The sequence below is a fragment of the Oncorhynchus kisutch genome, linkage group LG14 (assembly GCF_002021735.2).
Source record: "Oncorhynchus kisutch isolate 150728-3 linkage group LG14, Okis_V2, whole genome shotgun sequence".
Classification (NCBI taxonomy): domain Eukaryota; kingdom Metazoa; phylum Chordata; class Actinopteri; order Salmoniformes; family Salmonidae; genus Oncorhynchus; species Oncorhynchus kisutch.
The window spans coordinates 48,034,596-48,178,774 of NC_034187.2; the positions used below are offsets into that span (position 1 = coordinate 48,034,596).

Below are 144,179 nucleotides of genomic sequence, written 5' to 3' on the forward strand. Positions count from 1 at the left end.
TAGGATTGAGGTCAGGGCTTTGTGATGGCCACTCCAATACCTTGACTTTGTTGTCCTTAAGCCATTTTGCCACAACTTTGGAAGTATGCTTGGTGTCATTGTCCATTTGGAAGACCCATTTGTGACCAAGCATTAACTTCCTGACTGATGTCTTGAGATGTTGCTTCAATATATCCACATAATTTTCCTTCCTCATGACACCATCTATTTTGTGAAGTGCACCAGTCCCTCCTGCAGCAAAGCACCCCCACAACATGATGCTGCCACCCCCGTGCTTCATGGTTGGGATGGTGTTCTTCGGCATGCAAGCCTCCCCTTCTTCCTCCAAACATAACGATGGTCATTATGGCCAAACAGTTCTATTTTTGTTTCATCAGACCAGAGGACATTTCTCCAAAAAGTACGATATTTGTCCCCCATGTGCAGTTGTAAAATGTAGTCTGGCTTTTTTATGGCGGTTTTGGAGCAGTGGATTCTTCCTTGTTGAGCGGCCTTTCAGGTTATGTCAATATAGGACTCGTTTTACTGTGGATATAGATACTTGTGTACCTGTTTCCTCCAGCACCTTCACAAGGTCCTTTGCTGTTGTTCTGGGATTGATTTGCACTTTTCGCACCAAAGTACATTCATCTCTAGGAGACAGAATGCGTCTCCTTCCTGAGCGGTATGACGGCTGCTTGGTCCCATGGTGTTTATACTTGTGTACTATTGTTTGTACAGATGAACGTGGTACCTTCAGGCATTTGGAAATTGCTCCCACGGATGAACGAGACTTGTGGAGGTCTACATATTTTTTCTGAGTTCTTGGCTGATTTCTTTTGATTTTCCCATGATGTCAAGGAAAGAGGCACTGGGATTGAAGGTAGGCCTTGAAATACATCCATAGGTACACCTCCTATTGACTCAAATGATGTCAATTAGCCTATCAGAATCTGTAATTTTCCAAGCTGGTAACGAGTGGAGGACAGAGGAGCCTCTTAAAGAAGAAGTTACAGGTCTGTGAAAGCCAGAAATCTTGCTCGTTTGTAGGTGACCAAATACTTATTTTCCACCATAATTTGCTAATAAATTCATAAAAAATCCTACAATGTGATTTTCTGGATTTTTTTTCTCATTTTGTCTGTCATAGTTGAAGTGTACCTATGATGAAAATGACAGGCCTCTCTCATCTTTTTAAGTGGGAGAACTTGCACAATTGGTGGCTGACTAAATACTTTTTTGCTGCACTGTAGGTGTATGTAAACTTCCGACTTCAACTGTATGTGTCAGTCCCTTTTGTAGACTTCTCCGGTTAGCGTACCAAGATTAGAGAGAAACTGACAGGGGCACAGGGAGCGAGGGGTAGAGGGACGGGGAGAAAAACTGAGGGAGATGGAGATGTGTGGAGACATGAATGGCTTGCAGGTGTTTTGTGGGGAGCAGAGCGAGAGAATGGGGGATGGAGAGAGAGACAGAGAGATGGAGCAGTAGGTTGGTTTTCCCCACGTTGTCATTATGTTTTATGGGTGCTGCGCTTGTGCTCTCAAGTGGAGATATATTACTGTAAGCACAGGCCATGTGATGAAGGTGTTAGTGTGGATGAGTGGGTTGTGCGTGTCAGTATGTAGGATGGAAATAGTTCAAATGAGTATACGAGAGAGGGAATGGATCTTAACAGGAAAAGACAAGGACCAAACAGAAAGGGAAGATAAACATACAAACTGTAAGAGAAAGAGAAAGTTTAGGGCAAGGTAAGTTGGAGGTGAGATAGAAGATCAAAGACGAAAAATAAACATAAATGGAGACTGAAAGGTCGTGCTAAATCCAACAAGCTCTCAGTCTGTCAGAATTAGACATTCATCCATGTTTCTCAAACGTCAAGTGTTTAGTGACTTCTCCGTATCATTCCAAGGTTAAGTTTAGGCATTAACTCATCATTCTTAAGGTTAGGAATGAACTACAAATGGTTACGGTAAGGGTTAAGGTTAGGGATAGGCTTAACATTATTTTTTTTAAACCAACTTTCTATCGCTGGATTCGAACATGCAACCTTTGGAACCGCCCTAGCAAAACCAAAGCCTCCTTGAAGGTAACGACGCTCACTGCTGCTCCTAGTGGCTGGTTTCCATGTCATCTCCCAACGTCCTTAGACATGGATGGACATCAAATACTGACTTGTATCACGGGTGACGTGCCTGGCTAAATCATTCTTATAAGGAACGTTCCTGACAAAACAACTTAGCAACTGAATCATTTAACTTAGGATATAGATGTATAAAGACTTTTGCTAAAAGTATGATTTTTATTGTCATCATTTTAATCATTGTCATTCTTAGTTGAATTTACATGTTTTTAAATTGATTCTTGTCAAAGGTAAACACAATTCTTGTTGTTGTCTCCAACATTAGTAAATGCTTTTTTAAAAACATAAAACCTAACATAAGCTAACATTACTGAAGCAAATACTCTCTATCTCTCATACACTCCTGCATATTCAGATCCTACAAACAAGTCCCTCAACGAATACGAAATGTCTAAAATGCACACATACTCGAAAGCACGGACAATTACACTCCTTATACCTCCATATGCACAACAATGTGTTTTTCTCTCTCAATAATGCCTTTTCTCTCTCACTCTCTCTGACACACCCACACACACACAAATTCAGCCCCTACCAGCATGTTTATAAAGTTATATTACAATGCACTATCGTCATTTCTCGTGTCAAGAATTTTAAGTGCAGCACTGGAGGAGTGATGTTTTTTTATCCAGTATCACCTCTCCTCTTATTTCCCCCGTGCTGCAGGCATAAATGCTATGGTTAAATGTAATGCTTTATAACATGTGAGAAGAATAGTTACACCTCTCCTCAAAAGTCTTAACTGGCATACATCCATGTACTGTACTTAACAGAAGCAAATGCTTTAGCAAAAATAAAAAAGTAAAAAAAATTTGGTACAATAGCTTAATGAAAAAATACTTGGAAATGTACACGGATAAACAAGCAAATCAATAAATAATGTAAACAAATGTGTAAATAAATGTTAATAAACCATACAGCATTGTCATCAAAAATGCAATCCGAATATTGTCAGACTTTATAGTATAAAACAGTAAATCTGTGGACTGCTGTCTGTCTGCAAATTCACGCATGTTTACAAAATGGAGACTAAAGTAATCTGTGACACAAATCACAGTTTCCTCAGGCACCTGCCGCACTGTGACTACTATATTTGGTAGTTACCACAGTGACTGAGATTGTAATAATGAACAGCCTTGATTCGGTAACCTTTGAAAGTGATGGAGGAAAAAATAATAATAATCAGGTCTGGATTTGTAGGGTATTTGTTGTTATGAAATGTTTAATATTGTAATTTGTGGCAATAGAAACCATTCTGTTGACTATTGATACAAGATTGTTACCTGTAACCCAGACAAAGTGTTATGGGTAGATGCATCAGGTAAAAACACAGATCTGTGCTTCTGGAAATGCCCTCAAAGCACAGGTGCAGAGTCTCTTTAATTCCAGTTAATAAGGTTTGAAGGCAGATATGAAAACAGATCTAGGACCAGTTCTTGAAGGGCACCGTCTATTTTGTCTTTGACATGTGGGCTTTAGACCTTTCTATGCACCACAAAGCCACAGTTAGAGCCCATCTAGAGGAGATGGATAAGGGCCTTACAGAGATTCTCTTAAAATATTTCTGTCTTCCGGTCAACACCATCAACACCTGGGCCTCGGTGTGACCAACTCGTATCTATGACAGTAAAAGATGGGTTAACATCCGGTAGAATGGCAGCAGTGTAGAGAAATGGCTGCAAGTATATGGCACAGCACAGTACAGTGAATCTTGGCAGAGTCCAGCATGGTCCACAGTACTGCAGCAACGCCAAGTCCAGTTGAGTTCCGTCCATCAAAGCCTATTGGACAGTCCATTGGTCAGGCTCAGTGGAGCCCAGTCCAGTTATGGCCATCCCAGTCCACAGAGCTCAAAGGTCCTTCATATTGGGACAAGCTGAAGACAATGTCATGCGAGTTCCTTCGCAGATAGACAGGCAGCCATACTCCCATTACAAATCCCACTGCACATGCCCTACTTTAACTGTGTGTGTGTAGCCAGAGGCAGCCTAGGCATGATGGCTGTATCATGTCTAAGTCTGAATGCCATTTTCTGCTTTGGTCCGTGTGGTGGCACACCAAATGCATGAAATGCAGTGGCACATATGCACGTAGTGTATGTCCGACAATGCATGAACCAAAGACGTCGCACAAACTGTGTATCAACAGTGACTACAGGTGAGTTAAGATAGAATTGAGTGATTACGATTTGAGAGTAAGTCCTGTTTTTTATGGTTGTGTCAAATTGATTGTAATTCTGGCTTTTGATTGGTTGAATTGTGTGACATTTACTTGGTTCCCTCTCACTTTCTAATTGAACCCGGGGTCAATGGATACAGAGCCCTTCAGTCTAAGCATTTCAGATATCCATGTGATGTCACTCAGGGGGACAGTCGCTAGGAAACCAGGAGGGCGGAGATGAGCAGTGTTGCCACGGTGAGCAGAAGGCGATCGCGTGATCGGCTGCTGCCACTGACGCTCTTCTCCAGTTTGGGAATTTCAGGGTTAAATTCATCTGTGGAGAGAGAGACAGACAGAGACAGACCGAGAGAGTGAGAGAGAGAGAGGGTGAGAGAAACCATCAAATGACACATTAACTCAATCAATCTACAGCCGATGTTTGCAATGCATACAAATAATGCACATCCACATGTAGAGAACAAACAGAGAAATGTAACAAAAATCGGCAATTATCACCTGTGCTGCTACATATGATGCCATATTCCCTATTGGGAAGAGGAATAACCACACTTCGTTGTTCATCTTTTAAAATGTATGTATATTTTTATTCTAATGATTCGGCTTCATCTAGCAGGATTTGCAATTAAATGAAATTAACATAGAACAAACCCATTGATTAGGCACAATCCTGCATTAGCTGGAGAGCAAGAGAAAGAGAGAACAGGGAAAAAATACATCTCATTCTCAAAGTAAGCTTGGGATGTGTGACCAGAATCCTGAGCCTCCCTATAGGCAGGTAGCCTAGTGGTTAGAGCATTGGGCCAGTAACCGAAAGGTAAAAGTCGCCGACAAGGTAAAAGTCGTTCTGCCCCCGAACAAGGCAGTTAACCCACTGTTCCCTGGTAGGCTGTCATTATAAATAAGTATTTGTTCTTAATTGACTTGACTAGTTAAATAAAAGGTGAAAAAAATGTAAAAAATAGGCCACTATGGGGACAGACAGTGAAGAGTTAACGAACTAAGAGAGACACACACACAAGATGTGACACTGATACGACGAATGACACGTGGCAGCAGACTTTTCCCCCCTGTTGACTCAAGAGAAAGAACAACATCCAACTCGACCGGTTTGTCTGTGCGCGTCTGCCACGTCAAAACCATTCTTAGAAATATTAGGAAACATGTCTGTCGGCTACGACGATGACACAACCCTGACATCTACACCAGTGACATGGTCAAATAAAGTAATATGGTAAAGTGATAGAGCCGAGTCCAGTTGAGTACATGTGGTAAACTGAGACTGTTCCAGCTGACAGCCCATAAAGTTAGATAGAGGACTCTAGATGGATATAACCCATTTTAGCATGCCATTGAGGGCCTCTACCCTTTTAAAGCAGTCAACTGGGTGGGGATTCCTATGGGTTTTGAGCAATCAGCCAAGGATCAGAGCATGGTCTTCTTCAAATTGATTGGCCTATGGTCAGTTAATGGCTTTAAGCTAAATCACCACCATCTATTCTCAACAATAAACACACAAGATTTGATTCAGGACTCCAGCACTGCAGGTGGCGGTAAACCACCAATATTAGCTTTACACTTCTTTCAAACACAAAAGAAAAAGAACATTGACTACTTGGAGCCTCAATAGCAATGTCCATGCTGTCACAGATGCCACAATTGCACAAATAAAAAGATGAGTTCTTTATTTAACTCTATGAGATTAGCTGACAAGGTATTCATCAATATGTTATCTCAGACAGGGAGGGGCGTTGAGTGAGTTTGTTCCATAGAAACTGAGTGTGACTTCTATCAATGTAATTCTCTGCATCACTTCCAATACACCACACATATCTTTGTTGTAAATATATACTGAATAAAAAAATGTACGTAACACGCAGCAATTTCAAAGATTTTAATGAGTTCATATAAGGAAGTCAGTCAAATGAAATAAATTCATTAGGCCCTAATCTATGGATTTCACATGCCTGGGAATACAGATATATCTGTTCGTCACAGATAACTTTAAAAAAAGGTTGTGGCTGTCATGCCTTGGTCATAGTATTTTGTGTTTTCGTTATATATTTGGTCAGGCCAGGGTGTGACATGGGTTTATTTTGTTGTGTTTCGTATTGGGGTTTTGTAGGCATTGGGATTGCGGCTGAGTAGGGGTGTAGCATAGGTTTGGCTGCCTGAGGCGGTTCTCAACTCAATCAGAGTCAGGTGATTCTCGTTGTCTCTGATTGGGAACCATATTTAGGCAGCCATATTCTGTGAGTGTTTTCGTGGGTGATTGTTCCTGTCTTTGTGTTTGCACCAGATAGGGCTGTTTCGGTTTTTGTAAAGTTTGTGTTTCTTTATTTATTTAATAAACATGGATTGCAATAGCCACGCTGCATTTTGGTCCGATCCTTGCTACACCTCCTCGTCCGAGGAGGAGATAGAAGAAAGCCGTTACAGAATCACCCACCACACCCGGACCAAGTGGCGTGGTAACAGGCAACAGCGACAGCAGGAGCAGCGAAAGGAGGAATGGACATGGGAGGACGTTATGGACAGCAGGAGTATGGAGTATACGACGTGGGAGGAAATAGACAGGTGGGCGGTCGACCCAGAGAGAGTGCCGGAGCCCGCCTGGGATTCGCTGGAGCAGTGCGAAGAGGGCTATAGGAGAATGGAGTCGAAGAGAAAGACACGGCGGTGCAGAAAGAAGCCTGAGAGTCGGCCCCAAAAATGTATTGGGGGGGGGGGGGCTTACAGGGAGTATGGCTATGCCAGGTAGGAGACCTGCGCAAACTCCCTGTGCTTACCGGGGGGCTAGAGAGACCGGGCAGGCACCGTGTTATGCTATGGAGCTCACGGTGTTTCCAGTGCGGGTGCATAGCCCGGTGCGGTTCATACCAGCTCTTCGTATTGGCCGGGCTAGAGTGGGCATCGAGCCAGGTAAGGTTGGGAAGGCTCGGTGCTCAAGAGCTCCAGTGCGCCTGAATGGTCCGGTCTATCCAGAGCCACCTCCAAACACCAGTCCGCCGGTTTCCTGGGCGTGTCCTCGATCCAGTACCACCAGTTCCAGCACCACGCACCAGGCCTTCAGTGCGCCTCACCTGTTCAGCACAGCCAGAGCCTTCCTTCCCTCTAGCGCTGTCGGAGCCTCCCGCCTGTTCAGCGCAGCCAGCGTTTTCCTCCTCTCCTGCGCTGTCGGAGTCTCCCGCCTGTTCAGCGCTTCCAGAGCCTTCCTCCTCTACAGCGCTGCCGGAGCCTCCTGCCTGTTCGGAGCAGCCTGAGCTGCCAGACTGCATGGAGCAGCCTAAGCTGCCAGTCTGCATGGAGCAGCCAGAGCTGTCAGTCTGCATAGAGCTGCCAGTCTGCATGGAGCAGCCAAAGCTGCCAGTCTGCATGGAGCAGCCAGAGCTGCCAGTTTGCATGGAGCAGCCAGAGCTGTCAGTCTGCATAGAGCTGCCAGTCTGCATGGAGCAGCCAAAGCAGCCAGTCTGCATGGAGCAGCCAGAGCTGCCAGTCTGCATGGAGCAGCCAGAGCAGCTAGATCCGCCAGTCAGCCATGATCTTCCAGATCTGCCAGTCAACCAGATTCTTCCAGATCTGCCAGTCAACCAGATTCTTCCAGATCTGCCAGTCAGCCATGATCTTCCAGATCTGCCAGTCAACCAGACTCTTCCAGATCCGCCAGCCAGCCAGGATCTGCCGGAGCCAACTACCTGCCTGAGCTTCATCTCAGTACTGGGCTTCATCTCAGTACTGGGCTTCCTCTCAGTACTGGGCTTCGTCTCAGTACTGGGCTTCCCCTCAGTACTGGGCTTCCCCTCAGTCCCGGGCTTCCCCTCAGTCCCGAGCTGCTCCTCAGTCCCGAGCTGCTCCTCAGTCCCGAGCTGCCCCTCAGTCCCGAGCTTCCTCAGTCCCGAGCTGCCCCTCAGTCCCGAGCTGACCCTCAGTTACGAGCTGCCCCTCAGTCACGAGCTGCCCCTCAGTCCAGTGGGGTTCTGGGTGAGGACTATTAGGCCATGGTCGGCGGCGAGGGTGGATTATCCCAGGACGCGAAGGGGAGGAACTATGACATTAATGGAGTGGGGTCCACGTCCCGAGCCGGAGCCACCACCATGGACAGACGCCCACCCGGACCCTCCCTATGGTTTTGAGGTGTGTCCGGGAGTCCGCACCTTAGGGGGGGGGTTCTGTCACGCCTTGGTCATAGTATTTTGTGTTTTCGTTATATATTTGGTCAGGCCAGGGTGTGACATGGGTTTATTTTGTTGTGTTTCGTATTGGGGTTTTGTAGGCATTGGGATTGCGGCTGAGTAGGGGTGTAGCATAGGTTTGGCTGCCTGAGGCGGTTCTCAATCAGAGTCAGGTGATTCTCGTTGTCTCTGATTGGGAACCATATTTAGGCAGCCATATTCTGTGAGTGTTTTCGTGGGTGATTGTTCCTGTCTTTGTGTTTGCACCAGATAGGGCTGTTTCGGTTTTCACATTACGTTTATTGTTTTTGTAAAGTTCGTTTCTTTATTTATTTAATAAACATGGATTGCAATAGCCACGCTGCATTTTGGTCCGATCCTTGCTACACCTCCTCATCCGAGGATGAGATATAAGAAAGCCGTTACAGTGGCGTGATCAGAAAACCAGTCAGTATCTGGTGTGACCATCATTTGCCTCATGCAGCGCAGGACATGTCCTTCTCATAGAGTTGATCAGGCTGTTCATTGTGGCCTGTGGAATGTTGTCCCACTCCTCTACAATGGCTGTGCGAAGTTGCTAGATATTGGCGGGAAATGGTACATTGAGTACGCAGGCCATTGGAGAACTGGGACATTTTGAGCTTCCAGGAAATGTGTACAGATCCTTGCGACATGGGGCCGTGCATTATCATGCTGAAACATGAGGTGATGGAGGCAGATGAATGGCAGAACAATGGGCCTCAGGATCTCGTCACGTTATCTCTATTGACATCGATAAAATGCAATTGTGTTGTCCGTAGCTTATGCCTGCCCATACCACAACCCCCACCGCCACCAAGGTGCACTCTGTTCACACATTGACGTCAGCAAACTGCTAGCCCACACAACGCGGTTGTGAGGCCGGTTCTCCAAAACGACGTTGGAGGTGGCTTATGGTAGAGAAATTAACATTCAATTATCTGGCAACAGCTCTGGTGGACATTTCCACGCTCTCTCAAAACTTCTGACATCTGCGGCATTATGTTGTGTGACGAAACTGCACATTTTAGAGTGGCCTTTAATTGTTCTCAGCACATTACCTGTGCAATTATGCTGCTGAATCAGCTTCTTGATTTGCCACACCATTCAGGTGGATGGATTATAGGAGAAATCTTCACTAACACATTTATGCACATTTGAGAGAAATTAGCTTTTTGTGCTAATGGAATTTTCTGGGAACTTTTAACATGGGACCAACACTTTACATGTTGTGTTTATATTTTTGTTCAGTATATATATATATAAAGAATATATTTTAATATATTCCCCTTCTTTATTATTTTTCGCAACTCCTACCACTCCTCCCCTAATTGGAGTAAACGAATACTTAGGCTTCTACATCCAGCTTATACATACCATATACATTTTACGGACACATTATATTTGACATTAGTTATATTTTTTGTTTGTTTTTAGTCCCACCCTCCAGCTACCCTCAACCCCTCCCATATATCGCTGAAGGCCATCCAGTTTTGATTTATAATTGCAATATATTTTCCCACTGTGCTGTGATGTTTCACAACATTTCGGGAACTTTCTATTTTCATAGTTTCTACAGATTGTAAATTAAAGACAAACATTTTTTCTAAGACTTCTTGTGTTATTCATCAATTGACTATGACTTTTCAAATCAAACAGCAGTGCTATATGCAGAGTTAGCTCCAGGTAAATGCTACAATTCTTCAGCCATTGCTGAACCTACGACTAAAAACAAGCTACATATGGGCAGTACCAAAACAAGTGACATAATGATTCCGTCTTGTCGCAGCAAAATCTGCAGAGCTGGGATGATTGTATCCCCCCCATATACATACAGTGCATTCGGATAGTATTCAGATCCCTTCACTTTTTCCACATTTTGTTACACACAATACCCAATAATGTCAAAGCAAAAACAGGTTTTTAGACATTTTAGCAAATATATTAATAATAAAACAGAAATACCTTAAGTATTCAGATGCTTTACTATGACACTAGAAATTGGGGTGTACTCACTTTTGTTGCCAGCGGTTTATACAGTAATGGCTGTGTGTTGTTATTTTGAGGGGACAGCAAATTTACAGTTATACAAGCTGTACACTCACTACTTTACATTGTAGCAAAGTGTCATTTCTTCAGTGTTGTCACATGAAAAGATATACTCCAATATTTACAAAAATGTGAGGGGTGTACTCACTTTTGTGATATACTGTATATACACTTTTGTGATATACTGATCTTTGTGGGCTATACTCAGCCTTGTCTCAGGATGGTAAGTTGGTGGTTGAAGATATCCCTCTAGTGGTGTGGGGGCTGTGCTTTGGCAAAGTGGGTGGGGTTATATCCTTCCTGTTTGGCCCTGTCCGGGGGTGTCCTCGGATGGGGCCACAGTGTCTCCTGACCCCTCCTGTCTCAGCCTACAGTATTTATGCTGCAGTAGTTTATGTGTCGGGGGGCTGGGGTCAGTTTGTTATATCTGGAGTACTTCTCCTGTCCTATTCGGTGTCCTGTGTGAATCTAAGTGTGCGTTCTCTAATTCTCTCCTTCTCTCTTTCTTTCTCTCTCTCGGAGGACCTGAGCCCTAGGACCATGCCCCAGGACTACCTGACATGATGACTCCTTGCTGTCCCCAGTCCACCTGGCCATGCTGCTGCTCCGGTTTCAACTTCCACCTGACTGTGCTGCTGCTCCAGTTTCAACTGTTCTGCCTTATTATTATTCGACCATGCTGGTCATTTATGAACATTTGAACATCTTGGCCATGTTCTGTTATAATCTCTACCCGGCACAGCCAGAAGAGGACTGGCCACCCCACATAGCCTGGTTCCTCTCTAGGTTTCTTCCTAGGTATTGGCCTTTCTAGGGAGTTTTTCCTAGCCACCGTGCTTCTACACCTGCATTGCTTGCTGTTTGGGGTTTTAGGCTGGGTTTCTGTACAGCACTTTGAGATATCAGCTGATGTACGAAGGGCTATATAAATACATTTGATTTGATTTGATTTGATTTGACTGTATATAACATTCTATTGGTTGCAAGTTTTGAATCAGGCGTCGTCTTGTGTATCAGCAATGTGCCACGGAATCGGTCAATCGAAAATCTCTTCACAACTATTTTCAACCTGTTTGGCGCAGCTGTTGTTGTTTGGCGCAGCTGTTGTTTGGCGCAGCTGTTGTCCTTAAATACTATACTTTTTTATTTATCACAATTTTCTTTAACCAATTTTGGTCTTTAATGCAGGGCCAACAGACAAGTTCATTACTGCCTCCCCCTTCCATTGCAGTAATGCTGCAATCAGTTGGTTGTAATTTTGGATAGAGCAGACATTTCCATATATTTTTGTTAACTGCATGTGCGACATACACTACTGTTCAAAAGTTTGGGGTACCTTAGAAATGTCCTTGTTTAATTTATTTTTATTTTTTAAAGTCCATTAAAATAACATCAAATTGATCAGAAAAACAGTGTAGACATTGTTAATGTTGTAAATGACTATTGTAGCTTGAAACAGCTCATATTTAATGGAATATCTACATAGGCATACAGAGGCGTATTATCAGCAACCATCACTCCCGTGTTCCAATGCAACGTTGTGTTAACTATTCCAAGATTATAATTTTAAACAGCTAATTGATCTTTAGAAAACCCATTTGCAATTGTTAGTTCAGCTGAAACTGTTGTCCTGATTAAAGAAGCAATAAAACTGCCATCCTTTAGATTGGTTGGGTATCTGGAGCGTCAGCATTTGTGGGTTCGATTACAGGCTTAAATTGGCCAAAAACAAGGTACTTTCTTCTGAAACTCATCAGTCTAATCTTGTTCTGAATGAGGAGTGATGGGGAGTGAGGAGTGATGGTTGCTGATAATGGGCTTCTGTACGCCTATGTAGATATCCCATAAAAAATCTGCCGTTTCCCACTACAATAGTCATTTACAACATTAACAATGGCTACACTGTTATTTTAAATGGACAAAAAAAATAGCTTTTCTTTCAAAAACAAGGACATTTCTAAGTGACCCCAAACTTTTGAACGGTAGTGTAACTCCACCAGTCCTATTTTCTTTTTAAATGTAAAAAAATAAAATTCTATCCATTTGTTAATTCTGGTGCTTAAACTGAAATTGCAACCAGATTTCTATAGCTTCAACATGGTCAGCGAGGCCATCAGGGTTGTGTTTATGGGTTATGACTTCAATTGTGTCCTCTTTCTGTTGATGCCACTAATCCATAAAGTACAGAAAGATGCATCAGGAGGCCCCAAGGCATTTGGGTTGTTTGGACTATGTGTGTTTACTGTATTTATTTATTTTCCTCCATAAACTCGGTCATGATCCATCCGGCCACCATTGAACAACTGTGTGTGTGTGTGTGTGGTTGTATGTGTTTGTGACAGACAGAGAGAAAGAAAGAAAGAGGAATATAATGATGTGTGTGAGTGTGTTCCTAGCAAGGTGGTATTCAGAACTAGAGGTCGACCGATTAATCGGAATGGCCGATTAATTGGGGCCGAATTCAAGTTTTCATAACAATCGGAAATCGCTATTTTTGGACACCGATTTGGCCGATAAAAAAAATAATATTTTACACCTTTATTTAACTAGGCAAGTCAGTTAAGAACACATTCTTATTTTCAATGACGGCCTAGGAACGGTGGGTTAACTGCCTCGTTCAGGGGCAGAACGACAGATTTTTACCTTGTCAGCTCGGGGATTCAATCTTGCAACCTTACAGTTAACTAGTCCAACGCTCTAACCACCTGACTACATTGCACTCCACGAGGAGCCTGCCTGTTACACGAATGCAGTAAGCCAAGGTAAGTTGCTAGCTAGCATTAAACTTATCTTATAAAAAACAATCAATCAATCATAATCACTAGTTAACTACACATGGTTGATGATTTTACTAGTTTATCTAGCATGTCCTGCATTGCATATAATCGATGCGGTGCGTATTCGCGAATAAGGACTGTCGTTGCTCCAATGTGTACCTAACCATAAACATCAATGCCTTTCTTAAAATCAATATACAGAAGTATATATTTTTAAACCTGCATAATTAGCTAAAAGAAATCCAGGTTAGCAGGCAATATTAACCAGGTGAAATTGTGTCACGTCTCTTGCGTTCACTGCACGCAGAGTCAGTGTATATGCAACAGTTTGGGCTGCCTAATTTGCCCAAATTTTACGTAATTATGACATTACATTGAAGGTTGTGCAATGTAACAGGAATATTTAGACTTATGGATGCCACCCGTTAGATAAAATACGGAACGGTTCCGTATTTCACTGAAAGAATAAACGTCTTGTTTTCAAGATGATAGTTTCCGTATTCGACCATATTAATGACCTAAAGTTCGTATTTCTGTGTGTTATTATGTTATAACTAAGTCTATGATTTGATAGAGCAGTCTGACTGAGCGGTGGTAGGCACCAGCATGCTCGTAAGCATTCATTCAAACAGCACTTTAGTGCGTTTGCCAGCAGCTGTTTATGACTTCAATCCTATCAACTTCCAAGATTAGGCTCGTGTAAACGATGTGAAATGGCTAGCTAGTTAGTGTGGTGCGCGCTAAAAGCGTTTTAAACGTCACTCGCTCTGAGACTTGGAGTAGTTATTCCCCTTGCTCTGCATGGGTAACGCTGCTTCGAGGGTGGCTGTTGTCGATGTGTTCCTGGTTCGAGCCCAGGTAGGAGCGAGGAGAGGGACAGAAGCTATACTGTTACACTGGCAATACTAAAGTGACTATAAGAACATCCAATAGTCAAAGGTTAATGAAATACAAATGGTATAGAGAGAAATAGTCCTATAATTCCTATAATAACTACAACCTAAAACTTATTTCCTGGGAATATTGAAGCTTTCATATGTAACCACCAGCTTTCATATGTTCTCATGTTCTGAGCAAGGAACTTAAACGTTAGCTTTTTTACATGGCACATATTGCACTTTTACTTTCTTCTCCAACACTTTGTTTTTGCATTATTTAAACCAAATTGAACATGTTTCATTATTTATTTGAGGCTAAATTGATTTTATTGATGTATTATATTAAGTTCAAATAAGCGTTCATTCAGTAGTGTGGTAATTGTCATTATTACAAATAAATAAATAAAAATTGTCCGTTTAATCGGTATCGGCTTTTTTTGGTCCTCCAGTAATCGGTATCGGTATTGGCGTTGAAAAATCTCAATCGGTCGACCTCTATTCAGAACCCATATAAATAATATTATGCCATTACTGAGAGAGAAAAAGAAAGGGGGGGCAGGAAGAGCGGGGGAAAGCGTCAGAGAGAGCACATCAGGATAGAATTGAGAGCACTCACCAATGTTGTGTATTTTGATATTGGGCCTGACTGTGTAGTCAGGTGGAGTCTGACTGGAATCATCACCATGGGAGACTTAGAGAGAGAGAGGAACACAAATATGCAAAGTCATTAAATTGCCCACACTACTTATTTTACACAGAAACTTCCCTATAAAGTACACTACCTTTGACCAGAGAGCGGGTTCCGTCTCAAACGGCATCCTATTCCCTATATAGTGCACTACTTACTGTGCCTTCAGAAATTATTCACACCACTTTACTTTTTCCCAACATTATTGTGTTACAAAGCGGGATTAAAATTGATTTAATTGTCATTTTTTTGTAAACAACTTACACAAAACGCTGTAATGTCAAAGTGGAAGAAAAACTCATACATGTTTGTTTTTTTACAAATGTATGAAAAATAAAATGCTAATTTATCTTGATTAGATAACTATTCAAGTCAATACATGTTAGATTCACCTTTGGCAGCGATTAGTGAGTCTTTCTGGGTAAGTCTCTAAGAGCTTTCCACACATGGATTGTGCAACATTTTCCCATTATTCTTTTCAAAATTCTTTAGCTCTATCAGATTAGATGTTGATCATTGATAAACAACTATTTTGAGGTATTGCCAACTCCAACGAAGATTTGGCCTTGTGTTTTGGGTTATTGTCCTGCTGAAAGGTGAATTCATCTCCCAGTGTCTGGTGAAAAGCAGACTAAACCAGATTTTGCCTGTGCTTAGCTCCATTTAATTAATGTTTTATCCTGAAAAACTCCCCAGTCCTTAAGGATTATAAGCATACCCATAATATGATGCAGCCACCACTATGATTGAAAATATGGAGGAGTAATGTTTTATATTGGATTTGCCCCAAACACAATACTTTGCATTCAGGACAAAAAGTTAATTGCTTTGCCAAATGTTTTGCAGTATTACTTTAGTACCTTGTTGCAACATTTTTATTCTGTACATGCTTCCTCCTATTTATTCTGTCAATTAAGTTAGTATAGTGGAGTGACAACAATATTGCTGATCCATTCTCAGTTTTCTCCTATCACAGCCATTAAACTTCGTCCCCATGGTCCTCATGGTGAAATCCCTGAAAGTTTTTTATTTCATTTTTTATTTGACTGGGGTCAACAAAAAACTAATTCTTATTTACAATGACGGCCTACCCCGGCCAATCCCGGATGACGCTGGGCCAATTGTGCGCCACCCTATGGGACTCCCAATCACTGCCAGATGTGATATGGCCTGGATTTGAACCAGGTACTGCAGTGACACCTCTTGCACTGAGATGAAGTGTATTAGACCACTGCGCCACTCGGGAGCCCCCTTCATTATTTATTTACTTATTTAGACTTGCCATAACAAAGGGTTTGAATACTTATCAACATTTTACATACACAATTCCACTTTGACATTATGGGTTATTGTGTGTAGGCCAGGGACATTTTAAATTCAGGTTGTTACACAACAAGTGTGGAAATAGTCTAGGGGTCTGAACACTTTCTGAAGGCAGTGTTGAAGCCCCTTTGGCAGGCAGTGCCTTCAGGTCTCTCCAGAGCTGTTTGATCGAGTTCAAGTCCGGGCTCTGGCAGGGCCACTCAACACCATTTAGAGACTTGTTCCGAAGCCACTCCTCCGTTGTCCTGGCTGTGTGCTTAGGGTGGATGTCCTGTTGGAAGGTGAACCTTCACCCCAGTCAAGGTCCTGAGCGCTCTGGAGCAAGTTTTCATCAAGGATTTCTCTGTACTTTGCTCCATTCATCATTCCGTCTATCCTGACAAGTCTCCCAGTCCCTGCCACTGAAAACATCCTCACAGCATGATGCCACCACCACCATGCTTCACAGTAGGGATGGTGCCAGGTTTCCTCCAGACGTGACACTTGGCATTCAGGCCAAATAGCAAAATCTTGGTTTCATCAGACGAGAATGTAATTAGCCTTTTATTGAGGAGTGGCTTCTGTCTGCCCACTCTACCACAAAGGCCTGATTAGTGGAGTGCTGCAGATCTGGTTGTCCTTCTGGAAAGTACTCCCATCTCCACAGAGGAACTCTGGAGCTCTGTCAGAGTGACCATCGGGTTCTTGGTCACCTCCCTGACCAAGGACCTTCTCCCCCGATTGCTCAGTTTGACTGGGAAGCCAGCTCTAGGAGGAGTCTTGGTGGTTCCAAACTTCTTCCATTGATGGAGGCCACTGTGTTCTTGGGAACCTTCAATGCGGCAAACATTTTTGGTACCCTTCCCCAGATCTGTTCTTCAACACAATCCTGTCTCGGAACTCTATAGACAATTCCTTCGACCTCATGGCTTGGTTTTTGCTCTGACATACACTGTCAACTGTGGGACCTTACATAGACAGGTGTGTGCCTTTCCAAGTCCATTGTATTGAATTTACCACATGGATTCCAATCAAGTTGAAGAAACATCTTATATAAATAAGATATGTTTTTATTTTGATAAAATTTGCAAAAAAATCTAAAAAGCTGTTTTCGCTTTGTCATTATGGGGTATGGTGTGTAGATTGATGAGGAAAATGTTTTATTTAAACCATTTTACAATAAGGCTGTAACACAAGAAAATGTGGAAAAAGGGAAGGGGTTGAATTCTCTCTGAATGCACTTTATATAGTGCTACAGTTTATAGTACACCGTATTTGCCTAGGTCAGAATTAATGCACTATAAAGGGAATGCGTGCCATTTGGGACACATATTGTGTGAATGCCAGGATACTCCAGTCCAGTACATAAAGATATACTATGAGGTGAAGCTATCGAGCAGAAGATGAAGGCATATTCACTGAGAGGGAAAGTATTACACACACTGATAGTCTAGACTTGGCATTACATTAACATCAGCTCAGTGAGATTTTAAATGAGAATGCACATTGCTTATCCATATTCTATTGCACTGCAAAGAGGGATGTAGCATATGGCACAAGAAACGAGGCATATGGTAAGTATGTGTATTTGTAGAGAAAAATGGTCTCAAAACAAAAGGGATATGGCAGAGATAAAGTGGAATGAGAATAGCAATTGAGTTCAGATGATAGCTAGGCTACTAAGCAGACCTTGCAGAGTAACGGTTGTCGTTTGTAAAGTAAACACTATCACACACATTGGAAAACACACGGACACACACACACACACTTTATATCCACTTTATACCCCCCCCCCCCCCCCCCCCCCCCCCCCCCCAAAGTGGACACTTCAATAGATTAGCCCTGACACTCAGAGAGGAGGTTAAGGTGATGTGTACACAGAAGCTGACACTGGCCTGGGTGTGGGATGTATTAATGCTGACAAGGTTAGAGAAGTAGGGAGAGCTTTCAGCACAGGGCTTTGATCAAAGGCCTGCAGGGGAGAGAGGCTACTGGAGTAAAAATAACACAGAATGTCACTATCAGAGAGAGAATCAACTATCAGAGCGATGGGGATAGGAGAGAGGGGGGCAGGAGAGGAGTTAGTGAGAAAATGAGAGAGAGAGAAATAAAGAGAGAGAGAAATAAAGAGAGAGAGATAGAGAGGGAAGTTGAAGAGAGGCAGATAGAGAGAGGGAGAGAACGAGAGAGAGGAGAGCGGCTGAGAAAGGGGGAAAGCATCAGAGGGAGAGAGCACATCAGGATAGAAGAGAGATTTACCTATCAAAAGCTATTAGAGCACTGAGACCCAGAATAACACTGTACATTACTACCAATGCCCTGGAACACAGAATAACATAGATCATCATACAACCCTGGAACACAGTGAGATATAAATAACCTCACTATAAGAACACTAGGAAATCACTGTCAAAACATGTAGTCTCAGGTCTCCAGTGTCAACTGTGTGTGTGCGTGTGTGCATGTGACTGAGTGTGTGTATACGAGAGAGAGAGAGAGAGAGAGAGAGAAAGAGAGAGAGAGAGAGAGAGAGAGAGAGAGAGACCCACCCGTGGAGCAGCAGACGTAGACTCTCAGTCTCAGGCAGCTGTGGCCGTGGTGATGGGTGGGCGTGGCTTCAACAGAACACAGATACAGGTCAGCCATGAGCCATCTAGAGGCCAGTCTATGAACTAACATGGCTTTGGCTTTCTTGGCACAATATGGTTTTGTCCCATATGGCACAATATTCACTACATACTGCACTACTTTGACATGTATGCCTTTGACAAAAAAAAAGTGTAGTAATTAGGGAATAGGGTGCCAAATGGGATGGAACCAAAGTGAAATGTTCATTATAGTTTATTACAGCAGTTTAACAGTTACTGTATAGTGGTACGTTTATTCACAAAGAACAAAGTATATTTAGGAATGGGGTGTAAGAGTTAACTGACCTAAAGTAGTTTAATGACTCACAAATTGAATGCTGTAATAGTCCAACTCTAACTTACTAAGGTATGTGGGTGAGTGCTACACATTGCTAATGGCTGAAGCGAATTTCCACTTACGACATAAAGTACCTGCACTTGGGAAAGCGCTATATAGATAGCCCATGCAACCTATTGTCATTACTCGACTATAATACTATGTAGAGAACGAGTATCTCAGCTCCTTACTCATCATTACATCATTATTATACACTACCAAACTTTTAGAACACCTACTAAATCAAGGGTTTTCCTTTCTTTTTACTATTTTCTACAAGACATCGAAATTATGAAATAACACATATGGAATCATGTAGTAACCAAAAAAGTGTTAAAAATTTAAATACATTTTAGATTAATCAAAGTAGCCACTATTTGCCTTGATGACAGCTTTGCACAATCTTGGCATTCCCTCAACCAGCTTCACCTGGAATGCTTTTCAAACAGTCTTGAAGGAGTTTCCACATATGCTGAGCACTTGTTGGCTGCTTTTCCTTCACTCTGAGTTTGAGTTTGAGTTTATTTATTTTTTTACAGGGACAGTGCACATTAATCAACATTTCAGTAAAAGTGCCGGTTTTAGCCAACCGGCTAATTTTCAACCGCAGTCCCTGGGCAGGTTATTAAAAACAATTACAATATAGACAATAGCAACATAGAACAAGCAAGACATAGCATACAGACAGAGCAACATAGGACATGCAAGACGTAGCTTACAGACAGAGCAGCATAAAACAAAAAGCAGCAAGACAAAATTCATAAAAGCAACAAAGTGTTTCCACACCTCACAAGCTACAGACAACAGACAACATGGAGTGGCAACACACAGCTAGGGACCATGTTCACAAATCTGATTGACCTTTAGCCATGTCTTCAAGCATTTTGTGAAATTGTGATATGTGGTGCAGTTATGTGTGTCTGATGGCAGTGTATTCCAGACATGGGAAGCTCTCACAGAGAATGCAGATTTACTAAAGGTGCTTTTCCTTAGGGGAACTATACAGTCACCTCTCATGGCAGACCTTGTGGATCTGCTGCCATATGTCTGGGTTTTCTGTTTAACAAAAATATTGAGTGGAGGGGGAGCCAGGCCATTGAGGATCTTGAATACAAGACATGCGTCGGTGTATTGCACAAGATTTTCCCAACTCAAGAGCTCATGCTTTCTAAGGATGTGACAATGATGATGGCTATTGGGCTTCCTATCAAGCACTTTGAGAGCCTGTTTGTAGACAGACTGAATAGGTTTTAATGTTGTACAGCAAGCTTGGGCCCAACTAGTCAAGCAGTATGTTAAGTGGGGGAGTATCATAGATTTGAAGTACAGTTTTGCTACCTCTGTAGTCAAACAATTTCGTATAAATCGGAAATTAGCTAGGTTGAATTTGGTTATTTGAATTACCTTTTTCACATGCTTTTTAAAAGAGAGGTTGGAATCAAGTATGATGCCAAGGTACTTAAAATCGGATACCACCTGGAGCTTCTCCCCTGACACATAGACATCTGGCTCAGTAGCATCTGTTGCCCTCTTTGTGAAGAACATGCAAACAGTTTTTTTCACATTGAGATGCAAACACGAGTCACTGAGCCACTTTGTAACCTGGACCATTACAGTAGTGAGTTCTTGTGCAGCTTGTTGTTTGCTCTTTGCATGCACATATATCACTGTATCATCTGCATACATTTGAACTTCAGACCCAGTACAGACAGAAGGCAGATCATTAATGTACAGGCTGAACAGGAGGGGCCCCAGTATTCACCCTTGGGGCACGCCCACATCATAGCTACGAGTGGGCGACAGCTTATTGCTCACTCTGACACACTGAGTTCTGCCTTCAAGGTATGATTTCATCCATCTCAAGGCATCAGGGGAAAAGTTGAACTTGGACAATTTTGTGATGAGAATCTCATGGTTAACAGTATCAAAAACTCTGCGGCCCGACTCATCCCAAACCATCTCATTTTGGTTGAGGTCGGGGGATTGTGGAGGCCAGGTCATCTGATGCGGTCTAGGATACTGCATCTCAGTGCAAGAGGTGTCAATACAGTCCCTGATTCGTATCCAGGCTGTATCACATGATACAGTGATTGGGAGTTCCATAGGGCGGCGCATAATTGGCCCAGCGTCGTCTGGGTTTGGCCAGGGTAGGTCATCATTATAAATAATAATTTGTTCTTAACTGACTTGCCTAGTAAAACAAAGGTAAAAAGAATAATGCAGCACTCCATCACTCGCCTTGATAAATAGCCCTTCCACAGCCTGGAGGTGTGCTGGGTCATTGTCCTGTTGAAAAACAAATGATTGTCCCACTAAGCCCACACAAGATGGGATGGCGTATCGCTGCAGAATGCTGTGGTAGCCATGCTGGTTAAGTTTGCCATGAATTCTAAATAAATAACAGACAGTGTCACCAGCAAAGCACCCCCACCCCATAACATCTCCTGCTCCATGCTTTACGGTGGGAAATACACATGCAGAGATCATTCGTTCACCCACACCGCATCTCACAAAGACACGGCGGTTGGGACCAAAAATCTCAAATTTGGACTCCAGACCAAAGGACACATTTCCACTGGTCTAATGTGCATTGTTCATGGTTCTTGGCCCAAGAAAGTCTCTTATTATTATTGGTGTCATTTAGTAGTGGTTTCTTTGCAGCAATTTGACCGTGAATGCCTGATTCACACAGTCTCCTCTGAACAGTTGATGTTGAGATGTGTCTGATACTTGAAGTCCGTGAAGCATTTATTTGGGCTGCAATTTTTGAGGTTGATAACTCTGCAGCAGAGGTAACTCTGGGTCTTCCATTCCTGTGGGAGTCCTCATGAGAGCCAGTTTCATCAAAGCACTTGATGGTTTTTGCGACTGCACTTGAAGAAACTTTCAAAGTTCTTGACATTTTCCGTATTGACTGACCTTCATGTCTTAAAGTAATGATGGACTGTTGTTTCTCTTTGCTTATTTGAGCTGTTCTTGCCATAATATGGACTTGGTCTTTTACCAAATAGGGCTATATTCTGCTATAACACAACTGATTAGCTCAAATGCTTTAACTTCTTGGATATAGGGGGCGCTCTTTTAAGGAAAGAAATTCCACAAATTAACTTTTAACCTCTCTAGGCTAGGGGGCGGGATTTTCACATCCGGATGAAAAGTGTGCACAAAGTAAACTGCCTGCTACTCAGGCCCATAAGCCAGGATATGCATATCATTAGTAGATTTGGATAGAAAACACTTTGAAGTTTCTAAAACTGTTTGAATGATGTCTGTGAGTATAACAACTTATTTGGCAGGCGAGACCCCGAGGACAAACCACCCAGGAATAATTTTTTTGAGGTCACTCTCTTTTCTATGTGGATCTTGATTTCTAAGGTACTTGCTTGCAGTTCCTATCGCTTCCACTGGATGTCAACAGTCTTTAGAAATTGGTTGATGTTTTTCCTTTGAGAAATGAAGAAGTAGGGCTGTTCAGAACGAGGGTCGAGTCGACCTGAAAGCTCGCTCCACTTTGTTTTTATCTGCTATTGAACGCAGTTTATCCCGTCTTAAATTGTATTGATTATTAACGTTAAAAAATACCTAAAGTTGGATTAGGAAAGTTGTTTGAAATGTTTGGACAAAGATTACAGGTAACTTATTACATATTTTGTAGTCATGTTGCGCGAGTTGGAACCGGTGTTTTTCTGGATCAAACTCGCCAAATAAATAGACATAATCGCATAATTTGCTTTCGCCGTAAAGCCTTTTTGAAATCTGACACCATGGCTGGATTAACAAGAAGTTAAGCCTTATTTTGACATATTGCATGTGTATTTTCAAGAATGTTAAATATTTACAATTCTGTAGTTTGAATTTGGCACCCTGCACTTTCACTGGATGTTGGTCAGGTGGGACGGTAAGCGTCATATCTAGCCTAGAGAGGTTAAGAAGGCACACCTGTTAATTGAAATGCATTCCAGGTGACCACCTCATGATGCAGGTTGAGAGAATTCCAAGAGTGTACAAAGCTGTCATCAAGGCAAAGGGTGGCTATTTGATTAACACTTTTTTGGTTACTACATGATTCCATATATGTTATTTCATAGTTTGTCTTCACTAATATTCTGCAATGTAAAAATAAAGAATGAATGAGTAGGTGTTCTAAATCTTTTGACTGGTAGTGGACTTCTATATACACTTAAAATAGAAATATTCCACTCACATATGTAGTAGTACTCATGACCCACGTTGAACTCGTAGCCCAGGGAGAAGGCACTGTAGCGCTGGAACTTCTCAGAGAACTTGATGGGTGCGTGGGGCGCATGCGGCCGGTTGCACTCCCAGCGCTTGAAGCCCATCTGGGGGTCGCAGGTGCGGTAGCCGCGGTAGCTGACCATGTAGAGGACGTACTGCTCGGCCACAGTGCGCTCCAGTGTCCCCCGCTGGCTGGCGGCGGTAGTGTTGTAGTGTGGGCAGTAGATGTCCAGGTAGTCGTTCACCGCCACCTGCACCGTGTAGCCCTCCGTCCGTAGACTGGCGAGAGAGGTTGGAGAGGAAGAAGAGAAAGGTGGAGGGAGATGAAGGAAGAAGACAAAAAGAAAAGAAAAAAAAGAGAAGAAAAATAATACCCAATCCTTCAAGCCTACTGTTATTCCCATGAGCATGACATAGTCTAGGTCAGTGAGGTGGAAGGAGATCATGCCATTGTAGACATGTAGCTCTTCTACCACAGGGAGGAGGGATACCCTGACATGTGAAGGGTCCCATGCACCCACGGCGACCACAGTGTACCAGTGTGTTAGAAGGTACCGAAGGTCAGTCTAGGGTTGGGACATGTGAAGTATGTGTGCGTGCGTGTGTATTAAGTCAACGCTTTAGCCTTAGGTGAGGAAATGAGGTGACATGATTTAACATCCTACCCAATAGCATGTCAGTTAACAATACTATGTACAGTTGAAGGCAGTTAACCCACTGTTCCTAGGCCGTCATTGAAAATAAGAAATTGTTCTTAACTGACTTGCCTAGTTAAATAAAGGTAAAATAAAATAAAATAATAAAACTCGTATTTTCAACCACTCCACAAATGTTCTGTTAATTAACAAACTATAGTTTTGGCAAGTCGGTTAGGACATCTACTTTGTGCATGACACAAGAAATGTTTCCAACAATTGTTTACAGACAGATTATTTCACTTATAATTCACTGTATCACAATTCCAGTGGGTCAGAAGTTTACATACACTAAGTTGACTGTGTCTTTAAACACCTTGGAAAATTTCAGAAAATGATGTCATAAGGGTACCATGTTCATCTGTAAAAACAATAGTACGCAAGTATAAACACCATGGGACCAAGCAGCTGTCATTACCGCTCAGGAAGGAGACGCGTTCTGTCTCCTAGAGATGAACGTACTTTGGTGCGATAAGTGCAAATCAATCCCAGAACAACAGCAAAGGACCTTGTGAAGATGCTGGAGGAAACAGGTACAAAAGTATCTATATCCACAGTAAAACGAGTCCTAAATCGACATAACCTGAAAGGCCGCTCAGCAAGGAAGAAGCCACTGCTCCAAAACCGCCATAAAAAAGCCAGACTATGGTTTGCAACTGCACATGGGGACAAAGATCGTACTTTTTGGAGAAATGTCCTCTGGTCTGATGAAACAAAAATAGAACTGTTTGGCCATAATGACCAATGTTATGTTTGGAGGAAATAGGGGGAGGCTTGCAAGCCGAAGAACACCCATCCCAACTGTGAAGCACGGGGGTGGGAGCACAATGTTGTGTGTGTGCGTGTGGGGGGGGGGGGGGGGGGGGGGGGGGTGCTTTGCTGCAGGAGGGACTGGTGCACTTCACAAAGTAGATGGCATGATGAGGAAGGGAAATGATGTGGACATATTGAAACAACTTCTCAAGATAAGGTATTGGAGTGGCCGTCACAAAGCCCTGACCTCAATCCTATAGACAATTTGTTGGCAGAACTGAAAAAGCGTGTGCAGGCCTATAAACCTGACTCAGTTACACCAGCTCTGTCAGGAGCTCACCCAGAAACGTTTGACCCAAGTTAAACAATTTAAAGGTAATGCTACCAAATACTAACTTCTGACCCACTAGGAATGTGATGAAATAAATAAAAGCTGAAAGAAATCATTCTCTCTGCTATTATTCTGGTATTTCACATTCTTAAAATAAAGTTGTGATCCTAACTGACCAAAGACAGGGAATTGTTACTAGGATTAAATGTCAGGAATTGTGAAAAACTGAGTTTAAATGTATTTGGCTAAGGTGTATGTAAACTTCCGACTTCAACTGTACACTCATTATCATAATTGTACAAAGTATTATTATACAAACTTATTATGCTTATCTTGAAGGGATGGAAAGGACAATTGATTAGATGTGAGATATCCTTAGCTGTGTCAGGATAAATGGCAGGGGAAATCTGCAACAACTAGAGCGGTATTTACTACTATGTAACATTAGGCGGCAGTATTGCGTTGCATTCAGCCCTAGGGTTTCCTCTCTCACCCTCTTCTTTCTCGCACTCTTTCTCTCAATTACAATCTCTCTCTCTCTCACACACACATACACACATACACACACACACACAGAAAATGAGCAAACGCACACATGAATGAACAAGCACACACATGCACATTCGCACAGACACGATACTAGGTCAGGTCTCAAGGGAGATTATTATTCAATTACAAAATGAGGATCACCTCGCTCTCTCTCTCCCTCCCTCTCATTATAGTGTAGTAACATTTCTCCTTTTCTGGGTATTTTTCTCTATCACAATCGATACCTCTGTCTTTTCCCTTCTCTTTGTTTGCATTACACATATGCAGAGAGAGAAGAATATCATATCCCTTAACCACTGTTCTTTCCCTGGCATCAATCTTATCTCATCGCTCGTACCCCACTCCTCTCTCAGATGTTGGATGACAGATTTTTGTCTCGCAGTGTTGTAAAAAGAAACACAGCCATGCTTCAAAGGGACTATATTTAGAGAGAGTGGGAGAGACGGGAGGGAAGAAAATGAGAGAGGGGAAAGAGAGAGAAAGAGGGAATGAGATGGAGAGAGGGGGGGAGGAGAGAGAGGAGACTAGAGTAAGAGATAGTAAAAGAGGGAAAGGAAGAGGAATGATGGAGAATGTGATGACGGGGAAGCTTGGATGCAAATGTGGTATAAATACATAGGGAAAGGAGCTTCTGTCATTGAGAGAATAGGCAGAAAGGAATGAGTGAGGGTGTGCATTTACAAGTGGGTGTGTATATCATGTGTGCATGTGGGTGTGTGTGAGTGAGTGTTGAACACCGAAGCTTTAGTAGCACACTACGCATAACACATAACACAAGGACAGAATGTTAGATCACAGTTCTGTCATAAAGGCACAGAAAGAGTCAGAGGAGGGAAGAGGATGCTTTGTAGGTGTGTTGAATCACAGGCTTATATACAAAACAAAAATATGAACGCAACAATTGTATTGATTTTACTGAGTAACAGTTCATGAGGATATCAGTCAATTGAAGCAAATTCATTAGGCCCTGATTTCACATGACTGGGAATACAGATATGCATCTGTTGGTCACAGATACATAAAAAAAAATGGGCCTCTATTTTTATTCATTCAAATTTCAATCGATAAAATGCAATTGTGGTTGTTTTCCGTAGTGTATGCCTGCCCATACCATAACCCCACCGCTCACCCACACAACGCCATGGATTATCTTGCCAATGCTCACTAACAGGGATATAAACAAATTTGTGCACAACATTTGAGAAATAATCTTTATGTGCATATGGAACATTTATGGGGATCTTTTATTTCAGCTCATGAAACATGGGACCTACATATTTTATATTTTTGTTCAGTGTATAAGCAGTCCACTTAGTGACCCATGACACTTTAGGTGGTGGGGCAAGGACGGGTGGGGAGAAGGGAGGAAGATTTAACAACAGAGAAAGTGAGAAAAGGAGGAAGCGGAGGAGGGTTAGTGGGGGAATCTAAGCAGGACAAAGAGAGGAAAACACAGTGAATGATGACAAACAAGTGAATAAAATGGAGAGTAAGTGAGGCAGAGGGAGAGACAGAGATGTAGTGCACCCCAGGGATACACGTAGATGTAGTAGTGCAGGGGGAAAAAAGAGTGATGGTGCCTTTCTTTCTCATCCTGTCTCACTCTCTCTCTCTCCCCGCTGTGCATTGTCTCTGTGTCGTTTCTGCTGTATCATCATCATTTTCCTATGAGTGTGAAAGCACTGCTCGTTAGTACAGCCGGCAGAAGCTGGTGAAGACAGCCTAGCAAGGGGGGAGCAAGGGAGAGAGGGGAGTGACAAAGACAAAGATAGCACCACTGTACCTTGCACCACTAAAACAAGTATTTTGCGAATACATCCACTATCAATAAATAACAAAGATACTGTAAAAGAAAGAGACCACAGTGGACAGAAACTAGCGGCCTGTTCTGCAGTGGAAGATCTAAACAAAATCCAACCAAACCAACCTCTATTGTGAATGAGCATAAACAAAATGTCCATTACCGTTACATCACAGACAATAATACTGTTAAGAGTAACAGCATTGACTGTTAGTAATAGTAGATCTACATGCTGTTTACATGCAGGCTGCTGTCTGACCATCATATCCAACCAAACCTCTCCATTGTGGATGAGTAGAAACAATATGGTCATTACCTTTACATCACTGTCAATACTATCACAGTTAAAGCATTGACTGTTAGTAATAGTAGATCACTAGACCTACACGCTGTTCACATGCACGCTGCTGAATGACCTAGCCTGACGACTCACACTAAATTATTCCGCTGCTCTAATATTCACTTCATACTTTAGTCTGAGATTGCCATCGCACACATAAAATGGTCAATACCGTTACATGATTCATTATGTTACATAGTTCATTATAGTTACATTCATGTCCCTGCTGTTACAGTAACAGCATTGACTGTTAGTATTAGTAGTGTTAGTGTAGCTACACTGAACAAAATTTAAAGGCAACAAGTGTTGATCCCATGTTTCATGAGCTGAAATAAAAGATCCAAGAAATGAAAGAAATGTCCCACAAAAAGCTTATTTCTCTTAAATGTTGTGCACAAATTTGTTTACATCCCTGTTAGTGAGCTTTTCTCCTTTGCCAAGATAATCAATCCACCTGACAGGTGTGGCATATAAGGAAGCTGATTCAACAGCATGACCATTACACAGGTGCACCTTGTGTTGGGGACAATAAAAGGCCACTTTAAAATGTTCAGTTTTGTCACACAACACAATGCCATACATGTCTCAAGTTGAGGGAGTGTGCAGTTGACATGCTGCCTGCAGGAATGTCCACCAGAGCTGTTGCCAGAGAATTTAATGTTAATTTCTCTACCATAAGCCACAGCCAATATCATTTTAGAGAATTTGGCAGTACGTCCATACCATTCCTGCCAAACTATAATCAAAGAACAGAACATGACCATGATTTGGTGTGGTTTGCATTCATCAGTGAGCAAATGTTGCAAGATATTGAAGAAAATGAAGATAATATTACAAGTCCAAGCGGCCTCACAACCGCTGTCCATGTCTAACCGTGCAAGTGCAGGACCTCCACATCCGGCTTCTTCACCTGCGGGATCGTCTGAGACCAGCCACCAGGACAGCTGATGAAGCTCAGTAGTATTTCTGTCTGTAAAAATGCCTTTTGTGGGGAAAAACTCATTCTGATTGGCTGGGCTTATGCCCTCCCAGGCCCACCCATGGCTGCGCCCCTTCCCAGTCTTGTGAGATCCATAGATTAGGGCCTAATGAATTTATTTCAATTGACTGATTTTATTATATGAACTGTAACTCAGTAAAATCGTTAAAATTGGTGCATGTTGCATTTCTATTTTTGTTCTGTATACATGCCACTCACATTCAGGTTGGTTTCTTAGTCTGACCATCAAACAACCTTCATTCAATCCCAATACAAACATCATGACATCTTCAATCATCTCCCTCAAGGTCACCATTAAGGATTTACAGTTGAAACACAGGTGCAATCATGGAATAAATGTACCAGTAACATAGTGATGCACAATCAGTTTCTTCCTCTGATTTCTCCAATCATCTAACTAATAAAAGACCGACAGGCTCCTCTAGCTGCGGGACGAGACAGGGACAGGCTCTGCTGCTTTTCCCCGTACCTTAGCACCAAAAGTCATTACATCGTCTCCAAGTAAAAGTACACACAGTCTCCAGCAAATCCTCCCTCCGCTGATTGGGTTAGCCTAGTAATTAGCGCACGGTTTACTGTGTTCCGATCCAAAATGGAGGCTGAAAATAAATGCTGACGCGTGGGGGAAAAAAAGAGCTAGATGCTACAGCCTTTCAGGTCTGGGATTGGCCCTGGATCTGACTGGAGTATACTTTAGTGATGATTCAGAGATGACTCAGAATAGTGGTGGGTGCTGCTCTACACATTACACACACTACACACCACCAGTCTCTGTAATTCAGTCTGACTGCACACATTAGGGAAACAGGTCCCCATAATGGAGCCAGGTCTGGCTGCAGATTGGAGCTACTAAATGAATACCGTCCGATGACTGTAGTGATTCCAGCATGTGACAGTCACTATCTCAGGCAAAACAGCCAATAGAGGGAGTAGGTGGAAACTGTCCGCTCTCTGATTGGTGGAGAGCTGATAGTGAAAGACCACCAAGTGATGTCACACAACAACAAATAAATACCAGACTTTGAAGTACATTCTTTACAGTGTACTTTAGAAGTACAGAACTACTAGCCTATAATAACTTATGTTCTATCAACAGAGGTATGAAAGGAAAGTGTGCCTGCATCCCAAATGGCACCCTATTCACTATTTTGTGTACTACTTTTGACCAGGGTCCGGTTTCCCAAAAGCATCTTAAGGCTAAGTTCATCACTATTGGATCCTATGTTCTAACAATGAACTTAGCCTTAAGATGCCTTTGGGAAACCGGTCTCTGGTCAAAAGTAGTGCACTGTAAGGAATGGGGAGCCATTTGGGACACAGCCCCATCTCTGAAGGTGAGTCTCTAATTGTGAGTGGATATTAAAAGGCCTCGGTCTCACCTTTACTCATTCTCAAAGTGCCTCCTGATGAAAAGCAGATCTCATTCTCCCTCTCTCTTTCTTCATCTAATACCTCATTCTCTCAGAAGAGCTGTATTGATACCAATACAAAAAGCTGTGGTGTGGACGAGCCTAACTCTGCTCGCTCTCTGAGAGCGCACAGTAAATGGGTTCTGTCAGAGAATGGAGACTCTCATCACAGTGCATTCTCCACAGTGCCCAACTCAGTGGGAATGTCAGGCACATGTGTAGCGGCAAAGGCATACGAGAACACAGTGCTTATCTTGTAGACATGCCTCCTCTCAGGCTACAGGCCACATTGATGAGACAACGGTGTAGAAGATCCAAGGGGTAAGAGGACTCTTGGAGGAGGCATGTGGACACGCATGCACACAGACACGTGCGCACAATAGGACACACAGACGCACTCTAGCAGCACTAACGCATGCAAACACACACACAAATATGAAATACTTTTTTTGAATCCACAAATCACATTACACTCGAGAAGGATTCCAACATTTCTAAGGACACGGATATTTAGACACTTATGGATATAGATAGCACCTCCTTCTCCACAGAGCTAGGCTGCCCATTACTGCTGACACGGAGCAGTACCTCGTTAGCTGCTTTGCCTCGGTCTTATGCAGGACTGAAATCTGAAGACCATGTACTCTCAGCCTATGTAGATGGCCAAGACTCCCGAATATCTGCACCACAAACTTGCACTTTTTAACCGAGGCTGTTCAGGCGTGACACTGAGGGGCTGGTATTTCAGTAACTTGTCAGCAAAGGCCTGCTCCATGTAAGAGTGAAAAGAGCAACTCACTTCCAAAATGAGCACCTCCCTCTGGCGTCCCCCCTCAACAATAATATCTGCCATAGTTGGTATACAAGAAAACACATCATCGTCAACATCGAACCAGCCTCCAATGACAAGAGAATGTTTGTGAATGTGTGCTGTCGGTGAGGCTACCGGTCTCACCTCAGTACCTATCAAGTCGACAAGGCAGGTCTTGTACGAACGGCAACCATTAACAACATGTGCAACAGACTCCATTACATTTGACTTGTGTAAGACACACACACACACGCACGCACGCACGCACGCACACACACACACACACACACACACACACACACACACACACACACACACACACACACACACACACACACACACACACACACACACACACACACACACACACAGTCAACAGACAAACACATAAATAGAAGAACAAAGATTGCCAGCGAACAGCCCGAGGAATAAAAAAGTAAACCCAGGAAGAAATACACTGAAGCCATAAGACAACAGAACCATACCTACTTCTAAGGTTTCAAAGAGCAGTGTCTGAGCTTTGAAGTGTGGGGTGTGAGAGCCTCAGCAGCTCTCATAGGAAGTCTGCTACAGTGGGGTGTTAGCTTTCACAAACCTAACTCTTTAAGCCTCTCCTTTGGGTTCGCACAGAGAGCGAGACAGAGGATGGAGAGGGAGAATGATGAGAGAGAGTATGAGAGAGCAAGAGAAAGGGAGAGAGGAAGAGAGAGTGAGAGAGAGGGATAGAATGGAAGAGAGAAAATTGGAGAGAAGTAGAAAGGGAGAGAGAGAGAGAGAGCGAGAGAAAGGAGAAAAGAATGCTACTCATATTGTCTGGGCCTTCAACAGTGCCAACCTCAGCAAGCCCAATAGAGTACGGTGAACTTTATGTCTGAGCCAGAGTAACTGCAGCGATTTATGCAAACGTACACACACACACACACACAAATCTACGGTATGCAAATTTAGCTCCATTTTGTTTATTATTTGTCCTGAAACTCCCCAGTCCTTAATTTACAAGCATACCCATAACATGAGGCAGCCACCACGATGCTCCAGAATATGCAGATTGGTACTCAGTAATGTGTTGTATTGGATTTGACCCAAACATAACATTTTGTATTCAGGAAATAAAGTTAATTTCTTTGCAATATTACTTTAGTGCCTTGTCACAAACAGGATGAATGTTTTGGAATATTTGTATTCTGTACAGGCTTCCTTCTTTTCACTCTGTCAATTGTTGTGGAGTAACTACAATGTTTTTGATCCATCCTCGGAGTTAAACTCTGGAACTGTTTTAATGGTGAAATCCTGAGAGCGGTTTCCTTTCTATCTGGCAACTGAGATGGACGGACGTCTGGAAGGACGTCTGTATCTTTGTAGTGACTGGGTGTATTGATACACCAATGTAATTAATAACTTATAACACCATGTACTTATAACACTAATAACACCATGCTCAAAGGGATTTTCAATGTCTTATTTTGACCCATCTACCAATAGGTGCCCTTCTTTGCGAGGCATTGGAAAAACTCCTTGGTCTTTGTGGTTGAATCTGTGTTTGAAATTGACTGCTGGACTGAGGGCCCTTACAGATAATTGTACATGTGGGGTATAAAGATGAGGTAGTCATTCAAAAATCATGTTAAACACTATCACACCCTTTGCCATAACAAAGGGGTTGAATACTTATTGAATGAACACATTTCAGCTTTTCATTTTCTATTAACTTGCAGAATAAAAAAAACATACTTCCACTTTAACATTATGGGGTATTGTGTGTATGCCAGGGGTGTGAATATTTTCTGAAGGCACTGTATATCACTGTATATATAAAATAATTACAACATACACATACAGAAACAGCAGAAAAGAAAAACACTATGTATGCTCCAGAGAAGGCCTCTTTCTGCCTGGAGCAGTACTGAGGACACTGGGGCAGTGCTGAGGAAAATTCAAGTATCGGCTAAATCTATATCCTGATATGAGTCGGTGCCATACAGGTTTAGAGTAGCAAAAGCAGAGCGGCGAATGATGGACCATGTTTTACTTCCTAAATAATTGACTGGCACAAGAACATTTGGTATCTCTCTTTATTTATTCCATCTCTCGCTCTCTCAGGGCCATGACTTGGGTGGCAGGTACATAAAGACCTTAACTTAACTTAGAGAATACATACATTCAAGGTATTCTCTGTGATAAATCATTGAAGTGAGTGAACCTATGTCAAGGTCTTCTCCAAAGTAAGTTCCTTATTCTGACTGTCTATGTAATACCCAGACAAAGATAGTCTGCAAGTTTACTTAAGCTGCAGGATGACTATTTTTCTTCTAATATGGATTCAAGGTTCTTATGAATGGAAATAAGGGACCACAATGTAAATAAGTAATTGACTGTCATCCCTGACAAGTGTTAAAATGTGCGTGTTTTGACAAGACAATAAACAAAAATGTTAAATTGTCAAATAAAATCAATGAACAGTTCATTGGCTGGCTCGCCAAGGACCGCCAACTATATTAAGAAGACAAAGATGGGCATTAGCTGGAATTACATGGCAGTGGAAGTAAACTCAACAAAAAAAGAAAAGGCCCATTTTCAGGACCCTGTCTTTCAAAGAAATGTGTAAAAATCTAGATACCTTCACAGACCTTCATTGTAAACTCTGTTTCCCATGCTTGTTCAATGAACCATAAACAATTAATGAACATGCACCTGTGGAACGGTCGTTAAGACACTAACAGCTTACAGACTGTGGGCAATTAAGGTCACAGTTATGAAAACGTAGGACACGAAAGAGGCCTTTCTACTGACTCTGAAAAACACCAAAAGAAAGATGCCCAGGGTCCCTGCTCATCTGTGTGAAAGTGCCTTAGGCATGCTGCAAGGAGGCATGAGGACTGCAGATGTGGCCAGCACAATAAATAGCAATGTCCGTACTGTGAGACGCCTAAGACAGCGCTACTGGGATACAGGACGGACAACTGATCGTCCTCGCAGTGGCAGACCACATGTAACAACACCTGCACAGGATCAGTACATCCGAACATCACACCTGCGGGACAGGTACAGGATGGCAACAACAACTGCCCGAGTTACACCAGGTACGTGCAATTCCTCCATCAGACTGACCGCAATAGGCTGAGAGAGGCTGGACTGAGGGCTTGTAAGCTTGTTGTAAGGCAGGTCCTCACCAGACATCACCGGCAACAACGTCGCGTATGGGCACAAACCCATCGTCGCTGGACCAGACAGGACTGGCAAAAGTGCTCTTCACTGAAAAGTCACGGTTTTGTCTCACCAGGGGTGATGGTTGGATTTGCGTTTATCGCTTATGGAATGAGCCTGAGGCCTGTACTCTGGAGCAGAATCAATTTGGAGGTGGAGGGTCCATCATGGTCTGGGGCGGTGTGTCACAGCATCATTGAAATTGAACTGAGCTTGTTGTCATTGCAGGCAATCTCAATGCTGTGCGTTACAGGGAAGACATCCTCCTCCCTCATGTGGTACCCTTCCTGCAGGCTCATTCTGACATGACCCTCCAGCATGACAATGCCACCAGCCATACTGCTCATTCGGTGTGTGGTTTCCTGCAAGACAGGAATGTCAGTGTTCTGCCAGTGAAGAGTCCGGATTTCAATCCCATTGAGCACATCTGGGACTTGTTGCATCGGAGGGTTAGGGCTAGGGCTAGGGCCATTCCCCCCAGAAATGTCCGGGAACTTGCAGGTGCCTTGGTGAAAGAGTAGGGTAACATCTCACAGCAAGAACTGGCAAATCTGGCGCAGTCCATGAGGAGGAGATGCACTGCGGTACTTAATGCAGCTGGTGGCCACACCAGATACTGACATTTACTTTTGATTTTAAACCCCCCTTTGTTCAGGGACACATTATTCCATTTATGTCTGTGGAACTTGTTCAGTTCACGTCTCAGTTGTTGAATCTTGTTATGTTCATACAAATATTTACACATTAAGTTTGCTGAAAATAAACGCAGTTGACGTTTCTTTTTTTGCTGAGTTTGTGTGCTCAACCAAGTGCAGCATAATAATAAACAATCTCATACTTTCCAAATTCACAGAACCCCACCATCATTGAAATTCCACTCCAGAACTGGTTGTCACGTTCCCCACCTAGAAAACCAAAAAATTCACTCAAACAGAAGGGGGAACTAACAAAGAGTCACTGACAACAACCAAAACAGGTGGGGTTATAGGAGGGGTTCCGAAATTAATGACCGGAAGCAAACCAAAAAGTCTAGCAAAACTAAAACAGGGAAAATCAGACAAATGGATGTTTTTCTACAAATCAAATAGTGAGAGCCAACTAAAGGTGTGGACCATCCACATCTCTCAAGACAACAGGAGCAGGACCTGTATGCTCTCGTTGGCTGCCCCTCGCTTCATACTCATCGCCAAACCCACTGGCTCCAGGTCATCTACAAGTCTCTGCTAGGTAAAACCCTGCCTTATCTCAGCTCACTGGTGACCATAGCAGGACCCACCCGCCCACGCGCTCCAGCTGGTATATCTCACTGGTCACCCCCAAAGCCAATTCTTCCTTTGGCCACCTTTCCATCCAGTTCTCTGCTGCCAATGACTGGAACGAACTGCAAAAATCACTGAAGCTGGAGACTCATATCTCCCTCACTAGCGTTAAGCACCAGCTGTCAGAGCAGCTCACAGATCACTGCACCTGTACATAGCCCATCTGTAAATAGCCCATCCAACTACCTCATCCCCATACAGTATTTATTTATTTATCTTGCTCCTTTGCACCCCAGTATCTCTACTTGCACATTCATCTTCTGCACATCTACCATTCCAGTGTTTAATTGCTATATTGTAATTACTTCGCCAGCATGGCCTATTTATTGCATTACCGCCCTTATCCTACCTCATTTGGACATGCTGAATATAGCTTTTTTCTACTGTTTTATTGACTGTATGCTTGTTAATTCCATGTGTAACTCTGTGTTGTTGTATGTGTCGAATTGCTTTGCTGTATCTTGGCCAGGTCGCAGTTGCAAATGAGAACTTGTTCTCAACTAGCCTACCTGGTTAAATAAAGGTTCAATTAAAAAATGGGCCAGACACTCTTAAATATCACCTGGGCCAGCACAGGTGAAACACCTTCCCACTAATGAGATGGAAACCAACACAGGTGGAGCAAATACTGACTAACAAGGTGCGTCCTACGTGCTAATGAGAAATACGTGCTAAAGTCCAACCTCAAAACATACATGGAAAAACCAAAGCCTGTAACACTGGTCATAGAGCACAATGTATAATCTTGTACTATCCTAAAATCGAATGTATTAATTCCATGTTGTAGTGTGTAGCCTGTACCTATGGTGATCATATTAATGAATGTGTATGCTTTGCCATCTCATCATGGAAAAGCCCAGCCCCCAAACTACAGCTCAGTGGCTGTGTCTGAAATGGTACACTATCCCCTTTTTAGTGCATCACTTTTGACCAGAGCCCTATGGACCATTATTCACTATAAAGGGAACAGGGTGCCATTTCAGACATACCTAGTGACATCAGCTGAGAAGCAGCAGATTACAGAGAAGATAAAAATGATAAACCACGCCAAGTGCCCAGCAGAGATAGAGGCGAGAGAGAGGTATCCTCCCATCTCTCCTCTCTAGTTGTTGGAAAGTGGCTGGAATGGTCGTGGGCAGCAGATTCCTGCCTGGCGCGTTGTCACACCTCGGTATCGAGGAGTGTTTGAAGACGATTGCAACAAAGCCTTGGCTGTGTCGTCTGCCTTTGCTCTAGGGCCCAACCTGTGCTGGCCTGGCCCGGGCTGTAGTACCGTGGCCCAGACAACACAAACACTTTAGATAGGATAGCCATATCTGTCTGGCTATATTTGGGATGATACAGCTCTGAGCTCTCTCTCTCTCTCTCTCTCTCTCTCTCTTCCTCCTACCCCCACCTTCTGTGTCTCCAGCTCTGTCTCTCTTCCACTCCCTCACTCTCTCTCCTCCGCTCTTTCTCCCCCCCCCAGCAATGTGCTGGTGCCTTTTCATAATTAATATAGTTTTTCTTAGATTTGGGTCTGAATCTGTGCAGCTGAAAGAGTCACTTAACCAAAAACACCCCATGCAGTCAGGGGCTTGGTGTGGCTGAGGGCATCATGCTCGATCCATCATACAGTGGATGCGTCCCAATTGACACCCTATTCCCTATATAGTGCAATAATTTTGACTACAGCCCATAGGGTGCACTATGCAAGACTACATGGGCAACACTTTCAATGGGCAGAATAAACACTTTAACGTAGCCTAATATGGGACCATATCTATTTTGAAGGACAAAATAGCATAGTAGAAAAATATGGAGGAGGTATACATACTGCATTGATATTGCACTTCTGGGTTAAAAACTGGGGTTGTGTTCATCTGTGAAGGTGGTGTTTATGGAAACAAGACAAGGTGAGAATGAGACAAAGGGGAAAACACACATGCACATGGGAGTGAGCACACACACACAGGCACACACACACACACACACACACACACACACATGCGCACACAAGAACAAACACAAACACACAGAACCATCTGAACTGCCAAGATCCCACAGCTGTGCCTCTCCCTACTCTGACACCCTGGCCAGATGATTGACACTTTCACAGTCTAACACACACCCAGTCTCACATGCACACATACCCACCGTGTGTTTCACACACACACACACACACACACACACACACACACACACACACACACACACACACACACACACACACACACACACACACACACACACACACGCACGCACACAGTTGTGTCTTACTACTGTATACTTGTGAGGACTTTTAGGGAACCAACTATTGATTCCCATTCAAAATCCTATTTTCCCTAACCCCTAACCCTAACCTTAGCCCCTAACTCCCAACTCTTAACCCTAATTCTAACGCACGCACACACACACACGCACGCACGCACGCACACACACACACACACACACACACACACACACACACACACACACACACACACACACACACACACACACACACACACACACACACACACACACACACACACACACACACACACACACACACACACACACACACACACACACACACACACACACACACACACACACACACACACACACACACACACACACCCTAACCTTAGCCCCTAACTCCCAACTCCTAACTACTAACCCTAATTCTAACCCTAATTTTGGGGACTGGCAAAATGTTCTAAATTCTCTGAATTTTTGCTGGTTAACTATTCTTGTGAGGACTTTTGGTACTAGTAAAATGTCTACACACCGACACTGAATGAGTGTAACTACTTTAATCAGTGTTAATCACTGCAGACTCTCGTCTCACTCTCAGACAGACCATATAACAAAGAGAGAGAGAGAAGAAGAGAGGGGGGTGAGAGAGAGAGGGTGAGAGGAAGAGAGTGGGGTGGGAGAGGAAGAGAGAGGAAGGTGGAGTAAAAGAGGCACAGAAACAGCTTGTAAAAATGTGGAATGGTGTCTAAAAATATACAGTGCCTACAGAGCCGCGAGTCCGTGGCAGTTTTGATGTACTTTATCGTATACTTCAAGGTTTATTTCTTAGGCCCATATGGCTGGGCCTTGGCGGGAGAGGTGGACAGGCCAAGCCATCATGGTCAGGTTTTAATTTCAGTCAGGGCCAGGGGGACAGCACGGAGGGTGGGGAGCGAGGGACCACAGAATGCAGAGCGAGTCAGGCAGAGAGATAGAGAAGAGGTGAGGTAAAGAAGGAGAGATGAAGGGATATAGGGGGAAGAGATAAGGGGAGAGGGGGAGGCAGTGGTGGGGGGGATGAGAAAGGAACGGCAGCACAGAAATGGAGATAGAGGAAAGGTGATGTGCTTTACACAGAGGAGAAGAAAGAGAGGCCGAGACAGAGGGAGGCAAACGGGGAAAATTGAAAGATAAGAGGGATAGATTATTAAGAAAAGACGGGTAATGTATAAATAAACTTGGAGCGAAACGGGGAAAGGCAGCCAAAGAGAGAGAGGTGGAGGGAGAGAGTTGAGATTTGTATTATTTGTGGATAAACACAATGTGTTTTTTTTATTTTATAAATGGCTTTGGCCTTCACGTTTTAACCTAAACTTTGTAGAAAGCTTAGCTGCCTGCATAGCAGGAATAGTCATCATAATAGTAATGCCTGTGTTTGGTGATTAGAATTTCAGATAGCCTGAGCAGCTGGAATTCAGGGATAGACTATTTTGCGAGGCCCTAATGCAGCCAGTTTGTTCAGTGGAATGCAGGAACTCAATGTGACCTTATGTGCGTAAAGATAGAAACACAGTTGATGTTGTATGCTATTTAAACAAGCATGTGAGCGTACGAAAGGCATGTTTAGGCGTGCATTCAAATGTGCAGTTGGAGCATAATGGAGGAGGGCATCAACGTAATCGTGTGTAACATAGGCTACCCTACAGAACACACTGGAGTGTGTGTGGCTCCAGACTTGCCAAACAGCACTAGTGAGGGTTAAGTGTTTCAGATTTGTGTGATCTGCTAGCCAGCATGCTTTGTGCTCTGGTGGGCTAGTGTTTATACAGTACAGGACACTTATGTGAGGTAGTGCCTCGCGGATACATACAGACACACGGAAAGCCAAACACACACACACGTACACACACAGGTCACAACAACTCCCTGCTGCTGCTACCTTGGCAGTGTGTGTGCACGCGTGTGTGTGATTGACATCTGTCAAACGACAGAGCACCAGGAGGAGGAAAAGAAGAGAGGGAGAGGTGTCAGAGTATATGTGAAAGCCAGATGGAAGGACAAAGATAAGGGAAGAAGAAACACAGAGGGGAAAGATAGGGATGAGGGATGGATAAATGGATAGATGAGGGATAGATGGATAGATGAGGGATGGATGGAGGGAAGAAGGGCATGCCCCCCCTTCCCTCTGTCAGTGTCTGTGATCATCTATTCCTACTGTTCTGTATATCAGTGACTTAGTAACCCTCAGCACAAGACCTAAGTTGAGATGATGAATTGAGACGCATACAGGAGAAAGGACAGAGATTAGGAAACACAGACAGATGATGAAAAATGACAAACAGAGAGAGGAGGCTTGGAGAGGAGGAGAGAGGAAAGTGGAAGAGAAAGGGCAAGGTGACATTGAGAGAAGTATAGAGGTGACTGCTCCTGGCTTTTAGCTGGAGGTCGGACACAGGGTGACATTAGTGTAACACACTTTGGCTACACCTGCTGTGAGAGAGGCCCACACACACATGCACAGACAGAGACACACACACACACAGGTAAAAATAAGCATTTTAGGCAGATTCCATACTTAACCTGTGGGGGATCTTGCCTCCCAATCACCTATATTCTAGTTTAACTTGATTTGATTTGATTTGATTTAACTACCTTAATAAACTTCCCATGTGCAGTACAATATATGGTCCCCAAAAACAGTGATGGTAGTTTCTGAAAAGAGTAACCTGATTAAATAAACTATCATTACTCTTTGGGGAGGTTTTCCATACACAGATTAAGCATACCCCTGGATTTAAAAGGATTTTCAATTGAATTTGCTTTTTAGTCCAGGACTAGGCTTAATCTGAGTCCGGAAAACAGTCTCCGTATGTGGTATCCGTATCGTCCATTTTATCTTCATGTCGGTCACATTTTAGTGGATGTGTTGTTTCAACAGTTTAAAACACAAAAAAACAGCCATCTCAGATAATGTCATCATCTTCTACTGTTTACCTTCACAGGGATTGATAGTAAATGGAAGTGAAGACGCTGGTGGCCATACAAAACACGTGGTCTACCGATGAGGCTGAAATTGGAATTTAGAACGTCCTCTAAAAAACACAACACTACCAAAACAACATTTTCTGAGGGGTAGCCTGTAATGGCGACCATGCTTGGTGGAGTGAAAACCAGAGACCTGCCACAAGTCACACGCCAGAGTGTATATTGAGCAGAAATAGAGGGGGAGTAGAAAGATGGGAGGGAGGTGGAAAAACGAGATGGAGAGGACAAAGGAAAAGGGAAAATGAGGAAGAGGGTGGAAAAAAGATGCATTCAATGATGAAAAGAGCATTATTGCCCCTCCCCCCCACACAAACACAGTGGCCTTTACCTCTCCCTCGGAGCGAGACATAAACGAGTGGAATGACAGACAGAGAGCCAACGGGCCCCCTCCCCAGAGAGTAAACGCACTCATCCATACTGATCTTAAAACAACAGCCTCACCCCCTCTCTCTCCCTCTTCCTCTCTCCCTTGCCCCTCTCTCTCCCCTGACTCACGACCTCCCACCCACTCTCTCTCTCTCTCTCTCTCCTACACCCTTTCATTCATTCTTCCTTCTCTTCTCCCTTTGTCTCTTTTGTTTATCTATTTAACCACTTTTTTGCATTTGCAATGCTTTCTCATCATCCTTCCATGTCTCCCTCTACTGCTGTGCTTTACCGCAAAGTCAGTCCGAATTATAGTCTTCCTCCTTTATATCCTGTCTTTACATATACCCATTCTTCTGAGTCTCTTTCTCCACATTCTCATCGATCGATCTTTCTTGCGATACACTTTTCAGTCTCATAAGAGTTTGACCCTGTGTCATCTGACTCTTTCACCACAAGCTTCTCTGCCTCCTTTAACGTTCTCTTGTGTTTTCCTCTTCCACTTCAGAATCAATTTGTTACATGAGCTCTCCAAATGGTGAACTTATTTTTCATTGTAAAGCCCGCATTTAACATGGAGCACAGTCAATCTCCTCAACCCTGATTCACATCTATACTCAGACTAAATAAGAAATCTTTTCTCGACTCTGACGCCGGTAAAATGCTGCTGATGCATCTCAGCGGTAGACAAATGAGGCAACAAATTGACTTCTCTGAAGCATTCGGAAACAATAAAACACCCAAAGCAAATCTCACTTAACTAAACACTGGAAGAAATCGCACAATAGGACTGGGGGCTTATCACACATTATTTAATTCTCTCCCTTCCTGTCTTTCCTCCTAATCTCCCTATCCCCTCTTTCTCTCTTTCCCCTCTCTCTCTCCCCATCCCTGTTTCCAGTGGTTTGTGCCCAGACGTACATTGACCCTAGCGCTGTGGACCCAGTAGGGGGCCTTGTTCCTCTGCGTCGCTCCACTGCACATGACTGACGTACTTTGTAAGGGAGGGAGAAATGGAGGGAAGGAAGGAGGGTGGGAGGAAGATGGAGGGAGGAAAGCATAGCAGAGTGCTAGCTGCACTGAGGGAGGAGAGGGAGTTGAATGTGATTTATGATCAATGGGGCTTCTCCAATTACATTCCAATTAAAGTAGCGTCTCGAGCATGGATCTAGTACAACGTGTCGACAGAAGGGCTTTTGTATGGGCATGCTACTATGCCCATAATAATGGGCAACTGCACACAGTCATAAATACACACAAATGTACGCACGGACGCACGTATGAATACGCGCAACCCCCCAGAATATGTCTCTCTCCAAGTGTTGGTTTGTGTGCGTGTGCTTGTGTGTGGGTGCCTACGAGAGAATGCAGCCCCCCTTATGAGTTTATTTAAAGTCAGATTAAGGGCAGTTCAAAGTAGAGGTCGACCGATTATGATTTTTCTACGCCGATACCGCTACCGATTATTGGCGGACCAAAAAAGCCGATACCGATTAATCGGACGATTTTTTTAATGTATTTGTAATAATGACAATTACAACAATACTGAATGAACACTTATTTTAACTTAATGTAATACATCAATAAAATCAATTTAGCCTCAAATAAATAATGAAATATGTTCAATTTGGTTTAAATTATGCAAAAACAAAGTGTTGGAGAAGTGCAATATGTGCCATGTTGTCACGTCCTGACCTAAGTTCCTTTTTTATGTCTCTATTTTGTTTGGTCAGGGCGTGAGTTGGGGTGGGCATTCTAGGTTTTGTACTTCTATGTGTTTGGCCTGGTATGGTTCCCAATCAGAGGCAGCTGTCAATCGTCTGAATGAGAACCATACTTAGGTAGCCTGTCCCCACCTGTGTTTGTGGGTAGTTGTTCTATTTTGTGTTGTTTCACCTGACAGGACTGTTTCATTTCTTACATTCTTGTTGTTATTTTTTTCGAGTTCTGTTATATAAAAATATTAACATGGACACTTACCACACTGGGTGTTGGTTCGATCTTGACTACTCTTTCTCAGACGAAGAAGAGAATCGTTACGCATGTAAGAAAGCTAATGTTTAAGTTCCTTGCTCAGAACATGAGAACATATGAAAGCTGGTGGTTCCTTTTAACACGAGTCTTCAATATTCCCATACCCAAATCTAACAGCCTGTAGCTCAGGCACAGAACCAAGGATATGCATATTCTTGGTACCATTTGAAAGAAAACACCCTGAAGTTTGTGTACATGTGGTTTAGATAAAACAATGAAAAAAACATACGTTTTTTTATTTTATATCATTAAAATGAACAAGATAAAAACATACATTCAGATAGGATGACGGGGACAATTTCAGTGAAAAATATAAGAGGGCAACAGTACATGTGCAAAGTTTCAGAATGATAACTTCCAAAATGAGTGTGCTACATGACATTGATCATGAAGTCACCCAGATATCCCACACAAGTAGCCCAAATGTACCCAAGTGGCCAAATTGGTGAAGGTATACATTTCGAAACAAATGACTATATACAAAATACCAGAATGGTATTCTAACACCCCCCCCCCCAAAATGGAAAAATAAATAGAGACATACCCCAAGCGACTTACAGCTGTAATCGCAGCAAAAGGTGGCGCTACAAAGTATTAACTTAAGGGGGCTGAATAATTTTGCACGCCCAATTTTTCCGTTTTTGATTTGTTAAAAAAGTTTGAAATATCCAATAAATGTCGTTCCACTTCATGATTGTGTCCCACTTGTTGTTGATTCTTCACAAAAAAAATAGAGTTTTATATCTTTATGTTTGAAGCCTGAAATGTGGCAAAAGGTTGCAAAGTTCAAGGGGGCCGAATACTTTCGCAAGGCACTGTATAAACAGCTGAATCTGCGCGTTCACCAAACAATGCAGTGCGTAATATGTGCTTCTCTTTCCGGTATGAAACTTCAATAGCGAATGACTCTCGTTCATAAACATGGCGTATTTCCGTTTAGCTCAGCTCATTGGCTATCTACCCAGCTAGATTTCAAGACGATCAGTGGTCATTGGGTTAAAAGACAGTCAATCAACGAAACAGCGGGCAAATCATTGGTGCACAATGATGTCATGACTTGTTGTCTTCAAATCGGTTTATTTCAGTCAATACGTCCCGCGAAATGGCCCATCACGTTTGATTGTGTTACAAACAAACAGGTTGATTGCAGTGAACCCAAACATGACTGGAAAAGTCACGTTCTGTGACTTTCACCTGGAATGTGTCGTCGAAAATGGAATGAGACGGAATTCACGACACAAGCGGTTCACAAAATGTTTCGTGTTAGGCTATAAAAACGGATTTTATCAAACAAAAGATCATTCATTGTGTAACAATGAGCATTGGAATTGCAAACAGACAAAGATCGTCAAAGGTAAACAATTTATTTTAATGCAGTTTGTGATTATGTTACGCCTGTGCTGGTTAAAACATTTTTTTTTATGGGGCTCTATGCTCAGATAATCGCATCGTAATCTTTCGCAGTAAATCCTTTTTTAAATCTGACAACGCAGTTGGATTAGCAAGATTCTAGGCTTTCGATACGTGAGACACTTGTATTTTCATTCATGTTTAATATGACTATTTATGTAGCGATCACCGTATGTTGTGGAATTTCAGCCCGCTAGTGGGTTCTGTGCGCAGAGAGGTTAAAGGGAGTGCTCCTAATCTCAGTTTGTCACCTGTATAAAAGACACCTGTCCAGAGAAGCAATCAATCAATCTGATTCCAAACTCTCCACCATGGCCAAGACCAAAGAGCTCTCCAAGGATGTCATGGACGAGATTGTAGACCTACACAAGCCTGGAATGGGCTACAAGACCATCGCCATCCAGCTTGGTGAGAAGGTAACAACAGTTGGTGCGCTTATTCGCAAATGGAAGAAACACAAAAGAACTGTCAATCTCCCTCAGTCTGGGGCTCCATGCAAGATCTCACCTCGTGGAGTTGCAATGATCATGAGAACGGTGAGGAATCAGCCCAGAACTACACGGGAGGATCTTGTCAATGATCTCAAGGCAGCTGGGACCATAGTCATCAAGAAAACAATTGGTAACAATTGGTCACGTTCTGTGACTTTCACCTGGAATGTGTCGTCGAAAATGGAATCCGTGAAGGACTGAAATCCTGCAGCGCCCGCAAAGTCCCCCTGTTCAAGAAAGCACATATACATGCCCATCTGAAGTTTGCCAATGAGCATCTGAATGATTCAGAGGACAACTGGATGAAAGTGTTGTGGTCAGATGAGACAAAAATGGAACTCTTTGGCATCAACTCAACTCGCAGTGTTTGGAGGAGGAGGAATGCTGCCTATGACCCCAAAAATCCCCACCGTCAAACATGGAGGTGGAGACATTATGCTTTGGGGGTGTTTTTCTGCTAAGGGGACAGGACAACTTCACAGCATCAAAGGGACGATGGACAGGGCCATGTACCGTCAAATCACGGGTGAGAACCTCCTTCCCTCAGCCAGGGCATTGTCATGGATGGGTATTCCAAGATGACAATGACCCAAACCACATGGTCAAGGCAACAAAGGAGTGGCTCAAGAAAAAGCACATTAAGGTCCTGGAGTGGCCTAGCCAGTCTCCAGACCTTAATCCCATAGAAAATCTGTGGAGGGAGCTGAAGGGTCGAGTTGCCAAACGTCAGCCTCGAAACCGTAATGACTTGGAGAAGATCTGCAAAGAGGAGTGGGACAAAATCTCTCCTGAGATGTGTGCAAACCTGGTGGCCAACTACAAGAAACGTCTGACCTCTGTGATTGCCAACAAGTGTTTTGCCACCAAGTACTAAGTCATGTTTTGTAGAGGGGTCAAAAACGTATTTCCCTCATTAAAATGATAATAAATTTATAACATTTTTGACATGCGTTTTTCTGGATTTTTTTGTTGTTATTCTGTCTCTCACTGTTCAAATAAACCTACCATTAAAATTATAGACTGATAATTTCTTTGTCAGTGGGTAAACGTACAAAATCAGCAGGGGATCAAATACTTTTTTCCCTCACTGTAGCTCAGCATTCAACACCATAGTACCCTCGAAAGCTTATCAGGTGGTCCTGGGTCTCAACCTCACCCTGTGCAATTGGGTCCTGGACTTCCTGACGGGCCGCCCCCAGGTGGTGAGGGAAGGAAACAACAACTCCACTTTGCTGATCCTCAACACTGGGGCCCCACAAGGGTGCATGCTCAGCCCCCTCCTGTACTCCCTGATCACTCATGACTGCATGGCCATGCACGCCTCCAACTTAATCATCAAGTTTACAGACAACACAACAGTAGTAGGCTTGATTACCAACAACAACGAGAAGGCTCTCGAAATGTGGTGTCAGGAAAACAACATCTCACTCAATGTCAACAAAACAAAGGAGATTATCATGGACTTCAGGAAACAGCAGAGGGAGAACCCCACTATCCACATCGATGGGACAGCAGTGGAGGAGGTGGAAAGTTAAGTTCCTCTGCTTACACATCACAGACAAACTGAAATGGTCCACCCACACAAACAGTGTGGTGAAGAAGGCACAAGAGTGCCTCTTCAACCTCAGGAGGCTGAAGAAATTTGGCTTGTCACCTAAAACCCTTAAACTTTTACAGATGCACAATTGAGCACATCATGTCGGGCTGTATCACCGCCTGGTACGGCAACCCACAACCGCAGGGCTCTCCAGAGGGTGGGGTGGTCTGCACAACGCATCACTGGGGGCAAACTACCTGCCCTCCAGGATACCTACAGCACCCGATGTCACAGGAAGGCCAAAAAGATCATTAAGGACAACAACCACCCGAGCCACTGCCTGTTCACCTTGCTACCATCCAGAAGGCGAGGTCAGTACATGTGCATCAAATCTGGGACAGAGAGACTGAAAAACAGCTTCTACCTCAAGGCCATCAGCCATCACAGAGGCTGCTGCCTAAATACAGACCTGAAATCATTGGCCACTTTAATGCATCACTAGTCACTTTAGTATTGTTTTTTTATAAATATTTTTTTAGCTTTATGTAACTAGGCAAGTCAGTTAAGAACAAATTCTTATTTTCAATGACAGCCTAGGAACAGTGGGTTAACTGCCTTGTTCAGGGGCAGAATGACAGATTTTGACCTTGTCAGCTCGGGGATTTGATCTTGCAACCTTTCGGTTACTAGTCCAACGCTCTAACCAATAGGCTACCTGCCACCCCCTTTAATAATGTTTACATATCTTGCATTACTCATCTCATATGTATCTACTGTATTTTATACCATATATTGCATGAGTCTTTATTGAAGACTCATCTCTTCAGTAGGTCCCATGATTGGCCCAGGAGTGTGAAGGTGAAATGAAAGGCACCGGAGCAACGAACCGCCCTTGCTGTCTCTGCCTGGCCGGTTCCCCTCTCTCCATTGGGATTCTCTGCCTCTAACTGGCTTACTGGTGCTGCCTCTAACTGGCTTACTGAGTCACTGGCTTACTGGTGCTCTTTCATGCCGTCCCTAGGAGGGGTGCGTCACTTGAGTGTGTTGAGTCACTGACGTGATCTTCCTGTCCGGTCTGGCACCCCCCCCCCCCTCCTTGTTGTTGTGCGTGGCGGAGATCTTTGTGGGCTATACTCGGCCTTGCCTCAGGATGGTAAATTGGTGGTTGAAGATATCCCTCTAGTGGTGTGGGGGCTGTGCTTTGGCAAAGTGGGTGGGGTTATATCCTGCCTGTTTGGCCCTGTCCGGGGGTATCATAGGACGGGGCCACAGTGTCTCCCGATCCTTCCTGTCTCAGCCTCCAGTATTTATGCTGCAGTAGTTTATGTGTCGGGTGGCTAGGGTGAGTCTGTTATATCTGAAGTATTTCTCCTGTCTTATCCGGTGTCCTGTGTGAATTTAAGTATGCTCTCTCTAATTCTCTCGCTCTCTCTCTTTCTCTCAGAGGACCTGAGCCCTAGGACCATGCCTCAGGACTACCTGGCCTGATGACTCCTTGCTGTCCCCAGTCCACCTGGCCGTGCTGCTGCCCCAGTTTCAACTGGTCTGCCTGTGGCTATGGAACCCTGACCTGTTCACCGGACGTGCTACCTGTCCAGGACCTTCTGTTTTCAACTCTCTAAAGACAGCAGGAACGGTAGAGATACTCTGAATGATCGGCTATGAAAAGCCAACTGACATTTACTCCTGAGGTGCTGACCTGTTGCACCCTCGACAACCACTGTGATTGTTTTATTTGACCCTGCTGGTCATCTATGAACATATAACATCTTGGCCATATTCTGTTATAATCTCCACCTGACACATCCAGAAGAGGACTGGCCATAAGTGCACTATGTATGGATCCCTAAATTGTCTGTCATGCAAACAGAAGACAACTGCATTGGTACTAATTTATTTTTAATTGTATCAACTTAAATGTCCCTGTATATACAGTACTAAGGAAGATTTTTCAAATACAAAAGGCCCAAATGACTGGAATCATCTACCTACAAAAATCATGGCATTAAAATCACACAATGAATTCAAGACAGCACTTTTTCAAATGTTAACAAACAAAATATTTGTAGAAACATCACCATGTGAAGACATTTGTCAATATGGATGTGTGTATAGTACCAGTCAAAAGTTTGGACACCTACTCATTCAAGGGTTTTTCTTTATTTAGACTATTTCTTCATTGCAGAACAATAGTGAAGACATCAAAACTCTGAAATAACATATTTGGAATCATGCAGTAACCAAAAAAGTGTTAAACAAATCAAAATATATTTTATATTTGAGATAGTGAAGACATCAAAACTCTGAAATAACATATTTGGAATCATGCAGTAACCAAAAAAGTGTTAAACAAATCAAAATATATTTTATATTTGAGATTGTTCAAAGTAGCCACCCTTTAGCTTAATGACAGCTTTGCACACTCTTGGCATTCGCTCCACCAGCTTCACCTGGGATGCTTTGCCAACAGTCTTGAAGGAGTTTCCACATATACTGAGCACTTGTTGGCTGCTTTTCCTTCACTCTGCAGTCCAACTCATCCCAAACCATCTCAATTGGGGTGATTGTTGAGGCCATCTGATGCAGTAACGCCATCACTCTCATTCTTGGTCAAATAGCCCTTACACAGCCTGGAGGTGGTTTGGGTCATTGTTCTGTTGAAAAACAAATGAAAGTCCCACTAAGCACAAACCAGATGGGATGGTGTATCGCTGCAGAATGCTGTGGAGCCATGCTGGTTAAGTGTGCCTTAAATTCTAAATAAATCACAGACAGTGTCACCAGCAAAGCACCCCCACACCTCCTACTCCATGCTTCATGGTGGGAACCACACATGCAGAGATCATCCGTTCAACTACCCAGCATCTCACAAAGACACGGTGGTTGGAACCAAAAATCTCCAATTTGGACTCATCAGACCAAAGGACCGGTCATCAGACCGGTCTAATGTCCATTGCTTGTGTTTCTTGGCCCAAGCAAGTCTCTTCTTATTATTGGCGTCCTTTAGTAGTGATTTCTTTGCAACAATTCGACCACAAATGTCTGATTCACGCAGTTAACGTATCCTCTGCAGCAGAGGTAACTCTGGGTCTTCCTTTCCTGTGGAGGTCCTCATGAGAGCCAGTTTCATCATAGAGCTTGATGGTGTTTGCGACTGCACTTGAAGAAACTGTCTTAAAGTAATGATGGACTGTCATTTCTGTTTGCTTATTTGAGCTTTTCTTGGCATAATATAGACTTGGTATTTTACCAAATAGGGCTATCTTCTGCATACCACCCATACCATGTCACAACTGACTGGCTCAAACGCATTAACAAATGAACTTTTAAGAAGGCACACCTGTTAATTGAAATGCATTCTAGGTGATTACCTCATGAAGCTGGTTGAGAGAATGTCAAGAGTGTGTTCAAGGCAAAGAAGAGCTGTCATCAAGGCAAAGAATTGCTACTTTGAAGAAGCTAAAATATAAAATAAACTATTTTTTAGTTACTACATGATTCCGTATGTGTTATGTTATAGTTTTGATGTCTTCACTATTATTCTACAATGCAGAAAATAGTCAAAATAAAGAAAAACCCTTGAATGAGTAGGTGTGTCCAAACTTTTGACTGGTACTGTATATTTTATAGATACTTAATCTTATTAATTGTATTAGTAGTTGTAGCAGTAGTTTGTATTATTTGTAGGACTATTAGTAGTTGTACATTAACCTTTTTATGCTGTTAATGTAATAAAAAATTTAAATTGATCATTTTTATTCGACAGTAGTTGAATAAATTCTTGTAATTGTTTGTATTTTTTAAACATTCTTGAAAACAAGATGGTGCATCTTAAGAAAATTCATCTTGCAAAATGTCATGCTTTAAAAAAATATATATAGTGCAATACTTTTGACCAGGTTCTATAGAGCACTGATCAGCAGTACTGCACTATAATAGTAAATATAGTTCTAATAGTTCTCCATGCTCCCATCTGGCAATGCTCAGACCAACATACTCCTAAACAGCTTATATTTAAGCCTGTTAAATGGCTAACAACTACACAGGGTACTAAGTAGAAACATACAGGGTTCTTCGGTTTGGCCCCATAAGGGGAACCATTCTATGGTATATGGTAAATGGTTCTACCTAGAACACTCTATGAAGGGTGTTAGGAATCTCCTGGTTTACAGGCCACATCAGGCCTGCAAGTCACATTATGCTAGCTTGCAAAGTTATGTGTAATTCCTATTGAAATCCAGCCAGAGTTAGGATATCCAACAAGTGGAATTGTTAATCACCCGGATCCTGCATTCAGAATGACTGCCAGGGTAGGGAAGATTGAATACTGAGACAACCTCAACCTCAAGACAACCTATAGGGAGAAGGTCAGAGACCTGGCCGTGTGGTGCCAGCACAACAACCTCTCCCTCAACGTGATCAAGACAAAGGAGATGATTGTGGACTACAGGAAAAGGAGGACCGAGCACGCCCCCATTCTTCTCGACTGGGCTGTAGTGGAGCAGGTTGAGAGCTTCAAATTCCTTGATGTCCACATCACCAACAAACTAACATGGTCCAAGCACTCCAAGATAGTCGTGAAGAGGGCACAACAAAACCTATTCCCCCTCAGAAGAATGAAAAGATTTGGCATGGGTCCTCAGATCCACCATCGAGAGCCTCCTGACTAGTTGCATCACTGCCTGGTATGGCAACTGCTCGGCCTCCGACCACAAGGCACTACAGAGGGTAGTGTGTACGGCCCAGTACATCACTGGGGTCAAGTTTCCTGCCATCCAGGACCTCTATACCAGGCAGTGTCAGAGGAAGGCCCTAAAAATTGTCAAAGACCCCAGCCACACCAGTCATAGACTGTTCCCTCGGATTCTGCATGGCAAGTGGTAAAGGAGCGCCAAGTCTAGGTCCAAGAGGCTTCTAAACAGCTTCTACCCCTCAAGCAATAAGACTCCTGAACATCTAATCAAATGGCTACCCGGACTATTTGCATTGCCCCTCCCCCCTTTTATGCCGCAGCTACTCTTATTATCTATGTATAGTCGCTGTAATATCTCTACCTACATGCACATATTACCTCAATTACCTCGACTAACCAGTGACCCCGCACATTGACTCTGTACCTGTATATAGTCTCGCTATTATTTTACTGCTGCTCTTTAATTATTTGTTTTTTTAAACTGCATTGTTGGTTAGGGGCTTGTAAGTAAGCATTTCACTGTAAGGTCTACTACACCTGTTGTATTCGGCGCATGTGACTAATAAAATTTGATTTGACCTAAACTGGAACAACCATCTCAGTAACTGGTACAATAAATGTAATTACTAACAGATTGGATTAGTTTAGAAAAATGTATGTGTAGCATAACATTTATCAATCAATCAATCAATGTGCAACCAATCATTGTAAAAACACAGATTACATTCAAACAAATAATTTTAGAAAATCTCCCTTCAATAGAGCATGTTGGGAAATATTATATTACATAAAAAGTATTGATATATTCCTGCCACCAATCACTTTTCAGCCGTTTACATGTATTTTGTACTTTTTATGTATAAACCCACATAAACCACTCCAGTGCCCCTGCACATTAAATAAGGTAATGACCTGTATATACTATTCTCATGTTTCTTTAACTCACATTGTAGTTATTGTGTTTTATTTTATTATACTTTCTATTATTATCTATATTATTACCACTGCAATGTTGGGAAAGAACTCTCAAGGTAAGAATTTCACTGTACTGCTTTACACCTGTTGTGCACATGGCGAATAAACTTTGAAACTTGAATAGGGAATAGAGTGTAATTTGGGAAACAGATTAAATCAGGCCTGGCTGGTCCAGAGATGGATTGTGTAGAGGCTGAATTTATTGGTCGCTCAGAGTACTGTTGTGTTTACTGGCCAGTCATTACTGATGACTAAGGTGAACAGGGCTCTGATTCAAGGGGAAATTGCAGCCAGTTCTAGCCGGTTGGTCACAGTAGAGTAACAGTAGGGCAACAGTAGAGTAGCTACTATATAACCTGGAGGCTATAGATGGGGGCTACGAATCTCTGGACCGAATAGGAGTTGGACATGGTCTGTTAGATATATTATGTACGTGATAAATATGTAGCAAATACTGTAGTATTGAAATATAATATTTAATGACTGGTAGCTAGGTCATTTTTTTGACTACTTGGTAAGTGATATCACAATATTGTGTTGACTACTGTTAGGTTCTTATTTTTTAGAGTAAATAACCCACGGACACTAGAGAAGCTTGAACCAAGTTCAATTCTTCCTAAAGGTTCTGTACAGCTGTAATCAGACAGCAAAACATTTCTCACATGACAGTTTATATACATCCTACTTAAGACACTCCCTCTCTCCAATCCTTAGTTTATGCCTAAGATTACTCCCTTAAGGGGAACTGACCTCACCCCTCACCCTTGATCCACAGATATCCATATGTCTTCCCTATATCAACACGGTGCTCTGATCCCGTCCCCCAATACATTCCACAGCTATCTGTCCTTCTACAGAGAACCCTTAACTTTCTCCTTTGATTCTATGCTTCTTTCTCTATCACTTATTTAATATCTCAATGTTCAAAATGTCAAACCCAACACTAGTGATATAGGCCATTGTCATGGGGATTACGGGGACCAATTAATTTCATGCCTGCCGATTAATTCAATCAATCACCGTTGAGTTTACCTCTTTGCATTAGCAAGTGTTTGTGTGGAGACACAGCAATGAAAGTGTTTCCTCAATCTCTGATTATTGAGAGTTGGATAAAACATTTACACATAATCCAAGGTTTAGGCAACTGTAATGAATCTCAGATCCTATCTAGGATTATTGGATCCCAGACCACATTAATCTCTTTATAATGATATGGAGATGACCTAGGGCACTGAAGATAATCTATTTACTCACTGTTGCCCAGGAAAATATTAATACTGTATTCTTACAGACTGTCACCATTCAACACCACCAACAGAGAGTACACATCTCTAGCTTGGACTCCTACAAACAGACTGATACATTATATAATTAAGATTGATATTGTTTAGAGATTATAATATATCTATTATTTTTGGTTAATAATCCAAGACTCTCGTTGCAGGTTTTGTCTGTCAGTTGAAACCAACGGCCCTTTCAAATGGAGAGAGAATGATTAAAACTCCATTTAATTTCAAAACCCTCCCATTTCATTTCCTATGTCCGCAGGTGCCTCTTTCATGCTCGCTGCCTTTTTACCTCTTGCCCTCCTGATTTCTATTCCTCTGCTCTCCTTGAATTAAATTAAATGCAATTGCATTGAACACAAATTGCTTCATTGGCATGACAAAAGAACATTTTGTGTTGCCAAAGCGTGAACAGAAACAAACAAATTGAGCTCAGAAAAAATAAGTGAGAACAATAAGTGGTAATTATGAGGCCCAATTAAAGCTGTAATCCAATGAATGAGGTATATGACAATTACAGTGGAAAAAAGGTCCCGACGGGTCGGCTGTTTTTGCGGTACCTGCTGTTTTTTCAGCTTGTGACAGGTGGCTGCGTGCTATGCTGCCATTCCAGCACACCTCTATACCCCCTCTCCAGAGAGCTTGGGAATTAGTGATAAATTCATATTACAGTTATTTGCAGTTTGAGCACAGCCACTGTTCTCGGCGAGGGGCAAATCATCCTTTTTGTGCGGCTGACAGATAGGGACAAATAAATAACGCCTACACTACAGCTACAATATGTAAACAATGGCACGCCATCCCCACACAACTCATCTAAACACAGGCGCGCATACGCATCCCCCCATGCACGCACGCACACACACACACACACACACGCTGTGGCTATTGTGATTACATGGGAAATAAGGAAACTGGAATTGTCACATGAAGGGAAGATGCTTTAAGCATAATGCTGAAACAAGCAAGAAACACAGACACAAAGAGCACAGCAAATAGGCATTTTGAGGAATATTAAATATTGCAAGCCGTTTCACATTGTTGGCTAGTCACTCGCTGCTAACAAGGCACAGATCTTTCTATAGGCTTAGGAAAGGAAGAAAGCAAACAGGCAAAAAGAGGTACGGCTGTAGCCAATTGCTTTGGCATTTGTCAGGGAGAGTTTGGATGTGGTGTTTCATTAAAGGAATTGCTTTGGTCAATTGATTTTTGTGCACGTGGCGCCGCACACCGTGTCTGCAGTTTAGCCATGTGTGAATTAAGTGAGGCACTCCTTTATGGTAGTACTCCACTGATCCCCTCTTCCCGGCCCGTACTCTTTTTCCCTGAATGAGTGTGCATCTAGATAGTCAGACATTCAGCCCCCCAACGATTTCAATAGCATCCCTTTGACCAGTCGAGTGTAGAGGTCGACCGATTAATCGGAATGGCCGATTAATTAGGGCCGATTTGAAGTTTTCATAACAATCGGAAATCGGTATCTTTGTACACCGATTTTTTGTTGTTGTTTTTTTACACCTTTATTTAATCTTTATTTAACTAGGCAAGTCAGTTAAGAACACATTCTTATTTTCAATTACGGCCTAGGAACGGTGGGTTAACTGCCTCGTTCAGGGGCAGAACGACAGATTTTCACCTTGTCAGCTCGGGGGATCCAATCTTGCAAACTTACAGTTAACTAGTCCAACGCTATAACCACCTGCCTCTCGTTGCACTCCACAAGGAGCCTGCCTGTTACGCGAAATGCAGTAAGCCAAGGTAAGTTGCTAGCTAGCATTAAACTTATCTTATAAAAAACAATCAATCAATCATAATCACTAGTTAACTACACATGGTTGATGATATTACTAGATATTATCTAGCGTGTCCTGCGTTGCATATAATCTGACTGAGCATACAAGCATACAAGTATCTAAGTATCTGACTGAGTGGTGGTAGGCAGAAGCAGGCTCGTAAACATTCATTCAAACAGCACTTTCGTGCGTTTTTCCAGCAGCTCTTCATTGTGCGTCAAGCATTGCACTATTTATGACTTCAAGCATATCAACTCCCTAGATGAGGCTGGTGTAACCAAAGTGAAATGGCTAGCTAGTTAGCGCGTGCTAAAAGCGTTTCAAACGTCACTTTCTCTGAGACTTGGAGTGGTTGTTCCCCTTGCTCTGCATGGGTAACGCTGCTTCGAGGGTGGCTGTTGTCGTTGTGTTCCTGGTTCGAGACCAGGTAGGAGCGAGGAGAGGGGCTGAAGCTATACTGTTACACTGGCAATACTAAAGTGCCTATAAGAACATCCAATAGTCAAAGGTTAATGAAATACAAATGGTATAGAGAGAAATAGTCCTATAATTCCTATAATAATTACAACCTAAAACTTCTTACCTGGGAATATTGAAGACTCATGTTAAAAGGAACCACCAGCTTTCATATGTTCTCATGTTCTGAGCAAGGAACTTAAACGTTAGCTTTCTTACATGGCACATATTGCACTTTTACTCTTTTCTCCAACACTTTGTTTTTGCATTATATAAACCAAATTGAACATGTTTCATTACATATTTGAGGCTAAATAGATTTTATTGATGTATTATATTAAGTTAAAATTAGTGTTCATTCAGTATTGTTGTAATTGTCATTATTACAAATAAATACATATAAATAGGCCGATTAATCGGTATCTGCTTTTTTGGTCCTCCAATAATCGTTTTCAGTGTTGAAAAATCATAATCGGTCGACCTCTAGTCGAGTGGCACTAAAAAGGATATATTTCACAGTTGTCTCTCTCTCTCTCTCTCTCTCTCTCTCTCTCGACTCACTGGGACTAGAAGGCTGAACCAGTTCTGCCTTTTGAAGAAAAAGCTGTGGGAGCTGGATGACTACGTACATTCAAGGACAAGGCAGAGACGGGAATGGGCAGGCACCCCAGGTTTACAGTAATAACCTACCATGTGAATCTGCATTCATATGAAGGTTTTCAGCTAAACTTTTGTTGCGGAAATTCAAGGGACGTCTGGAACAATTGTGTGTTTGTTTTACTTTCTGAGGCACAGAATAGAGACTCGCTGCTAATGCGAATTTGCCTTAGAGGTGTGAATCATTGTGACCAGGGCCATTAAGGCCTTATCAGCCTCCACTGTGCTACTGTGCTGCTGCAGCCCACTCTTCTCTCACCCTCCTGTGTGCTTTTGAACAGTGGCAGAGTGCCCGCCTGCTCTCTCTCTCGCTTTCTCCCGTTTGACCCCCGTCGCGTCACCGGTCACTCCAGCTCGCCTCACAGAATGGGCTTTATTTGAATGGCAGCGGCGTCCTGGGTCCGGGAGCTTTCAAGATACGTCAGAATGGCCTAATTTATTTCTGTACTATTCACTGCTAATACGCAGGGGGCAGTGGGACGGCGGAGCAGAGGGGACTTGGGGTGGGGGGTTAAGGGACGTGATAATGGCCTTGGATCAAACTGTTGCACATTTCTCTTGCCACCTGCTTTAACCTTTAATCCTCTTTCCCTCCTCTCTCCGTCCTCTGGCCACCCACGCACCGCCTGTCCCCACAGACTTCCTTAACAGTCACAATTGGCCCTCGTCACCCAGACGGGGAAAGGAGATTTTAGGAACCTCTGCCAATTCTGCCATGCCAACACATAATTTAAAACACCTGTGCTATCAGACAGTTTTCATTAAGTAATGATGTGGTTATGTAGGGGTCAGTCAACTGAATAAGTGCAACAGCAGTCTAGGGATGGTTCGATACACCGCTTGAGTCCAATTTGGATGTGGAATCTTACAGCACTAGTCTCTCTTAGAACATTTGAAACAAAGTTACCCCTCTCTCTCTCTCTCTCTGCAGATGAAGTCAGCCAATTGTCTTCCATCAGCTCTATTCCTGTGTGTGACCCAATCTAGTCTTTGACTCTGGACCTCAAGATTTTACATGCTGAGTCTCTGATACGCCTAACTCTACAGCAGATGTTTTAAAAGCCGGTAGTTCAAACTAATCTTGTATTTTCTAAAACCATTTTGTCTGGACCACACAATATTCAAACAAGGAATCTCAATCCCTATAATGAAACTATGTATGACAGGGGACTTTAACTAGTATGAACCCAATAATATGTTTCTTCCCTCTGCTCTTTCCAACCTGTTCTTGCCTCTTCCTCCTTTCACCATATTCTTCAAATCAAAGTTTATTTGTCACGTGTCCAGAATAAAACAGGCGTAGACCTTACAGTGAAATGCTTACTTACAGGCTCTAACCAATAGTGCAAAAAAAGGTATTAGGCGAACAATAGGTAACTAAAGAAATAAAACAACAGTAAAAAGACAGTAGCGAGGCTATAAAAGTAGCGAGGCTACATACAGACACCAGTTAGTCAGGCTGATTGAGGTAGTATGTACATGTACAGAGAGTAGCAGTAGCGTAAAAGAGGGGTTGGCGGGTGGTGGGTAGTGGGTAGCGGGACACAATGCAGATAGCCAGGTTAGCCAATGTGCGGGAGCACTGGCAATTATTATTTGACCCTGCTGGTCATCTATGAACATATAACATCTTGGCCATGTTCTGTTATAATCTCCACCCGGCACAGCCAGAAGAGGACTGGCCACCCCTCATAGCCGGCTTCCTCTAGGTTTCTTCCTAGGTTCTGGCTTTTCTAGGCAGTTTTTCCTAGCCACCGTGCTTCTAAACCAGCATTGCTTGCTGTTTGGGGTTTTATGCTGGGTTTCTGAACAGCACTTTGAGATATCAGCTGATGTAAGAAGGGTTTTATAAATACATTTGATTTGAGGTAGTATGTACATGAATGTACAGTTAAAGTGACAATGCATATATGATAAACCGAGAGTAGCAGCAGCGTAAAAAGAGGGGTTGGGGGGGCCACACAATGCAAATAGTCCGGGTAGCCATTTGATTATCTGTTCAGGATTCTTATGGCTTGGGGATAAAAACTGTTGAAAAGCCTTTTTGTCCTAGACTTGGCACTCCGGTACCGCTTGCCGTGCAGTAGTAGAGAGAACAGTCTATGACTGGGGTGGCTGGAGTCTTTGACAATTTTTAGGGCCTTCCTCTGCCACCACCTGGTGTAGAGGTCCTGGATGGCAGGCAACTTAGCTCCCGTGATGTACTGGGCCGTACGCACTACCCTCTGTAGTGCTTTGCGGTCAGAGGGCGAGCAATTGCCATACCGGGCAGTGATGCAACCAGTCAGGATGCTCTCGACGTTGCAGCTGTAGAACCTCAGTTACCTGAGGGGGAATAGGCTTTGTCGTGCCCTCTGCACAACTGTCTTGGTGTGCTTGGACCATGTTAGTTTGTTGGTGATGTGGACACCAAGGAACTTGAAGCTCTCAACCTGCTCCACTACAGCCCCGTTGATGAGAATAGGGGCGTGCTCGGTCCTCCTTTTCCTGTAGTCCACAATCATCTCCTTAGTCTTGGTTACGTTGAGGGATAGGTTGTTATTCTGACACCACCCGGCCAGGTCTCTGACCTCCTCCCTATAGGCTGTCTCGTCATTGTCGGTGATCAAGCCTACCACTCATTTTTGTCAAATGCAAACTTAATGATGATGTTGGAGTCGTGCCTGGCCATGCAGTCGTGGGTGAACTGGGAGTACTGGAGGGGACTGTGCACGCACCCCTGTGGAGCTCCGGTGTTGAGGATCAGCGTGGCAGATGTGTTGCTACCTACCCTCACCACCTGGGGGTGGCCCGTCAGGAAGTCCAGGATCCAGTTGCAGAGGGAGGTGTTTAGTCCCGGGATCCTTAGTTTCGTGATGAGCTTTGAGGGTACTATGGTGTTGAACGCTGAGCTGTAGACAATGAATAGCATTCTCATATAAGTTCCTTTTTTCCAGGTGGGAAAGGGCAGTGTGGAGTGCAATAGAAATGGCATCATCTGTGGATCTGTTCGGGTGGTATGCAAATTAAAGTGGGTCTAGGGTTTCTGGGATGATGGTGTTGATGTGAGCCATTACAAACCTTTCAAAGCACTTCACTGGGGCGGCAGTGTAGCCTAGTGGTTAGAGCATTGGACTAGTAACCGAAAGGTTGCAAGTTCAAATCCCCGAGCTGACAAGGTACAAAATCTGTCGTTCTGCCCCTGAACAGGCAGTTAACCCACTGTTCCTAGGCCGTCATTGAAAATAAGAATTTGTTCTTAACTGACTTGCCTAGTTAAATAAAGGTGTAAAATATTATTTTTTTTAAATTAAAAAAAATGGCTACGGGTGCTACGGGTCTGTCATTTAGGCAGGTTGCCTTTGTGTTCTTGGGCACAGGGTGGTCCACTATGGTGGTCTGCTTGAAACATGTTGGTATTACAGACTCAATCAGGGACATGTTGAAAATGTCAGCGAAGACACCTGCCAGTTGGTCAGCACATGCCTGGAGCACACGTCCTGGTAATCCGTCTGGCCCCTCAGCCTTGTGTATGTTGACCTGTTTAAAGGTCTTACTCACGTCGGCTACGGAGAGCATGATCACACAGTCGTCCGGAACAGCTGATGCTCTCATGCATGCCTCAGTGTTGCTTGCCTCGAGTGATTTAGCTCGTCTGGTAGGTTCGTGTCACTGGGCAGCTCACGGCTGTGCTTCCCTTTGTAGTCTGTAATAGTTTGCCAGCCCTGCCACATAAGACGAGCATCGGAGACGGTGTAGTATGGTTCAATCTTAGCCCTGTGTTGACGCTTTGCCTGTTTGATGGTTCGTCGCAGGGCATAGCATCTGACTGAGTGCGGTCAGATGCGGTCCTAGTGCCAGCATCTGTCTGTGGTGGTAAATAAACAGCCACGAAAAGTATAGCTGAAAACTCTCTAGGCAAGTAGTGTGGCCTGCAATTTATCACATTATACTCTAGTTCAGGCGAGAAAAATCTAGAGACTTCCTTAGATTTCGTGCACCAGCTGTTGTTTACAAATATAAACAAACCCCCCACCCCTCGTCTTACCGGAGTGTGCTGTTCTATCTTTCCCGTGCAGCATATATCCCGCTAGCTGAATATCCATGTCGTCATTCAGCCACGATTCCGTGAAACATAGGATATTACAGTTCTTAATGTCCCGTTGGTAGGATATGCGCGATCGTACCTCGTCTAATTTATTGTCCAATTATTGCATGTTGGCGAGTAGTATTGACAGTAACGGCAGCTTTCCCAGTCGCCTTCTCCGGGTCCTGACCAGGCATCCGGCTCTTTGTCCTCTGTACCTGCGTTGCTTCCTCTTGCAAATAACGGGGATGTCGGCCCTGTGGGGTGTTTGGAGAATGTCCTGTGCGTCCTCCTTGTTGTAGAAAAAAATCTTTGTCTAATCCGGGGTGACTGATCGCTGTCCTGATATCCAGAAGCTCTTTTTTGTCATAAGGTACGGTTGCAGAAACATTATGTACAAAATAAGTTACAAATCATGCGAAAAAAAACCACATAATAGCACAATTCGTTGGGCGCCCGTAAAACTGCTGCCATTTCTTCCAGCGCCATTTTAACTCTTTGGATAACATCTTTATGTCTTCCTTCCCTTCACTTTCCTATCCTTCAATATCTCTCCCCATCTCATCTCTCCTCTCTCACTCTCTTTCATCCTCCCTAAGCCTCCCTAAATCCATTACTCATTCACTTCATCCCCTTCCACTCAAACAGTCCTCCTTTCAGATCTCTCTATCCTCCTCGGTTGTGATGGACTACAGCACCGTCACATGTGAGTGATATCAGTGATTACTCTCTTGAAGGCCTGGCTGCAGCCCGGTGCCATGCTTCATATTTCACTGTGATGATCGCCTCCGTTATTAGAGAGAGAGACTGGCCTCGGGGACAGTGAGGTACAGTGACAGCGGCGGTATCAGCCCTCCATATTGGGGCCTGTGTCCCAAATGGCACCCGATTCCCTACGTAGTGCAATACTTTTGACCAGGGCCCTATGGGCTCTGGTCAAAAGTAGTGCACACTGTAGGGAATAGGGTGTCATTTGCGACCCACCCTCTGATAGCAGCTTAATGTGATTTCCAATAGGCATCCATTATGTTGTCCCTGTTTCAGTGCCCCATCACTGGATGCTGTAGGATTTTAGGGGAGATGGTTACAGCCTCGATTCCTCAGACATGAAGTACATTTTCTCCATCTTGACATCTGTGCAGCTTGGAACGATGGCAGGACTGTAATTTAGCTGAAAATATCTATTGATCGGGCCGTTTTCGCTCGTTAATGAATCTTTTCTCTCATTCTTTTGTTTTATGTCTTTCTCCACATGCTGGATTCCTTCCAGGCTGGTAGGTTTGTAGCACAAGCTATTCTTAGGTTAGTATTTGGGCTTATCATTGAGAAATGCACTAGTATGGTTCCACTAAATCTATTATTAATTTCACATTTTCTGTGCATGTGGGTAGTAGACTTTATGCTGACACAATAGAAACGAGCCCAAAACATCCTCTTTCTATCTCTCTATTCACCATAATGGACAACACAAGTCACGTATGCATTTTCTGATTGTCAGTATCAGCATACAGTATACATGCCAGTCATCATAGAGGGGTCATATATTTTTGAGAGAGGCTGATGAGGTGCACAGAGGACAGCCTTCACCACTCCCTCTAATTTACCATTTTCCTCATTACCTGTCAGTCAACAACTCCAAGGCGTTTTCTCGTTTGTCTACCATAGTATACCCACAATATCAGTCAGCCCAAATCTTTGCATATTTTTGCGTGATAATTAAGAGAAGATTGCGACGTGACGCAGACGATCAATCTGCAAATCAACAGACCAGAATTAATCCAAATTCCAACTCTGTTCGCAGATGGCAAACTAAACAGCCTAAACTGACAGGGCTGCATTCGGGTGGCAGGAAGGACCCCCCCTGCCAGGAAGAGAGGCCCATGTCAGTGCCTGTGTGTAATTTGGAATTAATGGGACGGTAAAACTTTTAATTCAAAATCCCAGCCTTGGGGACAAACACATTTGCATACAAATGAACACAATTTCCTGTTTGTTCGGTATGCAAATGCAAAACAGAAGAAACTTACAGGGGGCTGCAAGCCAATGCCGCAGCTCTTGTCGAGTGCAGAATGCAGGCACCCAACCGAGCACTTCAAACACAGCCCTGTTTGAGATATAAGGCTGGGGCAGAGGGTGAGCAGTGCTACTCCTGGAGGACCACAGCAATCTGTGGGGTTCCTCTCTCTCTTCAACTAATTTACACCTGGAAATAACAGGTGAGGTGACTTCCTCTCAACATGGAATCCAATTATATGACTACCAATTAGAGGTGGGAAAAAAACTATTTTAAAGGCGTTACTTTCCCCAGTGTAATTATCAAATTACACTATGTTGCGTTTTTTTGTTTTGATACCCTATATGACGCTCTACTCGAAATACACTGAGCGTACAAAACATTAAGGACACCACTTTCCATGACATAGGGTAACCATTTGAATCCAGGTGAAAGCTATGATCCCTTATTAATGTCACTTGTTAAATCCACTTTAATTAGTGTAGATGAGGGGGAGGAGACAGGTCAATGAAGGACTTTAAAGCATTGAGACAAATGAGACACGGATTGTGTGTGTGTGCCATTCAGTGGGTGAATGGGCAAGATAAAATATTTAAGTGCCTTTGAATGGGGCATGGTAGTACAGTAGGTACCAGGCGCACCGGGTTGTGTCAATAACTGCAACTCTGTTGGATTTTTAAAGCTCAACAGTGTCCCGTGTGTATCAAGAATGGTCCACCACCCAAAAGACATCAAGCCAACTTGACACAACTGTGGGAAGCATTGGAAACAGCATCCCTGTGGAACACTTTCAGCACTTTGTCATCAATGCCCCAACGAATTGAGGCTGTTCTAGGCAGGTGAAGGTGTTCTTAATGTTTTGTACACTTAGTGCATGTCTGTTGCTATTTCTGAGTTTTCACACAAGCCACGCTGAAAAATGATCATACCACATCAAATGCTACTAGTTTCTGAATATTTTATTCAAAGCCTCAGCTATGCCCTGAATCAAAATAGTAAATAGGGAAAAAAGGGCACGATTTGATAGCAAAACAGAATTCATCACAACCAACATGAAAGAGACTGTTGAAGCAAAACATGTTTACATTAAGATGCTGTAAGTGACTGAAGTGTTGAATGGGACACAAACCAACAGCTTATTGAAAAATTACAGGGAGAGGGCTGCCAGCTTGAAATTGATTTAGAGACTAAACTGTGCACTTAATGCTGCCGAGTGTTTACACTGTGTGAGATGTGGGTAATCAAGGTGATATTTACAGTACATGAGAAAGTGCCATAATGTCATTTTCACAGCAATCACACATACACATAAACATAGCCCACCAAGCTATATCAAATTGCAATATTTGTAATCACTGCTTTCCTCGTAATTTAAAACAAGGATAAGGACAAGGATCAGGATAAGTTGAAATACAGCGTCTCCAACAACCACTTATTAATAGGCCTAGCAGCATCTAGCAATTCTCCCCAGAAACTCTGAAGGTGACACAGCACTTTCAGAGGACGTTGATGGACCACTGGGGAGCTGTATTTCAGATCATATAAGTGCTTCTCCACGGTGGAGGATGCTTTTACAATCAGCCACAACCATTACGGACAGGTCTCTCTCTGGCACAGAAAGGGTGTTTTCTGTCTCTTCTATGTCCTAAACCGGAGAGGCTTGTGTTGTCTGCCAGTAAATTAAAGATGAAACTCTTCCAGATCGTGTCAGCCCTGCTGCACATATAATCCAATCACTAAATCATTCATTAATCAAGTGTTTACATCAACGGTAAATCACGCCTCTCTCCCAAAGGAACGTCCTTGTGTCTCAAGCCTCCTCAGCAACTTAGCACACTAAATCAGCAGGTTAGGGGATGTTTGAAGGGGCTTCACCATCTTCACACAGAAAGGGAGAAGAAAATAAGAAATCAGAAAGTGAGTGAGAAGGGTAATTGCTCATTAAAAAGCTAACTGTCCAGGAATATTTGTAAATTGGGCCGGAGTCCATTCAAGTCAGAATCAGGGCCTCCTCCCTCTGTCTCGCCCACAACGCCAATCCTCTGTTACCAGGCTGGAAACCCACGGCAACCCGGCCCACACCGACAAGCCTTCAGTTAACAGACGGATCGCATTCCGTATTCACATCCCGACTGCCGGCCTGATTAAATCTGTATTTAATTGGATAAAATGTAGTCGTGATGGAGCGCTCCCCCCAGTGTTTAACCCACAGTCCTCTGTCAAGCAAAATATATTTTTTTAAATACTATTGGGGAATTAAGAGCGAGAAATGAATACCAATGATAGCAGTTGCTAATAGTAAGCTGCTCTGGAGGTGAGGACCACACCTGCAGGTTGGTGCTGGGAATCAGAGGCACTGGATTCTTGGAATCAGAGGTAACTACATCGAAATGATACCCTTTGAATTTATAGTGCACTACATGGAATCAGATGTAGCTGGCATCTTGGAGTGTGGTCTGGAGTCTTGGGGTAAACAGCTGGATATGTATTGGCACGAGTCCCACTAAATTGCTCCAGTGATTGAGCCTGGATGCTGTGTGGAAAGACAGACAGGACTAAAAAGTGTGAAGGGACTGATGTGGTTACTAAAAAGGTGTTGGGTCTGGATGGAGATCAGGGGTAGTCTAGTTCCTCCCACAATGACTGACAAATCTAATTCAAGATTTCAGCAAAAGGAATCAGAACAGAAGTCAAATTGTGATGTTACATGCTATCTACTTAATGCTTTGTTTTGTGCTTCTACATATAAGCCCAAGTCCATTGTGTTCAGTTTCTCTAAATCCAGTGGTTGACAGAAGTAAACCTAGAGATACTGGGAAAATAATCCAAACAGCAGCATTAGCTACAATACAGCGGCTAGCTAACGTGGGCCTCTGTCACTCCACCTGTGTCCATGCATGAGCCTGGAGTTGAGTGATTAAAGGTGTGATTTCATGAGGTCACCTTGGTGGTCAATGGAACACTGGGCAAGGCTGAGGTATCGAGTGCCTGTGAATGAACACAAGGTTGATTGAAAAATTGACATTTGCATACAAGGCTATTGAGTGGCTGATAGCGAACTAACCGGCTCTGTGCAGTAGTGGGAATAAGTCCTTATTATGAAGTAGAAAAGCATAATTTGCTTAGGCACCGAGCACTTCTACACAATAGCCTGACACTAAGGCTCAAATGTACTGAAAACTAAATAAGGAACCTGCAGTGTGTTTACAATTAATGTAGTTCTGCTAATAAATAATACATGTGCTGATAGATTGCTGATGAGCTGTCTAATGAGGTGGGGGGACTTGTTGCTTAAGAACTGCAATTACATTTTTTGGGGGGTGGGGGATTAAAAACTGGAACCTTGTATGCAAAGCACGAAGCAAAAATACTAATGGTGTTGGCATTTTATAATGAGACTGGTATCTTCCTCGTGTCATATATCAGATATTAAATTTATTCTACTGAGAACTAGCTGCACTACATATACTGTATATGGCATCTAGGATGCACATTTCGGTACATTTTGCTTCTGACTAACCGACCTGCATTAACTGGTCAACAAACTGTAAAAAAAATTACAAACCGTAAAATGATGTGACTAACATAAAACACTTTGCATGCATACAAGGAATGAACCATTTTCATTAAGAGTTTAATGTATGCAACAACAGCAAGCCTATTGTCTTACAGTCAAAAGGCTATAGCCTATTATTAAACATGCAACTGCTTTAATGAAGCAACTAATAATAAAAATAAAAAAACATTACTTTCAAACGGTTGCCAAAATGCAACCGTTCCGTGGGAAAACACCATTCTAAACCTCGCACCTAATGTGACACAGATGAAAATCTGTTAAAAACATAGAAAGAGGGGAAAGATACAACAACTAGGATGGGTTGTTAATATGACTAGAATTGAGACTTTGGCTTCTGGACAACGAAAGAAAGTTGTTTAATGGCATGAGGAAGTCTTTATAAAATAATTGCTTCCATATTTCTATGGTTGGATTTTGGCTACGCTACTTTGAAGCAAGGTAAGACAATCATCATTATTTGCAGTAAAGTAAATCGTTTAGGTTTCAAACAATTATACTGCCTCAAGCTCATATTGTAAAGTGGTGGGTGTCGCGCCCACCAATGTACTTGAATGGTGAATGGGAAGCCCATGTACTTGAATGGTGAATGGGAAGCAGGTTTTAATTAATACGTTAATAAGTTGAGATTGAGAAATAAAAATAGAAGCTCTTTTAATCAAGGCCATCAAAACAGTTTTAACATGTGATTGCATTTAGAATGGTTATTTGTTGCGCAATGACTGGGCTTATAAAAGCATGTTTCATTCCAGTACCAGCTTTTTGAGGAGCTGCTCTCACGCCATCTGACAGGTGATACATCAATCCGCTCCTCAACCAAGCGTTGTATGCTGTGAGCGTGTGATAAATAAGATACATGACGACTAACGGAAATACAAACGCAACCAATTTAATTCCACAAAATTATGCAAATAAACCTTTAGACCGATAAGCATGAATGGTAAAATGTATTTTCAGCAGCTAACTGATTAACCGTTAAGATCCCTAATGGCATCACATGATATATCACGTGCATAGAAACGGCTGCTAGAATTACAGAACAGTTAGAATTATGGAACTAGTACAGACCTAATTAATGTTTACAGTTGTTTAATTAGATAACAACTAAACAAAATACACAACATCAAAAGTAGAGAAAAATAGCAACTGTAAATGGTATTTAAGCATCATATGGCACATCATATGCACAGAAACAACTGTTGGTGTCACGCCCTGGCCATAGAGAGGCTTTTATTCTCTATTTTTGGTAGGCCAGGGTGTGACTAGGGTGGGCATTCTAGTTTCTTTATTTCTATGTTTTCTGTTTCTATGTTTTGACCAGGTATAGTTCTCAATCAGGGACAGCTGTCTATCGTTGTCTCTGATTGGGAATCATACTTAGGCAGCCTTTTTTACTTTGTATTGTGTAGGTAGTTATCTTTGTTAGTGGCACTATTGCCCTAGTAAGCGTCACAGTCGTTCCCTCATTCTTTGTTTTGTTGGCGACATTGACATAAATAAAGGAAAATGTACGCTCACCACACTGCACCTTGGTCCGGTCATTTCCACGATGACGAACGTAACAGTTGGAGTTCAATCGCAATGTAACTATTGATTGTAATTCATGTTGACTGCAAATTAATTCAGTTTTAGTGGGATAAACACCACAAAAAGACACAATATGTGTAAAATAATGAGAAATAGCAACTGTAAACAGTATTTCAGCAGTTTTATGATATCCTGCACCAGGAGTGTCCTATACTGGCATATACAGCTTCAATAGTGATTTATGGATATTGGCAGAAATGTACAATGTTGAGTTTTTACAAATCCAGCTATATTTTGAGAGAGACTTGACTGTGAAGTGGGGCTTGTGTTCCAATCTACTAAACGTAACATCAAACAAAGACAATCTTGTAAACTCAGCAAAAAAAGAAATGTGCCTTTTCAGGACCCTATCATTCAAATAACTGCTCATCTGCGTGAACGTGCCTTAGGCATTCTGCAAGGAGGCATGAGAACTGCAGATGTGGCCAGGGCAATAAATTGCAATGTCCGTACTGTGAGACGCCTAAGACAGCGCTACAGGGAGACACGACGGACAGCTGATCGTCCTCGCAGTGGCAGACCATGTGTAACAACACCTGCACAGGATCGGTACATCCGAACATCACACCTGCAGGACATGTACAGGATGGCAACAACAACAACAACATCTGAGACCTGTTGGATCAGAGGGTGAGGGCTAGGGCCATTCCCCCCAGAAATGTCAGGGAACTTGCAGGTGCCTTGGTGGAAGAGTGGGGTAACATCTTACAGCAAGAACTGGCAAATCTGGTGCAGTCCATGAGGAGGAGATGCACTGCAGTACTTAATGCAGCTGGTGGCCACACCAGATACTGACTTACCTTTTATGTTGACTTTTATGTTGTGTTCAGAGACACATTATTCCATTTCTGTTAGTCACATGTCTGCGGAACTTGTTCAGTTTGTCTCAGTTGTTGAATCTTATGTACATACAAATATTTACACGTTAAGTTTGCTGAAAATAAACGCAGTTGTGACAGTGAGAGGACGTTTATATAGAATTAGTTTGGGGATTTTTCCTCAGCCACAAACCTCTTTGTTGCTAATATTAGCCTACTCTGTGCTTCTGGGTACAAAGGGCTTGGTGGTATATATCAGGCTTGACCAATTTTCACAAGGAAAACCTCATTGCTTTAATATGCTACAGTTGCTTATCCATCATGAACAACCACCCTAACCACCATATGTTATTATTTCCCTGCATCATTTAACAGAATATATTCCACACATCTTCTACCCTTTGACAGTATACAATCTCTCTCCCACCATATTAATTCTGGTTTCACCTTCTCTCTTTCCCATTCCAGACAGCAGTGTGCTTGAGCCTGTCTGTTTGGCTATCACCCTTGAATGCGAGGGTGTCTCTCCCTCACAAACCCCAGACGCTGGCAGGGATTTCCAAGTCCTGATACAGCAGTAACTGGTGTGTGTGGGAGTGAGTCAATGTTTGCGGTCTCTAAGTCGGCCAACTGAGCAGGTGTTCAAGGCCAAAGTTGTAGCACAGGTAGAAGATGGGGAATTAAGGAACGTGTCACCTCTCAATTAGTTAAGAATACATCATGAGTTGAATTATTAGGTGTTTGCATGCTAGTTTTGTCTGGTGTAGTGAGTCATTTTGGAAGGACTACAGTATGTGAACATTTCTCTCCAAGATTTGTGTTTTAACATTTTGCTACCTGTGGACGATTATTGTGTTTCTGGAAGCATTCCCAATGTGAATGGTCAGTGTCTGATTAATTAGTCTGATCCAAGTAACTGAATACCCAAGTATTGTGCTTATGTTGTTTGTGTGTAGAAAGATACCATGAGTGTGTGTGTGCGAGCGAGTGGGGTGCTGGTCTGTGAATAAACTCCACACCCTGACACAGGGACATTAATATTCTATATGCCAACTCTCCCTCCCCCTCCATCTCCTATTTTCTTTTACATCTCTGCCTTGGCTTATAGCTACCTCCTGTACCTCTCTTCTTGCCATTCTTCCAATCTTCCTATCTTTCTTTAGCTGGCTATTTCTGCCTTACCTTGTTCTACCTCTTTCTGTTGCTCTCCCTCTCTAGGGAAATGGCACAGAATCCTTTAACTGCTGTAAAAGCAAATATATTTATCATAACCATGTATCTCTTATATTTCCTAACAGAAATGCACAAAAAACACACACATACACAGCCTGCAGCTAGCACAAATAGATTTTAGCCAACACACGCGCACGCACACACACAATACTGTAGCATGGTAAATGAAAGGGGGTTAATGTGCGGCAGTGTCCGCTCTCCTCCAACGCACGGCAATGCGGTTTAGTGTGGTCTTCTGGGAATTCCCATTGTCTCCACACAAGGTGAGCACAGAACAGAAGGATGGGCAGAACCACTTCAAATACACCACCGAGAGTGAAGACAGAAGAGAAGGGATGTAGGAACATCCCCACATAGCAGCAGCTATGGTCTGCCGTTTACTCAGTCAGAAAGAAAAACACACATCAGGTAGGAGAAAGAGCGAGAGAGAGCAAGACATTGAAAACAGGCTGAATCAGTATTCTGCACTCCCAGACAATCACTCCCAGACAATCACAGATAGGCTAGATATTCACCCACCCACCCACACACACACACACAGCCACCCAATCATAGACATCCCTTCCATTCAAAGTCTTACACACCAAGACTCAAGACACATGCACTCACACACTCATATACACGTTAATACATTGAGAGAGAAAGAGAGAGTGCAGCAGGACATTGATATTCAGCACACCCACACACAACGTGTTGAGGATCTGGAATCTAGGATCTAGGCTCATCTCTCTGTGTGTCTCCCAGTTTACATACTGAACTGTTCTGTTCTGCACAATCACTTGACACACACTAACACACACACACAACACTGCACACTGTAGTCTACACAAACGCACCCAACTATACATTAAGCGCAAAATCTGAAAAAGACACTAAAGTAACAATTACAGTACCCATTACACAGACATAAGAACATAGGGGCACAGGCAAAAATAACATACACATACTGCACTATCCTTGAAATAGAACAGCAAACAAAGCCACCCACACACACCGGACATAACAGATACTTTTACACACATCCTCACTGCATCGCTTGAGACATACCCACACTCGTTTTCGAATTCACAAACAAACACACACACTACTACTACACACTAGTGAACCAGAGAGAACACGTCCAATGATAGAGGACACTATGAGTGAGATTTGAGTCACATATATTCCTGTATACATCAATGACAATAACACAGAGATTACAACATGTGCATGTGTGTGAAGAGAAAGGCATGATTATGCATGTGCCGTAGCTCATGTATTAACCATAACCAAATGTATTTAATTTAAGTTTTTTAATTTAAGTTGTTTAACCTTTTATTTAACTAGGCAAGTCAGTTCAGAACAAATTCTTATTTACAATGACGGCCTACCCCGGCCAAACCCAGACGACGCTGGGCCAATTGTGCGCCGCCCTATGGGACTCCCAGTCAAGGCCAGATGTTTTACAGCCTGGATTCGAACCAGGGACAGTAGGGACGCCTGTTGCAATGAGATGCAGTGCCTCAGTAGTGACGCTGCACCACTCGGGAGCCCAGAGGGGAGGAGAATTAGGTCAGCAGTTTGGGAGTTGCAATCTATGCAAAACACAATGACACAAACTTCTTGTCTTGTATGTCAAATAATACTATTAGCTTTTCTGTAAAATGGGCTGCTTTTAGGTTATTCTTTTGGCTTGGCAAAGGTGGGACTTCTGCCATCAAGGCTCCCCAGCCCTATATGGCTTACTAACAAGAATTCTTCTTCCATCCATGCCTTGAGGTAGTGGCCTCCTGTCCATTCCACTTATTTGACTTTCAAGTTCTAAAGACTTCCCCTATCATATTTGTAATAGAACTGTTTCGCTTGAAGTTGTCCCCCTTCAACATAACCGGACATATTAAACTTCTGGAGGCAGCAGTGGCTGCCTGCTGCCGTTGAAGGAGGTCAAATTACATTTAGTCATTTTGAATGTGCAAAGCACTGGAGAGAGATTTCAATTTCCTTTAGATGTTCTCATTACAGAGACGACAGCTGCCAAAGGGTCTCAGACCTTCCTATAATTACAGCTTCAATAGGCAAATTCTCAATTATAACAGAATACCTAATTATTACATCCATATTCAGAATTGGCCCCCTTGATAGATAGACTAAAAAGCACTCCCATCCAATGAACTCGAGGAGAGCTTCCGTTCCGCTGCCTGTTCATGTGACTGCATTGTTGTAAAATACTCAGCAGTATTACAGCAAAAACATGGCGTAAGGCCTGTAGGGGGATGTTAAGACATGTGACCCGATTCAGGAAACTAGGCGTATGTCGCAACTCACGACTTCACAGGAGAACCATTTGAACGTAAAAAAAAAATGGTGCAGAAATGTCTTCTTGAACATGTGAACTTTCATGTTCCTTAATAACAAACTTGTATGCCATCTGCAAATACGAATAAAAGTGTTAAATTTACGAGCCTTGTTGGTTAAGCCACAGAAAAAGCAACCTTCCCACTAGACATGATTGGCTGAGATAATAATTGGGCTGGACATGCCGAGAGAGGAGTTTGGATTGGTCTGCCATATAGAAAGCTTCTGTCTATTTGAGCTGGTTAGTCTGTGCTGGTAATCCTGTCGAACGCTGCTTTTTTTTTTTAAGTGTATAATGTAGTGGAGCAGCATAGCTCCACTCTCTGGAGGATCAAGTTTTGAAATCGGTGGAATTAGAGTATGAGAGCTAAAGAGATGGCGAAAACACCTGTCTCCGGATTACATCCTCAAACTAAGGGCAACAGTGGCATGGCATCCATGACAGGGAGATGCGTCCATCATGCATGATGAAGTATACAGGTAAAATAGCTAGATACATTTTCAGTTATTAAACTGTTCTAATTTTGACAAAGTGGTTTCACTTCAAGCTAAAGTGTACTGTTAGCTAGCTAGCTAACGTCAGCTGGCTGGCATTAGCTCGTTAGCTAATGTGTGGCTCGTTAGCTAACGTGTGATTTTATACATTGTTTACCTAACTAGGTTCATTGTTTACCTAGCTAGCTACATGTTTTAAGGTAAAGTGTACAGTTAGCTAGCTAGCTAACATTATCTGGCTGGCTCCCTAGCTGACGTTGTTAGTCGTATCCCACAGCTGTTTGCTTCGCTAGTTAGAGCCTAATGTTACCTAGCTAACATTGAACCTGGATGGGTAGCTCCCAGCATATTCATGCATTGTAGTAACAACATGATTTGGCACTATGTTCATTGTTGTTTAACTAGCTAACGTTAGCCTGGTCTAAGGCACTGCATCGCAGTGCTAGCTGTGCCACTAGAGATCCTGGTTCAAGTCCAGGCTCTGTCGCAGCCGGCCGCGACCGGGAGACTCATGGGGCGGCGCACAATTGGCCCAGCGGCATCCGGGTTAGGGGAGGGTTTGGCCAGCAGTGATGTTCTTGTCCCAAAGCGCACTAGCAACTCCTGTGGTGGGTCGGGCGCATGCATGCTGACACAGTTGCCAGGTGTACGATGTTTCCTTCAAAAAAATTGGTGAGGCTGGCTTCCGGATTAAGCGAGCAGTATGTTAAGAAGCAGTGCGGCTTGGCTGGGATATGTTTCGGAGGACGCATGGTACTCGACCTTTGCCTTTCCCGAGTCCGTACGGAAGTTGCAGCGATGGGACAAGACTGTAACTACCAATTGGATACCACGAAATTGGGGAGAAAAAGGGGTAAAAAATTAGCTAATGCTAGCTGGCTGGCTCGTTAGCTGGCTGGCTGGCTCATGTGTGATTTTACATGTTGTTTACCTAGCTAGGTTCATTGTTTACCTAGCTATGTCACGCCCTGACCTTAGTATTCTTTGTTTTCTTTATTATGTTGGTTAGGTCAGGGTGTGACATGGGTGATGTATGTGTTTGGCCCTGTCTAGGGGGTTTGTATGTCTATGGGTGTTTACTAGTCTAGGTGTTATGTATGTCTATGTTTCCACCATAATTTGCAAATACATTTATTAAAAATCCTACAATGTGATTTTCTGGATTTTCTTTTCTCATTTTGTCTGTCATAGTTGAAGTGTACCTATGATGAAAATTACAGGCCTCCCATCTTTTTAAGTGGGAGAACTTGCACAATTGGTGGCTGACTAAATACTTTTTTGCCCCACTGTATTCCTTGGGTATTTAGTGGGTTATTGTCTATGTGTTAGTTAGTTGCCTGTGTCTGCACATTTATACTATAGCTTCACGTTCGTTTTGTTTTGTTGTTTTGTATAGTATGTTTAGTGTCCGTCTTCATTAAAAGTAACATGTATTCACATCACGCTGCGCCTTGGTCTCCTCCATTCAATGAACGTGACAAGCTAGCAACATGTCTTGAGCTAAAAAGTGTACATCACGTGTTGAATATGGTCGGTGTTAGTAAATGTCTGCAAAGAAGCGTAATGAAATTCTTGCCAGCAGAGCTGGTTAGGCTGTTTTCATGTTATCCACAGGTAAACAAATCATCGGCCAGAGCGTCAAGTGTGCGCTCTGAACGCTCCGAGGGCGAAACAAGATGGGTGGGGCTAAAGCTTTCAGAGGGTGTGAACGATGCTGAATGGGTGTAGACATAGAAGAGCTCTTCACTAGATACCAAAACATTCAAAGGTCATTTTCTCAAAAGTTAGCTAACAAGTTTGTCAACTTTCAAAGCAGAATTACTTTCCCATTGTTCCTCAACAATAGAGCTACAAAATGATATATCATAGTGCGAGTCTCTACTTTTATCCAATGTAAAAAAAACACTGAGTCACATATGACAAAGCACAGCCTTGTGAGTAAGTGATTTTTCCCACCAAAAATGTTCAATTACGAATTATAGTTATCTATTAAAGAGGTACTGGCTAACAAAAACTACAGACCCAATCTTCACACCAGAGAGGTTTTCTTATCGACAAACGATAACATATTTTCCAGGCCCTGTAGCAAATCCATGACAAGATACTATGGCCAGTGACCATCCATTTATCAATGGCGTTGATATTTTTCTACATGAGGAACAATTTGCTTCACAAGAGCAATGCAATTTCCTGGCAGCCAACCTAACAACACTGGTAACATAACACACTCCAGAGACGAACTGGCCATAGAGCAGTACTGGCAAATGCCAGAAGGGCTGGTCCATCTTAAGCTTATTTGGGCCTGTCTAAATTGGGGGTTTTGTGCAGAAGTATCATTATTTGGCTATTAATGGGGGGGCCTTGGAAAATAAAATAATGGGGGGGCCTTGGAAAATAATGGGCTGGTGTGTGTCATAGCAGAATCAGAATTCTTTAGGTAACATTTATAAATCAAATGTTTTATTCATTTTATTGCATGCTTATGTGAGATATTTGTCATTAGAATGTCTTCTTTTGGATAATACTGTTGGCCGTTTGCAGTTATCTGTTCTCTGTCAGGGTTCAGTTACTTGGGCCACAGAAAGGGGAGAGGTCAAGCTTGTCTTAATATGTAAACATATCTTTTAAACCATGTGAAGGGATGATTGAGGGGGAACCAATTATCTCTTGGCTCCACAATGTCTGTGTGCCAGTCACTGTCTCTCTGTGATCTTGTCCAGGAGGGGGTGTATTTGATATATGCTATTGGGTGAGGTAATGGTGCTGGTCCTGAGTGGTACCAAGAGCGAGATAAGAACATAGTTTAGGAGACAAAGCTGAACGATAATTTATAGCCAATGCTGTCTGGCTATGTGTGTCTTTGCTATAAAGAATCTCAGTTGCAATGTAAGCACTCTCAGAGAATTCATTTATAGACACTGAATTGATCTGAGAGTCACAGGGTTGTGATGGAGCTCATAATAATTAAAGATGGACTTAATGATAACTCTGACTTGTGTGGTGGTTTGCTCTCATGATTTGGTAAATACAGGAAATTTCCACTAAATGTGTTAGAAATGCCCGTGCCAATTTCCAGTATGTCCTTGCTCATACCACTACTAGCTTAATATACCATACACTGTAGTAGAACTTAGAGGAGGCGGCTTAGGCTGAGAGTTGGAAGGCCTCCTCTGTAGGACTATTTGCATTCAAATCATTGAGTCTGAAATTGGTTCTACCTGTCTGGATCAGGGCTATCTCCTGTGGGTTTACAGAGCCAGCTAAGTGCAGCCTCTATAACCTTGGAGCGCCTGGAATACTAATGACTTTTGATGGCACGTGAAGGGGCCTTGTGTGTTCTCTCTGTGTTAATCTGAAGAATGCATGCCCTAACTTTCAGATTAGTCCCATGACACTTCCCCAGTAGGGCTCTTGATATGAACAGAGAGAAAATACACAGTGGTTTTGTCCCAAATGGCAGCATGTTGCTCAAGAGCTCTCTCCCTCATTATTGAGTGGAATTTTCATGGTGGGAATTCGGTGTGTTTCAAATGGCACCCTATTCCCTATATAGTGCACTACAATATATAGGGAATAGGGTGCCATTTGAAAAACACCAATCTTATGAACCTCTTAGAAAGAGCTTTCCATACAAGAGATACGCCTCTTCTCTATATCTTTATATTCTACGACGTGACCAGTCTTCTCATCAATCTATAGCTGGATCATGTCTCAAGAAGTCCCTTTATTGTATAATACAGTAACTGGAAAAACACGACATGATCAGAAGTATGTGGACATGCTTGTCGAACATCTCATTCCAAAATCATGGGCATTAATATGGAGTTGGTCCCCCCTTTGCTGCTATAACAGCTACCACTCTTTTGAGAAGGCTTTCCACTCGATGTTGGAACATTGCTGCGGGGACTTTCTTCCATTCGGCCACAAGAGCATTAGTGAAGTCAGGCACTAATGTTGGGCGATTAGGCCTGGCTCGCAGTCGATGTTCCAAATCATCCCAAAGGTGTTTGATGGGGTTGAAGTCAGGTATCTGTGCAGGCCAGTCACGTTCTTCCACACTGATCTCACAAACAATTTCTCTATGGACCTTGCATTGTGCGCGGGGGCATTGTCATGCTGAAACAGGAAAGGGCCTTCACCAAACTGTTGTCACAAAGTTGAAAGCACAGAATCGTCTAGAATGTCATTGTATGCTGTATCGTTAACATTTCCCTTCACTGGAACTAAGGGGCCTAGTCCGAACTAGAGGTCGACCGATTAATCGGAATGGCCGATTAATTAGGGCCGATTTCAAGTTTTCATAACAATCAGTAATCTGCATTTTTGGGTGAATACATTGCACTCCACGAGGAGACTGCGTGGCAGGCTGACTACCTGTTATGCGAGTGCAGCAAGGAGCCATGGTGCTAGCTAGCTTTAACCGTATCTTATAAAAAACAATCAATCTTAACATAATCACTAGTTAACTACACATGGTTGATGATTATTACTAGTTTATCTAGCTTGTCCTGCGTTGCATATAATCGATGTGGTGCCTGTTAATTTATCATTGAATCATAGCCTACTTCGCCAAACGGGTGACTTAACAATACACAAGTATATACACTGCTCAAAAAAATAAAGGGAACACTAAAATAACACATCCTAGATCTGAATGAATGAAATATTCTTATTAAATACTTTTTTTTTACATAGTTGAATGTGCGGACAACAAAATCACACAAAAATGATCAATGGAAATCAAATTTATCAACCCTCCCAGACCTGGACTAAAGCATCCGCCAACTCCTGGACAGTCTGTGGTGCAACGTGGCGTTGGTGGATGGAGCGAGACATGATGTCCCAGATGTGCTCAATTGGATTCAGGTCTGGGGAACGGGCTGGCCAGTCCATAGCATCAATGCCTTCCTCTTGCAGGAACTGCTGACACACTCCAGCCACATGAGGTCTAGCATTGTCTTGCATTAGGAGGAACCCAGGGCCAACCGCACCGGCATATGGTCTCACAAGGGGTCTGAGGATCTCATCTCGGGAACCTAATGGCAGTTAGGCTACCTCTGGCGAGCACATGGAGGGCTGTGCGGCCCCCCAAAGAAATGCCACCCCACACCATGACTGACCCTCAGCCAAACCGGTCATGCTGGAGGATGTTGCAGGCAGCAGAACGTTCTCCACGGCGTCTCCAGACTCTGTCATATCTGTCACATGCTCAGTTTGAACCTGCTTTCATCTGTGAAGAGCACAGGGCGCCAGTGGCGAATTTGCCAATCTTGGTGTTCTCTGGCAAATGCCAAACATCCTGCATGGTGTTGGGCTGTAAGCACAACCCCCCACCTGTGGACGTCGGGCCCTCATACCACCCTCATGGAGTCTGTTTCTGACCGTTTGAGCAGACACATGCACATTTGTGGCCTGCTGGAGGTCATTTTGCAAGGCTCTGGCAGTGCTCCTCCTGCTCCTCCTTGCACAAAGGCGGAGGTAGCGGTCCTGCTGCTGGGTTGTTGCCCTCCTGTGGCATCCTCCACGTCTCCTGATGTACTGGCCTGTCTCCTGGTAGCGCCTCCATGCTCTGGACACTACGCTGACAGACACAGCAAACCTTCTTGCCACAGCTCGCATTGATGTGCCATCCTGGATGAGCTGCACCACCTGAGCCACTTGTGTGGGTTGTAGACTCCGTCTCATGCTACCACTAGAGTGAAAGCACTGCCAGCATTCAAAAGTGACCAAAACATCAGCCAGGAAGCATAGGAACTGAGAAGTGGTCTGTGGTCACCACCTGCAGAACCACTCCTTTATTGGGGGTGTCTTGCTAATTGCCTATAATCCCCTTTCCGATTGTTTGGGGCATCCGGAAAATAGCTTGTCTAAGAACACAGCCATGAATAAAGAATGGTACCAACACATCCCCCGAGAGCAACTTCTCCCCCGAGAGCAACTTCTCCCAACCATCCAGGAACAGGTGACAAACAATGCCTTTTCCAGCATGATTGGAGCACCTTGCCATAAGGCAAAAGTGATAACTAAGTTGCTCGGGGAACAAAACATCGATATTGTGGGTCCATGGCCAGGAAACTCCCCAGACCTTATTCCCATTGAGAACTTGTGGTCAATCCTCAAGAGGCAGGTGGACAAACAAAAACCCACAAATTCTGACAAACTCCAAGCATTATTATGCAAGAATGGGCTGCCATCAGTCAGGATGTGGCCCAGAAGTTAATTGACAGCATGCCAGTGCGGATTGCAGAGGTCTTGAAAAAGAAGGGTCAACACCGCAAATATTAACTCTTTGAATCAACTTCATGTAATTGTCAATAAAAGCCTTTGACACTTATGAAATGCTTGTAATTATACTTCAGTATTCCATAGTAACATCTGACAAAAATATCTAAAGACACTGAAGCAGCAAACTTTGTGGAAATTAATATTTGTGTCATTCTCAAAACTTTTGGCCCCGACTGTATATATACTAAAGACACCAAGAGACAACAAAAATACTATTTACAAACTATTCATATATACATTCGTATTCAGTTCTTTAGAAAGATGAGAGTTGCAGCGATACAAGATGTTTTTTAAAGCTAAACTTGTTTTTTGCCTGAGTAACCTCTGGTGGTAGAGCATTCCACGATGACATGGCTCTATACATAACTGAGCGCCGCATTAAATATGTTTTTGGTTTGGGTACTGTGAAGAAACCCATAGTGGCGTGTCTGGTGGGTTATGCATTTCTGTTTGAAGTGTATGCAAATATACAAGTGGTTAGGCATTTTCAACACACAAATGTTTCTTGAAAAGACTAGAAGAAAAGTAGAACATTTCTCCTAAACCCTCAACCATGAAAGATTATCATGCATGTAGTTGATGTTAGTTCTGTGTGTGCAGTTAAGGGCAAGGCATTCTGCTTTGTGCGATGTGCAGGGGTACGAGGTGATTAGGCAACAGGATATACAACAGTAACAGCAGCGCATGTGATGTCTTTCATCTCTGACTCATTGAAGTAGAAGTCCTCATCCAAATTAAGGTTAGTTATAGCTGTTCTGATGTCCAGAAGCTCTTTTTGGTCATAGGAAACAATGGCGGAAACATTATGTTAAAAAAAAGTTATGATCAACGCAAAAAATACACAAAATAGCACAATTGATCAAGAGCCCGTAAAACAGCTGCTATTCTCTCCAGCACCATTCTCTTTTTCATTCTCTTTGGAATCAGTGTTGCTCACAGATTCCCATTCAGCGCTATAGCCATCAACTACAAGGCAGGAAATAAATAAATATATAATGCAGTTTGAGACGGTTGCGTGTCACGGTGGTATGACGAATGTTGAAAAGAACAAATTGAATGTCACTGAGTAAGATACATTTGTATGCAAAATTGGCGAGACTGTTCAGTGAGCAAGCCAGACAGACAGCCTTGCATGTAATCAGCTAGAAAATCCACTTGTGTCTCACGCGGTGCGCTGCACAGTATGCATAGGGCCAGACCTCTGCTATTGTCTCCGAGCACTGGTCCACATGAATAACCCTGCGTGTCCACATTAGCACGGGTCACCTCCCATAAGTATGATCTCTCCAGAAACAGCAGCCGCAGCACATTCGCCAAATAACTTTAATTTCCACAAAAGCTCACTGCCTCACTCTCCCTCCCTGTCTTTGGGCTCTCTTAATCATTCTCAAAATATCCTCTGCCTCACTCTACCTTCTTGGCACACTTTCCATTACTCTACCAGCTCTCCATATTCTCCATCACTACTCCCGATCCCTTTCTTTCAATACCGTTCTCCACATTTTTCCCCTTCTCCATCTCTATTTGTCTCCCTCTGTGTGTTTATCTATCATTCATCTTCCCTATAAATAATCTCACTGAGAAGATCAGAAACCTCTCTACCCAAAGTGTGTTGGGGCTCCCCTCTCCTCCGCCACCACACAGTGCCACCACCTCTGAGTTGCTGGTCCTCCACCCACACATCTTCAGTGGGGCGGTTGAGTAAGACAGCAGCTCCGCTCCACATTGATCATGAGGAGCCCCCACGCCTCTTACTCTAAGGGAAGCTATTTGTCAAGGTGATAATTTATTTTGTAACACCGGATATGGTGAGCCAACCAGGCAGGCAGGGAGGGATGCATGCAGGCAGAGTTTTCTTTCTTTCTTTGGTTTGGAGGCCTGACAGACTCAATTTCAGGTCTCAAATCGGGTTCACAATATGTCGAACAATGAACGCACATAGCGCAATAACACACTGAGGTTCCACATTTCATCTTGTCTAGGAGACAATGGTAGGCCAATTTTACACCATGGGTTCCTTGCTATTCCCTCCCACACCTGTGCAAAGGACCTGTATGCCCTGATCTCCTGCTAAGTTATGATCCTTAGGAGCGACATTGAGAATGATTGAAAGCCACATTATTGTTTTGATCATGTTGAACATCCAATTAAGACGCTACAGTTTGTGGATGTGTCCCAAATGGCACCCTCTTCCCTACACAGTGCACTACTTTTGTGTACTATATAGGGAATGGGATGCCATTTGGGACTCAAACTGTGTCACTGGCAAGGCCAACACCACTCACATGTGCTCCTCAAGATGTTCCACATCTCCCCTCTCTAATTGGCAGATGGCCTCAGATGCGAGATGATTTAATGGCCTGCGTGTGTGTTTTTTCCTGCTTCAGTCAGCCATTAGCAGGGACATTTTTAACGAGTTGGCTTAGGCATGCCGCTGTGAGCGGAAGCTGGGAGCAACTCTTTCTAAAGGAGATGGAGGTAGATAACTGTGCTGCAACTCTGACTGCTGCAATCAGGGCACTTCTTGTATCTCCAACTTTTGTTACGGTATCCCAGTCTTTTCTTTTCAAACTAGTCGTCTGTTTTAAAGCGGTGCTAGAGTGGCCTAAAGCCTACGGCCTATGAGACTTGATGGCCTATCAGTATTCCTGCCATAGCCTCTGTGGATTTGTCTGCTACCTGCAAACTGGGTCAATTTTTGCATTATTCTACAGATCCTTATCTCAGTGTAGAGGGGAAGATATTACAAACAAACACACACATGCATACATACACACACACACACACACATCCCACACTGAAACCCTCATTGGAGTATATTAAAATAAAAATATATTCATATAAATGTTATATTAAAGTGCTGATGTGCCAACACTTGATGAATGATTACACCATACAATGCGTGGGTGTACTCCTCACGCTGTGCACGTCATTCTGGATAGAACACACGCCAAATTAATAATGAACAATGATAGATAATACTAATACAGAATGTGACGCTCACAAACCTGCAAAATCCTCACAGCACTTTGAACATGCACTAGCAATGCTAATGAGTCTCATCTAATATACCTCTCCTCTATTCAGATTCTCACTGACATAGTTAATTGCTATCGCAACCAGAGCTGGTTGGAATTTTTATGAGGCGTTCATTTGCACTGTTTGTTGTGTGATTGAGATACCTTGATTATAAAAAACTGTCTGTAAGCCTCACATGCCCAGAATCCTTAATTAATTATCTTTCAGATGCATTCAAAACAACTTTATCCTATGTAATTATCTTTGTGTACCTTTCATTCTGGGCATCTGTCCCAAATGAGACCCTATTTCCTATATATAGTGTACTACTTTTTATCAGAGCCCTATGGGCCCTGGTCAAAAGTAGTGCACTATAAAGGGAATAGGGTGCCATTTGGGGTACAACCTGGGTTTTGGAGGTGAATGATGAAACAGGAGCAGATGGGGGGTGGTAATGAGATGCGCACAAAAAAAGGAATTGATGGGGACAGGCTGGCCATCAGAGACAGTAGAAAAATAAGAGAGAGGGAGGAAAATAACCAAGTATGAGATCAAGAGAGGCCATACAGGGGGAGAGGCCAGTGTCTGAGGTGAATATAAATGGGCGAAAGGAGGAGGAAAACAAATAGAGAAAAAGATAGAGAGAGAGAGCAAAAGAGAGAGAGAGAGAGAGAGAGAGAGAGAGAGAGAGAGAGAGAGAGAGAGAGAGAGAGAGAGAGAGAGAGAGAGAGAGAGAGAGAGAGCAAGTGGTGGGGTAAGGGGAGAAGATAAAACAATGTGAGAATGATGGATTCGATGTAAAATAATGAGAGGACAAAGGCACCAGATACCCAATCGATCTCTGCTGCAGAGGTATTGAGTTAGAGGTATGGAGACGGTAACTACAGTATTGTAACCTACTGTAGTAGGATGGAAGAGGGACAAAGATGGCAGACAATATCAGAATGGATTGCACTCAAATGCGTAGGATTGTGTGTAAAATGGAGAGAGAGAGAGAGTGAGAGAGAGAGAGAGAGAGAGAGAGAGAGAGAGAGAGAGAGAGAGAGAGAGATACGAGTCATGGTGGAGGAAGAGATGGACAGCGAGAACTGAGTTGGCCATATTAAATATGCATATAGAACACCAGGGTACCCGCTAACATGGTGGAAAGGAACATTACAATAACACAGCTGCCTGTTATTGGCTATTATACTGTGTGTGTGTGTGTGTGTGTGTGTGTGTGTGTGTGTGTGTGTGTGTGTGTGTGTGTGTGTGTGTGTGTGTGTGTGTGTGTGTGTGTGTGTGTGTGTGTGTGTGTGTGTGTGTGTGTGTGTGTGTTATTGGCAATAGGCAAAATCCGTCATTCACTGTAGAAATAGCCTACAATTTGTGGAAGGGGAAAATAAAGTTATGGCATAAACATAAAGGCTACTTTTCATGCTTATTTTAAAAAGGCACAGTGGGCATTTATCACACAATTGACCAAATGATTTATACATTTATACATATACATCCATCAGTTCACATATGAATCCTGTAAAATAGTCACACTTCATGATTTAAACTTGGATTATTTTTGTTTCACGTTTTTAGAAATTAGGGATGATCAATTCCTAATACTGACATCTGTCGTCAAAGTAGGTCCACAGCAACAAATAAAACCAAGATGATAGTCTGTCCTACTGTATTACGCCCATATCTGTAGGCTAGTTTACTTACTGTAAATTTGAGCTGTTCCAATAGACGGCATGTCGGTCGTTGGCACGCGTCAGGTGCAAATGTGTAAAGGCGAGCGCTATTAGACAGAGAGAAACGGTTGCGAGAGCCATAATCCCACTGTTCCTCGTTCTCTCTAGCCTACCTTCTTCGCTCTCAGTCCCTCCGTCCCAAACAGCAGGTCGCTGTCAACATCCCAGCGGTAACACAACCTAGTTGAAGTTTCCAGCGACGTTTGGAACGGACGAATACTTCTTCAGCACTAATTCCATTGCGACTGCGAACCCGGTTTCCTCCCCAACCCTACGTTTACTTACTTTGACTGCTGCGCACTTTGAAGTAACTGTGCTTTGAGTATTCCTTTTATGTTCCCTAATCCTCTCCACAGACTGAAAACAATAGTGTTCAGAAGGAGACGTGATAAGGCAAAGTAGACTGCAATATTTGACATTTGCAACTGAAGTCCCGTGTTGATGAAACGTTGCAAATCACCTCAATGTAGCCTCACATCAAGACAACCTTTCGTCTTGGACAAGCACAGCTGGCGTTGAAATGGTATCATCAAAGTTCGTCAAAATGTCTTTACATTATCCTCCTGTTGGTAGGTTTCCTTTTTCTTTTCGACTGTAAATGTAATTGTCTACATTGTCATTTGAAATTAGTCTCAACTCAGTCTGTGTCCGTTGAGACTTTCAGGTGTCTACCTGCCGCCGCTTCCAGACTAGCCACACGCTGCGCACCCGTTGACTCTACATTCCCGCCCTCTGATAGACACGATGCGCTCGCTCTGTCCATTCAGCAGCCCCGCCCCACCACCACTGTGTGTGCGCGTGTGTTTGATCCGCGTGCGCATGTTTAATATCCCAAAGAGATATTAATTAACCTGTTCAGTTTCATCAATGGTGGATTGTAAAACCATGCTTTTGGCCAGTGAAGTAATTACTATTAATTTAACTATTTTGTCATTACTGTGTTTGATTAAATATGCACATTCTGTAGGCCTATTAAAACAGATTTTATCATATCTTTGGTGAAACTTTCATAAAAGTGGTTTTGGTGATGTGAGGCTTGATTTAGTCCCCTTAATGTGGGTGTCTGTAAACTGTCCTTGAGTATAGCCTACTAAATAATTTGTATCTTGTGATTAGTTCTCACTGAAGTTCAAGTTTAAAATACTTAATGCCAAAAGCACAGTAGGTCAGCCCTACTCTCTCCTACTCACACCCCTTCTCTCATGCCCAGACACACAAACACACACGCGCACGCACACACACACGGTCTATTTTGCTCTCGTTTCCCTTCACTCACTCTTCCCCTCTGTTGTTTTTGTCAGTGATGACGCCTCTCTTGAGTGCCCTCCAGGCATGTTGCCGTGGTGACTGGGAAAGGGGGATGAAAGAGAAAGAGAGAGTAGGCTACTAACACTTTTCCCTAACTCTCCCTCTTCTCTGTTGTTGCCTCTGTCTGTTCTTACTATGCCAGATCACTTGCTACTACCATTTGTCATCCCTTCATCCCTCACTGCATCTCCTTGGCAAATCCCTCCATCTCTTCACCAACATTCTCTTTTGTATATTCTACACCTCATATTGTATATACTGTCAATGACGATCCGAAAATATTGAAATGGATATATTTAATATTCACCTATTCCTATTTGAGAAACATGAACCCTACAGTAGCCCCTATACATGGAAGGGTAGGCCTATGTATGCGTGTGAGACTGTGAGCTTCTCAATGTAGGCTTTGTACATGCATAGTATGGGAGAGGGATGCATGGTCTCTGGTGGATTTCTTCATGTCACCAATAATCAAATGTGTTTAAATTTGATGTGTTGCGGATGTGCACGAGCATGTTGTTCTTTCAACGATGCTAGGCACTGTAAGGCAGACATTTGTAGCCTTACACTAGAGTAAGTTGTTACCTTGTTTACTCTATATGCATAATGATTAATTCATGAATGGTATCGGTATGGACACATTGATTATTTAGATAATATGTTATCATCAATCTATCTCTTCGTATTCTTATATCCTCATTGGCTTATGATTCATTTACTAACATAATTAATATACAAATATTTAAATATATGTTTTAAATGTTGCGCTTTGTTTCTCATCCATTTTGTCCTTTCTCTCTTTGTTTCTTTCATTTCTTATCTCACTAAATAATATTCATATTTTAAATTCAAACACCAAAAACCCACTTTGAATGAAGTGTTCACAGAATTCTGTGTATGAGGGGGATCCAAAATAAACACATTTAATGAGTGCAACCAACCATTATTCATAAGACAAAAACAATATTTGGTCAAAGAAAGTTTAGGGAGGAGGAGAAAGAAAGACAAAGAACACCATAGCGTGGCTGTTATGATTATTGGCAATTAGGAGGATGGCATGTCTGAACTCCAGGTGGACCTTACTGCTCAAATCAAATCAAATGTATCACATGCGCCAAATACAACAGGTGTAGACCTTACTGTGAAATTCTTACTTACAAACCGTTAAGCAATAATGCAGTTTTAAGAAAATAAGAGTTAAGAAAATATTTACTAAATAAACTAAAGTTTAAAAAAGTAACACAATAAAATAACAATAACGAGGCTATATACAGGGTGTACCGGTGCTGAGTCAAATGTGCGGGGGTACAGGTTAGTCGAGGTAATATGTAGGTGGGTAGGTGAGCGTGGTGCTTAACCTGATTTGCTCCAGCAAGTACCCAGCTGTACAAATGGCTAATGTGATTGTGAAGATATCGGCCAGGGATAATGGCATCTGCCAAGCCATCAAGAACAATGTTCTGTATTGTCAGGACATGGTGAAAAGAGAGAGAGAGAAAGAAAGTGAATGAGTGGATGAAGGGTGAACCTTCAGGGAATGAGCTGGGGATTGGTAAAGGATCGTGGTGAATGAAAAAGAAGGGAGAAGGGGAATGGGGGCATGCTGTATGTCCTAGCAATATTGATGAGAGATATCATAACAGAGGCATGAGACACATGAACAATAAGTGATTGACTTTTGTGTGTGTGTGCATGCGTGTGTGTGCGTGCAAAATGGTGGTAGCGTGTTTGCAAAATTGAGGTAGTGACAATAATGGAACAGTGGCATACAAACATGGGGGATAAATGAAATAAATGAGGGCAATCATTGCAGCGAGGGTCATCATCAAGAAACATGATGGTCCCAATGGAGATGATTGAGAAGCAAGGGGGGTGAAAGAGTCAAGGAGTGGGATGTCTAATGATAGCAAATCATGTTTTAACAGTCAGGAGGTGGTAGGGCATGGGAAAACGCCAGAACAGATGCACTTTCAATGGCATGAAATATTGAAGAGAGGAGAGGAACAAACAAGAGATGGGAGAGCAGCATGGGTCTGATGAAAAGACAAAAAGTATAGTGTGTTTATTAGCATTAGTGACGCATGGAGTATTACAGTAGAAAGAAGGGGGGAAGATAAGATGGGGGATGTTCAAAGGTATTGGGGAAAGTCTTAGTGCTCTCTTACCATTGACTAAAAATCAATAGAAATAATACCACATCTCATTGCTAGCTGGATGTATAACGGGGCGGCAGGTAGCCTAGTGGTTAGGCCAGTAACCGAAAGGTTGCTCGATCGAATCCCCGTGCTGACAAGGTAAAAATCTGTCATTCTTCTCCTGAACAGTGGCAGTTACCCACTGTTTCTAGGCCGTCATTGTAAATAAGAATTTGTTCTTAACCGACTTGCCTAGTTAAATAAAGGTTAAAAAAATTATAATAATATGGAGCAGTACCTTGAAAATGTGATGACGCTTACATAAGCTATATACAACAACACTTTATTTATTTATTTATTTTACCTTTATTTAACCAGGTAGGCAAGTTGAGAACAAGTTCTCATTTGACAGGTACAGGAACAAATATTGACAAGCATGATGGCAGGCTGTAGCCTGGAAGCCATAACTTCTACTTGAGAAAACTGTAGGGTAAGCAAAACAACTTAAGAGATGATAGTTGACTGTACCGTACCTCAAGTATTTGGTAGAGCCAAGTGTGCGTTTCTTTTTATAGTGCTTCTCTCTTATTAAGCCTCTGAGAATTGGTTATGTATAAAGGAAATGCACAATCAACAACAGGGTCAATATCCAGCTCCTCCCAAATCAGCAGTCTCAACTAACCAAGGCTACGTACCAAATGGCACCCTATTCCCTTTATAGTGCACTACTGAGCCCTATGGGTCCTGGTCAAAAGTAGTGCACTATAAAGCATAAGGTTGCCATTTGGGACGTCGCCCAAGCCACAGGACGACAATCGATTACGGAAGCAATTAAGTAAGGTGCTCAATGAATCCATAGATGTTTCTCTTTCCTTTTCACCTCTTTCCATCGCTCTCTTTATTTTTCTCTCACTCTTTCAAATTCTCTGTTTACATCAATCGATAACTGTGGTGTGTAAATGTACTGTAATAGTTTGATAGTGAGCATCATCATTTAATTTAATGTGCTTCTCGTTGTCTTGAGGTGTTGATGGTACAGTAGAGTACATTTTGGATTGGCTGAGTTGCACTCTACATCCTCTCTTGTTTCACCACCCAACACTAATGAGAATCTATGAGAAGAAAACTACGCTGGCAGAGTGAACTCACTGGCAGAGTGAATCAGAGTCAAAGGCAATATTAGTCGAAGTCTTCAGGATCAAAGCCTTAGGGCCTGACTGGAACCTGGTTTACTCCCTTGGACACTGAGTTGTAGTGACATCAGCACCAAACAAGAATAGAGACCGAATAGAAATATAGTCACCTAAATGTAGATTGTCTCTTAATAATTGGAGATATTTTTGTTATCCATTCACAACCTGTTAACATCCTATGTCTAAAATAAAATAAGGATATTCCTGTAGCATCCATTCAAACAACAACATGCCGACTGAACTCCAAAGTGTCACGTCAAGGGTTATTTTTCGCCTCCTCTCTCTGTAAATGTTAGGTCAAAAGTTCCGTTTGAAATAATGGAGCATGTGACCGTTTTCTCTGTGAGGAGGAGATATTGCTCCTTAGGAATTGGAGCATTTTGGACGTCGACGGGGGTGAGGTGCATTGAGGCCCTCCGGTAGGAGAGGAAATGTCGCAATCCCGATCAGACTGGGGGGCTTGGCATGGACATAAACCTTTCCCCGTGTGCTTTCGGAAGGAGGACACTGACAGAATTATGGCCTTACATTTGGAAAATAAACAGCGTATTGGGCTTTAGTAAGAGAAATTATATAAGAATATGACACAGCAGGTTTTTGGATCCAACCACTAAATCACGATTTGTGAAGACATGCCTTGAAGGGCAGCAGTTCACTGTCACCTCTATCAAGGCTTAGTCCCATTAACCTTGTCAGAGCTTATAATCAGGTTTGATATGCAAGGTATAATAAAGTTATAGTCAGTATGTAAGATGTGCAACTTCCAGTAAGTTATTATCTATATGTTGGTGGTTAGGTAAGGTTGCCATGAATATCTAGCACAAAAGCCTGTGGAATCTATGGCCTTTAAAACCCTGCTCTAGATCAATCCATTCCCCTCAATCTGATGTCTGCATGCTATCAGAGAAACATTAAGCACAGTCCAATCCTTCACGTGGCCCATGGTCGTACCACGTCATATGCCTGGGAACATCGCAGGGTGGGCTGGCAGGTCTACAGTACAGTGGAGGGTCACAAGTTTAATCATGAATTTGGTTAGGTCAACCGTCCCTAGGTGTTGGACCGATTACAGCCAGCGATGTTCAGACACTCCACTGAAGGAGAGTCAGTAGGTCAGCCTCGGCCGTCTTGCACATTGTTCCTCCTGCGGGGCTGGAGGAGCTGACTGACCTAATTAACTGTCTGAATAATTGCCGATGGGCTGGCTTGGGGGCAGGGTGCGGGGGCACAGCAGCCAAGGACGGGTGGTCAATGGCCTGACCGATATGAGGAGTTTGCAGCCCTGCCCTCTCAGTCTCGCTCATTGCTCAGCCGACTGGTCAATGAGCGGCCCAGGCAGACGGCCGTGCGGACACTGGTCCGTTGTAATGAGGTCTCGTGCTTTTTGTGCTGCCTGGTCTGCATGGTCCCTGTCTGATGGATAGACGGCTCACCCAGCCTCTCCTCTCCGACAGGGATATTGACCCTATTGGCTGTCTGTGGGCCAGCCGGCTGAAAGCCACAGTGCAATATCTGCCTCTATTTAAACCCCTTTCATCTACCATCTATTGTGCTGCTCAGGGTGAACGACAGGGGGGATAGCCGAGCCGATGCCCGGAGAGCTATTTTAGACAGGGGACCAGGATATCTCAATTGTAAGCACTTGTAAAGGAGGAAGTGCAATGCCTTGGAGGAGCATTATTAGGCAGTAGTCTAGTGGTATATAGCAATGAGGCTATCAGAGGGGTCAAGTGTTCACTAGTGACACAGCTTGTATGCCCTATCTGTAACGGCGTTCTTCGTTTGTTGAAAGAGAGTCGGACCGAAATGCAGCGTGGTGGTTACTCATGTCTTTAATGAAAATAAGTGCGATACATGAAATAACTAATAAATACAAAAAAACAACAAACGGAACGTGAAACCTAATACAGCCTATCTGGTGAACACTACACGGAGACAGGAACAATCACCCACGAAAGACAAAGTGAACTCAGGCTACCTAAATACGGTTCCCAATCAGACGCAACGAGAAGCACCTGACTCAGATCAAGAACCGCCTCAGGCAGCCAAGCCTAACTAGACACACCCCTAAACCTAGCAATCCCAAATCCTATAAAACCCCAATACGAAACACAACACGTAAACCCATGTCACACCCTGGCCTGACCAAAATATATAATGATAACACAAAACACTAAGACCAAGGCGTGACAGAACCCCCCCCCCCCCCCCCCCCCCCCCCAAGGTGCGGACTCCCGGACGCACCTCAAAACCATAGGGAGGGTCCGGGTGGGCGTCTGTCATTGGTGGCGGCTCCGGCTCGGGACGTGGACCCCACTTCATTAATGTCCTAGTTCCTCCCCTTCGCGTCCTGGGATAATCCACCCTCGCCGCCGACCATGGCCTAATAGTCCTCACCCAGAACCCCACAGAACTAAAGAGCAGCTCGTGACTGAGGGGCATCTCGGGACTGAGGGACAGCTCGGGACTGAGGGGCAGCTCGGGACTGAGGGGCAGCTCGGGACTGAGGGGCAGCTCGGGACTGAGGCAGCTCGGGACTGAGGGGCAGCTCGGGACTGAGGGGCAGCCCGGAACTGAGGGGCAGCCCGGAACTGAGGGGAAGCCCAGTACTGAGAGGAAGCCCAGTACTGAGAGGAAGCCCAGTACTGAGAGGAAGCTCAGGTAGGTAGTAGGCTCCGGTAGATCCTGGCTGGCTGGCGGATCTGGAAGATTCAGGTTGACTAGCAGATCTGGAAGATTCTGGTTGACTAGCAGATCTGGAAGATTCTGGTTGACTTGCGGATCTAGCTGCTCTATGCAGACTGACAGCTCTGACTGCTCCATGCAGGCTGACAGCTCCTTGCAGACTGGCAGCTCTTTGCAGACTGACAGCTCTGACAGCTCCTTGCAGACTGACAGCTCCTTGCAGACTGACAGCTCCTTGCAGACTGACAGCTCCCTGCAGACTGACAGCTCCCTGCAGACTGGCATCTCTGACTGCTCCATGCAGGCTGACAGCTCCTTGCAGACTGACAGCCCCTTGCAGACTGGCAGCTCCTTGCAGACTGGCAGCTCCTTGCAGACTGGCAGCTCTGGCTGCTTCATGCAGACTGACTGCTCTGACTGCTCCATGCAGGCTGACAGCACCCTGCAGACTGGCAGCTCCTTGCAGACTGGCAGCTCCCTGCAGACTGGCAGCTCCTTGCAGACTGACAGCACCCTGCAGACTGGCAGCTTCAAACAGGCAGGAGGCTCGGGCAGCGCTGTAGAGACAGAAGGCTCTGATAGCGCTGAACAGGCGGGAGACTCCGACAGCGCAGGAGAGGAGGAAAACGCTGGCTGCGCTGAACAGGCGGGAGACTCCGACAGCGCAGGAGGGAAGGAAGGCTCTGGCTGTGCTGAACAGGCGGGAGACTCCGACAGAGCAGGAGAGGCGAGACGCACTGTAGGCCTGATGCGTGGTGCGGGCACTGGTGATACTGGAGCGAGGACACGCACAGGAAGCCTGGTGCGGGGAGCTGCTACCGGAGGACTGGTGTGTGGAGGTGGCTCTGGATAGACCGGACCGTGCAGGCGCACTGGAGCTCTTGAGCACCGAGCCTGCCCAAGCTTACCTGGCTCGATGCCCGCTCTAGCACGGCCAATACGAAGGGCTGGTATGAACCATACCGGGCTATGCACCCGCACTGGAGACACCGTGCACTCACTAGAATAACACGGTGCCTGCCCGGTCTCTTTAGCCCACCGGAAAGCACAGGGAGTTTGCGCAGGTCTCCTACCTGGCATAGCCATACTCCCTGTAAGCCCCCCCCCCAATAATTTTTTGGGGTTGCTTCTCGGGCTTCCTTGCCAACCGTGTTCCCTCGTATCGTCGGCTTTTATCTACGGCTGCCTCTGCTCTCCTCAGTGCCTCCACCTGTTCCCATGGGAGGCGAACTCTTCCAGCCAGTATCTCCTCCCAAGTGTAACAACCCTTGCCATCCAATACGTCTTCCCATGTCCATTCCTCCTTTCGCTTTTCCTGCGGTCGATGCCTGTAACCACGCCGCTCGGTCCGTGTGTGGTGGGTGATTCTGTAACGGCGTTCTTCATTTGTTGAAAGAGAGTCGGACCGAAATGCAGCGTGGTGGTTACTCATGTCTTTAATGAAAATAAGTGCGATACATGAAATAACTAATAAATACAAAAAAACAACAAACGGAACGTGAAACCTAATACAGCCTATCTGGTGAACACTACACGGAGACAGGAACAATCACCCACGAAAGACAAAGTGAACTCAGGCTACCTAAATACGGTTCCCAATCAGAGGCAACGAGAAGCACCTGACTCAGATCAAGAACCGCCTCAGGCAGCCAAGCCTAACTAGACACACCCCTAAACCTAGCAATCCCAAATCCTATAAAACCCCAAATATATAATGAAAACACAAAACACTAAGACCAAGGCGTGACACTATCAGGCACCGCATTGCCAATGACTTCAGTAGTATATAAACATCTGCAGAGATTCAGTACATAGAAAAATAGGCTGTCCCAAATGGCAAAAAGGTCCAAAGTAGTCCGTTATAAAGGAAATAGATGCCATTTGGGATGCAGCCATGGACTTAAAACTATGACAGCCATCTTGGTTGAGCATGTTCTCTCCTCTAATGAACTAATATCTGCAAGAGCAGCACTTAATACAGTAAAGCCCTTCACACTTCATTGTTCTTTTTCGCTTTATCTTTGTACCAAATTGAGTCGCTAATAATGTGATGAGTTTGCTAATGCTAATTAAGGTTTTGAAAGAGAGCATGGTAAAAGAGTGAGAGAGGATGAAAAAGTGTATGAATAAAGAGGATAAGATGTAGGATGAAAAGAGATACTTGAGGAAATATTTGAGGAGATACACTTACTTTGCAACTCTCCTGTCAAACTTTTCTGAAAGATAAAGGTTGTCAGGTTTTTGTCTCTCTGATTGAGGATGTCTCATTATTAGAGGTGTTGTGAATCGCACCGAAGCAGCTTATTACCATCATCAGCCCTCGATAATTGAGATGGAGGTGATCCACTTCTGAGCCCTGGGCAGAGCAGTTGTGTGCTTTTGATTTGGCTGTGAAGAGGTGCTTGTGTTAAAGGCCACATTGCAGTCTTTCGTTAAGACAATTGCACTCAATCACATTTTGCACACCAATGAATACATTTTCTGATAATGAAGTTGCTTTTATGTTGTTGTTGTTTCTGAGACAGCTCCAGAAGTTAAGTAGCTATGTGCCTTGCTCAGGGCTTACTAGATGGTTAACGAGAAATACATAATTTCTCAGCCTGAAGAAGAAAAAAAACAGTATTAATCATAAAGTCTTGGCAAGAGACTTGATTGATTTTGTAATTTTCCCCGACAAATTGCAAAAGTTATATTTTAAACTTAGAAACTACTCTGAGTTTCACATGTTGTTTGAATCTATAATGCTTGGAGGCTTTTGAATAATGGCTCAAAAACATTGTGGCTGCCCTATCGGCCCTCGTCAAAAGTAGTACACTATATCGGGAATGGTGTACCATTTGGGACACACTTTAGGACAATGAATACACTTGGTTCTGGATCAGTTAGAGCCATGACCCCAAACTTCTCTCACTGCTTCCTGGAAAGTGGTACTCTAGAACCCTTTTTTTTGTTGTTGCCGAGGGCCCGTTTTATGGCAAACCATTCAGTATTAGCATTTTCAAAAGGGCAATCAAGTCAGAGCGTCAAAAACAGTGAAAGGTCACCAGGTTTCCTGCCTGTTAGAACCTCCACACTCTATCAAACTCTGCTTGGCTGCCACTGAAGGGCTCCCGCCAAATCGAGAGATGGCTCTGTGTTCTTGCCGGTGACATTAAAAGGGTCATTTAGCACTTCAACTGGAAAATCCTGATCAAATCCTCACGGACTCACACACAGTCTACAGTGGAAACGAGTTGGAGAGGCTGAGTTCCAAATGGCCCCCTATTCGCTATATAGTCCACTACTTTTGACTAGGGCTAATAGGGCTCACCAGGGCCCATAGGCGAACTATGTAGGGAATAGGGTGCCATTTGGCATGCAACCATATGTTGCCATTTGGAACGCAACCATCATACGTCTCCAGACAGCAGCAGGACTTGGCTGTGACCTGGCTGACTGGCACCGAACCTCGAGGGTAGAGAGATGGGTGGAGGGTGGTAGTGGTGGTGGTGCTGGGGGGATTTCTCTCTAAGCGCCTGTCTCCCTTCCAGTGAAATCGGCGGTGCATGCCTCTTCGCTCGTCGTGTGCAGTGTGGCAAAGCCAGCTCGGAGCCCCCACGGAGGCTAGTTCCAACAGTCGGGAGAGATGTACTTACACGGCTGAGTTAGCAAAGCCTGGAGATCCAGAGGGGACCCAGGTGTTGGTTGGGAGAAAGAGGGAGCGCTCCTGCGACTCGCATGGCACTGGCTGAGGATAAAAGTGATGGCTCAGAGGCCCTGGGTTGACCTTGGCAAGCTCCTGCTGGCTGTCACCCCCGTCAACTTGTTATAATGATGTTATAGATATGGAACAGCCACATTCTCTCTTATCTGGTTGCTAGGAAGTGTTCACTGAGCTTTGTAGTGTATGAATGGAAAGAGTCAGAGTAATGTGGTTTGTCATCTTTTTGACTCGAGTGATTTTCCCAACTTTGTATGATTAAATAATGTCTCGATTCTAACTTAGCTCAATACACAAATGTGAATGAGCACATTGAATCTCGTTCGACAATCATTTCCCCTAACTCTTTGCCTCTATTTCAATCTGTAAATCTGAACATAATGTTTCCATCTGTTACACTCATTGTCAGCACATTATCATCGCTTTAACACCTCTCTTTCATCGCCCTCTTCTCACCTCACACTCCCAATCACTCTTTCTCTCCACCCCCTCTCCTCACCTTGCTTGCCCAGTCTCTCTCTCCGTTCATCACCCTCCCCCCACCTCTCTCGCCCCCTCTATCGCTATCTCCTCTCTCTCTCTCTCTCTCTCTCTCTCTCTCTCTCTCTCTCTCTCTCTCTCTCTCTCTCTCTCTCTCTCTCTCTCTCTCTCTCTCTCTCTCTCTCTCTCTCTCTCTCTCTCTCTCTCTCTCTCTCTCTCTCTCTCTCTCTCTCTCTCTCTCTCTCTCTCTCTCTCTCTCTCTCTCTCTCTCTCTCTCTCTCTCCTCTCTCTCTCTCTCTCTCTCTCTCTCTCTCTCTCTCTCTCTCTCTCTCACTCTCACTCTCACTCTCTCTCACTCTCACTCTCACTCTCACTCTCACTCTTTGACTTTTGCCTGGGCATCATACGGTGAGCAGGTAAATAAATCACTAAGCAGCTCCAGCTCAGATAATGAGGCGATGGGGGATACTCCATCGCTGCAGATGTGTACAGATGCTTCGCCTCAGGCCAAATGGAGAAGGACCATGACGCCAGAGACATTATACAACACTATACTGTATGTTGACTGACTACACCACCAGAAAAACACATGGTATTTTTTATTTCACCTTTATTTAACCAGGTAGGCTAGTTGAGAACAAGTTCTCATTGTTAACTGTGACCTGGCCAAGAAAAAGCACAGCAGTGCGACGAAAACAACAACACAGAGTTACACATGGGATAAAGAAACGTACAGTCAATAACACAATAGAAAAATCTGTATACAGTGTGTGCAAATGAAGTAAGGAGGTAATGCAATAAATAGGCCATAGTGGTGAAGTTATTACAACTTAGCAATTAACACTGGAGTGATAGATGTGCAGATGAAGATGTGCAAGTAGAAATACTGGTGTGCAAAACAGCAGAAAAACAAAAACAAATATAGGGATGAGGTAGGTAGTTGGATGGGCTATTTACAGATGGGCTGTGTACAGCTGCAGCGATCGATATGCCTCTCTGACAGCTGATGCTTAAAGTTGGTGAGGGAGATATAACTCTCCAACTTCAGGGATTTTTGCAATTCGTTCCAGTCATTGGCAGCAGAGAACTGGAACAAAAGACGGCTAAAGAGGTGTTGGCTTTGGGGATGACCAGTGAAATATACCTGCTGGACCACGTTCTACGCGTGGGTGTTGCTATGGTGACCAGTGAGCTGAGATAAGGCAGAGCTTTACCTAGCAAAGCCTTATAGAAGACCTGGAGCCAGTGGGTTTGGCAACAAATTTGTAGCGAGGACTAGCCAACGAGAGCATACAGGTTGCAGTGGTGGGTAGTATATGGGGCTTTGGTGACAAAACAGATGGCACTGTGATAGACTGCTTCCAATTTGCTGAGTAGAGTGTTGGGTGCTATTTTGTAAATGACATCACCGAAGTCAAGGATGGGTAGGATAGTCAGTTTTACAAGCTCGTATGTTTGGCAGCATGAGTGAAGGATGCTTTGTTGCGATATAGGAAGCCGATTCTATATTTAATTTAGGATTGGAGATGCTTACTATGAGTCTGGAAGGAGAGTTTACAGTCTAGCCAGACTCCTAGGTTTTTATAGTTGTCCACATATTCTAAGTCAGAACCGTCCAGAGTAGTGATGCTAGTCGGGCGGGCGGGTGCGGGCAGTGATCGTTTGAAGAGCGTGCATTTAGTTTTACTAGCATTTAAGAGCAGTTGGAGGCCAAGGAAGGAGTGTTATATGGCATTGAAGCTCGTCTGGAGGTTTGTTAACACAATGTCCAAAGAAGGGCCAGATGTATACAGAATGGTGTCGTCTGCGTAGAGGTGGATCAAAGAATCACCCGCAGCAAGAGCGACATCATTGATATATACCAAGAAAAGAGTCGGCCCGAGAATTGAACCCTGTGGCACCCCCATAGAGACTGCCAGAGGTCCGGACAACAGGCCCTCCAGCAGGTACTTCAGCAGGTACTTGCATGAAATATGAAAAAGACGGCCAGCAGTTCACTCACTGCTTAGCTGTATCATCAGCAGTCACAGTGGACGCATTTTGGCCATCAAGCCTTAGATAACAACCAGATACAGCAACCAGAGAAATAAAAGGAGAATGGAAGAGAGTGTTGCCATTGTTCCATCTCTCTTTCACACTCTCTAAATCCCCCACTCTTCCAAACGGATTCCTCATTTCCCAACAGGGAGAGAGAGGGCGAGAGAAAAAGAGTGAAAAAAAATCACAATATGTATGCAGAGCAATATCTGCAGCACTTTATACATAAAGAAAATATAAAAGGTATCATTGCAGGAGAGAGGGGAAAACCAACACTGACAGTAGAGAAAGGGGGAGGTAAAAAAAAAAATTAAGGAATAAAAAAATAACAAATAGAGTGAACATAAGATCTCAGGTCTGGATGGATCCACAGTCATTTGTAGACAATTGAGTGAGGCAGGAGAACAGCAGAAAAAGGGATAAAAAAAATTGAACGTACAATTAAATCCCCTAACATACAGCCCGATTATTCAGAGCGCCCATTAGCGAAAGATATCTTTTCCTCATTTGCTATGAGAAGGAGGGGGAGGTAGATGGGGATAAAGAAAACCATCAGAGAGATATCCATTTACCAAATGACACTAATGAGCAATGAAGAGAACAGAGGAACACCGAGACAAATAGATCGACCAACAGCCAGTTTGGTGGGTAAAAAAGATAAACGAGCGAGGAAATAGTATCTGAGCACATTATACACCAGCACGTTTTCACATGATTACATTATACTGTTATAATTAATGTCATAGTGAATGCTTTGATATATAAAGGACCTAATTATGAAGTGATACAGTGTGTCTGTCTGTGTGGATGTGTGTGAAGAGCAGGCAGAAGTTGTGTGTGAAGAGCAGCCATTTGGAGACCAAAAGGAGGCTCAATTAAGGCAAATAGATTAGGATTAAATGCGTTTATTATTCCTTTTTTTTGTACGTAAAAATTATAGCAAGGGGAACTAGGGGGGATGAAATGCCCGGCTCGTCTCTAATGCCACGGCACGCAGACTCTGACTGGAGAAGTTAACCAGATAAGAGGTTTGTTTGGCAAAAAAACGAAATGGCTACACTGCACCATTAATGATAAATAGGACATTATACATGGTATGATTGTTTTAAAGCATTGCCACATATCCTTCCATATCAAAACATTAGTCCCTGTGATCATAACCATGCTGAGTACATTAACCAAGCCCTGCAATGCGATAAGGGTATCAACACCATATCTTTACACAAATCATATTAGAGTTGCCACCGAGTCAATTCTTAATATTATTTCTGAGTCTCTGTGATATTTGTCCCAGGAAGGAACGGAGCAAGGCCTCACGCTGCGATTGAGAGACATGCCGCTAAATGCCAGTAATACAGAGGAGGGGTGACACACATTGTGTCATCGATGTCACGGCAACCCATCCCTGCTGTCTTGCTCTGTATCATAGCCAGTTTTGGCATCAGCCGAGCCTTTTCTGTCATGCCAATATGGCTGCTTGGTGTATGGTGCCCAAAATCTGTCTCGCTGTACTATTTTGCTAAAGAAGTTAGAAAAGAGGCAATCTCTATTGCAAAACCAAATGTGTCAAATGTAGAATGAGCTTCAGTCATGAAGCTGAAAGCTCACAGTACTTTCTGATTATGATCTGACTCACAACATGTGGCAATATCACAACACAAAGACCCATATACATATTTTGTGAAGCAGGGGATTAAATCATTACCTCTTTAAGTGTAGCTTTGGAGTTGGTGGCAGGTCTAATACATTGCGTAATTATTCCCATAACCATTTGTCCTGCATTAGCGCCCTCTCTGAATGCAGTAGGAGTAACATGGTAGGTTTTTTGCAAATGTATATTAAAAAAAACAGCAATACCTTATTTACATAAGTATTCAGACCCTTTGATATGAGTCTCGAAATTGACCTCAGGTGCGTCCTGTTTCCCTTGATCAGCCTTGAGATGTGTCTACTACTTGATTGGAGTCCACCTGTGGTAAATTTAAAAAAAACTGGTTTTGCTTTGTTATTACAGGGTATTGTGTGTAGATTGATCAGGGGGAAAGAATAAGGCTGTAACGTAACAAAATGTGGAAAAAGTCAAGGGGTCTGATTACTTGCCGAATGCATTGTATGCCTCATATTCTCATTTTGAATCAGACCTTCATTAGACTTTCATGAGGGTGCAGAAAGACAACCCACTGCTTTTACTGTATCTACTTTACATTAGATCCCCAGTCACAAAGGTATCGGGAAGTGTTTGGCAAACAATGATGTATGGCACATACCCACAACCATGCATTATCATAAAGAGTAGCACAGTTGTTAGATAATAGGAGAGAAAATCATTTTTCAGCCCCTGAGCCAGACAAAGCACCTAGATTGGGAGGGCAGCTTTTAGAATGTAACTACTAAGTATTGGGTGTAAATTAGGCATTCATTCTCTGGAATGAGACCCTCCATAGCAATTCACTGAGTTGATGGAGGCAAAGAAATTAGAGGGATGATGAGAGATTGAAAAGATATGAGGGAAAGAGAATGAACAACAGACAGGGATCATAGCCTCGGAAAATGAAGTCAGGTAAGAGGAAAGAAAGAAAGAGACGAAACAAGTCCATTAGGAAGCTAGGCAGAGAAAATCGAGGGAGGAGAGGCAGTGAGAGAAAGGGCAGATTGGGAATAATAACAACAGGAAAGGGCATTTATAAACATGTCTCTATAGTAACCAGCTGGTAATTTGGCTGGTGGGAGAGAAAGAGGGGGAGATAGCGGGATTTATCACCGCCACCAGAATCAGACTGGTTATTATAGTGAGAGAGGGAGAAAAAAGAGAGATCTAGAGAGAAAATGAGAGTGAGAGGAGAAGGAGGAGTTAGAGGGTGAAAGAAAATAAAGAATAGATCAAAAGTGAGAGACAGCAAGATACAGACAAAGAAGTAGAAGCAGAGGTGAACGAAAAAGAGATAGCGGGGATAAAACATGCAGATTTGCAGAAAAACAAGAGATGATTGTCTTCCTTCCCCGGAACAAAATAAAAAAGGAGGTAATCTTCCCTTGGGTTCCATAATTCTGGTGATAGTGCTGTAGTTTGGCCCTGCTGTGGGAGTGGTTACATCTCACTGTCTGCGTCCGAAGGGGGACCCTATTCCCTCTATAGTGCACTACTTTGACCATGCGGGCCCTGGTCAAAAGTAGTGCACTATATAGGGAAAAGGGTGCCATTTCGGACACACCCTCTTTTTATTACACCGTTCTCAGGGTGCTTTACCCTGGCTGTGTAAAATCACAAGCATTTACAGCCAACCTATACTAGGAGGCAATAATGTTGTTAGGAAGAGACAAAAAGGGGTGAGATTGGGCATTTAAGATAGAGGTCATTTATACTGTATCGCTACGTGCTCAACATACTTCACCATTTCCCTTGTGAGGACATTTCCCAGGTCCCCACGAGGACAAAGGCTATTTTAAGCTTAGGGGTTAGATTTAGAGTCAGAATTAGGGTTAGGCAGTGGTCACCAACCTTTGCTGAGTCTAGATCACTTTCTGGATCAAAATGCAAGCGGAGATCTACCACTCAGAGGTTTTTTTAAGCATGACTTAACAAAATAAGCCTATGCAACATTTACCAATTAAAAACAGTTCTGTAGCAATGAGGTTTGTGCATTAGACTATAGGCCCAATACATTATCACTTCATATTGGCTATGCTTCAATTACCCTGCCAATGTTGTTCTTCTCAGATCGTTCCTTTGACCAGAGAAAGTGAAATATTCCTTGATATTAAAAGACGCAAACTGCTAATAATAACAATGCAAGCTTATCGAAACACTATACCCATTCATTGCAGCTGCAGTGCTGGATACACTTATAAAGCTTATATGGCTTATAAAAGGTGTTGAACAAAAGGAAAGGGGGATACCTAGTCAGTGGTACAACTGAATGCATTCAACTGAAATGTGTCTTCCGTATTCAACCCAACCCGTCTGAATCAGAGAAGTGGGGGGGGGGGGGGGGACTGCCTTAATCGACATCCACCTCATCGGCACCCGGGGAACAGTGGGTTAACTGCCTTGCTCAGGGATAGAATGACAGATTTTTACCTTGTCAGCTCGGGGATTTGATCCAGAAACCTTTTGGTTACTGGCCTAATGCTTCTACCCGCCAGGCTACCTGCACTGTCACCAAAGTGTTGACAGTGCTGAATAACAACTCAAACACAAACTTACACATACAAACAGCAGCTTTTAGCTATATTTGTTGAGTGTCTTGTCATGGTTTTAAAAGTTCTGAAATTTCACAGTATCAACTCTATGGCTCGAGGAAACTGTGCAGACATGGTGAGCTACACTACATGAGTATGTGGACACCTACTAATCGAACATCTCATTCCAAAATCATGGGCATTAATATGGAGTTGGTCCCCCCTTGGCTGTAATAACAGCCTCCACTCTTCTGGGAAGGCTTTCCACTCAATGTTGGAACATTGCTGCTATAACAGCCTCCACTCTTCTGGGAAGGTTTTCCACTCAATGTTGGAACATTGCTATAACAGCCTCCACTCTTCTGGGAAGGCTTTCCACTCGATGTTGGAACATTGCTGCAGCGACTTGATTCCATTCAGCCACAAGAGCATTAGTGAGGTCAGGCACTGATGTTGGGCGATTAGGCCTGGCTCGCAGTCGGTGTTCCAATTCATGCCAAAGGTGTTTGATGGGGTTGACGTCCTGGCTCTGTGCAGGCCAATCAAGTTCTTCCACAACGATCTCAAGAAACCATTTCTGTATGGACCCTGCTTTATGTACGCACGGGGGAATTGTCATGCTGAAACAGAAAAGGGGCTTCCCCAAACTGTTGTCACAAAGTTGAAAGCACATAATCATCTAGAATGTCATTGTATGCTGTAGCATTAACTTTACAGTTGGCACTATGCATTGTGGCAGGTAGCGTTCTTCTGGCATTCGCCAAACTAGTCTGTTGGACTGCCAGATGGTGAAGCGTGATTCATCACTCCAGAGAACACGTTTCCACTGCTGAGTCCAATGGTGGAGAGCTTTACAACACTCCAGCTGACGCTTGGCATTGCGCATGGTGATCTTAGGCTTGTGTGCGGCTCCTTGGCCATGGAAACCCATTTCATGAAACTCCCAACGAATAGTTATTGTTGCTTCCAGAGGCGGTTGCAACCGAGGACAGACGATTTTTACACACCTCAGCACTCGGTGGTCCCATTCTGTGAATTTGTGTGGTCTACCACTTCGCAGCTGAGCCGTTGTTGCTCTTAGACATGTCCACTTCACAATAACAGCACTTACAGTTGATCAGCAGGGCAGAAATTTGACGAACTGACTTATTGGAAAGGTGGCATCCTATGATGGTGCCACGTTGAAAGTCATCGAGCTCTTCAGTAAGGTTATTATAGTGCCAATGTTTGTCTATGGAGATTGCATGGCTGTGTGCTCAATTTTATACACCTATCAGAAACAGGTGTGGCTAAAATAGCCAAATCCACTAATTTGAAGGGGTGTCCACATACACTATATATATATACAAAAGTATCTGATTGGCCAGCGGCAGGCTTATAGGTGCACTTGATTTGCTCTCTGGGCCTGACAGGTAGGCGGAGATCGACCATGAGACACCTGAAATGGTTCAAATTGGGAACACTTTGACTTCCCCGGCACTAGGGCTGCTGAATCAAGTGCACCTGCTGCCAACAGCATTGGGTTTTTACAGAAATGTTTGGTGATCAACCACTGGGTGTTACGGTTTTCTAGTGGTGATGAAGGAGAGTCGGACCAAACTGCAGCGTGTCGATTGCGATCCATATTTATTTAAACAAAACGTAAACACGACTAAACACTAAACACTACAAAACAATAAACGTAATGAAAACCGAAAACAGCCTATCTAGTGCAAACTAACAGAGAGTACAAGTAAGACACTAAGGACAATCACCCACGACAAACTCAAAGAATATGGCTGCCTAAATATGGTTCCCAATCAGAGACAACGATAAGCACCTGCCTCTGATTGAGAATCACTCCAGACAGCCATAGACTTTGCTAGAAAACCCCACTAGCTACAATCCCAAATATATACACACACCAAAACCCCAAGACAAAACACACCACAATACAAAAACTCCATGCCACACCCTGGCCTGACCCAATACATGAAGAAAAAACACAAAATACTTAGACCAGGGCGTGACAGAACCCCCCCCCCCTAAGGTGCGGACTCCCGAACGCACCTCAAAACAATAGGGAGGGTCCGGGTGGGCGTCTGTCAATGGTGGCGGCTCCGGCGCGGGACGTGGACCCCACTCCTTTAATGTCTTAGTCCCCTCTCCCTTCGTCCCTGGATAGTCCACCCTCGCCGCCGACCATGGCCTAGTAGTCCTCACCCAGAACCCCACTGGACTGAGGAGCAGATCGGGACTGAAGGACAGCTCGGGACTGAGGGGAAGCTCAGGAGTGAGAGGAAGCTCAGGAGTGAGAGGAAGCTCAGGAGTGAGAGGAAGCTCAGGCAGGTAGATATATCTGGAAGAGTCTGGTTGACTGGCAGATCTGGAAGAGTGTGGTTGACTGGCAGATCTGGAAGAGTGTGGTTGACTGGCAGATCTGGAAGAGTGTGGTTGACTGGCAGATCTGGAAGAGTCTGGTTGACTGGCAGATCTGGAAGAGTCTGGTTGACTGGCAGATCTGGAAGAGTCTGGTTGACTGGCAGATCTGGAAGAGTCTGGTTGACTGGCAGATCTGGAAGAGTCTGGTTGACTGGCAGATCTGGAAGAGTCTGGTTGACTGGCAGATCTGGAAGAGTCTGGTTGACTGGCAGATCTGGAAGAGTCTGGTTGACTGGAAGAGTCTGGCTGAATGGCAGATCTGGCGGCGCTGGGCAGACTGGCGGCGCTGGGCAGACTGGCGACGGTGGGCAGACTGGCGACGGTGGGCAGACTGGCGACGGTGGGCAGACTGGCGACGCTGGGCAGACTGGCGACGCTGGGCAGACTGGCGGCGCTGGGCAGACTGGCGGCGCTGGGCAGACTGGCGGCGCTGGGCAGACTCGCGGCACTGGCTGCTCCATATAGGCTGACAGCTCTGGCGGCTTCTTACAGACTGACAGCTCTGGCGGCTCCGTGCTGACTGGCGGCCCTTGCAGACTGGCAGCTCCTTACAGACTGACAGCTCCCTGCAGACTGACAGCTCCGAGGAAAGACTGACAGCTCCGAGGAAAGACTGACAGCTCCGAGGAAAGACTGACAGCTCCGTGCAGACTGACAGCTCCGTGCAGACTGACAGCTCCGTGTAGACTGACAGCTCTGGCTGCTCTATGTAGACTGACAGCTCTGGCTGCTTCATGCAGACTGACAGCTCTGGCTGCTCCATGTAGACTGGCTGCTTCATGCAGACTGGCAGGTCGGGCTGCTTCATGTAGACTGACAGCTCTGGCTGCTCCATGCAGACTGACATCTCTGGCTGCTCCATGCAGACTGACATCTCTGGCTGCTCCATGCAGACTGACAGCTCTGGCTGCTCCATGCAGACTGACAGCTCTGGCTGCTTCATGTAGACTGACAGCTCTGGCTGCTCCATGTAGACTGGCAGCTCCTTGCAGACTGATATCTCTGGCTGTTCCATGCAGACTGACATCTCTGGCTGCTCCATGCAGACTGACAGCTCTGGCTTTTCCATGCAGGCTGGCAGCTCTGGCTTTTCCATGCAGGCTGGCAGCTCTGGCTTTTCCATGCAGGCTGGCAGCTCTGGCTTTTCCATGCAGGCTGGCAGCTCTGGCTTTTCCATGCAGGCTGGCAGCTCTGGCTTTTCCATGCAGGCTGGCAGCTCTGGCTTTTCCATGCAGGCTGGCAGCTCTGGCTTTTCCATGCAGGCTGGCAGCTCTGGCTTTTCCATGCAGGCTGGCAGCTCCAGCTGTCGAGTATGGAGCGAGGACGAGTATGGAGAGCTAACCCAGGTGCCATCAAATCCCCAACACGTTCTGTCGGGCGAATTCCATTCAAAATGCACCAACACAGCAACTCCCTCATTTCTCTCTCCTCCAATTTCCCCATTAACTCCTTCACAGTCTCTGTTTCGCTCACCTCCAACACCGGCTCTGGTTCTGGTCTCCTCCTTGGCTCCTCACGATAAACAGGGAGAGTTGGCTCAGGTCTGACTCCTGACTCTGCCACACTCTCCCTGAGCCCCCCCCCCAATTTTTTTGGGGGGGGGCTGATTCTCAGGCTTCCATCCGCTACGCCGTGCTGCCTCCTCATATCTGCGCCTCTCAGCTTTCTCCGCCTCCAGTTCTTCCTTGGGGCGGCGATATTCTCCAGGCTGAGCCCAGAGTCCTTTACCGTCCAGTTCTTCCTCCCATGTCCATTTCTCCAGGTGGCGCAGCCTCTCCCACTGCAGCTGCTGCTGCTCCTGCTGCTGCTGCCTCTCCTGTGGCTCCTGCCTGTTAACATGCTGCTTGGTCCGTTGGTGGTGGGTGATTCTGTTACGGTTTTCTAGTGGTGATGAAGGAGAGTCGGACCAAACTGCAGCGTGTCGATTGCGATCCATATTTATTTAAACAAAACGTAAACACGACTAAACACTAAACACTACAAAACAATAAACGTAATGAAAACCGAAAACAGCCTATCTAGTGCAAACTAACAGAGAGTACAAGTAAGACACTAAGGACAATCACCCACGACAAACTCAAAGAATATGGCTGCCTAAATATGGTTCCCAATCAGAGACAACGATAAGCACCTGCCTCTGATTGAGAATCACTCCAGACAGCCATAGACTTTGCTAGAAAACCCCACTAGCTACAATCCCAAATATATACACACCAAAACCCCAAGACAAAACACACCACAATACAAAAACTCCATGCCACACCCTGGCCTGACCCAAGACATGAAGAAAAAACACAAAATACTTAGACCAGGGCGTGACACTGGGTTAGGAGTTAGGTTTACAGTTAGGGGTTAAGGATAGGGTTTTGAGTTAAGGTTAGGGTAAAGATTAGGGTTGGGTTAGGGTTAGGGAAAATAGGAGTTGAATATAAATAAATTGTAGGTCCCACAAGGATAGTAATACAAAAAATATGTGTGTGTGTGTGTGTGTGTGTGTTGTTCCTGTTGCTATGGCTGTTCTGTCACCTCCAAGTTTCTTTCTGTCAGGGGGCTGCAATGCTTTTGTTATGTGACATGCTGCATAAGAAGCACATGCTCTTTCTGTCACACACTCAGACACACAATCACATACACAAATCAAATCAAATCAAATTGTATTTGTCACATACACATGGTTAGCAGATGTTAATGCGAGTGCAGCGAAATGCTTGTGCTTAGTTCCGACAATACATTAATATCCAACGAGTAATCTAACCTAATAAATTCACAACAACTACCTTATACACACACAAGTGTAAAGGAATGAATAAAAAAAAGATATATATATATGAATGAGTGATGGTATAGAACGGCATGGCAAGATGCAGTAGATGCAGTAGAGTACAGTATATACATTTGAGATGGGTAATGTAGGGGATGTAAACATTATATGAAGTGGCATTGTTCAAATACACTAGGAGACAAAGAGAACATGTTACAGGTCCCAGTTTTGGGACTGGTGCAGTAGATAATTGTTCCTGTAACACTGGATAAATTATGAAACAGAAAAACGTGGCCTCTCTTTAAAAGGTTCTCTCAATTATTTTATTCAACATTCTCTCAAGTGCAAATCGTCTTTCTGTCTTTTCATTGTATTTCAATGTTTTATTTTGTTTTCTTTAAAGTCTGTTTAATCATTTGTCTTGTAAATCCCTGACATATTATTTCAGAAACATAAAAAAATACATAAAAATATTAAATTCCAATCCAATTCACATCCTAAAATTCTTTATATTTCTACCTCAAAAACATTTACTCTTAACTTTAATTCACCTGTTTAGGTTATAATTATGTAGTTGACTGTTGCCCACTGTAGCCCTATAGGACTCTAAAACATGAAAGCCTTTAAAGACTGGTATAACTCATTAAAAATTACTTTATTACTTTACCCAGCTAGCACAGTGGATCTGGTCCGATTCCGGCTGAGAGTCGGGGCACTCGGCTGAGAGTCAGATTCGGCCGAGTCTGGGCCGCCTTCGGCAGAATTACTTATGGCTAGGATGCGGGGATTGAGCTCGGGCCGATTCCAGTATAAGTTGTCTGGCCCAAATGTATTACTTGGGCCAAGGGGTGATTCCGGTGAGAGTTATCTGGCCAATATGTATTACTTGGGGCTCGGGCCAATTCATGTTGAGAGTTATCTGGCCCAAATGTATTTCTTGGGGCTTGGGTTGATTCCGGTGAGATTTATCCAAGAGTTATCTGACCCAATGTATATTGTGTTTGGCTCTGACAGAGATGACGCCTCGCTTCACATTCTTAGGAAACTATGCAGTATTTTTTTTTTTTTTACGTATTATTTCTTACACTGTTACCCCAGGACATCTTAAGTCTTGTTACATACAGCCGGGAGGAACTATTGGATATAAGAGCAACGTCAACTTACATACATTATGACCAGGAATACGACTTTCCCCAGGCGGATCCTCTGTTTGAACCAGCACCCAGGACAATGGATTGGATCCCAGTAGGCGACCAAAAACAACGACGCCACCGAAGGGGCAGACGGAGCAATATTCTGGTCAGGCTCCGTAGAAGGGCACATTGCCCACCCCTCCCGAGTATACTACTCTCCAATGTCCAGTCTCTTGACAACAAGGTAGACGAAATTCGAGCAAGGGTTGCCTTCCAGAGAGACATCAGAGATTGTAACATTCTTTGTTTCACGGAAACATGGCTCACTCGGGATACGTTATCAGAGTCAGTACAGCCACCCGGTTTCTTCACGCATTGCGCCGGCAGAAACAATCATCTCTCTGGGAGGAAAGAAGGGCGGGGTGTATGCCTCATGGTGTGATCATAACAACATACAGGAACTCAAGTCCTTTTGTTCACCTGAGCTAGAATTCTTTACGATCAAATGCCGACCGTATTATCTACCAAGAGTATTCTCTTCGATTATAATCACAGTTGTGTATATCCCCCCCAAGCAGACACCTCGATGGCCCTGAAAGAACTTCATTGGACTCTATGTAAACTGGAAACCACATATCCTGAGGCTGCATTTGTTGTAGCTGGGGATTTTAACAAGGTTCATCTGAAAACATGGCTCCCTAAATTTCATCAGCATATCGAATGCGCAACCCGGGCTGATAAAACTCTGGACCATTGCTACTCTATTTTCCTCGACGCATACAAAGCCATCCCTCTCCCTCCTTTCGACCAATCTGACCACGACTCCATTTTGTTGCTCCCACCCTATAGACAGAAACTGAAACAGGAAACGCCCGTGCTCAGGTCTGTTCAACGCTGGTCCGACCAATCTGATTCCACGCTTCAAGATTGCTTTGATCACGTGGACTGGGATATGTTCCCGATAGCATCGGACAATAACACTGATGTATACGCTGATTCGGTGAGTGAGTTTATTAGCAAGCGCATCAGTGATGTGGTACGCACGGTGAATATTAAAACCTTCCCCAACCAGAAACTGTGGATTGGTGGCAGCATTTGCGCAAAACTGAAAGTGCGAACCACTGCTTTTAATCATGGCAAGGCGACCGGAAACATAACCAAATCCCTCCGCAAGGCAATCAAACAAGCTAAGCGTCAGTATAGAGACAAAGTAGAGTCGCAATTCAATGGCTCAGACACGAGATGTATGTGGCAGGGTCTACACAGACGACACAATCGCAATCACACTGCATACTGCCCTAACCAATCTGGACGAGAGGAATACATATATAAGAATGCTGTTCATCAATTACAGCTCAGCAGTCAACACCATATTACCCCCCAAACCCATCATTAAGCTCGAAACCCTGGGTCTCGACCCCGCCCTGTGCAACTGGGTCCTGGACTTTCTGACGGGCCGCCCCCAGGTGGTGAGGGTAGGGAACAACACACTCCACCCCACTGATCCTCAACACTGGGGCCCCACAAGGGTGCGTTCTCAGCCCTCTCCTGTACTCCCTGTTCACCTATGACTGCGTCGCCATGCACGCCTCCAACTCAATCATCAAGTTTGCAGACAACACTACAGTGTTGGGCTTGATTACCAACAACGACGAGACAGCCTACAGGGTGAAGGCCCTCAGAGTGTTGTGTCTGGAAAAGAACCTCACTCAACGTCAACAAAACAAAGGAGATGATCGTGGACTTCAGGAAACAGCAGAGGGAGCATCCCCCTATCCACATCGATGGGACAGTAAGTGGAGAAGGTGGAAAGTTTTAAGTTCCTCGGCATACACATCACGGACAAACTGAAATGGAGAAGAAATTCGGCTTGTCACCAAAACAATCACTCACAAAGTTTTATCACCTCCTGGTACAGCAACTGCTCCGCCCACAACCATAAAGCTCTCCAGAGGGTAGTGAGGTCTGCACAACGCATCACCGGTGGCAAACTACCTGCCCTCCAGGACACCTACACCACGCGATGTCACGGGAAGGCCAAAAAGATAATCAAGGACAACAACCACCCGAGCCACTGCCTGTTCACCCCGCTATCCTCCAGAAGGCGAGGTCAGTACAGGTGCATCAAGGCAGGGACCGAGAGACTGAAAAACAGCTTCTATCTCAAGGCCATCAGACTGATAAACAGCCATCACTAACCTTGAGTGGCTGCTGCCAACATACAGACTCAATCTCTAGCCACTTTAATAATTAATAATTGGATGTAATAAATGTATCACTAGTCACTTAATATACTGTATAACAATGATTTCCATCACCAAAGAGTCCAACGTCACCATTTTTGCTAAGAAAGAGATTGGGCTTAAGACACAGACACATCTACATATGCAAGCAATTCACTCATCTCCCTCTGAAAGCTGGAGAAGGAATGTCCTGTTAATCTCTCTCCTCCTCTCTTCTCCTACTCTCTCCCTTGATAAGAATCCACGATAAGACACCGGTAAACAACGAGAGGCCCAGACTTACCAGTTTACAGTGTCACCAGAGACCAGGGTATCCCTCACAGGGACTAACAAAGGCAGCGATAAATAACAGTGCACAGTTGACTCCTAAGACACAACCGACACAACACAAGACTTGAGAATTAATCACAAAACGCTGTGCAACTGGGTCCCATTGCCAGAGCCTATCCTGTATGCAGTGGTGACTACAGTAGTGTTAGTCAGAGGGTACTTCCCAAATGGCACCCTATTACACAGCCTCAGCATATGGTTGCCTGTGTGATTGATGGTGGTACAGGGTCTCAGGTGAGGTATCTCACTGCTTTATAAACTCCACACGGACGTCATGTGACACCAGCTAAAAGCGTGTGATCCATTCCATCCTCAGCTCTGTGCTGTCATACGTGGGAAGCGTATTCCACATGGACCCTACGGTTACATGCACACACATGAGGATGTATAGTTTTTTGTGTTTTGCACATGCCAATACACACAAGATAGATTAAAACAGTGGCACAAATCATAGAAAAACATAGATGCCAACAACCATAATGTAAGTATGTGCAAGAAGAGAAATATAGAATAATTATACATATGCAAGTGCATTTTATTCATTCCTTGGCACCATAAACTAATGTGATCCATAAACAAGTACTCTGAGTGTACAAAACATTAGGAACACCTTCCTAATATTGAGTTGCACCCCTTTTTGCCCTCAGAACAGCCTCAATTTGTCGGGTATAGACTCTACAAGGTGTCAAAAGCGTTCCACAGGGATTGTGGCCCATGTTGACTCAAGTTGGCTGGACCATTCTTGATACTCAAACCGGTGCGCCTGGCATCTACTAACATACCCCGTTCAAAGGAACTTCAATATTTTGTTTTGCCCATTGAATGGAACACATACACAATCCATATCTCAATTGGCTCAATGATTAAACTTTCTTCTTTAACCTGTCTCCTCCCCTTCCTCTACACTGATTGAAGTGGATCAATAAGGGATCATAGCTTTCACCTGGATTCACCAGTTCAGTCTGTGTCAAGGAAAGAGCAGGTGTTTCTTTTGTTTTGTACACTGTTTTGTACACAGTGTATTTATGGATGGTAGCTATATTATTATTTTATGGTTTATTATTGATTTGGATTTGGGCAGCCTGCTGTATTATTTGTCTTTGATTGGAGAATATAATAATAGAGAGAAAAACAATGTCCGCTTCTCTCCATTATCTGGGGCATTGTTTGAGAATCAGATTACGCTATGCAAATTCAGGATACTTTATCGGTGAGACAAAGCTCGAAGTTTAGGTGCAGAGAAAGAAAATCACTCAGGGAGGAGAGCATGTTGGGCCCAAAACATGGAGGATGTAAAGCAAAGACCATCCATTTTGCATGTGATAAACAAAAGAAAGAAGAATCCAGGCCGCTAGAAGGTGCTTCAGTCTCAGTCCCCTCTTTGAGCCATAGTGTGCATCCTAAATGGCACCCTATTCCCTACATAGTGCACTACTTTTGACCAGAGCCCAATGGGTCCTGGTCAAAAGTAGTGCCCTAAATAGGTATTAGAGTGTAATTTGGGAGTCAGTCCTAGTCCTAAACGCTGTATTACAGAGACAGTGCCCTTACAGACTTCCAGGGCTGCCAGTGTTTGCCTATCTGTCCAGGAGGATAGAGTCCTATCACTGGAGCATTTGGGCTAATCCCGCTAATCCCAGCTCTCCCCGTGGGCGCCTCGTGTTGGCTTCCCTCCTTTGATCCGAGGCTGTTGTAAAAAGCGCCCATATTGTCCACAACTACGGGGCTCTTCCCACTTCTGACGGTTATTCTCAACACGCAGGTCCGAAGGGAAAAGAGGAGCTTGGCAGTAGCCACCTTTCTCTCTCCTCCAAAAATATCCTCCTCTCTAATCCTCCTGGAGCAGATAGGAAGAGAAGAAGGGAATGGTGCAGGTTGTCTTCCAAGGTAGAATATTGGATTCTACTCGATGCCCATTTCAATCCCATAGAGCCTTGGTGTGATGAGTAATCAAGTCTAAATGGTTGGAATTTTACTGAGGACAGACTTCTTTACTGATTAAATTCCGTACAATCAATGATAAAATATATCAGTTGAATTAGGGTAACAGGATTAGGGTCACTTTCACTTCGAAAGACTGCTGTTCCTAAAGACAAATCTGTTTTTCCTCCATTTAAAGACTGACATGCTGACCACATCGCTTGGCAGTGTGTGCGCGAGCGTTGCAAAATAAATGTACACATACATTATTCAATCATTGCACACGCACTGCTCACACTGTCAAAGAACGTCTGCGTTGCCAGGCGCTAAAATATAACTTGGTTCTATTTGTGATGCTTGACGCACTGCAAGTCCCGCTTCTCCCATCTCCTCATTGGTTTTTAGGCGCAAATACCCACATGGGTGATTGAAAGATGAACTGAGGTCCACACTCGCTTTTATCTGTGGATTAATTGTCAGAGTAAAGGACTTTGTGCATTTCAGGTAAAATACCAACCCAATGTTTGTATCCCAGGACAAATTAGCTAGAAACAGCAAGCTAGCTAGCTAAATTACTTAATTAATTATTTTCGACCTGTCCCCAAATCAATTAAGTTGATTCGTTTTGAGTGGACAAAATCAACATGCGCCCAATGCCGCACACGTGCGAGTGGTCTGGTCAGCTTATAAGGACAGTCCTTAAAGACTGAATACTGGACCTACAGTATATATTATGCCATTACTAATATTTTGAAGACCCTGATGCAGACAGTTTCGGAGTAACAAAAGTTTATTACAAAAACAGGGGGAGGGCAAACGACAGGTCAAGGGTAGGCAGAGTGTTAGTGTGTTGTAAAACATAGATATGAGTGTATTTTGTTTACACATGGATCAAGCTTAGCATTTCCAGTTCATTTTGACAACAGGATTTCACAGGGATTATTTATCATCATTCCTATCAAAGGGGAAAATCTAATTATGGTTACCCTTTTACACTGTCAATGCGATCATTGCACATTTATGCTAATAGTATTGTTTTTTGCTTTTTTATGTTTGTGTGAAATTGTATGTGTTGGCTTATTTGTATTTTAGTGTGTGTGTGTGTGTGTGTGTGTGTGTGTGTGTGTGTGTGTGTGTGTGTGTGTGTGTAGATGTCATTCAAGGAATGGACTGTGAATTCTGTGAGGCTGCAATAAGCGTAAAGATCTGAATTAACTTCTTAGTATGGTGCCTGCTTTAGATTTTATTTTCCTAATTAATACAACATCTTGTAAACATTACATGCTGCTGTTTCTCGTTTCCTGTTCACTCTGAATTATCTAAAGGTGCTTTTTTCCCCCTCTGTACCTCGCTGTCAAACTTCAAGGAAATGACCTGGAAGGGGTTTGACCTTTCCTTGTCTAGTTCTCCCCAGCAAGCTGTCAATAACAATGATGACAGTAATGTAATCTGCGAAGAATATTCATAAAAACAACAGAGATTAGATATTGGCTATAAAATATGAAAATATTGAAATGATTTTTTATTTTTTATTATCTGTTTTGTTTTCTATCATATTAACTTCTTAGTATTCCAGTATCTCCTGCCACAGAGCACCCATATATCGGTACAAAAACAAAAAAATGTCACTAATAAGCACTTGAACTGTCATTCCACCATAATCACCAGTGTTCCCTTTCAATTGACACCATGATTATAAGTGTCTCCTATTTGCAAATTTAAAAGCCTTTAAATGTCCATATGGTAAAACAAAATGACTCAAGTAAAAGTGAAAGTCACCCAGTAAACTACTACCTGAGTAAAATTATTTGGTTTAAAAAAAAAAGTTAATGTAATTGATAAAATGTACTTAAAGTGTCAAAAGTAAAAGAATACATAGTTTCAAATTCCTTATATTAAGCGAACCAGACGGCACAATCTTGAAGTTTTAAATTTACAGATAGCCAGGGGCACGTTCTCCAACACTCGGACATAATTTACAAACAAAGCATTTGTGTTTATTGAATCCGCCAGATCAGGTAGTAGGGCTGACCAAGAATGTTATCTTCATAAGTGTGTAAATTAGACCATTTTCCTGTAATGCTAAGCATTTAAAATGTAACGAGTACTTTTGGGTGTCAGGGAAAAAAGTACTTTATCTTCTTTAGAAATGTGGTGAGGTAAAAGTAAATGTTGTCAAAAAATAAAAATAGTAAAGTAAATACCCAAAACAAACTACTTTCAGTTGAAATCGGAAATTTACATACACCTCAGCTAAATTAATTTCAACTAAATTTCACAATTCCTGACATTTAATCCCAGTAAAAATTCCCTGTCTTAGGTCTGTTAGGATCAGCACTTTATTTTAAGAATGTGAAATTTCTGAATAATGGTTGAGAGATTGATTAATTTCAGCTTTAATTTCTTTCATCACATTCCCAGTGGGTCAGAAGTTTACATACACTCAATTAGTATTTAGTAGCATTGCCTTTAAAATGTTTAGCTTGGGTCAAACGTTTGGGGTAGCCTTCCACAAGCTTCCCACCATAAGTTGGGTATATTTTGGCCCATTCTTCCTGGCAGAGCTGGTGTAACTGAGTCAGGTTTGTCGGCCTCCTTGCAAGCACACGCTTTTTCAGTTCTGCCCACAAAATGTCTATAGAAAAGAGGTCAGGACTTTGTGATGGCCACTCCAATACCTTGAATTTGTTGTCCTTTAGTCATTTTGCCACAACTTTGGAAGTATGCTTGGGGTAATTGTCCATTTGGAAGACCCATTTGCGACCAAGCTGATGTCTTGAGAAGTTGCTTCAATATATCCACATCATTTTCCTGCCTCATGATGCCATCTATTTTGTGAAATGCTCCAGTCCCTCCACCCCCACAACATGGTGCTGCCACCCCTGTGCTTCACGGTTGGGATCGTGTTCTTCGGCTTGCAAGCCTCACAATTTTCCATCCAAACATAACGATGGTCATTATGGCCAAACAGTTATATTTTTGTTTCATCAGATCAGAGGACATTTCTTCAAAAAGTACGATCTTTGTCCCCATGTACAGTCGCAAACCATAGACTGGCTTTTTTATGGCGTTTTGGAGCAGTGGCTTCTTCCTCACTGAGCGGCCTTCCAGGTTATGTCGATTTAGGACTCGTTTTACTGTGGATATAGATACTTTTGTACCTGTTTCCTCCAGCATCTTCACAAGGTCCTCTGCTGTTGTTCTGGGATTGATTTGCACTTTTCGCACCAAAGTACATTCATCACTAGGAGACAGAACGCATCTCCTTCCTGAGCGGTATGATAGCTGCATGGTCCCAAGGTGTTTATAGTTGCTTACTATTGTTTGTACAGATGAACGTGGTACATTCAGGAGTTTGGAAATTGCTCCCAAGGACGAACCAGACTTGTGGAGGTCTACAATTTTTTTCTGAGGTCTTGGCTGATTTCTTTTGATTTTCCCATGATATCAAGCAAAGACTGTAACGTTTGTCATCGGAAGGATACCAAGGTACAGCGTGGTAGGTGTACATTGTTTTATTTAAATGTTCCACCAAGAAAAACAATACAACAACCGAACCGCTTCATCGTGCAAACTACATGCACTCAAACAAAGACAAGATCCCACACTGAAGGAGGGAAAAAGGGCTGCCTAAGTATGATCCCCAATCAGAGATAATGAAAGACAGCTGCCTCTGATTGGTAACCACACTCGGCCAAACACAAAGAAATAGAGAACATAGAATGCCCACCCAAATCACACCCTGACCTAACCAAACATAGAGAATAACAAGGATCTCTATGGTCAGGGCGTGACAAAGACGCAGTGATTTTGAAGGTAGGCCTTGAAATACATCCACAGGTACACCTCCAATTGACTCAAATGACGTCAATTAGCCTATCAGAAGCTTCTAAAGCCATGACATTATTTTCTGGAATTTTCCAAGTTGTTTAAATGCACTTAGTGTATGTAAACTTCTAACCCACTGGAATTGTGATACAGTGAATTATAAGTGAAATAATCTGTCTGTAAACAATTGTTGGAAAAATTACTTGTGTCATGCACAAAGTAAATGTACTAACCGACTTGCCAAAACTATAGTTTGTTAACAAGAAATTTGTGGAGTGGTTGAAAAATGAGTTTTAATGACTCCAACCTAAGTGTATGTAAACTTCCGACTTCAACTGTAAGTTGTACTTGAAAGTATTTTTTACTTAAGTACTTTACACAATTGAGTATAATGTGCTACCAGCTGCCTGCTGTGAATAGGCTGTCTCAGAGCTTCCTGTCCGCTTGGCTGCTGGTGCTCAGTGAATTGTCATGGGCCATTCTCTCCCTCTCCCTTCTCTCTCTCCTCTCCATACATATTCTCCTTCATTTCCCTCTTCTTCTCTTCCTCCTCTCTCTCTCTCTCTCTCTCTCTCTCTCTCTCTTCTCCCTGTCTCTTCCTCTTCTTTCTCCTCTCCTCTGTTCCTTCCTCTCTCTCAGACTGTAGCCTCGCGGCCCCTATCAGTGTCACCCTTTCCAGCTGCTGTGTTTGCCCAGGGCTTTCTGTGGGTAAGCAAAGCACAACTCCTGCTTCTCACCCCGGATCATGGTGCACCGTGTGAGGAGTGTCTTTATCAGGATTAGGCCCCTGAAAATGACGAGCATGTGGAGTGGATCGGCCGAAGTCTATGTTAGAACAGCGCTGGGACGGATTAACACAGCACATAAGTGTTTGGTCGGGCCGCAATACTGTGTTTAAGAATCGGAAGGCTCAGAATTTTTTTTTATAATATGTAGATGTTCCGAAGGGTTCTGTATATGGTATTACTATAGGGAAGAGCTCAGTAGGACTTGCTCTATTCCAAACAAGCTTCTTAAACCGAACATAAACTAGGCCTACATCTAGTCAACAAAAATGATGGGGGCATCAGATATAAATCAAAAACAAATATGTAGACGTTCGGAGGAGTTATGTGTTTGGTATCCCAGTTACTCAACAGTAATTCTATATGGTATGTTCTCACTAGTGTTGCACAGTATACTGAAACTTAGCCTGCACTGGGAGTCTGGGCTGCATAATGTTAGCTCCCCACTCATGCACAGAAGTTAACACTCTTTAATAATGCATCACAGCATATACAAATGTTGAAACTGTTAATGACTGTTTGGAAAACAATGTCCATACAGGCTAGAACACTTTACAATGCAAGAAGCTACCGGTCACTTCCAGCTTTAAAGGCTAAGTTCCTTGCTATTTTACAGCTAAAGCTATAACATCATTTCAAAGATGATTGCTAACAAAACTTTATTCATTCACTTAAGTCTTTATCACGTCTTTCACAAAGATTATCTATTGCCTCAGAGAACTGATTGTGGTGTGGATAGGGCTCCTACAGGTGATCTCTCTCTTGATGTTTAAAGAGACAAGGCACACTTTTATAAAATACGTCTATGAAAATGTTGTTGATCAGTACAATAAAACAAGTCCCACATGCAAGGGAAACAGATTGTTTGTCAACTGTAGCCGCATGAAATCAGCCAACAAACTCAATGATTTAATGCATGCACACACTCCTATAGACTGCATTCACCTGTATTGTGAATATGTCTAGGCTACATCTTAATTTACCTAGTTTATCAATAGAGATGTACCATTCAAATAAATGATTACTATTAGGTTGTGACGTAGTTAAATGGGTAAAAACAAAGTCAAATTGATTGTATTATTGTATAATTCATGTATTAATGCATGCACTGTCACGGATCCCCAGGTACTGCTGCTCATTCTGCTTACCAGTTCCGGAGGTCTACGTCACCGGCTTTCTAGGCTTCACTGAACGGGATTCATTATCATCAACCCCGGACTGTCTTGTCTGATTACACACACCTGGTTCCCATTTCCCCTGATTAGTATGCTATATATGTGCCCTCTGTTCCCTCTGTCAGTTACTGTTCCCATGTTCGTTGGTGGTGTGAGTACCTCTGTGTTGGTGCAGCTGTTATGCTGTGTACTATATATATATATATATATATATATATTGTGTATTACGGTTATCGTGGCGTTCAACAAGGTTTGGGTACAGCCCAGTGTTTTTGTATACGTGCTTGTTTTGGGTGTATTAAAAACCCCTATTGTGTATTCCTGCACCTGTCTCCAAAATGATTTATACCAGCGTGGCATGCACATGGCTGTCACTTAATGTATACACATGTAAAAGGTTTCAAATGTAATGTTATTGAACTCAAAAGACACCCTACAATTGAACAGAGCAGTAGCTGAGTTTATCTGTCTGGATAAAGTCCCATTCATAAGCCTTCTTATTTTTAGCATGGTATCGTTTTGATATTGTTTTGGTATCGAGTATCGTGATATCAAGTAAGGTGACAACACGTGTAATCGCATTACTGCTACACACATTAGTAGTGATTACATTGTATTAGACATTATGGGACTTAGTAATGTGAGTGAGCTCTGTGATAGATGCCTGGGACAGAAAGAAAAGATTGTGTGGCAGAAAGAGTCACCTGAGTCCCAAAAATCAGGTGCAACCCCAATAAATATTGTGTCGTACGGCCACAGAATAACTGTCCACTTTAATTTCACATTTTCCTACAGTATTTGCCTGCATAATTAAGACTCTGAGGAGCCTCTGAAACCATCTGTGCAGGTAAACTAATGAGTGCATCTTTCTCTTTCTCATCCCTTCATTCTCTCTCTCCTCTTGGACAGAGAGAATGAAGGGATGAGAAAGATGCACTCCTGAGTTTAGCCATAGACAGTGTTCGTTGTGGAAGAATTACATAGTTTGAAGACTACCGACATGTCCCCTGGATACCGAAAGCCTCGTGCAGTTTCAGCCCAACAGTTTTTGGAGCTCTCTCTCTCGGAATGTGTGAGTGTGTCTTACGTGTATTAATTCAATTTAGAAGACAAACACAGAGGCACAGCAGACTGCAGGAGGGCAGCCAGAGAGAGAAGCAGAAAACATAAGGAGAGAAAAATATCTGGTTTTATGTCTCTCCCAGACTCCCATTATTCAATGAGACTCTATTCTTTACATAACTCTCTCCGATACTGTTCATTGGGTTTAGGAGAATATACACCCATAATAAAGTGAGGAAGATGGGACCAACAGGTGAGAAAACACATTAAAAAAGAGAGCAGTCAACAGACCTTGGCCGTGTCCTAAATGGCACACCCTATTCCCTATATAGTGCATTTCTTTTGACTGGTCAAAAGTAGTGTACTTTATAGGGAATAGGGTGCCATTTGGCACACAGTTCTCAACTCCCACAACAACAAGCTGGTCCCTAAGGTAAAAGAGAGATGAGAGGAGCCATCAAGACCATTGGGAGGGCTAGAATACATTACTGTCATTCCAGAACACAGATTCGGAGACTCAAAGGAGGCAGAGTAGTGCTAAAGAAATGTAGCAACAGAGTACGTAGCAAAAGAATGTGGCAAATTCTGAAACATTTCTGTAGTGCTGTAACTGTCAATGGTATTGTAGCAAGACTGATATTGGAAGTTGTAGTGTAAAACTGATATTGAGATGACATACGTCAACAATATATGTAACTGGAAGCTATGGTACAGTATGTTAGACATACAGGAACCACTCAGAACATGTCAAGGCTAACACAGGAGAAAAGGGTTGGATGTAATGTATTGAACTGTGAATGAATGTAGTAAAACAATGTAGTACAGCACGTAACATCCTGTAGCCTTCAGGCGATATCACTCATACCATGTTCTCCATGGACTTTCTGCATGTTTTAAAACTGACTGAGCAATGAAAATCATATTTTAATCAATTAATCCATCTGTATTGTTTAATAAAAATCTTATGCGGAGGTGAGAAATGAAATGCATGATCATTTGTCATGTATGATGTCAGTCATGATGATAGATCAGATTTTCATTTTAAATTATTGGTTCAATATGTATGGTAAAACAAGTCCCAGAACACATATTGTTAACATAGTGGATATTATGCTTAGGATGAACCAGATTACTGTCCACTGTCACTTTTTCAATTAGTAATATCATGGCCCTCTCAAGGCTTTTAAATAGACCATAATAATGTGATATAGCTTTCAAGGCATCATCTTTTTGATAATTGCATTCTTCCTAGGAAGGTCCTCCTTTCATTTAACAATGATGTGTCTCTGAGACTCTAAGTGGCATATTCTTTGTCTGCTTCCCAAATGGCACCCTATTTCCTATGGGCCATGGTCAAAAGTAGTGCACTATGTAGGGAATAGTGGACCATTTGGGACGCAATCTTGAGAGTGAGTTATATTTGGTACAGTTTTCTCTTTCCTCATATCTAAAAAGGCTCTGACGAGAAGGATAGGAGGCCTGCGAAGTCTTTGAAGCAACTGTGAATTTTAGAATTTTCAAAGGAGCGGGGGGAGAAGGGAGAAAAGGGAAGGAGTGAGAATGTAACATGAAGAAATAGCTTGAGAGACAGTGTGTTTAGGAGAAAGAGGGGGGGAAGAGGGAGTGAAGGAGAGAGGGAGTGAGACAGAGAGAGTACAGTTCCGCCCTGTGAGAGGAGTGCAGTGACCGTGAAAGTTCTTAAATAAACACTGCAAGAGAGTAGGAGAGGGAGAGAGAGGGAGAGGGCCACTCAGAGGAAGAAAGAGAGCAAAGAGAGTGAGAGAGAGCCGGTCATCCTTACGGGCAGGGGAGAAGGCTAGGGAGAGTGTCCACTCAGAAGGAGGGAGAGAGTGAAAGCCAAAGAGCAAGGGAGAGCGAGAGCGAGAGACGGAGAGCGAGAGGGAGGGAGGGAGATGGAGGAGGGAAGAAGGGAGGGAGAGAGGGAGAGCCACATAGAAAGAGTGAGAAAGAGCAGGCCACTTGGAGAGAGAGAGAAGTTATATATATTCACTTTATATATTATCTACCTCACTTGCTTTGCAAATAAAGCCCTTGAATTGAAGTTAATCCAAAATCACTCCCTTACACTTCCCCTCGCCCCATCAAATCAAAATGTATTTGTCAAATGCTTCGAATACAACAGGTGAAATGTTTACTTTACAAGCCCTTAACCAACAATGCAGTAAGAAAATACAAAAAAAAAGTAAGAGATAAGAATAATTAAATAATTAAAGAGCAGCAGTAAATAACACTAGAGGGGCTATATACAGGGGGAACCGGTACAGAGTCAATGTGAAGGGGTAATTGAGGTGATAGGTACAGTTGTCGAAAGTTTACATACACCTTAGCCAAATACATTTAAACTCAGTTTTTCACAATTCCTGACATTTAATCCTAGTAAAAATGCCCTGTCTTCGGTCAGATAGTATCATCACTTTATTTTAAGAATGTGAAATGTCAGAATAATAGCAGAGAGAATTATTTATTTCATCTTATATTTCTTTCATCACATTCCCAGTGGGTCAGAAATTTACATACACGCAATTAGTATTTGGTAGCACTGCCTTTAAAATGTTTCACTTGGGTCAAACGTTTGGGGTAGCCATCCACAAGCTTCCCACAAATAAGTTGGGGGAATTTTAGCCCATTCCTTCTGACAGAGCTGATGTAACTGATTCAGGTTTGTAGGCCTTCTTGCTCGCACATGCTTTTTCAGTTCTGCCCACACATTTTCTATCGGAAAGAGGTCAGGGCTTTGTGATGGCCACTCCAATACCTTGACTTTGTTGTCCTTAAGCCATTTTGCCACAACTTTGGAAGTATGCTTGGGGCCATTGTCCATTTGGAAGACCCATTTGCGACCAAGCTTAATAACTTCCTGACTGATGTCTTGAGATGTTGCTTCAATATATCCACATCATTTTCCTGCCTCATGACACCATCTATTTTGTGAAGTGCACCAGTCTCTCCTGCAGCAAAGCCCCCCACAACATGATGCTGCCACCCCCGGGATTCACGGTTGAGATGGTGTTCTTTAGCTTGCAAGCCTCCCCCTTTTTCCTCCAAACATAACTATGGTCGTTATGGCAAAAATAAAATCTATTTTTGTTTCATCAGACCAGAGGACATTTCTCCAAAAAGTATGATATTTGTCCCCATCTGCAGTTGCAAATCGTAGTCTGGCTTTTATATGTCAGTTTTGGAGCAGTGGATTCTTCCTTGCTGAGCAGCCTTTCAGGTTAATGTCGAAATAGGACTTGTTTTACTGTGGATATAGATACTTGTGTACCTATTTCCTCAGCATCTTCACAGGGTCCTCTGCTGTTGTTCTGGGATTGATTTTCACTTTTTGCACGTTCATCTCTAGGAGACAGAATGTGTCTCCTTCCCGAGCGGTATGATGGCTGTGTGGTCCCATGGTGTTTATAATTGCGCACTATTGTTTGTACAGATGATCTTGGTATCTTCAGGCATTTGGAAATTGCTCCCAAGGATGAACCATAGTTGTGGAGGTCCACAATTTTTTTCTGAGGTCGTTTGATTTTCCCATGATGTCAAGCAAAGAGGCCATGAGTTTGAAGGTAGGCCTTGAAATACATCCACAGGTACACCTCCAATTGACTCAAATGACGTCAATTAGCCTATCAGAAGCTTCTAAAGCCATGACATCATTTTCTGGAAGTTTCCAAGCTATTTAAAGGCACAGTCAACTTAGTGTATGTAAACTTCAGACCCACCGGAATTGTAATACAGTGAATAATAAGTGAAATAATCTGCCTGTAAACAATTGTTGGAAAAATGACTTGTTTCATGCACAAAGTAACCGACTTGCCAAAACTATAGTTTTTTATCAAGAAATTTGTGGAGTGGTTGAAAAATTCGTTTTAATGACTCCAACCTAAGTGTATGTAAACTTCCGACTTCAACTGTAAGCTGTACTTGAAAGTATTTTTGCTTGAGTACTTTACACAACTGATTATAATGTGCTACCAGCTGCCTGCTGTGAATAGGCCCTCTCAGAGCTTCCTGTCCCCTTGGCTGCTGGTGCTCAGTGAATCATCATGGGCCAATCTCTCCCTCTCCCTTCTCTCTCTCCTCTCCATACATATTCTCCTTCATTTCCCTCTTCTAATATTCCTCCCTCTTCTTTTTTGTCTCCTTTTTTCTCCTCTCCTTCTCTTCCTCCTCTCTTTCTATTCTCTCTCCTCCCTGTCGCTTCCATTTCTTTCTCCTCTCCCCTGTTGTTGAAAAACGAGTTTGAATGACTCCAACCTAAGTGTGTGTAAACTTCCGACTTCAACTGTACATGTAGGTGGAGTTACTAAAGTGACAATGCACAGATAATAACAAAGAGTAGCAGCAGCATAGAAGAGAGTGGGAGGGAATGACATTGTTCTTCGTAGTCATTTGAGTCTCATGGCTTGGGGGTAGAAGCTGCCTCTTGGACCTAGACTTGGCGCTCCAGTACCGCTTGCCGTGCGGTAGTAGAGAGAACAGTCTATGACTAGGGTGGCTGGAGTATTTGACCATTTTTAGGGTCTTCCTCCGGCACCGCCTGGTATAGAGGTCCTGGATGGCAGGAAGCCTGAACTCAGTGATGTACTGGGCCATAAACACTACCCTCTGTAGTGCCTTGCGGTTAGAGGCCGAGCAGTTGCCATACCAGGCAGTGATAATACCCGTTAGAATGCTCTCGATGGTGCAGCTGTAAAGCCTTTTGAGGATCTGAGGACCCATGCCAAATCTTTTCAGTCTCCTGAAGGGGAATAGGTTTTGTTGTGCCCTCTTCAAGACTGTTTTGGTGTGCTTGGACCATGTTAGTTTGTTGGTGATGTGGACGCCAAGAAACTTGAATCTCTCAACCTGCTCCACTACAGCCTCATCAATGAGAATGTGGGTGTGCTCGGTCCTCCTTTTCCTGCAGTCCACAATCATCTCCTTTGTCTTGATCACGTTGAGGGAGAGGTTGTTGCCTGGCACCACACGGTCAGGTCTCTGACATCCCCATAGACTGTCTCATCGTTGTCGGTAATCAGGCCTACCACTCTTGTGTCATCAGCAAACTTAATGATGGTGTTGGAGTCGTGCCTGGCCGTGCAGTCATGAGTGAACAGGGAGTACAGGAGGGAACTGACTACGCACCCCTGAGGGGCCCCCGTGTTGAGGATCAGCGTGGAGGATGTGTTGTTACCTACCCTTACCACCTGGGGCAGCCGGTCAGGAAGTCCTGCTGGATCCAGTTGCGGAGGGAGGTGGTTAGTCCCAGGGTCCTTAGCTTAGTGATGAGCTTTGAGGGCACTATGGTGTTGAACGCTGAGCTGTAATCAATGAACAGCATCCTCACATAGGTGTTCCTTTTGTCTAGGTGGGAAAGGGCAGTATGAGATTGAGTGCAATACAGATTGCATCATCTGTGGATCTGTTGGTGCGGTATGCAAATTGCACGTTCACTCGCATCTCCACCATATGCACAAGTGTCCCAAAGCTGAGGGAGTGAAAATTATAGAGGTTGTAGAGGCTAATTACACCCTCCGAGGCTACAGGCAAAGTGCTATCCTGGCAAGCACTGCGATACAGTCCCTTGCAAAAGTATTCATCGCCCTTGGCGTTTTTCCTATTTTGTTGCATTACAACCTGTAATTTAAATAGATTTTTATTTGTATTTCATGTAATGGACATACACAAAATAGTCCAAATTGGTGAAGTGAAATGAAAAAAATCTTTTTTTTGCTGAAGCCCCTAAATAAGATCTGGTGCCTTCCGATGTCACATAATTAGTTAAATAAAGTCCACCTGTGTGCAATCTAAGTGTCACATGATCTGTCACATGATCTCAGTATATATACACCTGTTCTGAAAGGCCCCAGAGTCTGCAACACCACTAAGCAAGGGGCACCACCAAGCAAGCAGCACCATGAAGACCAAGGACAACTTTTGTCAGGGTCAAAGTTGTGGAGAAGCACAGATCAGGGTTGGGTTATAAAAAAATATCCAAAACTTTGAACATCCCACGGAGCACCATTAAATCCATTATTTAAAAAATTGAAAGAATATGGCAACACAACAAACCTGCCAAGATAGGGCCGCCCACCAAAACTCACAGACCAGGCAAGGAGGACATTAATCAGAGAGGCAACAAAGAGATCAAAGATAATCCTGAAGGAGCTGCAAAGCTCCACAGCGGAGATTGGAGTATCTGTCCATAGGACCATTTTAAGCTGTACACTCCACAGAGCTGGGCTTTACTGAAAAGTGGCTAGAAAAAAAGCCATTGCTTAAAGGAAAAATGTGGTGTTCGCCAACCCAACACCCCTCATCCCCTCGAGAACACCATCCCCACAGGGAAGCATGGTGGTGGCAGCATCATGCTGTGGGGAGGTTTTTCATCGACAGGGACTGGGAAACTGGTCAGAATTGAAGGACTGATGGATGGTGTTACTATAATTTAATTATGCCAATGTGCTTTCATCAATTGAAAGCCCTTAATCTATTTTATGAGAATTTGTAAGATTTCTTGTTTGCATAAAATAGACGCAGACCAGTCTTTCAATAATAGGTAATAGAATTTATTCTCGGAGCGCGCTACCACTTAAACACATGCAGTAGTTTATATACAGATCATGACGTCATTTCACTGCTTTAACAGAATCCCCTCCTCTCGACCGGGACAAAGTAAGGTGAAAAGTTCATTCTAACTTACTAACACACTCCCAGATAACTTTTGACCCCTCAACATTATCGATCACCACTGAACTGACAGTTTTATTAGACAGAAAACCTAGGAATGCACTCACTGCCTTATCTAAAAACCCCAGAGCTAAGTTTCAGTTGGGTCAACCATAGGCTAATGACCTTATGTGTTTACTCAGTCCCCAACCCATTTGTTTCTGCCTAGTTGGAATGGTGTTCATTAACTTTTTATTACTCCTTGTCCGTGTCTCACAATCCCTTCTTATGAACTCATATTGTTAATCAGATATAATATAACAGAGTATAAGTTTATTTACAGTTCCATTTAAAATGATTTGTTCAGTCATATTAATCATAATTTCCTAACAATGGTGCAAAATACAGGACAATTCTTGAGGGAAACCGGTTTCAGTCTTCAGAGATTTGAGACTGGGACATAGGTTCACCTTCCAGCAGGACAATGACCAAAACCTTTTGTGACTAGGGGGCAGTATTTTCATTTTTGGAAAAAAGAACGTTCCCGTAGTAAACAGGATATTTTGTCAGGACAAGATGCTAGAATATGCATATAATTGACAACTTAGGATAGAAAACACTCTAAAGTTTCCAAAACTGTAAAAATATTGTCTGTGAGTATAACAGAACTGATGTTGCAGGCGAAAGCCTGAGAAAAATCCGAACAGGAAGGGACTCTTATTTAGAAGGCTCTGCATTCCTATGCGTCCCTATTGAGCAGTGAATGAGATATTAACCAGATTCCTATTTCTATGGCTTCCCTAATGTGTCTAGTGTCACAATACATAGTTTCAGGCTTTTATTTAGAAAAATGAAGTTTATTTAGAAAGCTGAAGCCTCTCAGAGTGTTTTGTGCATAAAGGACAAATGCGGCCATTGTTTCTCTCTATCCTACTAAGAAGCCACCAGCCCCGGTTGATATATTATCGAATAGATATTTGAAAAACACCTTGAGGATTGATTATAAACAACGTTTGCATAGTTTCTGTCGATATTATGGAGCTAATTTGGAATATTTTTCGGCGTTTTCGATGATTACGCTCCCTCATGCGGGATGGGGAGTCACTAGAGGATGCTAAAGCAAGACTCGAGTGGTTTAAGGGGAAACATTTAAATGTCTTAGAATGGCCTAGTGTTAAGGGAATTTTTATCAATGATGACTAATTATGTATACATTTCAATCAGGACTGACTAATCAGAATACTATTATGTTACTGTATATGTACTAATCAGAATACTATTATGTTACTGTGTATGTATCAATTTTATTTTTAATCTTAGTACTGATTATAATGTGTGCAAATATAATCAAGAATTAGAACAATGACTGTCTGTACCATGGTAGAAATTAATGAACTTATAGCCAGTCTGGCTAGAAGGCTTATCTACATAAGCATGGCCTTGGCTCGGGTCATATATTATCTTAAATAGGCAGAGACATGTGAGAACCATACAGCCATTGTACTACAGCGGAGATTACATGGGCTAGTACTGAAACTAATGACGTCATTTTCAGTTTATAACCTGTGGTAAAATGTGTAATGGGCAGTACTCTCATGAATAAAGGCTGCTGTTTGACTTTAAGACTGGGCTCTGTCCATTTTTATACTAATAAGGGTCATACATATCCTTATGAATTGACAGAGTGTTTGATTGGGTGTTAAAACATAGAGGAATGTAATTCCTACAACACCTAGTCAAAGCCCAGACCTCAATCCAATTGAGAATCTGTGGTATGACTTAACAATTGCTGTACATCAGCGGAACCCATCCAAGTTGAAAGAGCTGGAGCTGTTTTGCCTTGACGAATGGACAAAAATCCCAGTGGCTAGATGTGCCAAGCTACATACCCCAAGAGGTTTGCAGCTGTATTGGCTTTGGGGGGGTGAATAGTTATGCACATTCAAATTTTCTGTTTTTTGTGTCTTGTTTGTTTCACAGTAAAAAATATTTAGCATCTTCAAAGTGGTAGGCATGTTGTGTAAATCAAATGATACAAACCCCCCCCCAAAATCTATTTTAATTCCAGGTTGTAAGTCAACTAAATAGGAAAAATGCCAAGGGGGTGAATACTTTCACAATCCACTGTATGTTTGGAGTTGCGCAATGTAATACAAAAGAATGGAGAGGCGTGACTAATTATATGTCACATATACAGTACAAGAAAGGTTTGGACACACCTACTTATTCCAGTTTTTTTTTTTTTTGTGACCCGATTCATGAAACTAGGTGTATGTCGCAAGTCACGATTTCACAGGAGAGCCATTTGAAGTGTAAAAATGTTTTTATCAAAATGCGTTTTTTTGGCAGAAATGCCTTCTCGAACATATGAAATATCATGTGCCTTAACAACAAACTTGTATGCCATCTATAAATAAAAATAAATAAAAAATGTTAAATTACGAGCTTTGTTAGTTAAGCCACTGAAAAAGTCATCAACCTTCCCGCTAGTCATGATTGGCTGAGATAATGAGTGGGCTCGACATTTGGAGTTTGGATTGGTCTGCCATATTGAAGGCTTCTGTCTATTTGAGCTCATCAGTCTGTGTGGGTAATCCTGTCGAACGCTGCTTTTTTTGGTAATGGAGCTGAATAAGTGTTGCTCTCCACTTTCTGGAGGACCAAGTTCTGAAATCAGTGGAATTAAAGTATGATAGCTAAAGAGATGGAGAAAACACCTATCTCCGGATTACGTCTTCAAACTAAGGGTCGTGGTATGGCATTCCTGACAGGGGGACGCGTCCATCATGCATGATGTTGTATACAGGTAAGATAGTCTAGCGTTAGCTAGCTATATTTTCAGATATTATACATTTCTAATTTTGACAGAAAGTTGTTTCATTTCAAGTTAAAGTGTCCTGTTAGCTAGCTAGCTAACGTTAGCTGGCTGGCTCCCTAGCTGACATTATTTGTCTCTCAGAGCCGTTTGTTTTTCTAGTTAGAGCCTAATGTTAGCTAGATAATATTGGACCTGGTTGGTTAGCTCCCAGCACTGTGGCATTGTTGGAACTTTGTTCCTTGTTGTTTAACTAGCTAACATTAGCTGGCTGGCTCGTTAGCTAACATTACGTAATGTGTGTGATCTTAAACGGTGTTTACCTAGCTAGGGTCATTGTTTACCTAGCTAGCTAGCTATATGTCTTAAGCTAAAGTGTGCTGTTAGCTAGCTAGTTAACATTAGCTGGTGTAACATGACTAGCATCACTTCAATTTATAACGTGTGCCATCCTTTAACACAACATGTCACCCTTTATAAAGCACATATTATATCATATTCTACATAAGTGGGTTATGTCACATTTGACATTGGTGATTATGTCACACAGTTATGCCACATTTATGAACCCATTATAAAGCATGACATATGGTTGTAGATGATTTGTAATAATTGATGTAGTGCTTATGAAGGCATAATAAAGGCTTTTTTGAACGTAAATTAAATTGGTATTTGGTCATGTCTGCGTTGGTTCACGTGTTGGTGAATGCATGCACAGTGTTCTACTCTCAGTGACCAGTTTATTAGAACCCCCTAGAATTTCTGTGCCCCCGCAAAAATCTAATTAACATAATAAAATCTGTCTGTTTAAGCTAGATATATTTGTTTTAATGCATGTTTGTGAGACCATGACACATCCCGAAAATCGGTATTCTCACAAAAACGTCCACAAGCCTCACAAGCCTTGTCTGAAGGTAGCCCAGTACCAGATAAAAAACTTGTAGTAAATAATCTTAAAGATTAGGTACACCAACCCATTCATGAAAATGGTTGATTCCTACAGACAGTGAGTCATGTTGCCATAACATGCTATATAAAGGAGGTAAACAGGCATTGAGGCATTCAGTTACTGTTCGATTGAACATTAGAATGGAAAAACAAGTGTCCTATGCGACTTTGAGTGTGGTATGATCGTCGGTGCCAGATCCAATATCTCAGAAACGTCCGGCCTCCTGGGCTTTTCACGCATGACAGTGTCTAGGGTTTACCAACAATGGTGTGAAAAACAAAAAAACATTCAGTCAGTGGCAGTCCTGTGGGGGAAAACAGCTCATTAATGAGAGAGGTCGAAGGAGGCAAACAGGCAAATAATGGTGCAGTACAACAGTGGTGTGTAGAACGGCATGTCGGGAACGCACAACTCATTGGTCCTTGTCACGGATGGACTATTGCACCAACCCGGGGTTCCATTCCTTTAGGCTAAAAACGACAAGAAGTGGCTCCAGTGGGCATGCGATCACCAACATTGGACAACTAAGCAGTTCCTGGTTCTGGTTGCATCATCCTGATGGTAGAGTCAGGATTTGGCGTAAGCAGCATGAGCCCATGGCCCCATCCTGCCTGGTGTCAACAGTTCCAGCTTAATGATGAGGTTTGTGGGCACTATGGTGTTGAACGCTGAGCTGTAATCAATGAACAGCATCCTCACATAGGTGTTCCTTTTGTCTAGGTGGGAAAGGGCAGTATGAGATTGAGTGCAATTGAGATTGCATGATCTGTGGATCTGTTGGGGCGGTATGCAAATTTGAGTGGGTCTAGGGTTTCTGGGATGATGGTGTTGATGTGAGCCATGACCAGCCTTTCAAAGCACTTTATGGCTACCGATGTGAGTGCTACGGGATGGTGGTCATTTAGGCAGGTTAGCTTCGCTTTCTTGGGTACAGGGACTATGGTGGTCTGCTTGAAACATGTAGGTATTAGAGACTCAGTCAGGAAGAGGTTGAAAATATCGGTAAAGAAACTTGCCAGTTGGTCAGCGCATGCTCTGAGTACACGTCCTGGTAATCCATCTGGCCCCGCAGCCTTGTGAATGTTGACCTGTTTAAAGGTCTTGCTTACATCAGCTATGGAGAGCGTGACCACACAGTTATCCGGAAAAGCTGGTGCTCTCATGAATGCTTCTGTGCTGCTTGCCTCGAAGCGAGCATAAAAGTTATTTAGCTCGTCTGGTAGGCTCACGTCACTGGGCAGCTTGCGACTAGGGTTTGTCTTTGTAGTCCATAATAGTTTGCAAACTCTGCCATATCTGACGAGCATCAGAGCCGGTGTAGTAGGATTCAATTTTAGTCCTGTACTGATGCTTTGCCTGTTTGATGGTTCATCTGAGGGCATAGCGGGATTTCTTATACAGTGGGGCAAAAAAGTATTTAGTCAGCCACCAATTGTGCAAGTTCTCCTACTTAAAAAGATGAGAGAGGCCTGTAATTTTCATCATAGGTACACTTCAACTATGACAGACAAAATGAGAAAAAAAATCCAGAAAATCACATTGTAGGATTTTTAATGCATTTATTTGCAAATTATGGTGGAAAATAAGTATTTGGTCAATAACAAAAGTTTATCTCAATACTTTGTTATATACCCTTTTTTGGCAATGACAGAGGTCAAACTTTTTCTGTCAGTCTTCACAAGGTTTTCACACACTGTTGCTGGTATTTTGGCCCATTCCTCCATGCAGATCTCCTCTAGAGCAGTGATGTTTTGGGGCTGTTGCTGGGCAACACGGACTTTCAACTCCCTCCAAAGATTTTCTATGGGGTCGAGATCTTTTTAAGTGGGAGAACTTGCACAATTGGTGGCTGACTAAATACTTTTTTGCCCCACTGTAAGTGTTCAGATTAGTGTCCCACTCCTTGAAAGCGGCGGCTCTAGCCTTTAGCTCGGTGCGGACATTGTCTGTAAACCATGGCTTTTGGTTGGGATATTTATGTACAGTCACTGTGGGGATGACGTCTTCGATGCACTTATTGAGGAAGCCAGTGACTGAGGTGGTATACTCCTCAATTCCATTGGATGAATCGAGGGGCATATATTGACTACTTCCGTATTGAGCGAGTCACTGGTACTTGCTGCTTTAGTTTTTGGTTGTAAGCAGGAATCAGGCGGATAGAATTATGGTCAGATTTAACAAATGGAGGGCGGTGGAGAGCTTTGTATGCGTCTCTGTGTGTGGAGTTACGGTGGTCGAGAGTTTTTTTAATTTTTTATCTCTGGTTGCATATGACATGCTGGTAGAAATGAGGTAAAACGGATTTAAGTTTGCCTGCATTAAAGTCCTCGGCCGCTAGGAGCACTGCTTCTGGAATATATATTTTTTGTTTGCTTATGGCCTTATACAGCTCTTTGAGTGCGGTCTTAGTGGCAGCATCGGTTTGTGGTGGTAGACATCTACGAAAAATATAGATGAAAGTTCTCTTGGTAGATAGTGTCATCTACAGTTTATCATGAGGTACTCTACCTCAGGTGAGCAATGCCTCGAGTCTTCCTGAGTATGATGACAAGATGATGACAAGACAGTTTTAATGACAGAAGCCATGTTCCATTCACTGAATATTCATGCTCCAGCCCAGAGGAGGTAAATGGAGTATGTTGTAATATTAGCCATCGCGCACCAGCTGTTATTGACAAATAGACACACACCCCCACCCCTCGTCTTACTAGACGTAGCTATTCTGTCCTGCCGATGCACGGAAAACCCAGCTAAATGTATATTATCTATGTTGTCGTTCAGCCACCACTTGGTGAAACACATTACAGGTTTTTAATGTCCTGTTGGTAGGATAGTCTTGGACGGAGATCATTCATTTTTTTCCAGTGATTGCACATCGGCCAAAAGAATGGATGGTAGAGGCGGGTTAACCACTCACCGATGAATTCTAACAATGCACCCCGATGTCTGTCCCCTGTATTTCCGTATTTTCTTCTCTCAAATGATGGGGATTTGGGCCTGGTCTCGGAGAAGCAGTATATCCTTCGCGCCAGACTCATTAACTTATTTTGGATCAGCGGGACGCCCACCTCGACAACATCTGGTGAAATTGCAGAGCGTGAAATTCAAAAAACAAAAGTAGTAATATTAAACATTCATAAAAATACAAGTGTTATATACCATTCCTTACCGTAGAATCTTGGTAATCGAACCGCTTTGTCCGATTTACAATAGGCTTTACGGTGAAAGCATAGCATTTGATCGTCTGAGGACAGTGTCTCACCCACTTCCTGCATTAACATGAATTCCTAACCTGCACAGGTGTCACAAAACTCAAGAATAGCGATAAAATAAATCACCTACCTTTGAAGATCTTTCTCTGTTGGCAGAAATCCACCTGTTCCAACTTGCCCAACATGCAACAAAGGAATCTAAAAAGTTACCTGTAAACTTTGCTTAAACAATTCAAACAACGTTTCTGATCCAACCTTGAGTAAATAATCGATCAAATTTAAGATGGAATAAACTGTGTTCAATACCGGAGAAAAAGAACGAGGAGCGTGCACTCAGTCACGCACACCAAAAGACTAGAGTCCTTCTGAGTGACACTTCAAAAGAATACGAATACTTCTTCATTTTTCAAAAAACAAGCATGAAACAATTTCTAAAGACTGTTGACATCTAGTGGAAGCCATATGAACTGCAATCTGGGTCCTAATTATTAGACTTATTAGACCCATAGAAAGGCATTGAAGTCCAATGACCTCAACAACAACAAAATAATCCTGGATGGATTGTCCTCTGGGTTTTGCCTGCCAAATTAGTTCTGTTATACTCACATACATTATTTTAACAGTTTTAGAAACTGTAGAATGTTTTCTATCCAATACTACCATGCATATGCATATGCTAGTGTATGGGCCTGAGTAACAGGCAGTTTACTTTGGGCACCTCAGTCATCCAAACTTCCGAATACTGCCTTAAAAAGGCTGTCCAGTCCGAGGTGAGTAGTTGCTGTTCTGATATCCAGAAGCTCTATTCGGTTATAAGAGACGGTAGCAGCAAAATTGTGTACAAAACAAGTTGCAAACAATGTGGAAAAACACAAAATAGACCAGTTGGTTAGGAGCCTGTAAAACGGAAGCCATCCCCTCCAGCGCCATTGTCTACACGAGCCACTGAGTGTATATTTAATTCTATAGTTTATGTACTGTATATGACACTTTGCTTTGACAAAGCACCAGCGGTCATCTCTCACTTTAGTACAGGAGGTTAGTGTGCATCGCCTGGGTATGGGGTCAAAGGTCAGATATTCATCTGTCACTTCTAGTCATGAAGTCTGCACTGTGTTACAATTATATCTGTGTGTGTGTGTGGTTCAAACCCAGCTGACGCTGTATGACCTTCCCATGTGAGAAGCATGTGGGCTGAGAAGAGAGTGACAGGGTTGGATGAAGGATGGCAGATGACAGACAGAAAGGTCACACAGCCATGGGGCCATGGAGAGCGTCACCAGGATGGAATAAACATGGGAAGGGTGGTGAAGGATAACTGGTAGAAGGGGGGGGGGGGGGGGGGGGGTGTTCCTCTGCCCTGGTCTAGCAATCATGTCTCTGTCTCTCGCTCTCTGTCATTTTATCTGCCTCCTCATTCATCCTACCCTGTCTCTGCCTCTCTCTTTCTCCATCTCTCTCTCTATCTGTCTCTCGCTCTCTGTCATTTTCTCTGTCTCCTTATACCTCTTACCCTGTCTCTTCCTCTCTCTATCTCTCTCACCCCCTCACTCTATTGCTCCGTTGGCTCTAGGCGATGCTGTCCGTTCCCCTCTTTCACTCTGTGATGGAGGGATGGCCTGTGGAGTGAGAGGGCAATGAAGCGATGGAGGCCCTCTTGGAAAAACGGATGGAAGAATGGAGAGATGCAAGTAAACATCCTTTCCATCTGCCACCTGCCTCCTCCTTTACATCTTCTCTTTCTCTGTCACCCTTTCTCAAAACCAATCCCTCCATCCTTCCATATTCTCTTGGTCTACTACAATAAGACAGAAATTGCTCATTAACAATGACAAATTACTTACAGGCAATAAGTAAGTACCTATTCAAATATTTAAATTAGTATATAACAACTAGCTTATCCCTAATTAAAACACACTGGAGAAGGTCACCATTGTGCTGCACTCCTCTACTTCCATTCAACTAGGCTACATCTCAAAATGGTACCCTATTCCCTATACAGTGCACTCCTTTTGACCAGAGCCCATAGTGCACTAAATAGGGAATATGGTGTTCATTTGGGACGCTGACCATTTCTACAGGTTTACAACAAGCTTCATTATATCCTCTCCCACCGTAATGAGACATTTCTGTGTATTTGACCAATTAGTATTGGTTATATAGTCAATTTAGCCATTCGCCTTTTCCTCAGGGTTTCACTGCTGTCAACGCGTGTTAGCAGCTCCCCATCCAGAGGTTTGGGGTGCTAGGCACTAGATATCATAATGGTGCATTACTTCTCCAATGCTTTTACAGTCTCCACACAATGTCAACACCTGAGGTAAGGAGATGCATCACTTAGCCATGATAGAAGTGGCTCTGTTGTGGAGCCACGGACCTCCTCTCCCAGCTCTTCTCCTTGGCATTATCATTTAATTGCAGGTGTAGCAGGTACGGGTGAGCAGGGTGATATCCCTGATGTGGAGCTATGTGCAGCTATGACTCTGTATGATTGTTACTGTCCACACCATTAGGAAAGCCACATATAATGGTATTGATCCCCGCATCCCCATTTACATTGAACACACTGTCTAATCATTCTGGCTTAATTGCAATTTTAGAATCTTCGCTATCTCCTGTGATCTTGCATTGTGATTTAAGTGCTTGACCCTCACTGTCACTCATTATGTGGTGACATCTGCATGCACAATCAGAATGACTCCAATCTAGTGCAATTAGCGTCTACCTATAATTAAGTGACTTCTCATTGTATGCCTGGTGGGGCTTTCTGTTGGATTGTGTGTACGATTCGCATTTTGGAAGGCAACCTCAAGTCATCACCCCACCTCTCTGCCTCTCTCTGAGAACTAACTTTGTTTCTGCCTCTCAGTAAGCTGTGCACATACTGTTGCACCAGAGCTTATTTGCCAACAACAACTGTGGATTTGGACAGACACAGAGGATAGTGATTGAGAGCTTTATGTAGACAACACATACAGCGGCTATTTCTGCAACGAGATTTTTCAAATGTGTTCAAATTCAAATGTATTTCTTATACATGCAACAAAATACAACACTGCATGGTCGTGACGAGAAATATAAAATGGCTAGCCTCGCACTGTGCACCATCCCATCCAATTGGCTCACAGTTAAATTGGTATGTGTCCTCGTTGCTGTAGGGACACCATCATGCACTTTTGCATCACTCTGATGTGCATGAATTAGTTTCTTTATAAATGAGTTCACCAGCACAATGAGGAGTTAATGGAGATACAGTGCCTTTGTCTCTGACTGAATGCAATAACATCGCATAGACTGCACTGCACTGTATATGTCACATTTGACTGAGCATGATCAATTCTGTCCTGGCACTTTGATTGATCACCAATATACAGGCACATGTATTGACCAGGCCGATGGTTAGAATAATGCTGTTGTTCTTCGAACTGTAGAAGAGGACAAAGTTGCTGAGCTGTTTTGATTTCCCTGGACTTTACACACACACACACACACTTTTCTGTCTTTCTTTGCTTATTATAATTATTTTCTTCTCCTTGTCATTTGTCCTCAGCCTCTCCCACACTGTAAATATATCCTGTTCTTTTACGGTAACTTACTGACAGCCAGTTACCTGTAAGTTGTGTGTGTGTGTGGGGTGGTGAATTTCTTTGGAATTTACGTTAACATACTGAAAACAAACTTGCAGTATGTTAACTTCTTTGGGGTAGGGGGCAGTATTTTCACGTCCGGATGAAAAGCATGCCCAGAGTAAATGGCCTGCTACAAAGCCATAAAAGCTCAAATATGCATATTTTTAGTAGATAGATAGAATAGAAAACACATTGGATAGAAAACACTCTGAAGTTGCTAAAACTGTTTGAATGATGTCTGTGAGTATAACAGAGCTCATATGGCAGGCAAAAACCTGAGAAAAAATCCAACCAGGAAGTGGGAAATCTGAGGTTGGTCGATTTTCAACTCTGATACTATTGAAGATAGTGGGATATTGGTAATGTTGCACTTCCTAAGGCTTCCACTAGATGTCAACAGACTTTAGAACCTTGTCTGATGCTTCTACTGTGAAGTGGGGCCGAAGGAGAAGGGAATGAGTAAGGTCTGCCATGAGCTGACCATGCTCTGACCATGCGCATTCACATGAGAGCTTTGCCATGAGCTTTGTTCCATGGCACTTCTGAAGACAATGGAATTCTCCGGTTGGAACATTATTGAAGATTTATGTTAAAAACATCCTAAAGATTGATTCAATACATCGTTTGACATGTTTCTACTGACTGTTACGGAACTTTTTGACATTTCGTCTGCTTTTAGTGAACACGCTTTGTGACTTTGTTTACCAAACGCGCTAACAAAGGTAACTATTTGGACATAAATTATGGACATTACCGAACAAAACAAACATTTCTTGTGGGAATCCTGGGAGTGCATTCCAACGAAGATCAGCAAAGGTAAGTGACGATTTACAGTGCCTTGCGAAAGTATTCGGCCCCCTTGAACTTTGCGACCTTTTGCCACATTTCCGGCTTCAAACATAAAGATATAAAACTGTATTTTTTTGTGAAGAATCAACAACAAGTGGGACACAATCATGAAGTGGAACGACATTTATTGGATATTTCAAACTTTTTTAACAAATCAAAAACTGAAAAATTGGGCGTGCAAAATTATTCAGCCCCCTTAAGTTAATACTTTGTAGCGCCACCTTTTGCTGTGATTACAGCTGTAAGTCGCTTGGGGTATGTCTCTATCAGTTTTGCACATCGAGAGACTGAAATTTTTTCCCATTCCTCCTTGCAAAACAGCTGGATGGAGAGCATTTGTGAACAGCAGTTTTCAGTTCTTTCCACAGATTCTCCATTGGATTCAGGTCTGGACTTTGACTTAGCCATTCTAAAACCTGGATATGTTTATTTTTGAACCATTCCATTGTAGATTTTGCTTTATGTTTTGGATCATTGTCTTGTTGGAAGATATATCTCCGTCCCAGTCTCAGGTCTTTTGCAGACTCCATCAGGTTTTCTTCCAGAATGGTCCTGTATTTGGCTCCATCCATCTTCCCATCAATTTTAACCATCTTCCCTGTCCCTGCTGAAGAAAAGCAGGCCCAAACCATGATGCTGCCACCACCATGTTTGACAGTGGGGAGGGTGTGTTCAGGGTGATGAGCTGTGTTGCTTTTACGCCAAACATAACGTTTTGCATTGTTGCCAAAAAGTTCAATTTTGGTTTCATCTGACCAGAGCACCTTCTTCCACATGTTTGGTGTGTCTCCCAGGTGGCTTGTGGCAAACTTTAAACGACACTTTTTATGGATATCTTTAAGAAATGGCTTTCTTCTTGCCACTCTTCCATAAAGGCCAGATTTGTGCAATATACGACTGATTGTTGTCCTACGGACAGAGTCTCCCACCTCAGCTGTAGATCTCTGCAGTTCATCCAGAGTGATCATGGGCCTCTTGGCTGCATCTCTGATCAGTCTTCTCCTTGTATGAGCTGAAAGGTTGGAGGGACGGCCAGGTCTTGGTAGATTTGTAGTGGTCTGATACTCCTTCCATTTCAATATTATCGCTTGCACAGTGCTCCTTGGGATGTTTAAAGCTTGGGAAATCTTTTTGTATCCAAATCCGGCTTTAAACTTCTTCACAACAGTATCTCGGACCTGCCTGGTGTGTTCCTTGTTCTTCATGATGCTCTCTGCGCTTTTAACGGACCTCTGAGACTATCACAGTGCAGGTGCATTTATACGGAGACTTTATTACACACAGGTGGATTGTATTTATCATCATTAGTCATTTAGGTCAACATTGGATCATTCAGAGATCCTCACTGAACTTCTGGAGAGAGTTTGCTGCACTGAAAGTAAAGGGGCTGAATAATTTTGCACGCCCAATTTTTCAGTTTTTGATTTGTAAAAAAAGTTTGAAATATCCAATAAATGTCGTTCCACTTCATGATTGTGTCCCACTTGTTGTTGATTCTTCACAAAAAAATACAGTTTTATATCTTTATGTTTGAAGCCTGAAATGTGGCAAAGGTCACAAAGTTCAAGGGGGCCAAATACTTTCGCAAGGCACTATATAATGCTGTTTATGACTTTTGTTGACTGCATAATATGGCGGATATATTTGTGTCTTGATTGGGCTCTGAGCGCCGACTCAGATTATTGCATGGTTTGCTTTTTCCGTAAAGCTTTTTTGAAATCTAACACAGTGGTTGCATTAAGGAGAAGTGCATCTAAAATTCCATGCATCACAGTTGTATCTTTTAGCAATGTTTATTATGAGTATTCCTGTGAATTGATGGCTCTCTGCAAAACCAAAGGATGTTTTGGAACTTCTGAACGTAAGGCGTAAACTCAGATTTTTTTATATAAATATGAACTTTACCAAACAAAACATACATGTATTGTGTAACGAAGTCCTATGAGTGTCATCTGATGAAGATTATCAAAGGTTAGTGTTTAATTTGATCTATATTTCTGCTTTTTGTGTATCCTCTCTTTGGCTGGAAAAATGGCTGTGTTATTCTGTGAATAGGCACTCACCTAACATAATCGTTTGGTTTGCTTTCGTCGTATAGCCTTTTTGAAAATCGGACACTGTGGCTGGATTTACAACAAGTGTATCTTTAAAATGGTGTAAAATACATGTATGTTTGAGGAATTTTAATTATGAGATTTCTGTTGTTTTGAATTTGGCGCCCTGCAGTTTCACTGGCTGTTGAAGAGGTGGGACGCTATCATCTCACGTGCCCTAGAGAGGTTAACGTAAATTCCAAAGAAAATTTAAAAATGAACATTACTCTTCGGGATAGGGGGCAGTATTCGGAAGTTTGGATGAATGTGATGCCCAAAATAAACTTCCTGTTACTCAGACCCAGAAGCTAGGATATGCATATATTTGGTAGTATTGGATAGAAAACACTCTAACATTTCTCTAAATTTGACCGTTTATTTACATATTAGGGTACCTGAGGACTGATTAGAAACGTTGTTTGACTTGTTTGGAAGAAGTTTATTGGTAACTTACGGGATTCATTTGTATGCATTTTGAATGAGGGAAACCGGTGGATTACTGAGTCAAGCGTGCCAACTAAACTGACTTTTTTGGGATATAAAAGAAGGACTTTATTGAACAAAAGGACCATTTGTTATGTAGCTGGGACCCTTGTGTTTGCAACCAGATGAAGATCTTCAAAGGTAAGTGATTTAATTTATCGCTGTTTCTGACTTTCGTGATGCCTCTGCTCTGCGGGGCGCTGTCCTCAGATAATCGCAAGGTGTGCTTTTGCCGTAAAGCCTTTTTGAAATCAGACAAAGCGGCTGGATTAACAAGAAGTTAAGCTTTTAAATGATGTGATGTATGACACTTGTATTTTCATGAATGTTTAATATTACGATTTTTTAAATTTGAGTTTCGCGCTCTGCAATTTCACCAGATGTTGTCGATACCGGGCGCTAGCGGTACGCCTATCCCAAAGAAGTTTTAACATACTGAAAACAAACTTGCAGTATGTTAACGTAAATTCCAAAGAAACTTTGGTATAACAATGAACATTACTGTAAAGTTAACAGACAACTTACAGGTAACTGGCTGTTAGTAACTTACTGTAAATACAACAGGATTTATTTTATAGTGCAGCTCTCCTCTGTGCATACGTGTATTATTTCTGTCTCTCTATAGCCACAGTTTTGTCTCCATCCATATCCGTCTCTCGCCCCCCTCTATCCTCTCCCTCATCCATCTCTCCCATTTGCCTATTCATATCCTTAGAGCTTTCTTGTGATAATATGCGTCTTGGTGAGAGGTGTAGGAGTCAGGCGCAGGAGAGCAGGGATGTCTGAGAAGCGTGTTTAATAATATAGTCCACCAATACAAACGGCACAGAAAAAAATCCCAAAACTATGCTCTCGAATAGGAGGAACAAACACAGTTCCGACACTTTACATACACGTGCGTAATAGCGAAAAAACAACAAACATCAAATACAATCGAGCGCAATACACACAAGTCTAATCCTGCACGAATTACGGCAGGTAACAGGTGCCCTATATACCCACAGAAATCAAAGTAATTGAAAACTAGGTGTGAAAAGGAACACAGACAAAACATCCAGAAAAAGAAAAAGGGATCGGTAGTGGCTAGTAGACCGGCGACGCCGAGCGCCAAGCGCCACCCGAACAGGGAGAGGAGTTACCTTCGGTAGAAGTCGTGACATTTCTACCCACTCCATACTGTGTCATGGCAACTGTCTCTCTCCCCTTTACTCTATCTTTGCAGCCAATACCCCCCTCTGCCCCTCTCCCTCTTTCTCCCTCTCCTCAGAGCGAGGCCAATTAAAGAACATCCCAGTTTCATCCCTGGCTCTACCAAGGACCTCTCCAGGGCAGCTAATTAAACACACACCCTCTTCCTCTCTGTCTCTCTCTGCACTTGCTCCCTCCCTCGGTCATCTCCTCTCATCATCTGTCACCCCTCGCTCCATCTCTCCTTATTCTCCCGCTTTCCCTGTTCTGCCTCCACTCATCTCCCTTATGTACTATGTACTCCGACTCCCTCTGTTTCCCCCCCCCCCCTCTCTCTCTCTCTTTTCACTCGCTACCCTGCATTTGTTGGATGAGCAGCTGGGATGAGCAGCTGGTCTTTACAGTGAGGCTGTAGTCTCTGTACAAAGTGCAGGGCTTGTTCCTCCTATGGACAGTGTTAACTATGCAGTGTGACCTCAACCATGTTCACTTTAGCTGGATGTCCAGTTCTGACAGTTCTAGCTTCTCTCTTACAATACTCCTGATGCTGCAGCTGAGACCGGGCTATGAGACTGCCATCTAAGTCATTGCTAATGGGGTAGTATCCATAGAAACCCTCTGTGTGAACTCACACAGCTGGGGAAAAAAAGACAGAAACGTATAAACGGCTAAAATAGGCACATTTATACCCAACACACCTCCTAGGCAAATACAGACATTTGCCATAACTTCAGGAAACAGAGGTAATGTAGTGTGTTGCCCTTTTAATAATGGAGCATGGTGCCATCTGCCATGCCATAACTTCACCAAAATGTCTGGACAGCGCATAATTCACAAACATTTGGGCTGCTTATACCTGACCTAAGTCAATCTGTCACACCCTGATCTGTCTCACCTGTCTTTGTGCTTGTCTCCACCCCCCTCCAGGTGTCGCCCATCTTCCCCACGTAGTTATACCTGTGTTCTCTGTTTGTCGGTTTACCAGTGTTTGTTCCCCTGCTCCTGTCTGTTTCTTGCTACTGTTTCATAGTCTTTCCCGGGTTTGAATCTTCTGCCTGCCCTGAGCCTGGCTGCCATTCTATACCTTGCCCCACCTCACTGGATTATTGACCCCTGCCTGCCCTGACCCTGAGACTGTCTACCGTTCGTTCTGGACCTTTTGCACCTTCTCTGGATTACTGACCCCTGCCTGCCTTTGACCTGTCATTTGCCTGCCCCTGTATTAGAAATAAACGTGTGTTTCTTCGACACTGTCTGCATCTGGGTCATACATGAAATGTGATACAATTATTGTTCCCTCAGGGTAAATGAAGCCACTGAAAATATATGTTTCATTGTGGTACAACTACTGACATCCTGCCATATCACTGATGTAATTCTTAGGAGTCTTTGTACCATTGTATCAACATTTACTCTAGCAATGTCACTTTCTCCAGCCAGGAAGATAGTACCTACACAAAGAGCAGTTGTGTGGCAGGAAAGCAGATGCCGCTAGTCTTACTAGAGACAGCAACTGATTGATAACAGGTTTTTGTTTTTATGATCCAACCAAGATCACCCAACTCTTGCTCCATCTTTCAATTCCGCGAATTGTAGCAAAATGAATCCTAACTAAACTCCTAGGATTCCTTCCCTCTCCCATCCCACTCTTCTGTCTCTCTCATGTTCTGTCATTCCTGAAGTGGCACTAATCCCCCCCCTTCTCTCTATTTCATCTCTTCTTTCCTCCCTCTCTCTTGTTTTTATGATCTGTCATTACCAGAGCAAAACTAATCTCGCCCCTTTCCATGGCAGCTCTGTCTCTTTCCCATCCCCCCTGTCTCCCGTTCCCCCCTCCTGTCACTCGTTGTTTTCTCTCTATCCCTTTCTCCCTCCCTCTTGTACTCTGACACCTAACATTTATTCACCTCTGCCTGTAATGGTATTTACCGCCCTCTCTTCTGTCCCCTCTCCTCTCTTCGGGTGAAGCTACATGGACACTGATCACTGTGGAACTGTTTGAAGTAAGAAGTAAACCATTGGAAGTATGGTCTATCAAAACGTACTCTCCTCATAGGTTCTGAAGAAAGATGTGAAACAAATAGAATTGATGTGACATTTAAACAGCATATCCATAGGTTAAATTGGGAGAGGAACGAAGTAGAACAGAGTTCTGATGCCTCAGGATGGAGGCAACGTGTATTGGGAATTGAAGTGATTTCCGTTAGATTCAGAATTTGCATAGGTTCGGTCTCGGCTGACACTTCATTCATATAGTAGCAGCATTCTCTCTCACACACACAGTATGATTTTTATACACTTTCTTTATCCCAAATACTTACAGTGCCTTGCGAAAGTATTCGGCCCCCTTGAACTTTGCGACCTTTTGCCACATTTCCGGCTTCAAACATAAAGATATAAAACTGTATTTTTTTGTGAAGAATCAACAACAAGTGGGACACAATCATGAAGTGGAACGACATTTATTGGATATTTCAAACTTTTTTAACAAATCAAAAACTGAAAAACTGGGCGTGCAAAATTATTCAGCCCCCTTAAGTTAATACTTTGTAGCGCCACCTTTTGCTGTGATTACAGCTGTAAGTCGCTTGGGGTATGTCTCTATCAGTTTTGCACATCGAGAGACTGAAATTTTCCCATTCCTCCTTGCAAAACAGCTCGAGCTCAGTGAGGTTGGATGGAGAGCATTTGTGAACAGCAGTTTTCAGTTCTTTCCACAGATTCTCCATTGGATTCAGGTCTGGACTTTGACTTAGCCATTCTAAAACCTGGATATGTTTATTTTTGAACCATTCCATTGTAGATTTTGCTTTATGTTTTGGATCATTGTCTTGTTGGAAGATATATCTCCGTCCCAGTCTCAGGTCTTTTGCAGACTCCATCAGGTTTTCTTCCAGAATGGTCCTGTATTTGGCTCCATCCATCTTCCCATCAATTTTAACCATCTTCCCTGTCCCTGCTGAAGAAAAGCAGGCCCAAACCATGATGCTGCCACCACCATGTTTGACAGTGGGGAGGGTGTGTTCAGGGTGATGAGCTGTGTTGCTCTTACGCCAAACATAACGTTTTGCATTGTTGCCAAAAAGTTCAATTTTGGTTTCATCTGACCAGAGCACCTTCTTCCACATGTTTGGTGTGTCTCCCAGGTGGCTTGTGGCAAACTTTAAACGACACTTTTTATGGATATCTTTAAGAAATGGCTTTCTTCTTGCCACTCTTCCATAAAGGCCA

General features: G+C 43.2%; 1 protein-coding gene across 2 annotated transcripts; it reads right to left on the reverse strand.

Annotated features, from left to right (window-relative positions):
* Window positions 1–3,372: 3,372 nt before the first annotated feature.
* On the reverse strand, window positions 3,373–84,446 carry LOC109903801 (ephrin-A3). 2 transcript variants are annotated; one of them, XM_020500759.2, is made up of 5 exons: window positions 83,661–84,446; window positions 23,353–23,663; window positions 18,734–18,799; window positions 14,811–14,885; window positions 3,373–4,616 (listed from the first exon to the last, which is right to left on the reverse strand). In XM_020500759.2, exons 1-5 carry the CDS (start codon window positions 83,768–83,770, stop codon window positions 4,498–4,500), a joined length of 681 nt encoding a protein of 226 aa, XP_020356348.1. In that variant the 5' UTR covers window positions 83,771–84,446; the 3' UTR covers window positions 3,373–4,497. The 2 variants fall into 2 exon arrangements, with proteins under 2 accessions (XP_020356348.1, XP_031644326.1); XM_031788466.1 differs by lacking the exon at window positions 83,661–84,446 and having other exon boundaries at window positions 23,353–24,150.
* Between the last annotated feature and the right edge of the window lie 59,733 nt (window positions 84,447–144,179).

What these genes read in the sequence shown, in the direction of transcription:
- LOC109903801 (XM_031788466.1), bottom strand. Translation starts at nt 23,830, where the DNA reads ATGATCTCCTTCCACCTCACTGACCTAGACTATGTCATGCTCATGGGA. An exon ending in TCATGAGTACTACTACATAT is followed by an intron (nt 18,800 to 23,352) that starts GTGAGTGGAATA and finishes GTTCTGTTGAAG; the next exon opens with CCACGCCCACCCATCACCAC. An exon ending in TATCAAAATACACAACATTG is followed by an intron (nt 4,617 to 14,810) that starts GTGAGTGCTCTC and finishes CTCTCTCCACAG; the next exon opens with ATGAATTTAACCCTGAAATT.